This window comes from Scyliorhinus torazame, chromosome 31 (assembly GCF_047496885.1).
Source record: "Scyliorhinus torazame isolate Kashiwa2021f chromosome 31, sScyTor2.1, whole genome shotgun sequence".
Classification (NCBI taxonomy): domain Eukaryota; kingdom Metazoa; phylum Chordata; class Chondrichthyes; order Carcharhiniformes; family Scyliorhinidae; genus Scyliorhinus; species Scyliorhinus torazame.
Window position 1 is genome coordinate 10,132,588 of NC_092737.1, and position 141,407 is coordinate 10,273,994.

General features: G+C 53.4%; 5 protein-coding genes across 9 annotated transcripts in view; 1 reads left to right on the forward strand and 4 right to left on the reverse strand.

Moving 5' to 3' along the window:
• Positions 1-1,500: 1,500 nt before the first annotated feature.
• LOC140404666 (schwannomin-interacting protein 1-like) lies at positions 1,501-38,853 on the reverse strand. 4 transcript variants are annotated; one of them, XM_072493306.1, is made up of 8 exons: positions 38,666-38,853; positions 34,288-34,776; positions 25,797-25,897; positions 20,778-20,883; positions 19,202-19,324; positions 17,580-17,688; positions 12,306-12,415; positions 1,501-3,565 (listed from the first exon to the last, which is right to left on the reverse strand). In XM_072493306.1, exons 2-7 carry the CDS (start codon positions 34,738-34,740, stop codon positions 12,318-12,320), a joined length of 990 nt encoding a protein of 329 aa, XP_072349407.1. In that variant the 5' UTR covers positions 34,741-34,776; positions 38,666-38,853; the 3' UTR covers positions 1,501-3,565; positions 12,306-12,317. The 4 variants fall into 4 exon arrangements, with proteins under 4 accessions (XP_072349407.1, XP_072349406.1, XP_072349408.1 ...); XM_072493305.1 differs by having other exon boundaries at positions 38,594-38,852; XM_072493307.1 differs by lacking the exon at positions 38,666-38,853 and adding an exon at positions 38,305-38,534.
• A 5,180-nt stretch (positions 38,854-44,033) lies between these two features.
• wrap53 (WD repeat containing, antisense to TP53) lies at positions 44,034-69,916 on the reverse strand. The gene is made up of 11 exons (XM_072493309.1): positions 69,774-69,916; positions 63,033-63,707; positions 62,382-62,480; positions 60,486-60,594; positions 56,724-56,812; positions 55,627-55,717; positions 53,755-53,887; positions 52,867-53,075; positions 51,937-52,040; positions 51,224-51,367; positions 44,034-49,369 (listed from the first exon to the last, which is right to left on the reverse strand). Exons 2-11 carry the CDS (start codon positions 63,509-63,511, stop codon positions 49,141-49,143), a joined length of 1,686 nt encoding a protein of 561 aa, XP_072349410.1. The 5' UTR covers positions 63,512-63,707; positions 69,774-69,916; the 3' UTR covers positions 44,034-49,140.
• Positions 69,917-73,812: 3,896 nt separating this feature from the next.
• Positions 73,813-80,844, forward strand: LOC140404805 (transmembrane protein 217-like). The gene is made up of 2 exons (XM_072493538.1): positions 73,813-73,889; positions 79,923-80,844. The coding sequence occupies exon 2, from the start codon at positions 80,011-80,013 to the stop codon at positions 80,587-80,589; it is 579 nt and encodes a 192-aa protein (XP_072349639.1). The 5' UTR covers positions 73,813-73,889; positions 79,923-80,010; the 3' UTR covers positions 80,590-80,844.
• Positions 80,845-90,215: 9,371 nt separating this feature from the next.
• Positions 90,216-120,038, reverse strand: LOC140404668 (tumor necrosis factor ligand superfamily member 13-like). The gene is made up of 6 exons (XM_072493310.1): positions 119,882-120,038; positions 109,566-109,710; positions 103,586-103,633; positions 102,192-102,304; positions 95,362-95,503; positions 90,216-91,033 (listed from the first exon to the last, which is right to left on the reverse strand). Exons 1-6 carry the CDS (start codon positions 119,966-119,968, stop codon positions 90,924-90,926), a joined length of 645 nt encoding a protein of 214 aa, XP_072349411.1. The 5' UTR covers positions 119,969-120,038; the 3' UTR covers positions 90,216-90,923.
• A 13,158-nt stretch (positions 120,039-133,196) lies between these two features.
• tnfsf12 (TNF superfamily member 12) overlaps positions 133,197-141,407 on the reverse strand; it is a 112,470-nt gene continuing 104,259 nt past the window's right edge. For both annotated transcript variants that reach the window (XM_072493320.1, XM_072493319.1), the window contains exons 5-6: positions 135,841-135,956; positions 133,197-134,584 (exon numbers count right to left, since the gene is read on the reverse strand). In XM_072493320.1, coding sequence (XP_072349421.1) covers positions 134,345-134,584; positions 135,841-135,956 — 356 coding nt within the window. In that variant the 3' untranslated portion in view covers positions 133,197-134,344. The remainder of the gene's footprint in view (positions 134,585-135,840; positions 135,957-141,407) is intronic.

A 141,407-nucleotide genomic window follows, 5' to 3' on the forward strand; every position in this document is an offset into this window, starting at 1 on the left:
GTTGTTTGGGAAGTTATTAAGGATTACTTAGTGTTGTATTCTTTGGGGGTTGTATTTGAATTAATGTTGCTAAGATGTTCACTGTATGTTTCAAAAAGGTTAACTTGAGTTCATACAATAAACATTGTTTTGCTTTAAAAAATACTTTTCCATTTCTGCTGTCCCACACCTGTAGAGTGGGCCGTGTGCTCCCCATACCACAATCTAGTAAAAGTTGTGGGTCAGGGGAACTCCATGATACACTTTGGGGTTCTCTAAACCCTGGCCCATAGCAGGTGGGAAATTTCCACCTGATACAAAGACTCTGTTCCTTTCACTTTCAGCAATATTTTACACCTTTTATTCCCCTCTGTGTTTGTTTGTCTGTCTTGTGCGTGTAGAGGGTGGGGGCGAGTTAGGAGGGGAGCGGTTAGGAATTAGATAATAGTTAACCAGTCGTATTTGCTGCATATTTAATCATAGCTATTGTTATTAATAAAATTGTGTGTAAATTTACAAACCTCGTGACTGTAATTATTGGGCAGCCAAGGCCAAAGACTTTGGGTATTTTCTAAGAATTATTTGTTCATTTCAATTGTGTTGAGACTCCGGATCAAGCGGAGCTGGAATTGACCGTGCACTAGCCCAGGGGAAGTCACTCACCATCCTGACTGGGAAATATATCTGCCGTTCCTTCGCTGTCGCTGGCTCAAAATTGTGGAACTCCCTAACAGCACTGTGGGTGGACTTACGCCACAAAGGCTGCAGGCGGCCCACCCACCACCTTCCCAAGGGGAAATCAGGGGCGAGCTACAAGTACCGGCCTAACCAGGGATGCCCACATCTCATGGAAGAATATTGAAAAATTGCCACCAGCTTCCAACTTGGAGGAAGCAGTTGTATCCCAGTCCGCCATCTTGTTCTGTCTGCGCCTGCAACCTCTGCGGCTCCCACCAGAGGCCCGCCCGCCAGCCCACGTGGCCCCAGACAGACCAGCTGGAGCCTCGGGCCTAAGTGTGGAGGCCCGAGAGAGAGGAAAAGGTGAAGGGGTAAACAATCAAACTTTTGTCCAGCACCTTAAGTCACTCTCTGCAGCGAACGGTGCACCTCTGAAACCTGGTCGCTGTTGTGACGCAGGCAATCAGTGCACATCAAGACCCCACTGGTAACGCTATCGCGGACAGTCATACTTCTTCTGATGCTGCTTATTGGCGGATGAATATTGTCCAGGATGCATGAGGGGGTTGGGTGGGAGGAAAACACCGAGGCATTTCCTGACGGAGTCCATGTGATCTTTTAAATCCACCTGAGAGGTGGGTGGCACGATGGCGCAGTGATTATCACTGCTGCCTCACGCCACCTAGGCCCCTGGTTCGATCCCGGCCCCGGGTCCAACGGTGCTGCACTCCCTTAGTACGTACTGTACTCGGAGGGTCGGCATGGATCATGTGCGTACATCTGTGTGTGGGACTGGAACTCCTAACTCACGCGAGTGAGAGAGAGAGACCAAATAAATAAACATTTTTTGGTTTATGAACCTTTATTTTGGTACTGAACATTTTACAGAAACATCCGGTGGTTAACAGTTAAGGTGAGGAAAGCAGCAATTAAAAAAAATATATATCTAAATATTTTTTTAAAAATCATGAATGTATTAACGAGAATACTGACTGGACCAGCGACACTGGGTAACGTTTGGCACAGGCCTGTGTGTAGTTGCCTGGAAGGAGTATTGCGGCCTGCACACTTAGGCCCGAGGCTCCAGCTGGTCTGTCTGGGGCCACGTGGGCTGGGGGCTGGCGGGCGGGCCTCTGGTGGGAGCCGCAGAGGTTGCAGGCGCAGACAGAACAAAGATGGCGGACTGGGATACAACTGCTTCCTCCCACGTTGGACGCTTCCTGGAAACACCCGCCGCTGGGCCCTCGCGCGTCTCCGAATCCTAGATATCCTACATTTCCCAACGCGTCGATAACACACGGAAGTGCTGAAATTACGCGGCCTAAGATCTTTAAGGTTCGATAGGGTAAGCATCTAAGGGCTGTGTAAGAGCTTTCAAAGTAAGGCAGTCACTAACCAATCCAATAGGGGATTTGGGAGAAGCTCTTTTTCAGGGGAGTGACGGTGACGCCTTTGGTCCAGTAATCCAGAGGTCCAGGCTCTGGGGATGTGGGTTCGAATCCCACCAGGTCCCCACAGCATTACCCTGGGCCCCTGGAATACTAGACCAATGACAATACCTCAGCCACTGCCTCCCCACTGAACTGGAAACCAGTCTCAGCCACGGTGACTGAAGCTGTCATCGATTGTTGCAAAAAACCTCATCGGGTTCACCAAAGTCCCCCTTCGGGAAGGAAATCTGCATTTAAGGGAGGGGGGGAAAGGAACAGGAGGATGTGGCGATGGAGTGAGGTGGAGGGGAGGATGGAGGTTTGTGCGGTGCGTTGACAGAGGCGCGGATCGGCTGGACTGAATGGCCTTTTACATCCAAACTCCACATCCGGAGCCTCCAGATTTATTGTAAAACGATGGAGGTTTGGTCACTGGGCGATGGACCCACTCTGGACATCCCAATAGCCTCTGTACTAACCCAGTGGACATTCCCCATCCTTGCGAAGCGTGGGCCTTAGCCCTGGAACCCAATCCACTTGTACAAAACACACAGGTAGAAATCGGACTGAAATGGGCCCTCTTCACCTCTCACCCCCTGCTCGTTCACCTACACTGCCTCCAACCTCACCGTTTTAAATTCTCATCCTAGTTTTCAAATTCCTTCAGAGCCTTGCCATTCCCTATCTCTGTGAACTCCTCCCATGGCCCTCTGGGATCTCGGCACTCTTTGAACTCTGACCCCTCCCTCCCCTCCGCGCTGCCCTCCACCTCAAACTCAGTTTACCTCAGGGCGAGGCAACACCCCACCTTTGCTTTCGAAGAGGACAGTTGCGCATTCTCTCTCGCATCCTCACGAAGCTCAAACGCAGCAGCCAATTTGCGCACAGCAGGATCCCACAAAGCAGCAACGTGATCGTCGCCAGGGAGAGCATGCCCCTTCTCCCCTTCCAAATAAGGGGCGCGGGATCCTCCAGGTCCACCTGGGGGCGGATGGGGTTAACGTCACATCCCGAAGGTGGTGCCTCCAACAGTGCCGACCTACCCCCGGTACAGGCATCAGGGGTGTCAGGCTGGAATGAATCGCTGGGCGAAGCAGATTGAGGGTGACGGGCGGACGGGAGTGGGGAGGGGGGGGGGGGGGGGGGGGGGAGGACGTAGGCCAGCCGTGAGCTCGCTGAACGGCGGCGGAACAGACTCGAGGGGCCGAATGGCTTGCCCCTCCTCTCGTGCGTTCCTGGCACGACTCCGCCCCACTGAAGCGGACGCCTGGATCCGAAGGTTCAAAGTTCACCTCCTCGCCGGGAGGCCCGAGACTTGACCGGATTCCGATCCCGGAACGGAAAACTGGGATCGGAGGTCTTCCCTCAGGTGCAAAATCCGCAAACAACAACAAAAATAAACACAAGAAAAAAAAACCAAATCCCAATCATGTAAACCTCTTCACTTTTCGCTGTCCTTTGGCTGAATCAGGCGGAACCTGAGAAATTAAAATAAATCATTTAGAATAAATCCAGTCAGTTTTGGTCCCCTTTCCTCAGGAAGGATACACCGGCATTGGGGGCCACCAGAGAAGGTTCACTCGGTTGATCCCGGGGAGGGAGGGATTTTCTTATGAGGAGAGGTTGAGTAGGTCGGGCCTGTCCTCATTGGGGGTTGAGAAGAATGAGAGGCGGCCTTATTGAGACGTATCGGATTCTCAGGGGGGTTTGACAGGGTCGATGCTGGGAGGATGTTTCCCTGTGTGGGAGAGTCTGGGACCAGCGGGCGGAATCTCAGAGTGAGGGAGTCGTCCATTTCAGACAGAGACGAGGAGGAATTTCTTCTCTCGGAGGGGAGTGAATCTGTGGAATTCTTTACCGCAGAGAGCTGTCGAGGCCGGGTGGTTAAGTATGCTCAAGGCCGAGATTGTTAATCAGTGAGGGGATCGAGGGTTATGCGGACAAGGCGGGAAAGTGGAGTTGAGGGTTATCACATCAGATCACGCTCAACTCCACTTTCCCGCCTTATCCCCATAACCCTCGATTCTGTCATTGAATGGCGAAGCAGACTCGATGGGCCGAATGGCCTATTCTGCTCCTGCGTCTTCTACAGTGACTGGCGAGTTCCATAGAATTTACAGTGCAGAAGGAGGCCATTCGGCCCATCCAGTCTGCACAGGCTCTTGGAAAGAGCACCCTACCCAAGCCCACACCTCCACCCTATCCCCATAACCCAGTAACCCCTCCCGACACTAAGGGCAATTTTGGACACTAAGGGCAATTTATCACAGCCAATCCACCTAACCTGCACATCTTTGGACTGTGGGAGGAAACCGGAGCACCCGGAGGAAACCCACGCACACACAGGGAGAACGTGCAGACTCCACACAGACAGTGACCCAAGCCGGGAATCGAACCTGGGACCCTGGAGCTGTAAAGCAATTGTGCTAACCACTGTGCTACCGTGCTGCCCTATAGTTTATACCGGAATTGGGTGGAATAACGGGAAGGATTTGCATTCCACTCTCCGGTTTCAGCACCAATGAGGCGCAGTTGCTGTTGTAATGTTGGAAACACGGCAGCCAATCCGTGCACAGCAAGATCCCACAGGCACTAACGCGATAATGACCCAGGCCACTGTTGGCCGAGAGGTAAATACCGGTCCCAAGACACCCGGGGCGAACTAATTTTCCCAACAGGGGCCATGGAATCTTTCACATTCACCCGAGAGGGCAGGGCCCCGGATCAAAGAACAAAGAACAAAGAAAAGTTCAGCACAGGAACAGGCCCTTCGGCCCTCCAAGCCAGTGCCGACCATGCTGCCCGTCTGAATTAAAATCTTCTACACTTCCGGGGTCCGTATCCCTCTATTCCCATCCTATTCATGTATTTGTCAAGATGCCCCTTAAATGTCACTATCGTCCCTGCTTCCACCACCTCCTCCGGCAGCGAGTTCCAGGCACCCACTACCCTCTGTGTAAAAAACTTGCCTCGTACATCTACTCTAAACCTTGCCCCTCGCACCTTAAACTATTGCCCCCTAGTAATTGACCCCTCTACCCTGGGGAAAAGCCTCTGACTATCCACTCTGTCTATGTCCCTCATAATTTTGTAGACCTCTATCAGGTCGGCCCTCAACCTCCGTCGTTCCAGTGGGAATAAACCGAGTTTATTCAACCGCTCCTCATAGCTAATGCCCTGCGTGCCAGGCAACATCCTGGTAAAATCCTGGATCGTCGCCTGAAGGTCTGCACCTCCAATGGTGCAGCGCTCGCTCAACACTGGAGCGTCAGCCTGGAGGTTTCTGCTCAGGTCTCTGGGGCGGGAGCGGAACATAGAACATAGAACATAGAACAATACAGCGCAGTACAGGCCCTTCGGCCCACGATGTTGCACCGAAACAAAAGCCATCTAACCTACACTATGCCATTATCATCCATATGTTTATCCAATAAACTTTTAAATGCCCTCAATGTTGGCGAGTTCACTACTGTAGCAGGTAGGGCATTCCACGGCCTCACTACTCTTTGCGTAAAGAACCTACCTCTGACCTCTGTCCTATATCTATTACCCCTCAGTTTAAAGTTATGTCCCCTCGTGCCAGCCATATCCATCCGCGGGAGAAGGCTCTCACTGTCCACCCTATCCAACCCCCTGATCATTTTGTATGCCTCTATTAAGTCTCCTCTTAACCTTCTTCTCTCCAACGAAAACAACCTCAAGTCCATCAGCCTTTCCTCATAAGATTTTCCCTCCATACCAGGCAACATCCTGGTAAATCTCCTCTGCACCCGCTCCAAAGCCTCCACGTCCTTCCTATAATGCGGTGACCAGAACTGTACGCAATACTCCAAATGCGGCCGGACCAGAGTTCTGTACAGCTGCAACATGACCTCCCGACTCCGGAACTCAATCCCTCTACCAATAAAGGCCAACACTCCATAGGCCTTCTTCACAACCCTATCAACCTGGGTGGCAACTTTCAGGGATCTATGTACATGGACACCTAGATCCCTCTGCTCAGCCACACTTTCAAGAACTTTACCATTAGCCAAATATTCCGCATTCCTGTTATTCCTTCCAAAGTGAATCACCTCACACTTCTCTACATTAAACTCCATTTGCCACCTCTCAGCCCAGCTCTGCAGCTTATCTATATCCCTCTGTAACCTGCTACATCCTTCCACACTATCGACAACACCACCGACTTTAGTATCGTCTGCAAATTTACTCACCCACCCTTCTGCGCCTTCCTCTAGGTCATTGATAAAAATGACAAACAGCAACGGCCCCAGAACAGATCCTTGTGGTACTCCACTTGTGACTGTACTCCATTCTGAACATTTCCCATCAACCACCACCCTCTGTCTTCTTTCAGCTAGCCAATTTCTGATCCACATCTCTAAATCACCCTCAATCCCCAGCCTCCGTATTTTTTGCAATAGCCTACCGTGGGGAACCTTATCAAACGCTTTGCTGAAATCCATATACACCACATCAACTGCTCTACCCTCGTCTACCTGTTCAGTCACCTTCTCAAAGAACTCAATAAGGTTTGTGAGGCATGACCTACCCTTCACAAAGCCATGCTGACTATCCCTGATCATATTATTCCTATCTAGATGATTATAAATCTTGTCCCTTATAATCCCCTCCAAGACTTTACCCACTACAGACGTGAGGCTCACCGGTCTATAGTTGCTGGGGTTGTCTCTGCTCCCCTTTTTGAACAAAGGGACCACATTTGCTGTCCTCCAGTCCTCTGGCACTATTCCTGTAGCCAATGATGACATAAAAATCAAAGCCAAAGGTCCAGCAATCTCTTCCCTGGCCTCCCATAGAATCCTAGGATAAATCCCATCAGGTCCCGGGGACTTATCTATTTTCAGCCTGTCCAGAATTGCCAACACCTCTTCCCTACGTACCTCAATGCCATCTATTCTATTAGCCTGGGGCTCAGCATTCTCCTCCACAACATTATCTTTTTCCTGAGTGAATACTGACGAAAAATATTCATTTAGTATCTCGCCTATCTCTTCAGACTCCACACACAATTTCCCATCCCTGTCCTTGACTGGTCCTACTCTTTCCCTAGTCATTCGCTTATTCCTGACATACCTATAGAAAGCTTTTGGGTTTTCCTTGATCCTTCCTGCCAAATACTTCTCATGTCCCCTCCTTGCTCGTCTTAGCTCTCTCTTTAGATCCTTCCTCGCTACCTTGTAACTATCCATCGCCCCAACCGAAACTTCACACTTCATCTTCACATAGGCCTTCTTCTTCCTCTTAACAAGAGATTCCACTTCCTTGGTAAACCACGGTTCCCTCGCTCGACGCCTTCCTCCCTGTCTGACCGGTACATACTTATCAAGAACACGCAGTAGCTGATCCTTGAACAAGCCCCACTTATCCAGTGTGCCCAACACTTGCAGCCTACTTCTCCACCTTATCCCCCCCAAGTCACGTCTAATGGCATCATAATTGCCCTTCCCCCAGCTATAACTCTTGCCCTGCGGTGTATACTTATCCCTTTCCATCATTAACGTAAACGTCACCGAATTGTGGTCACTGTCCCCAAAGTGCTCTCCTACCTCCAAATCCAACACCTGGCCTGGTTCATTACCCAAAACCAAATCCAACGTGGCCTCGCCTCTTGTTGGCCTGTCAACATATTGTTTCAGGAAACCCTCCTGCACACACTGTACAAAAAACGACCCTTCTATTGTACTCGAACTATATATTTTCCAGTCAATATTTGGAAAGTTAAAGTCTCCCATAATAACTACCCTGTTACTTTCGCTCATATCCAGAATCATCTTCGCCATCCTTTCCTCTACATCCCTAGAACTATTAGGAGGCCTATAAAAAACTCCCAACAGGGTGACCTCTCCTTTCCTGTTTCTAACTTCAGCCAATACTACCTCGGAAGAAGAGTCCCCATCTAGCATCCTCTCCGCCACCGTAATACTGCTCTTGACTAGCAGCGCCACACCTCCCCCTCTTTTGCCTCCTTCTCTGAGCTTACTAAAACACCTAAACCCCGGAACCTGCAACATCCATTCCTGTCCCTGCTCTATCCATGTCTCAAACCTACTGCCTACTGCCTTCAATCTCAGAGGCGAGAGAGAGGAGCGCAGAGTCACGGTTGAGGCCTCCAAGGCGCGGGACAGCCCGAGGAGGCATTTATAAAACAAGCTGCATTTATATCGCACTATCAGCTCGAAAGGAGCAATCCACTTCACAGGAGGGGTATCCAGTCAACCCTTGCCACCGAGCCCCATCGCAGGTATGAGAAACAAGTGGTTAAGGGCTCGGTCAAGGAGGTTCGTTTTTATTGAGCGCCTCAAAGGAGGACGGGGAGAGCGGTGGAGAGGGTTGAGGGAGGAAATTCCAGAGCTTAGGGGGCCGCCAATGGTGGCGCAATGGGAATCGGGGGGGGGGGGGGGTGCGTAAGAGGCCAGAATTGAGGGAGCAGAGGTAGGCCATTCGGCCCCTTGAGTCTGCACCGTCATCCAAAAAGATCATGGCTAACCTGGTTGTCATCTCAATTCCATTCTCCTGTCAGACCCTCCCCCCACCCCCCCATAACCCTCGACTTCCGTCAATCAAAAGCCTAAGTCAGCCTGGAGTGGGGGGACAATGTGAATGGTATGTTCGGAACACAAAGACACACTGGTGAAGGGCATTGTTTAAGTAAGTACGAAGAGCACTGATAAAGAGAGACCGCTGGGACACTGGGTTAGTAAGTAGGAAGTCGATGTATGCAGTGCCCCACAAACTATTAAAAAGGGAAGTGTTAGTGTCGACTTTCATTTTTCACCGACTGGCTTCGAATTTATAAAACCGCTAAAGCCCTGATCTAAATTCACAGCGAAAGGAAGGCAGTTCTGACAATGCAACACTCCCTCAGGATTGAGGCCCAGGACGGGAGAGCAATCAACTCAGCCAAGGTAATACAATGTCACCCAAACGGGAACACAGAAGCACTTCCATTCAAAGAGGTGTAACCAGGCACTGGGACCTGTTCCACCTACCAGAGCTGATAAGTTATTGCAGCAGCCGCCTGTCCCCTTTAACACTAGCACAGCAGGTACCCGTCCCCTTTAACACTAGCACAGCAGGTACCTGTCCCCTTTAACACTAGCACAGCAGGTACCTGTCCCCTTTAACACTAGCACAGGAGGCACCTGTCCCCTTTAACACTAGCACAGGAGACACCTGTCCCCTTTAACACTAGCACAGCAGGTACCTGTCCCCTTTAACACTAGCACAGCAGGTACCTGTCCCCTTTAACACTAGCACAGGAGGTACCTGTCCCCTTTAACACTAGCACAGGAGGCACCTGTCCCCTTTAACACTAGCACAGGAGGTACCTGTCCCCTTTAACACTAGCACAGGAGGCAATGTTCCCTTTAACACTAGCACAGGAGGCACCTGTCCCCTTTAACACTAGCACAGGAGGCAATGTTCCCTTTAACACTAGCACAGGAGGCACCTGTCCCCTTTAACACTAGCACAGGAGCTACCTGTCCCCTTTAACACTAGCACAGCAGGTACCTGTCCCCTTTAACACTAGCACAGGAGACACCTGTCCCCTTTAACACTAGCACAGGAGACACCTGTCCCCTTTAACACTAGCACAGGAGGTACCTGTCCCCTTTAACACAAGCACAGGAGGCACCTGTCCCCTTTAACACTAGCACAGGAGGAACCTGTCCCCTTTAACACTCGCACAGGAGGCAATGTTCCCTTTATCACTAGCACAGGAGGCACCTGTCCCCTTTAACACTAGCACAGGAGACACCTGTCCCCTTTAACACTAGCACAGGAGGCAATGTTCCCTTTAACACTAGCACAGGCGACGCCTGTCCCCTTTAACACTAGCACAGCAGGTACCTGTCCCCTTTAACACTAGCACAGGAGACACCTGTCCCCTTTAACACTAGCACAGGAGACACCTGTCCCCTTTAACACTAGCACAGGAGGTACCTGTCCCCTTTAACACTAGCACAGGCGACGCCTTCCCCTTTAACACTAGCACAGGAGGTACCTGTCCCCTTTAACACTAGCACAGGCGACGCCTTCCCCTTTAACACTAGCACAGGAGGTACCTGTCCCCTTTAACACTAGCACAGGAGGCACCTGTCCCCTTTAACACTAGCACAGGAGGTACCTGTCCCCTTTAACACTAGCACAGGAGGCAATGTTCCCTTTAACACTAGCACAGGAGGCACCTGTCCCCTTTAACACTAGCACAGGAGGCAATGTTCCCTTTAACACTAGCACAGGAGGCACCTGTCCCCTTTAACACTAGCACAGGAGCTACCTGTCCCCTTTAACACTAGCACAGCAGGTACCTGTCCCCTTTAACACTAGCACAGGAGACACCTGTCCCCTTTAACACTAGCACAGGAGACACCTGTCCCCTTTAACACTAGCACAGGAGGTACCTGTCCCCTTTAACACAAGCACAGGAGGCACCTGTCCCCTTTAACACTAGCACAGGAGGAACCTGTCCCCTTTAACACTCGCACAGGAGGCAATGTTCCCTTTATCACTAGCACAGGAGGCACCTGTCCCCTTTAACACTAGCACAGGAGACACCTGTCCCCTTTAACACTAGCACAGGAGGCAATGTTCCCTTTAACACTAGCACAGGAGGCACCTGTCCCCTTTAACACTAGCACAGGAGCTACCTGTCCCCTTTAACACTAGCACAGCAGGTACCTGTCCCCTTTAACACTAGCACAGCAGGTACCTGTCCCCTTTAACACTAGCACAGGAGACACCTGTCCCCTTTAACACTAGCACAGGAGGCACCTGTCCCCTTTAACACTAGCACAGGAGGTACCTGTCCCCTTTAACACTAGCACAGGAGCTACCTGTCCCCTTTAACACTAGCACAGGAGACACCTGTCCCCTTTAACACTAGCACAGGAGACACCTGTCCCCTTTAACACTAGCACAGCAGGTACCTGTCCCCTTTAACACTAGCACAGGAGGTACCTGTCCCCTTTAACACTAGCACAGGCGACGCCTGTCCCCTTTAACACTAGCACAGCAGGTACCTGTCCCCTTTAACACTAGCACAGCAGGTACCTGTCCCCTTTAACACTAGCACAGGAGACACCTGTCCCCTTTAACACTAGCACAGCAGGTACCTGTCCCCTTTAACACTAGCACAGGCGACACCTTCCCCTTTAACACTAGCACAGGAGGTACCTGTCCCCTTTAACACTAGCACAGGAGGCACCTGTCCCCTTTAACACTAGCACAGGCGACACCTGTCCCCTTTAACACTAGCACAGGAGGTACCTGTCCCCTTTAACACTAGCACAGGAGGCAATGTTCCCTTTAACACTAGCACAGGAGGCACCTGTCCCCTTTAACACTAGCACAGGAGACACCTGTCCCCTTTAACACTAGCACAGGAGGCAATGTTCCCTTTAACACTAGCACAGGAGGCACCTGTCCCCTTTAACACTAGCACAGGAGACACCTGTCCCCTTTAACACTAGCACAGGAGGCAATGTTCCCTTTAACACTAGCACAGGAGGCACCTGTCCCCTTTAACACTAGCACAGGAGCTACCTGTCCCCTTTAACACTAGCACAGCAGGTACCTGTCCCCTTTAACACTAGCACAGCAGGTACCTGTCCCCTTTAACACTAGCACAGGAGACACCTGTCCCCTTTAACACTAGCACAGGAGACACCTGTCCCCTTTAACACTAGCACAGGAGGTACCTGTCCCCTTTAACACAAGCACAGGAGGCACCTGTCCCCTTTAACACTCGCACAGGAGGCAATGTTCCCTTTATCACTAGCACAGGAGGCACCTGTCCCCTTTAACACTAGCACAGGAGACACCTGTCCCCTTTAACACTAGCACAGGAGGCAATGTTCCCTTTAACACTAGCACAGGAGGCACCTGTCCCCTTTAACACTAGCACAGGAGCTACCTGTCCCCTTTAACACTAGCACAGCAGGTACCTGTCCCCTTTAACACTAGCACAGGAGACACCTGTCCCCTTTAACACTAGCACAGGAGACACCTGTCCCCTTTAACACTAGCACAGGAGGTACCTGTCCCCTTTAACACAAGCACAGGAGGCACCTGTCCCCTTTAACACTAGCACAGGAGGAACCTGTCCCCTTTAACACTCGCACAGGAGGTACCTATCCCCTTTAACACTAGCACAGGAGGCTCCCATGCCCTTTAAGTGACCCATCCACTCACCTTCATTGGCATTCAATGTGTCAAGTCTCCAATTTCGACCAACATGGCATCTTGCTCGGTCTTCAGGTCATCGCGAATCTCCAGAAGTTCCATCAATTTGGTGTTGAGACCTGACCAGGAGAACAGGGTCAGGGGTCAATACTGACCAATCATGATGCAGTCTTAATAGTATGTTAATTACATTATTGAGGTTACGTATACCGAGGTGAAAGGCATTAATTGATGAAGTACCGTGAGCACATATAAAGAAAGACTTCCCTAAAGGGGTTGACTGTTTCTCTATTTATTTTATACTCATCGCTTCTCTCAAAATAACAGAAAGAAAGACTTCTGAAACAGTGGGAGTTAGTAGGTCGGGGGCAGACATGCTGCATTCTGTAAATAAATATCAAGAAAAGTATTAGTGACTGATTTCATACTTTACTTGGCTTAGGATTCAACTAACAGCCGAGGTGACCACCCACCAAGTCTGATGTTTGTCCCCATTGAGCCGTCCAGGATCAAAACCTTTGAAAAAAATAACGCAGGGAATCTTGGGAACGGAGAACCCAAAAATCAAGGAAGTCACGAGGAGTAATAAAAGCAAAATGCCGCAGACGCTGGAAACCGGAAAAACAGAAAATGCTGCATAAACTCAGCAGGTCTGGCAGCGTCTGTGGAGCGAGGATCTGATTTAACGTTTCGAGTCCGTATGGTTCTTCTCACTGAAGAGGGACAGAAATGTGATGAATTAGATCGTTGGAGGGGGGGGGGTTTGGAGGTGGAGGAGCAGAACAGAAGGAAAGGGATAGGTCGGAGCGAAGGGAAGATTGACAAAGGGGTTATGGACCCTTAAGGCAATGCGGGAGGGGGTGCTAATGGTAGTAGTAAGGTCTGAAGAAATGTTAATCGCGGCAAAAGGTGAGGTAACAGAAAGTGTTAACAGGGGAACAAAGGTCAGAAATCGGTGGAAACAAAACTGAACAACAAGGTGGCCATGTGTGGGAGGGGTGGGCGTGTTGGGGCAGGCCAAGGGAACCAATCAACACAGGACAAAAAAGGGGGCGGGGTCAAGATAGAGTGGGGGGGGGGGGGCGCGGTTCTCCGATATTGAGCCCAAGTGTTCGCGCTGTCATGAACGCTGTCGTGAATAGGGCCAGCATGGTGCTGGAGAGGTTCACACCGCTCCAGCCTCCTTACGCGGCGCCAAATGGGCGCCAACGCGCGCATGCGCGGGGGACTTCTTTAGCGCGCCAACATGGGGGTCGGTGTTCAGGGGCCGGCCGTGCCAGGAAGTAGGCCGGGGGGGGGGGGGGGGGGGAAGAGGCCGGCCCGCCGATTGGTGGGCCCCGATCGAGGGCCAGGCCCCACCGGAGGCCCCCCCCCCCCCCCCCCCCCACCCCGGTGAAGGAGCCCACAGGCTGCCCCCCGACAGTTCCCGCAGAGTTCCCGCCGGCAGCGACCAGGGGTGAATGCCGCCGTCGGGGCGTCAGGTCCGGCGCGGGGCTCGGAGAATCGCCCCCAGGGAATCTGCGCTGAGTCTCCCCAATGAAGGGGAGGGCTTGACGATGGTGAGCTTTGGTTAAAAGGTGATTACGCCGCCGCTGAAGGACGGTGTCCCATTCTGGGGCACGGCACTTCGAAAAGGACATCGAGGACCTGGAGAGGGTGGAGGAGACTTTACTGGAATGGGACCAGGGCTGAGTGTCTTCAGTCAGAGACTGGGGAATCTGTTCTCCTGAGAGCGGGGGAGATTCAAGATCATGAAGGGCTTTGGGAGCATAAACCAGGAGAAGTTGTTTTCCACTGGCAGGCTGGAGGGGACACAGAATTAGGAAAGGGAGCGTAGAGGGGGAGGTGAAGATTTCTTTTGCTTTTACACAGCGAGTTGTTGTGATCTGACAGGCACTTCCCAAAAAGACGGAGGAAGCCGATCCAATAGAAACTTTCAAAAGGAAATTTGCAGCATTCTGGGGAATGAGGGGGGGGGGGGGGGACTAACCCGATAGTCCTTGAAAGGGCCCAGCACGCTTCCTGCAACCCTCCCGAATTTCTATAGTCTGGTGTAGCGAGAATGGAGGTTCATTTATTCAGGCGCGTCCAAAAAGCAAGGCCTGGCATTGAGGCCTGGCTTCCAGAAAGGAACATCGTTCGCGGGCCAGGGAAGTGTTAACCCTGGAGGGATGGGGGGGGGGGGGGGGGAAGAGAGAGAGAGAGAGAGAGAGAGAGAGAGAAGGGGTAAGGAGGGGGGGGGCAGAGGGGCGAGTGGGAGGGCCACGGTGATTCCGCAAAATTCCCATTTCCATCCAGACAATCGGAAACAAGGCCATTGGCGAGTCCCTGTTGCGCCCCCTGGTTCCTGAAGAGTCTGTGGGGTTGGCAGCCCTCCTCAAAGTCGTGAAAGGTGTGTTTCTGAGCGGTGACTGCCCTCTGGTGGCCCACCCAACAAGCGCAGCGGAATGAATAACGAGTAAAAGCCCCCGTAGTCCCAGGTGACCATAGGCTGCTTTCCCCTGAGAGGCACTGGGGCGGGGGGGGGGGCGGGGGGGGGGGGGCGGGGGGGGGGGGGGGGGTCTGATTCTGCTTCAAATTCTACATTCCCATCTCCACCCGACAACCTTTAATTCCCTTTTCCATCAACTACCGCCTCAGAAATATTCAAAGTGCCCGCCTTCACTGGCCATTCGGTCCGACGCGTCCTTGCTGTCACTTTTCCGCCCCGTTAACATAACCTCCTGGTCCTCCTGGTCCAACATCTATGGGGCTCAGTCATGATCTTAAAGACCTCGATTAGGTCTAGCCCCCCCTCTCGGCCTTCTCTTTTCCCCAGAGGGAGCAGTCCCAGGCCGAACACACGTTTCCGCTAGTTATCCAGCCTCTCAGGCCTGTTTAGAAATGAGTGGTCCCTCGTTTCCCAAGGAGATGGGGAGAAATATTTTCTCTCAGACTCTCCGGAACTCTCTTCCTCAGAAGGCGGAGGAAGCAGAACCTTGGAGCATTTTGTAAGGCCGAGCTGGAGAGATTCTGGATTAGCGATGGGGGTGAAAGGTTATCTGGGGTCGTCAGGAACTTGGGAGTTGAGGCCACAATCAGGTCAGCCACCATCGCATTGATCGGGGGAGGAGGCTCGAGGGGCGTGGTGGCCACGTGGTTAGCACTGCTGCCTCACGGTGCCGGGGACCCAGGTTCGGTCCCGACCTCGGGCGTCTGTGCGGAGTCAGCACGTTCCCCCCGTGTGCGCGTGGGTTTCCTCCGGGCGCTCCGGTTTCCTCCCGCAGTCCAAAGATGTGCAGGTTAGGTGGATTGGCCGCGCTGAATTGTCCCTTCGTGTCCAGGGATGTGCATGTTAGGTGGGGTTAAGGGGATAGGGCGAGGGGGGAGTGGGCCTAGGTCGAGTGCTCTTTCAGAGGGTCAGTGCAGGCTCGATGGGCCGAATGGCCTTCTCCTGCTCCCATCTCGTTTGTTCTGACACCATTCTTAGTAAATCTTTTATTTTTCACCCTCTCCAGTGCCTCTAAGTCCCTGCTACAATAGAGGAGACAGGACGGGGCCCAAAAGTGGGATTGGACCAAGGATCTGTGTCAGACAGACGCCTGAATGTGAAGATTAATGTCGCAAAGCCCCTGAATTGGGGCTCGAATGACGAGCGTCTGGTGTGAGTAAGCAGAATCGGGTTCAGTCTAGTTGACGAACCAAGCTCACAAACTCTGCTTCAAGTTAAACTCTGTGGCACAACAAGGCAGAACAGGTTTAAACCACAGACAATGTCTCATATTTGTACAGCACCTTCGGTACAAGAAAAGGCCAGTGAGAGGTTTTGCAGGAGGTGATGGAAAGGAAATTGAGTCACACAGTAGGGCAGGGGGCCAAATGCATCGTCAACTAACTATGTTTTCGGAAGTATCTTAAAGGAGAGAGAGGCGGGGAGAGGCAGGGAGGGAGGGGTTTAAGGAGGGGATTCCGGAGCTGAGGGGCCAATCCAGCTGAAGGCACGATTAAAATGGTGGGTGGGGGATGTTGAAGAGACCGGGATTGGAGGAGCGTAGATATGGCGGAATGTTACGGGACGGAAGGAGGTTCCAGAGACGGGAGGGGAGGAGAGGCCATGGAGAGATTCGAAAACAAGGATGAGAATTTTAAATACAGGTAGATACAGAGTAAAGCTCCATCTACACTGTCCCCATCAAACACTCCCAGGACAGGTACAGCACGGGGTTAGATACAGAGTAAAGCTCCCTCTACACTGTCCCCATCAAACCCTCCCAGGACAGGTACAGCACGGGGTTAGATACAGAGTAAAGCTCCCTCTGCACTGTCCCCATCAAACAATCCCAGGACAGGTACAGCACTGGTTAGATACAGAGTAAAGCTCCCCCCACACTGTCCCCATCAAACACTCCCAGGACAGGTACAGCACGGGGTTAGATACAGAGTAAAGCTCCCTCTACACTGTCCCCATCAAACACTCCGAGGACAGGTACAGCACGGGGTTAGGTACAGAGTAAAGCTCCCTCTACACTGTCCCCATCAAACACTCGCAGGGCAGGTACAGCACGGGGTTAGTTACAGAGTAAAGCTCCCTCTACACTGTCCCCATCAAACACTCCCTGGACAGGTACAGCACGGGGTTAGATACAGAGTAAAGCTCCCTCTACACTGTCCCCATCAAACACTCGCAGGGCAGGTACAGCACGGGGTTAGATACAGAGTAAAGCTCCCTCTACACTGTCCCCATCAAACACTCGCAGGGCAGGTACAGCACGGGGTTAGATACAGAGTAAAGCTCCCTCTACACTGTCCCCATCAAACACTCCCTGGACAGGTACAGCACGGGGTTAGATACAGAGTAAAGCTCCCTCTACACTGTCCCCATCAAACACTCCCAGGACAGGTACAGCACGGGGTTAGGTACAGAGTAAAGCTCCCTCTACACTGTCCCCATCAAACACTCCCAGGACAGGTACAGCACGGGGTTAGATACAGAGTAAAGCTCCCTCTACACTTTCCCCATCAAACACTCCCAGGACAGGTACAGCACAGGGTTAGATACAGAGTAAAGCTCCCTCTACACTGTCCCCATCAAACACTCCCAGGACAGGTACAGCACGGGGTTAGATACAGAGTAAAGCTCCCTCTACACTGTCCCCATCAAACACTCCCAGGACAGGTACAGCACAGGGTTAGATACAGAGTAAAGCTCCCTCCCTCTACACTGTCCCCATCACACACTCCCAGGACGGGTACAGTACTGCCCCTGCCCTCCCCTCCCGCTGCCCCGAGCTGGCACACACTGACTGTGGATCTGGGAGAAGATGCTGGATTGTCGATTCTGAAGCTGTTTCGTGTCGAGCTGCCGCAGGTCACTCAGTTCCAGAGCTTGACTCCGCCTAGGAGTGGCTTTCGACTGAGGAAGAAAGAGATAAATTCTATCACGGAATTTGCAAACGAAAAAAACTCGAGTATTTCGATATCACCTTTCACAACCTCAGTATGTAAAGCCAATGAGGTCCTTTTATTCATCGGAGATCGCAGAGTCTCAGTTTAATGTTTCAACCTAAATATGGTCATACTGACAGTGCGGCGCTCCCTCAGTACTGACCCTCTGACAGTGCAGCACTCCCTCAGTACTGACCCTCTGACAGTGCGGCGCTCCCTCAGTACTGACCCTCTGACAGTGCGGCGCTCCCTCAGTACCGACCCTCTGACAGTGCGGCACTCCCTCAGTACTGACCCTCTGACAGTCCGGCACTCCCTCAGTGCTGACCCTCTGACAGTGCGGCACTCCCTCAGTGCTGACCCTCGGACAGTGAGGCACTCCCTCAGTGCTGACCCTCTGACAGTGCGGCACTCCCTCAGTGCTGACCCTCGGACAGTGCAGCACTCCCTCAGTACTGATCCTCTGACAGTCCGGCACTCCCTCAGTACTGACCCTCTGACAGTGCGGCACTCCCTCAGTACTGACCCTCTGACAGTGCGGCACTCCCTCAGTGCTGACCCTCGGACAGTGCAGCACTCCCTCAGTACTGATCCTCTGACAGTCCGGCACTCCCTCAGTACTGACCCTCTGACAGTGCAGCACTCCCTCAGTACTGATCCTCTGACAGTCCGGCACTCCCTCGGTACTGACCCTCCGACAGTGCAGCACTCCCTCAGTGCTGACCCTCGGACAGTGCGGCACTCCCTCAGTACTGACCCTCTGACAGTCCGGCACTCCCTCAGTGCTGACCCTCTGACAGTGCGGCACTCCCTCAGTGCTGACCCTCGGACAGTGCGGCACTCCCTCAGTGCTGACCCTCGGACAGTGCGGCACTCCCTCAGTACTGACCCTCTGACAGTGCAGCACTCCCTCAGTACTGCCCCTCTGACAGTGCGGCACTCCCTCAGTGCTGACCCTCCGACAGTGCAGCACTCCCTCAGTACTGACCCTCTGACAGTGCGGCACTCCCTCCGTACTGACCCTCTGACAGTGCAGCACTCCCTCAGTACTGACCCTCTGACAGTGCAGCACTCCCTCAGTGCTGACCCTCGGACAGTGCGGCACTCCCTCAGTGCTGACCCTCTGACAGTGCGGCACTCCCTCAGTGCTGACCCTCTGACAGTGCGGCACTCCCTCAGTGCTGACCCTCTGACAGTGCGGCACTCCCTCAGTACTGACCCTCTGACAGTGCGGCACTCCCTCAGTACTGACCCTCTGACAGTGCGGCACTCCCTCAGTGCTGACCCTCTGACAGTGCGGCACTCCCTCAGTGCTGACTCTCGGACAGTGCGGTGACCACTTGCTCCTGCACTGGGGAGTGTCAAGCTGGTATTTGTGAAGCCAGTTAATGGAAACCTGTCCCGCTGGGCCGGAGTCACCACGTGCCGAGCAACGCGGGATGGGTATCGGCCGCGATGAAGGCCTCGCTCGCTGCTCGCACCTGCTGCTTCTGCAGATCGAGTCGCCTCTTCAGCAAAGCCAGCCCACGCTTGGCTTCGCACTCCAGCTCCTTCCTGCGAGAGAGAAGACTTCCTTCAGCAGCCGCTTCCTCAGCTCGAGTCCCCTGGAAAGATGCACACAGCTGTCAGCACTGGGACAGAACCATACAGCACCGCAAAAGGCCATTCTGCCCATCCAGTCCCTGCCTGCTCTGGAAACACTTTCCCCTCATCCACTCGTTCCAAACCCCTCCTGGTTTTCAACGCTTTGGTTAAATGTCCCCCTGACAGAGGGCCAGCACGAACATGATGGGCCATGTGGCCAGCTCTAACATAGATGGGACATCCAGAGGGACATAGATAAGCTGTAGCGCTGGGCTGAGAGGTGGCAAATGGAGTTTAATGCAGAAAAGTGTGAGGTGATTCATTTTGGAAGGAATAACAGGAAGACAGAGTACTGGGCTAATGGTAAGATTCTTGGCAGTGTGGATGAGCAGAGATCTCGGTGTCCATGTACATAGATCCCTGAAAGTTGCCACCCAGGTTGAGAGGGTTGTTAAGAAGGCGCACGGTGTGTTAGCTTTTATTGGTAGAGGGATTGAGTTTCGGAGCCATGAGGTCATGTTGCAACTATACAAAACTCTGGGTGCGGCCGCATTTGGAGTATTGCGTGCAATTCTGGTCACCACATTATAGGAAGGATGTGGAAGTATTGGAAAGGGTGCAGAGGAGATTTACCAGAATGTTGCCTGGTATGGAGGGAAGATCTTATGAGGAAAGGCTGAGGGACTTGAGGCTGTTTTCGTTCGAGAGGAGAAGGTTAAGAGGTGACTTAATTGAGGCATACAAGATGATCAGAGGATTGGATAGGGTGGACAGTGAGAGCCTTTTTCCTCGGATGGTGATGTCTAGCACGAGGGGACATAGCTTTAAATTGAGGGGAGATAGATATAAGACAGATGTCAGAGGTAGGTTCTTTACTCAGAGAGTAGTAAGGGCGTGGAATGCCCTGCCTGCAACAGTAGTGGACTCGCCAACACTAAGGGCATTAAAATGGTCATTGGATAGGCATATGGACGATAAGGGAATAGTGTAGATGGGATTTAGAGTGGTTTCACAGGTCGGCGCAACATCGAGGGCCGAAGGGCCTGTACTGCGCTGTAGTGTTCTATGTTCTACGTAACCTTCCAATCATTCAGGTCATTCAAGGACTTCAGTGGAATAAACATTTAAATATTGCCAGATGATGAATGCTCTGTTTCGTGTTTGTCGAAGGAATTTTATCGACAACACACAGAGAACGACTGGTCGCCTGGACAGACTCCCCTCTCCCCGCCCCCATCGCTCTACCGCCTCTCCCCACCAACGTCGGTTCCCGGCTCCTTGGCCACCAAGGTCAAAGTCTCATTGGGTCATCATCAAGCTGCTTAACAACAGGAATTCTGACAACAGTGCGCCGCCCGGCACTTTCACCTCGCTGCGTCCGGGATGACCTTTCACCTCGCTGTGTCCAGCATGACCTTTCACCCACCCCCTGTCAGACAAGGGGAGCAAATGGTCAAGGGACGGGCTTGCTACCTGAGGGGGTAGTGTGGCTGCGGCTCCCCCTGCAGGCTCCTCGGTGTCACTCTCGCTGCTGCTTTCGTTGATGAAACACAACTGCAGGTTCATCCGACTGTGAAATCTGTGAGAGAGAGAGAGAGAGAAACAGCACCAAATCACTGTCTGTCCGTGCATCAGCGGGACGGGAGCGTGTGGCTGATCGCAGTCGTGGTTCACTGGGCCATACACTTGCCCCTGGAGGCAGAAGGTCGGGACGTACTCCAGAGGACTGACCACAAAATCTGGGGTGGCACACTGTCAGAGGGTCAGTACTGAGGGAGTGCCGCACTGTCAGAGGGTCAGTACTGAGGGAGTGCCGCACTGTCAGAGGGTCAGTACCGAGGGAGTGCCGCACTGTCAGAGGGTCAGTACTGAGGGAGTGCCGCACTGTCAGAGGGTCAGTACTGAGGGAGTGCCGCACTGTCAGAGCGTCAGTACTGAGGGAGTGCCGCACTGTCAGAGGGTCAGTACTGAGGGAGCGCCGCACTGTCAGAGGGTCAGTACTGAGGGAGTGCCGCACTGTCAGAGGGTCAGTACTGAGGGAGTGCCGCACTGTCAGAGGGTCAGTACTGAGGGAGTGCCGCACTGTCAGAGGGTCAGTACTGAGGGAGTGCCGCACTGTCAGAGGGTCAGTACTGAGGGAGTGCCGCACTGTCAGAGGGTCAGTACTGAGGGAGTGCCGCGCTGTCAGAGGGTCAGTACTGAGGGAGCGCCGCACTGTCAGAGGGTCAGTACTGAGGGAGTGCTGCACTGTCAGAGGGTCAGTACTGAGGGAGCGCTGCACTGTCAGAGGGTCAGTACTGAGGGAGTGCCGCACTGTCAGACGGTCAGTACTGAGGTAGTGCCGCACTGTCAGAGGGTCAGTACTGAGGGAGTGCTGCACTGTCAGAGGGTCAGTACTGAGGGAGTGCCGTACTGTCAGAGGGTCAGTACTGAGGGAGTGCTGCACTGTCAGAGGGTCAGTACTGAGGTAGTGCCGCACTGTCAGAGGGTCAGTACTGAGGGAGTGCTGCACTGTCAGAGGGTCAGTACTGAGGGAGAGCCGCACTGTCAGGGGGTCAGTACTGAGGGAGTGCCGCACTGTCAGAGAGTCAGTACTGAGGGAGTGCCGCACTGTCAGAGGGTCAGTCCTGAGGGAGTCCTGCACTGTCAGAGGGTTTCGTACTGAGGGAGTGCCGCACTGTCAGAGGGTCAGTACTGAGGGAGTGCCGCACTGTCAGAGGGTCAGTACTGAGGGAGTGCCGCACTGTCAGAGGGTCAGTACTGAGGGAGTGCCGCACTGTCAGAGGGTCGGTACTGAGGGAGTGCCGCACTGTCAGAGGGTCAGTACTGAGGGAGTGCTGCACTGTCAGAGGGTCAGTACTGAGGGAGTGCTGCACTGTCAGAGGGTCAGTACTGAGGGAGTGCCGCACTGTCAGAGGGTCAGTACTGAGGGAGTGCTGCACTGTCAGAGGGTCAGTACTGAGGGAGTGCCGCACTGTCAGAGGGTCAGTACTGAGGGAGTGCCGCGCTGTCAGTGGGTCAGTACTGAGGGAGTGCTGCACTGTCAGAGGGTCAGGACTGAGGGCGTGCCGCACTGTCAGAGAGTCAGTACTGAGGGAGTGCCGCACTGTCAGAGGGTCAGTACTGAGGGAGTGCCGCACTGTCAGAGGGTCAGGACTGAGGGCGTGCCGCACTGTCAGAGAGTCAGTACTGAGGGAGTGCCGCACTGTCAGAGGGTCAGTACTGAGGGAGTGCCGCACTGTCAGAGGGTCAGTACTGAGCAAGTGCCGCACTGTCAGAGGGTCAGTACTGAGGGAGTGCCGCACTGTCAGAGGGTCAGTACTGAGGGAGTGCCGCACTGTCAGAGGGTCAGTACTGAGGGAGTGCCGCGCTGTCAGAGGGTCAGTACTGAGGGAGTGCCGCACTGTCAGAGGGTCAGTACTGAGGGAGTCCTGCACTGTCAGAGGGTCAGTACTGAGGGAGTGCCGCACTGTCAGAGGGTCAGTACTGAGGGAGTGCCGCACTGTCAGAGGGTCAGTACTGAGGGAGTGCCGCACTGTCAGAGGGTCAGTACTGAGGGAGTGCCGCACTGTCAGAGGGTCAGTACTGAGGGAGTGCCGCGCTGTCAGAGGGTCAGTACTGAGGGAGCGCCGCACTGTCAGAGGGTCAGTACCGAGGGAGTGCCGCACTGTCAGAGGGTCAGTACTGAGGGAGTGCCGCACTGTCAGAGGGTCAGTACTGAGGGAGTGCCGCACTGTCAGAGGGTCAGTACCGAGGGAGTGCCGCACTGTCAGAGGGTCATTACTGAGGGAGTGCTGCACTGTCAGAGGGTTAGTACTGAGGGTGTGCTTCACTGTCAGAGGGTCAGTACGGAGGGAGTGCCGCACTGTCAGAGGCTCAGTGCTGAGGGAGTGCTGCACTGTCAGAGGGTCAGAAGTGAGGGAGTGCCGCACTGTCAGAGGGTCAGTACTGAGGGAGTGCCGCACTGTCAGAGGGTCAGTACTGAGGGAGTGCCGCACTGTCAGAGGGTCAGTGCTGAGGGAGTGCCGCACTGTCAGAGGGTCAGTACTGAGGGAGCACCGCACTGTCAGAGGGTCAGTACTGAGGGAGTGCCGCACTGTCAGAGGGTCAGTACTGAGGGAGTGTTGCACTGTCAGAGGGTCAGTACTGAGGGAGTGCCGCACTGTCAGAGGGTCAGTACTGAGGGAGTGCCGTACTGTCAGAGGGTCAGTACTGAGGGAGTGCCGCACTGTCAGAGGGTCAGTACTGAGGGAGTGCTGCACTGTCAGAGGGTCAGTACTGAGGGAGTGCCGCACTGTCAGAGGGTCAGTACTGAGGGAGTGCCGCACTGTCAGAGGGTCAGTACTGAGGGAGTGCCGCACTGTCAGAGGGTCAGTACTGAGGGAGTGCCGCACTGTCAGAGGGTCAGTACCGAGGGAGTGCCGCACTGTCAGAGGGTCATTACTGAGGGAGTGCTGCACTGTCAGAGGGTTAGTACTGAGGGTGTGCTTCACTGTCAGAGGGTCAGTACGGAGGGAGTGCCGCACTGTCAGAGGCTCAGTGCTGAGGGAGTGCTGCACTGTCAGAGGGTCAGAAGTGAGGGAGTGCCGCACTGTCAGAGGGTCAGTACTGAGGGAGTGCCGCACTGTCAGAGGGTCAGTACTGAGTGAGTGCCGCACTGTCAGAGGGTCAGTGCTGAGGGAGTGCCGCACTGTCAGAGGGTCAGTACTGAGGGAGCACCGCACTGTCAGAGGGTCAGTACTGAGGGAGTGCCGCACTGTCAGAGGGTCAGTACTGAGGGAGTGTTGCACTGTCAGAGGGTCAGTACTGAGGGAGTGCCGCACTGTCAGAGGGTCAGTACTGAGGGAGAGCCGCACTGTCAGAGGGTCAGTACTGAGGGAGTGCTGCACTGTCAGAGGGTCAGTACTGAGGGAGTGCCGCACTGTCAGAGGGTCAGTACTGAGGGAGTGCCGCGCTGTCAGAGTGTCAGTACTGAGGGAGTGCCGCACTGTCAGAGGGTCAGTACTGAGGGAGTGCCGCACTGTCAGAGGGTCAGTACTGAGGGAGTGCCGCACTGTCAGAGGGTCAGTACTGAGGGAGTGCCGCACTGTCAGAGGGTCAGTACTGAGGGAGTGCCGCACTGTCAGAGGGTCAGTACTGAGGGAGTGCCGCACTGTCAGAGGGTCAGTACCGAGGGAGTGCCGCACTGTCAGAGGGTCATTACTGAGGGAGTGCTGCACTGTCAGAGGGTTAGTACTGAGGGTGTGCTTCACTGTCAGAGGGTCAGTACGGAGGGAGTGCCGCACTGTCAGAGGCTCAGTGCTGAGGGAGTGCTGCACTGTCAGAGGGTCAGAAGTGAGGGAGTGCCGCACTGTCAGAGGGTCAGTACTGAGGGAGTGCCGCACTGTCAGAGGGTCAGTGCTGAGGGAGTGCCGCACTGTCAGAGGGTCAGTACTGAGGGAGCACCGCACTGTCAGAGGGTCAGTACTGAGGGAGTGCCGCACTGTCAGAGGGTCAGTACTGAGGGAGTGTTGCACTGTCAGAGGGTCAGTACTGAGGGAGTGCCGCACTGTCAGAGGGTCAGTACTGAGGGAGTGCTGCACTGTCAGAGGGTCAGTACTGAGGGAGTGCCGCACTGTCAGAGGGTCAGTACTGAGGGAGTGCCGCACTGTCAGAGGGTCAGTACTGAGGGAGTGCTGCACTGTCAGAGGGTCAGTACTGAGGGAGTGCCGCACTGTCAGAGGGTCAGTACTGAGGGAGAGCCGTACTGTCAGAGAGTCAGTACTGAGGGAGTGCCGAACTGTCAGAGGGTCCGTACTGAGGGAGTGCCGCACTGTCAGAGGGTCCGTACTGAGGGAGTGCCGTACTGTCAGAGGGTCAGTACTGAGGGAGTGCCGCACTGTCGGAGGGTCAGTACTGAGGGAGTGCCGCACTGTCAGAGGGTCAGTACTGAGGGAGTGCTGCACTGTCAGAGGGTCAGTACTGAGGGAGTGCTGCACTGTCAGAGGGTCAGTACTGAGGGAGTGCCGCACTGTCAGAGGGTCAGTACTGAGGGAGTGCTGCACTGTCAGAGGGTCAGTACTGAGGGAGTGCCGCACTGTCAGAGGGTCAGTACTGAGGGAGTGCCGCACTGTCAGAGGGTCAGTACTGAGGGAGTGCCGCACTGTCAGAGGGTCAGTACTGAGGGAGTGCCGCACTGTCAGAGGGTCAGTACTGAGGGAGTGCCGCACTGTCAGAGGGTCAGTACTGAGGGAGTGCCGTACTGCTCTTCCCCTGTACTTCCTTTGTCACAAACCTCTCAGTTGAAGGAGTTATTCTCTGTGGTTTGTCTGATACACGAAGAGGTTCGCAAACCATGTGTCGGACTTTGTCACACCCCGCACACTTGTGAAGCGGCTCCTCTCTCCGCCATGACTGACAGGTTTGTGCGGACGGATGGATGTGGCCACTCTGCACGTGGCCAGTCTGGGCTCTGGGTGACAGGAACTAGCTTCCTAGTAAGGTGACCCTTACCGAGTGGCACAGCTAAATCCCGTCATCTGCCAACTGCTGCTGTCGGCTCTCTCCCTGGACGTGAATCTGTGTGAACCGTCTGTCCTTCTCCTCCACAGAGGCTGGAATACAAAAGTGAATCATAGCCCATTAATACAATACTCATGGATATATCCACGCCCTCATCAAATAGCCCTCAGCCTCTCTCCCACCCAGGAATACATGAAACAGCACGGAAAAACAGCAGGTATTCCGTACACCCTACCTCTCCCAGAGTGCCTCCTGGTTCTCTGGGGTCGGGGGTGGGTCGGGGGTCGCGGGGAGGACGTCGTTCCTTCTCGGGATCAGCTCGCAATGGAGATGAGAGCTTGGAGCCGTTAACTCCCTTCACATTATCCCCCCCCGCTCCCCCCCACCCCCCTCCGCCCCCATCCACCACCCCCTCCCCCCAGGACCTGTGACAATTGGCAAAACTCCGAACCTCATGTCTGACGATAAATGTGATTCTGCAATTGGGCAGCACTTACTGAACAACCCTGAATGTGCGATTTATTTATTTTTTAACAAATTACACTCACAGCCAATTTAAGATTATTAGTCTGGGGTTCACAATGTCCTCTGCGGGCGACAGGAACACATCCAGGTATTGGGGGATGATTGTGTCCTGGTGCATGCTCCATGGTAACACCTCAACCAATCAGACCCGACTTAGCAACAAATCAGCAACCTTTTCTCATGCGATTATAAATTGTTGCTGTCTTTGAAATTTGGCATTCATGCACCTGTCTTGATGAGTGCAAGATGAAAAGCTTTGACAGCATGTTTTTATGGTAGTCTGTGTAGAGGTATTACGGTACCTGGTAATGCTGGAACACCATTGGTAGATATTGTACGTTTCCTATTGGTCAAGCTGTATGGTAGCTCCGCCCTGCAAGGCAGGGTATAAGAGCCTGTGCCGCCCCAGCAGCCTTCATTCTGTACCTGAGCTGCTGGGGGAAACATCTAGCTTATTAAAGCCTTCAGTTGGACTACAACCTCGCTTTAGTGGCCATTGATCGTGCATCAATTTAATAAGCTAGATTTAAAAGGATGGAGCTCCGAATGAAGCCGGAGTGTCTGCAACTCAGCCCCCACGCGGCGAGCTCAGCGGCAACCTTCAAGCACTGGCTGGCGTGTTTTAAAGGGTATCTCGGAACAGCCGAAAACACACCCACGGGAGAACAGAAATTGCAAGTCCTGCACTCGAGGGTGAGCCCGGAAATTTACACCCTCATCGAGGACGCGGACGACTTCGATGCAGTAATGGAGCTGCTAAAAGGACATTATATTCGCCTGGTAAACCAGGTCTACACCCGACATCTGTTAGCAAAGTGGCGGCAAATCCCTGGGGAATCGCTGGAACAATTCTACCATGCGCTCCTGGTGTTGGGGAGAAACTGCAGCTGCCCGCAAGTTTCGGCGAGCGACCACACAGAGCTCTTGATCCGGGACGCTTTCGTGGCAGGTATGCGGTCCTCCCAAATCCGCCAGCGATTGCTGGAAAAAGACACCCTAGGCCTCAAGGAGGCATGTGGCCTCCAGAAACGCCCGCGCTTACGTTCCCGATCGCGCGGCAGCCCCCTGGGCGGCGTGGAACCCCTCCGCAGCCGACCCCGAGACATCCCCCATCCCCCCCACAAGCTTGTGCTGCAAGGCGGCCTGGCAACCCCGGGGGGCCCCGCTGCTACTTTTGTGGGCAGGCCAAGCACCCCCGGCAGCGCTGCCCGGCCCGCGCATCCACCTGCAAGGGATGCGGTAAAAAGGGCCACTTCGTGGAGGTATGCCAGACCCTGGCGGTCGCCGTGGTCTCCGGCGGCGAATGCGGACCGCCACAACAAACCTCTCCACGGTCCCCGTGCGGCCAGTGGGCGCCGCCATCTTCCTACTCCAGGGCCATGTGCTGCCCCCAGGCGACGCCATCTTGTCCCGCGACGCCACGTTCGATGGATGGGTGCCGCCATTTTGTGCACCCCCTGCCATGTGCGACCAATGGGAGCCGCCATCTTGGATGGACTACCAGGACCCCAGCTCGGCTGACCGCACACCGCCCGAAGAGAACACTGAACTGCTGCGATTAGCCTCGGTGACCCTGGACCAGTCCCGGCCTCGAACACTCTCAACTGCTACAACAACAGCACTAATCAGCGGGCACGAGACGTCCTGCTTAATCGACTCTGGGAGCACGGAGAGCTTCATACACTCCGACACGGTAAGGCGCTGTTCTCTCCTCATCCACCCCGTTAATCAAAACATCTCCCTGGCCTCCGGTTCCCACTCAGTAGAGATAAAGGGGTTTTGTGTAGCAAACCTCACAGTCCAGGGAAGGGAGTTTAGAAATTACCGACTCTCCGTCCTTCCCCACCTCTGCGCGGCCACACTCCTGGGTTTAGACTTCCAGTGTAATCTCCAAAGTCTAACTTTCAAATTCGGCGGCCCTATACCCCCCCTCACTGTCTGCGGCCTCGCGACCCTCAAGGTCGATCCGCCTTCCCTGTTTGCGAACCTCACCCCGGATTGCAAACCCGTCGCCACCAGGAGCAGACGGTACAGCGCCCAGGACCGGACCTTCATCAGGTCCGAGGTCCAAAGGCTGCTGAGGGAAGGAGTCATTGAAGCGAGCAACTGTCCCTGGAGAGCTTAAGTAGTGGTGGTAAACACCGGGGAGAAGCATAGGATGGTCATCGACTACAGTCAGACCATCAACAGGTTTACGCAGCTGGACGCGTACCCTCTCCCCAGCATATCCGACCTGGTAAACAGGATCGCACATTACAAGGTCTTCCCAACGGTGGATCTTAAGTCCGCCTACCACCAGCTCCCCATCCGCACTAGTGACCGCAAATACACTGCCTTCGAGGCAGATGGGCAGCTCTATCACTTCTTAAGGGTTCCCTTCGGTGTCACTAACGGGGTCTCGGTCTTCCAGCGCGAGATGGGCCGAATGGTAGACCGGTACAGTTTACGGGCAACATTCCCGTATCTCGATAATGTCACCATCTGCGGCCACGACCAGCAGGACCACGACACCAACCTCCGAAAATTTCTCCAGACCGCAAAGATCCTTAACCTTACATACAACAAGGATAAATGCGTGTTTAGCACCGACCGTCTAGCCATCCTCGGCTACGTAGTGCGAAATGGAGTTATAGGCCCCGACCCTGAACGCATGCGCCCTATTATGGAGTTCCCCCTCCCTCACTGCTCCAAGTCCCTGAAGCGCTGCCTAGGGGTTTTTTTCTTACTATGCCCAGTGGGTCCCCAACTATGCGGACAAGGCCCGTCCCCTGATCCAATCCACAGTTTTTCCCCTGTCGATGGAGGCCCGCCAGGCCTTCAGCCGCATCAAAGCAGACATTGCAAAGGCCACGATGCACGCAATCGACGAGTCCCTCCCCTTCCAGGTCGAGAGCGACTGACGTAGCTCTGGCGGCCACCCTCAACCAAGCGGGCAGACCCGTGGCCTTCTTCTCGTGTACCCTCCATGCTTCCGAAATCCGCCACTCCTCAGTCGAAAAGGAGGCCCAGGCCATAGTAGAAGCTGTGCGACATTGGAGGCATTACCTGGCCGGCAGGAGATTCACTCTCCTCACGGACCAACGGTCGGTTACTTTCATGTTCGATAATGCACAGCGGGGCAAGATAAAAAACAATAAGATCTTGCGGTGGAGGATCGAACTCTCCACCTACAACTACGAGATCTTGTACCGTCCGGGGAAGCTGAACGAGCCTCCTGATGCCCTGACCTGCGGCACTTGTGCCACCGCACAAGTGGACCGCCTCCGAGCCCTCCACGAGGACCTCTGCCACCCGGGGATCACTCGCTTTTTCCACTTTATCAAGACCCGCAACCTGCCCTACTCCATCGAGGAGGTCAGGACAGTCACCAGGGACTGCCAAATCTGCGTGGAGTGCAAACCGCACTTCTACCGGCCAGAGAAAGCGCACCTGATAAAGGCTTCCCGTCCCTTTGAACGCCTCAGCATGGACTTCAAAGGCCCCCTCCCCTCCACCGACCGCAACACGTACTTCCTGAACGTGATTGACGAGTACTCCCGGTTCCCATTCGCCATCCCCTGCCCAGACATGACCGCAACCACCGTCATCAAGGCCCTCCATAGCATCTTTATGCTGTTCGGGTTCCCCGCTTACATACATAGTGATAGGGGGTCCTCCTTTATAAGCGAACTGCCTCAATTCCTGCTCAGCAAGGGCACTGCCTCGAGCAGGACGACCAGTTACAACCCCCGGGGTAACGGACAGGTAGAGAGGGAGAACGGAACGGTCTGGAAGACCGTCCTACTGGCCCTACGGTCCAGGAATCTCCCAGTCTCCCGCTGGCAGGAAGTCCTCCCGGATGCCCTCCACTCCATCCGGTCACTGCTTTGTACCACGACCAACCAAACACCTCACGAACGTCTCCTTGTCTTCCCCAGGAAGTCCTTCTCTGGGACCTCGCTCCCGACCTGGCTGGCAGCACCCGGACCCATCCTGCTCCGAAAACACTTGTGGGCGCACAAGTCGGACCCGTTGGTCGAGAGGGTCCATCTTCTCCACGCTAACCCCCAGTACGCCTACGTGGCGTACCCCGACGGCCGACAAGATACAGTCTCCCTACGAGACCTGGCGCCCGCCGGATCCCCACGCACACCCCAGCCCCCAGTCCCACCCTCCCTCCCACCGGTGCACCTTACAGGAGGATCGGTCCTCCCGCCGGCCCCGTCTAGGCCCCCCCACCCACTGACGCACCCCGCAGACGCTCCCTTCCCAGGTCAACCGTTTTCCCTACCAGCGCCGGCTAGGGGTGTTGAAGCTGCCACAGAGATCGAGGCCACGCTCCCGGAGTCACAGACGCCCGAGCCTCCACCGGAGTCACCACCAAAGCTTCGACGATCACAGAGGACGACCAGGGCCCCCGATCGACTGATTGCTTCATTTTAAAGGGTATAGTTAATTACAAATCTGTAAATAGTTACAAAACGCTGTACGGAGGTATTACGGTACCTCCATAACTATAATTTCTACCACGTTACCATGTTGTAATATCAAGCCACCACCCCCGCCGGACTCTTTTTTAACAGGGGGTGAATGTGGTAGTCTGTGTAGAGGTATTACGGTTCCTGGTAATGCTGGAACACCATTGGTAGATATTGTATGTTTCCTATTGGTCAAGCTGTCTGGTAGCTCCGCCCTGCAAGGCGGGGTATAAGATCCCGTGCCGCCCCAGCAGCCTTCATTCTGTACCTGAGCTGCTGGGGAAACATCTAGCTTATTAAAGCCTTCAGTTGGACTACAACCTCGCTTTATCATAGATATCATAGAATTTACAGTGCAGAAGGAGGCCATTCAGCCCATCAAGTCTGCACCGGCTCTTGGAAAGAGCACCCTACCAAAGGTCAACACCTCCACCCTATCCCCATAACCCAGTAACCCCACCCAACACTAAGGACAATTTTGGACACTAAGGGCAATTTATCATGGCCAATCCACCTAACCTGCACATCTTTGGACTGTGGGAGGAAACCGGAGCACCCGGAGGAAACCCACGCACACACGGGGAGGATGTGCAGACTCCGCACAGACAGTGACCCAAGCCGGAATCGAACCTGGGACCCTGGAGCTGTGAAGCAATTGTGCTGTTCACAATGCTACCGTGCTGCCCTGTTTAGTGGTCATTGATCGTGCATCAGTTTTATTTTAGTAAAACTAGTCTTGTTAGTGGAGGCACAGGGTCCACAGAGCCAGTATGTCACTAGGGTAGATTACATGGGATAGTTTGGCAGTGAGCTGGGTATTTGAGATGCTGAAACGCACGCAGTGCCCTCCGGATCGATGTGTGGGCCTCCTCAACATTATCTCATACCAAGGAAGAGTGAGAGGGAAAGAGGCAGAGCGAGCAAAAGAGGCGAGAGGGCGGGAGCAACAGAGCGAGGATGAGAGAGAGCGCAAGAGGGAGAGAGCAAGTGAGCACACGAGAGAGCGAGTGCGAGAGGGCAAGAGGCAGAGCAAGCAGAAGGGGCGAGAGGGCGAGAGCGCAAGTGCGAGAGGAATGGGAGCAAGAGTGAGAGAGCGAGCATGAGAGAGGGAATGAGAGGGAGAGAGCGCGAGAGAGAGCGAGTGCGAGAGAGCAAGAGGCAGAGCGAGCATAAGGGGCGGGAGCGCGAGAGGGAGAGAGAGCGAGTGCGAGAGAGAGCGAGTGCGAGAGGGCAAGAGGCAGAGCGAGCATAAGGGGCGAGAGAGTGAGAGGGAGAGAGAGCGAGTGCGAGAGGGTGGGAGCAAGCGAGCAAGCGTGGGAGAGCGAGCATGAGAGAGGGAATGAGAGGGAGAGAGCACGAGAGAGAGCGAGTGCGAGAGGGGAAGAGGCAGAGCAAGCATAAGTGGCGAGAGGGCGAGAGCGCGAGTGCGAGAGGATGGGAGCAAGAGTGAGAGAGCGAGCATGAGAGAGGGAATGAGACGGAGAGAGCATGAGAGAGAGAGCGCGAGAGGGCAAGAGGCAGAGCGAGCATAAGGGGCGAGAGAGCGAGAGGGAGAGAGAGCGAGTGCGAGAAGGTGGGAGCAAGAGAGCAAGTGTGGGAGAGAGCGAGCGCGAGAGAGAGCGACTGCGAGTGCAAGAGAGAGCGAGTGCGAGAGGGCAAGAGGCAGAGCGAGCATATGGGGCGAGAGCGCGAGAGGGAGAGAGAGCGAGTGCGAGAGGGTGGGAGCAAGAGAGCAAGCGTGGGAGAACGAGCATGAGAGAGGGAATGATAGGGAGAGAGCGCGAGAGAGAGAGCGTGAGAGAGAGCGAGTGCAAGAGGGCAAGAGGCAGAGCGAGCATAAGGGGCGGGAGAGCGAGAAGGAGAGAGCGCGAGAGAGAGCGACTGCGAGAGAGAGCGAGTGCGAGAGAGAGCGAGTGCGAGAGAGAGCGAGTGCGAGAGGGCAAGAGGCAGAGCGAGCATAAAGGGCGGGAGAGCGAGAAGGAGAGAGCGCGAGTGCGAGAGAGAGCGAGTGCGAGAGAGAGCGAGTGCGAGAGAGAGCGAGTGCGAGAGAGAGCGAGTGCGAGAGAGAGCGAGTGCGAGAGAGAGCGAGTGCGAGAGAGAGCGAGTGCGAGAGGATGGGAGCAAGAGAGCAAGCGTGGGAGAGTGAGCATGAGAGAGGGAAAGAGAGAGAGAGAGAGCGCAAGAGAGAGCGAGTGCGAGAGGGTGGGAGCAAGAGAGCAAGCGTGGGAGAGAGCGCGAGAGCAACTGCGAGAGAGAGCGAGTGCGAGAGAGAGCGAGTGCGAGAGAGAGCGAGTGCGAGAGGGCAAGAGGCAGAGCGAGCATAAGGGGCGAGAGCGCGAGAGAGCGAGTGCGAGAGGGTGGGAGCAAGAGAGCAAGCGTGGGAGAACGAGCATGAGAGAGGGAATGAGAGGGAGAGAGCGCGAGAGAGAGAGCGTGAAAGAGAGCGAGTGCAAGAGGGCAAGAGGCAGAGCGAGCATAAGGGGCGGGAGAGCGAGAAGGAGAGAGCGCGAGAGAGAGTGAGTGCGAGAGAGAGCGAGTGCGAGAGGATGGGAGCAAGAGAGCAAGCGTGGGAGAGCGAGCATGAGAGAGGGAATGAGAGAGAGCGCGAGAGAGAGAGCGCGAGAGAGAGCGAGTGTGAGAGGATGGGAGCAAGAGAGCAAGCGTGGGAGAGTGAGCATGAAAGAGGGAATGAGAGGGAGAGAGCGTGAGAGGGAGAAAGCACGAGAGGGAGAGAGTGCGAGAGGATGGGAGCAAGAGAGCAAGCGTGGGAGAGTGAGCATTAGAGAGGGAATGAGAGTGAGAGAGCGTGAGAGGGAGAGGGTGCGAGAGGGAGAGAGTGCGAGAGAGAGCGAGTGGGAGAGGGCAAGAGGCAGAGCGAGCATAAGGGGCGGGAGAGCGAGAAGGAGAGAGCGCGAGAGGGAGAGAGCGCGAGAGGGAGAGAGCACGAGAGGGAGAGAGCGCGAGAGGGAGAGAGCGCGAGAGGGAGAGAGCGCGAGAGAGAGAGAGCGCGAGAGGGAGAGAGCGCGAGAGGGAGAGGGCAAGAGGCAGAGCGAGCATAAGGGGCGGGAGAGAGAGAAGGAGAGAGCGCGAGAGGGAGAGAGCGCGAGAGGGAGAGAGCGCGAGAGGGAGAGAGCGCGAGAGGGAGAGAGCGCGAGAGGGAGAGAGTGCGAGAGAGAGCAAGTGGGAGAGGGCAAGAGGCAGAGCGAGCATAAGGGGCGGGAGAGCGAGAAGGAGAGAGCGCGAGAGGGTGCATGGTCCTTCGCCTGCTCCACGTTTGTGGCTACTCTTGGCTTTCGACTCCACTTCCCTGCCCACTCGCCATCGCCCTGATTTCCTGAGAGAACAAAAACCCGTGTGTGGCAGAAAATTAGCCATGCCTGCATTTGTCCGTTTATATTGTCGCTTTCGTGCTCAATTGGCTGAGATGCTGCCTTGCATGGAAACGAGCGACCAGGTATCAGACACACAACTCACCAAAACCCCAGCGAATGTCCACTCACCGACTGATCTGCCGCTACGACGGTTGGGTTGGCGTTCCACTCCCGTGCCTGTTTCTCATTCTCACGGAGCTGGAGGCCCGCGATGTGATTCTCGAGGGCTTCCCAGTTCATGATGGGCATATCGCTCCCTGCTTCGTCTGGCATCGAGGTGCCCGGCGTTGAGGGCGCCTCCGTTGGATGAGCGGTACACCTCGGCGCCGAGAGGCTCTCTCTTGGGTTGACGTCACTGCCCCCTCCAGCCGGGAGGCCGTACTGCTCCCTCGGGACCTCCGGGCCCCCCCGTATCGCATCTCCCTGAGCCTCGGGGGCCTTCAGCTCGCAGTCCTGAAACCCCTCATCGTCATCGGAGGAACCGGCACCCAGTCCCGGCGATGGCTTCTGCTCGACGAGCTGCGATCGGTCGGAATTCGAGCGAGATATCAGGGAATGGAACAATTCTCCTCCTGAATCCATACCATACTTCTCGAACTTAGGGGTTCGGGGGTGGGGCTAGGGTGGCGGGTGGGAGAGAGAGGACATCAGGTTAGAAAAGCAATTATGGCCTCACAGGGCAGCACGTTTTCCTTAACAACTTGAATTTATTTGGCACCTTTAACATCGTTAAACTTGAACATTGCTGAAAAGGGAGACGTGCTGTTGAAGTTTTTCATCTCACACTCATCAGGACGAACACAGGAATGCCAAATTTTAGACAATCATAACAGTTGACACGACAGGAGAAAAAGGTGTTGATTGGTTGGCAAATCGAATCTAATTGGCCGAGACGTTACCATGGGGAACACAGCGGGGAACTATGAGCTACCCAAGCTGTAAGTAATTCAAAAAAAGATGCAAGGCTTGAACATATTCCTTTTGTTTGCAAAGAAAGGGCCGCTGTGTCTGAATGTATGTTGCTTTGAGCATGAATGAGCCACATTACAAGCTCGACCGAATATCTTCCCCACTGTTCAATATGGTTCTGCAATTGGGCAGCGCTTGCTGAACAACTCTGAGTGCGCTAACAGTTACACTCACAACCAATTTAAGATCATCAATTGAGCCCATAATGTGGCTTATTTAATTTGCTCAAGTGGCATACATTTGCTTAGGTAACAGTAGGGGCTCCTATCTCTGCAAACAAAAGGAATATGATCAAGCCTTCAGTCTTTTTTTTGAATTACCCGGGAGTTTGATTTTCTGATAGTTCCCCGGTGCTTTCTCCAAGTTAGCATCTCAGCCAATCAGAGTCAACTTGCCAACCAATCAGCACCACGGCATAAATTTTCGAGATTGTTTGAAATTTGACATTTTTGCATTTGTCCTGATCAGTGCTGGATGAAAAATTCCTCTCTTTTCAGCAGTATTGAAGCTCTGTTCCACCAAGCGACTGAAACCCAAACTTGCCAAGGCACTTAACGAGAGAGTAATTGATGAAAACATTTCCGAACTCAGCCACATAAGAAGATTTAATCAGAGTGATGTGGGTCCATAGGATGTTAAATCTCGAGTCCCAAAACGCATAATCAGAATCCAGAACCAGCTGTTCCAATGGGACAAATAGTTGGAAAAGAGAAAGAGGGCTCTCTCAGAGAAACATCACAAATAAGGTGGACCAATATACCAGGGTTTAAAGGATTAAATTATGAGATCAGATTACATAAATGTGGCTTTCATTGCCTTGCTTACAGGAGATTGAGCAGTGATCCGATTAAAATCTTGAAAAGGATTCAGAGAAAATAGGCCCTTTGACCCTGCTCCGCCATTCACTGTGATCATGGTTGTTTGCCTACCTCAAAGCCACACTCCCGCTCTCTCCCCATACCCCTTGAAGGCTGTAGTGTCTCGAAATCTATCTAGTTCCTTCTTAAATATACTCAACGACTCATCCTCCACAGTCTCTGGGGTACAGAATTCCACAGGTTCACCAATCTCCGTGAAGCGATTTCTCCTCATCTCAGTCCGAAGTGAGCTGCCCCCTATCCTGAGACCGTGCCCCCTTGTTCTAGACCCCCTCCCTCCCCCAGCCAGAGGAAACAACACCCCTGCTTCCAATTTGTCCAGCCCCATCAGAATTTAATAGTAATAATAATCTTTATTGTCACAAGTAGGCTTACATTAACACTGCAATGAAGTTACTGTGAAAATCCCCTCGTCGCCACATTCCGGCGCCTGTTCGGGTACACGGAGGGAGAATTCAGAATGTCCAATTCACCTAACAAGCACGTCTTTCGGGACTTGAGGGAGGAAACCGGAGCACCCGGTGGAAACCCACGCAGACACGGGGAGAACGTGCAGACTCCGCACAGTGACCCAAGCCGGGAATCGAACCCTGGCGCTGTGAAGCAGCAGTGCTAACCACTCTGCTGCCGGTTTACATTTCAATGAGATCCCCTCTCATTCTTATAAACACCAGTGAACACAGGCCCAGTCGACCCAATGTCTCCTCACACGACAATCCCGCCAGCCCAGGAATCAGTCTGGGGAACCTTCGCTGCAATCCCTCAATGGCAAGTATATCCTTTCTCAGGTAGGGAATTAGATTGGGTAGCGAGAAACTATTGCCTCCGATGGCGGGAAGGAGAACAAGGGAGCATAAGTTTACAACTGTAACAATGCCACTTAACAAATAAAATCAGGACATAATCCAGAATTTCCAACCCTGTGATAAAAGTCTTGCGAGGTTGATTAGATAATCTAAGCTCAGCAATTCTTTTTGTCGGATAGAATATCATAGATTATCATAGAATTTACAGTGCAGAATGAGGCCATTCGGCCTATCGAGTCTGCACCGGCTCCAGGAAAGAGCACCCTACCCAAGGTCAACACCTCCACCCCATCCCCATACCCCAGTAACCCCACCCAAAACCAAGGGCAATCTTGGACACTTAAGGGCAATTTATCGCGGCCAGTCCACCTAACCTGCACATCTTTGGACTGTGGGAGGAAACCGGAGCACCCGGAGGAAACCCACGCACAAACAGGGAGGATGTGCTGACTCCACACGGGCAGTGACCCAAGCTGGAATCGAACCTGGGACCCTGGAGCTGTGAAGCAATTGTGCTATCCACAATGCTGCCCTGAGTCAACCCCATTGCTGTGGGTCCTGGAGTCACGTGTAGGCCAGACCGGGCAAGGACGGCAGATTTCCTTCACTAAAGGACATTAGTGAACCAGATGGGCTTTTACAACAATCGACAATGGTTTCATGATCATCTTTAGATTTTTAATTCCAGACTTTTATTGAATTCAGGTAGGGGCTGCTTTAGCATAAAGGATTGGTTTAGCACACTGGGCTAAATAGCTGGCTTTTAAAGCAGAACAAGGCAGGCCAGCAGCACGGTTCAATTCCTGTACCAGCCTCCCCGAACAGGCGCCAGAATGTGGCGACGAGGGGATTTTCACAGTAACTTCGTTTGAAGCCGACTTGTGACAATAAGCGATTTTCATTTTCATTTTGCCATTTGCCGTGGCGGGGTTCGAACCTGTGTCCCCAGAGCATCACACTGGGTCCCTGGACAACTCATCCAGTGACAATACCGCCACGCCACTGCCTGTTGGTCGAGGGATTAATGTTGACCCCAGGACACGGGGGGGGGGGGGGGAGAACTCTCCACCAACGTACTCCCACCCCACCTCTCACCCCGCCCTGCCCTCCTTCAAACGTGGTCACCCAAGAGGGTAGAGGAGTGGGGGGGGGGGGGGGGAGGGGGGCTCGGTTTCAATGTCCCATCCGGAAGAGGGCACCTCTGACAGTGCGGCACTCCCTCGCCACTGACACTGGGAGTGTGAACCCCACCCACACTTTCACAACTGGAAGTGAATGGTATTCAGCAAAACAGCTTGCCCTCACCCCCACCATAGGCTGTGTTGGTGGAGGGAGGGGCGGGGGGGGGGGGGGGGGAATCTGGACCAGGAAAGAGATTGGAGAATATAGGTGACAGCTTCCAATGGTTACTCACCCCAACTGCAGGATGGCCCTCTTGGGAACCTCAAAGTGGGACGTGGGGGGGGGGGGGGGGGGGATTCGTTCCTGCTCACCTTGTCGTTCTCCAAAAAACGTGAAAGGGTTTTAAATGGTTTGACATGTCACTGAAGACAATTCAGAAGTTTCCAGTGACCGAGCCAGCGTCCTCCTCGCTGGCAAGCAGTTGCAGAAAGAAAGTTTCTCAACTTCCATCCTCGCTGTTTAAAAACACACACGCCTTAATAATGGGCTTAAAAAAGTTCCCTTAACGTTCATTCCTGAGTAACTTCCGGGTCCAGGCGGGTTTTCAGTGGGTCCGGGAAAGGGAGGGGGATTTTTCATTCCTTAAAGTGTGCAACTCACCAGAGGGATGTGGATTTCAGCCTCCGGCTTGTCAATATCTCCCAGTCAGACAGGCTCAGCCAACTCACTCACCCCAGCCTCCGGATCCCCTTCCTCTCAATCCTGATGAAATCAGATTGTTTCAGTTCCTTTCCAGCTTTTTTTCTCTCTCTCTCTCCTCTCGGTCTCGCCCCTCCCATTTCATTCCAGAGCTGGGGGAGCTGTCACTTCCCAAAACTCCACCGACACATTTCAACCAGGGTCGCTTCGCCAGTGTCAGCAAACAGCAAATCAACTCCCAACAGGAGGAGCCCCATGGGGGCAAGATCGTCACTAATGCAATGAGTTTAAACGGAGCAGACTTACATTACTGTGTGGTGCAGCCTCCCAGGGTAGAAGAGCTATCAGGCACTATTTGGCACTGGAGGGAATTTTGGGCCTGACCGCCAAATGCTTCAACCAAAAGGTGTTATTTTTTAATCCAAGTAATAGCAATAATAATCTTTATTAATAATAATCTTTATTATTGTCACAAGTAGGCTTACATTAACACCAATGAAGTTACTGTGAAAAGCCCCTAGTCGCCACACTCCGGCGCCTGTTCAGGTACACAGAGGGAGAATTCAGAATGTCCAATTCACCAAACAGCACGTCTTTCGGGACTTGTGGGAGGAAACTGGAGCCCCCGGAGGAAACACGCAGACACGGGGAGAATGTGCAGACTCCGCACAGACAGTGACCCAAGCCGGGAACCGAACCTGGGACCCTGGCGCTGTGAAGCCACAGTGCCAACCACTGTGTCTCAAAAGGAGAACAAAGAGAGGGAGGAAGAGAGGTTCAGGGAGGAGATTCCCGAGCCAAAGTCAATGGTGCAGCGATGGAAATGGGTGTGAGAGGTTGGAATTGAAGGGGCGCAGAGATCTCGGAAGGGTGTGGGGCTGAAGGAGGTGGTGAGATAGGGACGTGTGGGGCCATGGAGGCATTCGAAAAACAAGCTTGAGAATTTTAAAATTGAGGCGCCGCTGAAGCAGTGGCTAACGCGGGTCAGCGTGCGCGGGGTTAACGTGGGAGGGGGCTGTGCGGTGGCTAACGCGGGTCAGCGTGCGCAGGGTTAACGCGCGAAGGGGGCTGTGCGGTGGCTAACGCGGGTCAGCGTGCGCGGGGTTAACGTGGGAGGGGACTGTGCGGTGGCTAACGCGGGTCAGCGTGCGCAGGGTTAACGCGCGAAGGGGGCTGTGCGGTGGCTAACGCGGGTCAGCGTGCGCGGGGTTAACGTGGGAGGGGGCTGTGCGGTGGATAACGCGGGTCAGCGTGCGCGGGGTTAACGTGGGAGGGGGCTGTGCGGTGGCTAACGCGGGTCAGCGTGCGCAGGGTTAACGTGGGAGGGGGCTGTGCGGTGGATAACGCGGGTCAGCGTGCGCAGGGTTAACGTGGGAGGGGGCTGTGTGTAAGCTACGATACGGTGCAGCACACCTTTGGACGAGGTCAGGTTTACAGAGAGTAGGGGGCCAGGCAAAAGAGCATCGACACAATTAGGACTCGGCTACAGAAAAGGTGCAATGGTCATTCACAGCACCCTTTGTCAGTGCGACTAGATATCCTGGTCCACTGGTCAAAGGACTTGAGTGCACGTGACGTGCTCCCCTTACAGGGGCGTCTGGGTACAGGTGCGAGCAGAGGGGTGGGCAGCTGGAGACGCCTTCCTCCATGGACTGGACACATCCTGAACCAATTGCCAATCGAGCACGTGGGGCAGTTTCCAGGCTGACAATCCCCATCGCAGTCCTGAGGGAGTGCTACACTGTCTGAGATGTTAAACTGAGGCCGTTTAGGTGGATGTTTTACTAACTGGGGGGGGGGGGGGCGACACAGTGGCGTCGTTTAGCACTGCTGCCTCACGGCGCTGAGGACCCGGCTTCGATCCCGGCCCCGGGTCACTGTCCGTGTGGAGTTTGCACATTCTCCCCGTGTCTGCGTGGGTCTCACCCCCACAACCCCAAAGATGTGCGGGGTAGGTGGATTGGCCGCGCTAAACTGCCCCTTCATTGGAAAAAAAAAAGAATTGGGTATTTTAAATTTACAAAAATTGTTTTACTGACTGGAAAACGGGAGGAGCTTGTGGGATCTTGCTGTGTCCATTTTGGATGATGCATGTCTGCCATCGTCAGGTGACTTTACCCTCTTGGAACAACCCCACGAAGGGACTAAGCTGTCCTGGATGATGGTATCCCACCCGGCCTCCTGCGCCACCTTGGCCCACTGGCAGTACAATGGCTACTCTCTCCTCTGATGTGGAGGACGGCCGCATTCCCCAAATCTGGCTTGAGGGGGTGGCAATAACCAGAACCAGGTGGGCCCTGGGAGCTACAGATTCAATTCGCTGCTCTTTACAGCCTGAAAGCTCCTGGGAGCACTGTATTTAAGAATTAGCCCCATCACAAACACAGGCCTTTGTTGCCCGTCCCCAATTGCCCTGGAGTCTCTCGCTTGGCCATTTCAGAGGGGCAACTAAGAGTCGACCATATTGTTGTGGGTCTGGAGTCACATGTGGGCCAGATGGGGTAAGAATGGCAGATTTAGTGACCCAGGTGGGCTTTTACAACAGTCCATGATAGTTCCATGGTCATATGACTGAAACTAGCTTTGTAATTCTAGATTTAGTAACTATATTTAAACTGCACCAGCTGCTGTGGTGGGATTTGAACTCAGGTCACCCAGAGCATTAGCCTGGGGTCTCTGGAGTACTAGCCCAGTGAACATTACCATCTCCCCTGGTCCTAACCAGGTCTTCATCGCAGGTTTACGACTGGAGCCGCTTTGATACACCTTTCCTCAGCCCACGATGCCACCAATTACATTGCCTTGACAATGCAGGCAAAATCTTCTCAGGGTATGTCGAAAATGGCCGAATACTTCGACAAGTGGAGACTGCAACCAAATCCAGCCAAGTCCATCGTCTCTGACAAGACCCTAAACCTCACCTTCTGTAGGCAACATCCTGGAGTTTAAATTTGCCCTCTGGCAGGGCGTTGGGCTGGTTAGGGAACTTGACATGCTAACTGCGATCTCAGCCTCTGCTCAGAAAGCCCCATAGAAACAGCATTGGCACACTTCAGAATCAATGTATCAGTTGGAAATCACTTCAGGATGTGGTAAGGGCCCATTTTGTAGCACGGTGGTCAGCACTGTTGTTTCACAGCGTCAGGGACCTGGGTTCGATTCCCGGCTTGGGTCACTGTCTGTGCGGAGTCTGCACGTTCTCCCCGTGTCTGCGTGGGTTTCCTCCGGGTGCTCCGGCTTCCTCCCACAAGTCCCGAAAGACGTGCTTGTTAGGTGAATTGGACGTTCTGAATTCTCCCTCTCTGCACCCGAACAGGCGCCGGAATGTGGCGACTAGGGGCTTTTCGCAATAACTTCATTGCAGTGTTAATGTAAGTCTGCTTGTGACACTAATAAAAATTACTATTATTATTTAAAGCTTGCAGGATTCCTCAAGGATTGGAAGTACCAGGTTAAGGTGAGATATGGCAGAATGTGGAGCATGGGTTTGAAGTGCCCTACCAGAAATGGTGGTGCAAAACGGGATTAGGAGAAATCTGGTGGGGGAGGTGAGAGGGCAAGAGGTCATGAACCAGGAGGTCATTCGGGCTATTTAAAAAAAAGACAGCCAGGAAATGAAACAATTTCTTGTGGGAGACAGTGGGCGCGATTCTCCGCTCCCGTGACTAAGTGCCCACGCCGTCGAGGTTCACGACGGCGCGAAACGGCCCCAATCTCGGCCGATTCAGGGCCCGAAAATGGGTTAGGATCGGGGCCGCGAGAAACTCGGGGGGCGTGTCGCTAAAGCAGCGTCGTCAGCGCGCGCCGGGCATTGGCGCCGCATAAAAGCGGCAACGTGTCATCCGCCGCCTTAGTGGCGTCACCCGCGCATGCGTGGTTGCCGTCCTCCCTGAGGCCGCCCCGCAAGATGTCGGATGGAACTTGCGGGGCGCGGAGGAAAGGAGGTCCCCCTTCAGAGAGGCCGGCCCGCCGATCGGTGGGCACCGATCGCGGGCCAGACCCCTTTTGAGAGCAACCCCGGTGAAAGAACCCCCCCCCACAGCGTTCCCGCGCTGCTCCCGCCGGCAGCAACCAGGTGTGGATGGCGCCGGTGGGAAGCCGTCGTTTTGGGCAGGCCGCTCGGCCCATCCGGGCCGGAGAATAGCGGGTGTAGTGGAGAATCGCCATTTTGGGTGTCCCGGGCGATTCTCCGACCTGCGCCGCGCAGAACTCGACGGGGCCGTTCTCGCCGCTTGGGTGCATCGCGTGAGGGCGACGGACCGGCGTCACGGGGAAAAACGGCACGCCAGGCGATTCTCCAAACCGGCGCGGGAGCGGAGAATTGCGCCCAGTAAGTCAGTAGTTTGTTTTATGTATCCGAGCACAAATGATTGATTGGTGTAAAAGCCTAATGAGAAACACTGCTCGATAATATAGATGCTGTTAAGCAGCTAGATAAGTACCTTGAATGAAAGTTGTTGTTGTCTGGAGTCCTGCAGTTGCACTGACCCATATTGGCCAGAAGGTGGCATCTCGTACTCATGTACCGTCGATGAGCGCCATGGTCTCAATTACCCATCCCTACTTAGCCCCATAATTGACCAATCTTAACAAGGCAGCATCTTATTTTTTCGTTTACGCTCCTTCACGGGACGTGGCGTCCCTGGGAAGACCGCAGGATGCCCATCCCAAAAGTACCTCAACTGGCTCGGCCATTTCACTGGGACAGTGAAGAGTCAACCACATTGGCTGTGGGTCTGGAGTCACATGTAGGCCAGACCGGGTAAGGACGGCAGATTTCCTTCCCTAAAGGGGAACTAGATGGGTTTTTACAAGAATCGATGGTAGTTTCAGGATCACCATTACCGAGACTAGCTTTCAATCCCAGATTTTATTAATTGAATTCAAATTTCACCAGCCCCGTGGGTGGGATTTGAACCTGTTCCCCCGTAACATTAACTCGGAGGAAGCAGAGGGTTTAATTGCACAAGAGGCTCGATTCCATGAATACTGTTAAGAGGGTAAGCTGAGCTCGAGGGGCGTACAGGGTCACCGACAAAAGATGGGACGCGAACTGAAAGGGTTATTCCGACGGGCTGAATGGTCCACTGTTGCTGTGAGTTTCGAGGGAGTGGAGCAAACCGGGACTCACGGTTGAAACCACAGGGAAGTCTCCCACTGACAGCAGGTTAACCTCTTCAGCAAAATGCAGTCAGTGGAGGATAGTTCAGAGCAAGCAATCGAATTGCAGTCACTTAGAGCAGGGGAGGTCCTCTGGGTGGGACCGAATCGTCTCCACTCGGGTCGGGCATGGGACGGCCACTGTGGGCTCCCTAAACAAAAGTAATCCTCGTGTGTAGCACAGACAGAGAGCGGCTCAGAGTTTGGTCGTTCGAATCAGCAAATGGGCACCGACACGAAGTTTGATCTTTAATATTTTTTATTGACAACATGTAAAACTGTACAAAAATGGAACTCTTGCAACATCGAAAGAGTGAGCCTCTGATGCTGGCACACTGGATGCCTCTGGGTTAAAGCTGAACAGCTCAGAGTGGGCGGCGGGGAGGGGGGGGAATGTTACATCATTGACCTGGCTGTTCCTCGTCCACCTCAGGTTTGGGTCGTCAGTCCAGGTCACCCCTGAAGCGGGCAGTGTTAACACTTGCGCGTGGTATTCCCAGGCTCTGCGCCCAAGCGGGGGATACACTGGAAGGCAACATCCCACCTCAAACGCTGGGACGGGGGTCGCAGGTCCTCATTTTGCCACAGCTGCACGGGTTTCTGCAATTGCTTCGATCGTCCGCTCCCCAACGCCACTTCCAAGAGAGGGGGGAGGGGCCAATGGGGTGGGAGGCGGTAACGTGGCTGGCACCAGCAGAAAAGCTCACTTCACTTCCTGCCACGGGAGGTTTTACTTTAATATTTAAATAGTAAATTTCTGAAACAAGAACTTATTCAATAGATCTGGAGCAAAAGAATGGAACGGAGGGAGGGGTAACCCCCCTCCCCATCCTAACTGTGTATGAACAAAACCGCAATAAACTCAGTTCTGCCAAGTATTTGGGCTTATTATTATTTTTGTACAGCTTCCTTCCAATGCATCAGAGATTGGCTTTTAACTCCATTCCGTCCATTATTTACACTGAAGCTTCAGGACCGCCTCAGTAATGGGGAATCCCAAACTCCAGCCCCCGGTCCCTGTTCCCCAGCAGCTTCCCCCCCCCCCCATACGCTCGAGGGCTGGATGGCTATGGAAAGCAGGGAACCTGGATGAATCCCATCCCTGCCTTTCACAAGAGCAGAGAGGCAGATTATAGCCCCCATGTCGACACCAACTCTGCTGGCAAAGGTCCGGGTGACACCCCCATTCGACAAGGCACAAAAATGGTCTGCGGGTTCAACACCCTCCCCTCCCCATTTAATATTCTGGCCCTCTCCCTACAGGAAGCGGCTGACCCAGTGGCCTTGGGAGGATGAGGGCCGGTCGGCGTACCTGCTTCAGCTCGAAGTCTGCGATCAGCAAAGGCAAGGGGCTCAGCAGCTCGGGGACTGTCACAAACAACGGTCACGACGAGCTGTCGTAGAACTGACTGATGACAACCGTAAACCTTCAATAAACCAAGCACGGGTCAGGTTTGCCCCGACTGAAGATCCCAGGGAGCCAGAGCTGCCGGAAATCGGACGGAAATTCCTAACCTGAAGGCTGTAGCGACTGGTTACAGGACCCCTGTAGAGGAGGGAGCCCCAGCTGCAGTCAATTAAGTCTCGGCCCCAGCACAGCTAACTGGCCTCGACTTCAACTGTGCTTGTTTTTGGAAATGCAGCTAGGAGGGCTCCCTGCAAACGCCAAGGACTAGACGTCATCATCCTGCCTGCCAGTTCCTGTGGGTTTTTTTTTCTTTAAAATAAATAACCAGAGTTGCAGAATTTGATCCCTTCCCAAAACATCTGAAAAATTCCCGAGTAATTAGATGGGGAATTTAATCTGTCTGCACGATTAGATGGAATACCGGCCCTTTGTGGATTGCAGGTGATGGAAAACCAGAGGGACTTGTTGACCGCAGAAACTGGTAAAAATCCCACGCAACATAAACAGAATATCATTTTAATCTGTTAGCACATGTACCCCTGGCACCGGTCTGCGTTTGCTTTTTATGAATAGGTCACTTGTGAAATAACGTATATAATTTTGTGTCTCTTGACGTACAGATGTGGGGTTACGTCATTCAAATCACGGAAGGGCCCAATCGGGGAAACGCAGATTTGGGAAGACCCAAAACAAGGGGCAATCAATGTAATTTAGCCGCTGGTAAATCCAATAAATCAGAGAGGGTTCACTGGGCTGATTCCTGGGGTGGAGGGGGTTTGTTTGCCTCACGAGGAAAGGTTCAGCAGGTCGGCCCGACACCCTTCGGGAGTTTAGGAGAACGAGAGGCGACCGTATAGAAACATAAAGGATTCTGAGAGGGGGTGGCAGGAGAGCGGGCGGAGAGGGTGTTTCCCCAGGTGACAAGACTCCAGAACGCGGAGGAACAGTTCAACTGAAGGGGGCCTCCCAATTAAGACAGGGACGAGGAGGGATTTCTGCTCTTAAGTGTTGTTCGTATGTGGGGTTCTCTACCCCAGAGAGCAGTCGAGGCTACAGGCCACTAAATCCCGTCAAGGCCGAGTTAGACAGGCTTGATTGAGAAGCAAGACAGGGGAAAGTGGAGGTTCTGCACAGCTGAGGGCTCCCGACCACAGCCCAAGGATTATCCCCTTCATTCCAGAAATCCGAGGGGTTATGCCGATGTTTTCTAGCCAGGCGACATTGCAGGAACGGGATCCTGGGATCCGGTCAATCGCAGCAAGTCCTGGTCCACGCACCCGATGAACCCAGTGCAATATTTAAACAAGGTAAAACCCACAGAGGACACTAAAGAGCCGGTTAACATCTGGAAGGAATGAGCGGCGATCAGAATGCTGGGCTCCAACTCGGGGAGCCTCGTGTTCAGGACATTAACCCAACCGTTCCGTCAGTCACACCGCCGCCTTCTCCAGCAGTTATTTAGAAAGTTTGGGAGTGGGGAAGATGGAGGTGCCATGGTATTTTTAGTGAATTCAGTTCCTTGCCACTAAGACACATATTCATCATTTGAAAAGTATTTGAAATGATTGATGAGAATTTTCTGGCACCTTCATCCAGCCCTTTGTAACAGACACTGCCTCAACTTCCATTCTCACCCTCACACTCCCACATGTTTTTCCTGCTTTGCCAGATCGGTGCCATTACAGGTAGGGGCTGGAATATTGATCATCCAGGCACATAATGCCCCATCAAACACTCCCAGGACAGGGACAGCACGGGGTTAGATACAGAGTAAAGCTCCCTCTACACTGTCCCCATCAAACACTCCCAGGACAGGTACAGCACGGGGTTAGATACAGAGTAAAGCTCCCTCTACACTGTCCCCATCAAACACTCCCAGGACAGGGACAGCACGGGGTTAGATACAGAGTAAAGCTCCCTCTACACTGTCCCCCTCAAACACTCCCAGGACAGGTACAGCACGGGGTTAGATACAGAGTAAAGCTCCCTCTACACTGTCCCCATCAAACACTCCCAGGACAGGTACAGCACGGGGTTAGATACAGAGTAAAGCTCCCTCTACACTGTCCCCATCAAACACTCCCAGGACAGGGACAGCACGGGGTTAGATACAGAGTAAAGCTCCCTCTACACTGTCCCCATCAAACACTCCCAGGACAGGTACAGCACGGGGTTAGATACAGAGTAAAGCTCCCTCTACACTGCCCCATCAAACACTCCCAGGACAGGGACAGCACGGGGTTAGATACAGAGTAAAGCTCCCTCTACACTGTCCCCATCAAACACTCCCAGGACGGGTACAGCACGGGGTTAGATACAGAGTAAAGCTCCCTCTACACTGTCCCCATCAAACACTCACAGGACAGGTACAGCACGGGGTTAGATACAGAGTAAAGCTCCCTCTACACTGCCCCATCAAACACTCCCAGGACAGGGACAGCACGGGGTTAGATACAGAGTAAAGCTCCCTCGACACTGTCCCCATCAAACACTCCCAGGGCAGGTACAGCACGGGGTTAGATACAGAGTAAAGCTCCCTCTACACTGTCCCCATCAAACACTCCCAGGACAGGTACAGCACGGGGTTAGATACAGAGTAAAGCTCCCTCTACACTGTCCCCATCAAACACTCCCAGGACAGGTACAGCACGGGGTTAGATACAGAGTAAAGCTCCCTCTACACTGGCCCCCATCAAACACTCCCAGGACAGGGACAGCACGGGGTTAGATACAGAGTAAAGCTCCCTCGACACTGTCCCCATCAAACACTCCCAGGACAGGTACAGCACGGGGTTAGATACAGAGAAAAGCTCCCTCTACACTGTCCCCAGCAAACACTCCCAGGACATGTACAGCATGGGGTTAGATACAGAGTAAAGCTCCCTCTACACTGTCCCCATCAAACACTCCCAGGACAGGTACAGAACGGGGTTAGATACAGAGTAAAACTCCCTCTACACTGTCCCCATCAAACACTCCCAGGACAGGTACAGCACGGGGTTAGATACAGAGTAAAACTCCCTCTACACTGTCCCCATCAAACACTTCCAGGACAGGTACAGCACGGGGTTACTAATCTCAAGCGGGAAGCCTGCAGGTTTGGGTTGCCTCCACCCAGGGGCAGGAGGGTCAGTCAGCCTCCCAGGGGCAGGAGGGGCAGTCAGCCTCCCAGGGGCAGGAGGGGCAGTCAGCCTCCCAGGGGCAGGAGGGGCAGTCAGCCTCCCAGGGGCAGGAGGGTCAGTCAGCCTCCCAGGGACAGGTGGATCAGTCAGCCTCCCAGGGGCAGGAGGGGCAGTCAGCCTCCCAGGGGCAGGAAGGTCAGTCAGCCTCCCAGGGACAGGTGGATCAGTCAGTCCCCCAGGGCCAGGAGGGTCAGTCAGCCTCCCAGGGGCAGGAGGGTCAGTCAGCCTCCCAGGGGCAGGAGGGTCAGTCGGCCTCCCAGGGACAGGTGGGTCAGTCGGCCTCCCAGGGTCAGGCGGATCAGTCAGCCTCGCAGGGACAGGCGGATCAGTCAGCCTCGCAGGGGCAGGAGGGTCAGTCAGCCTCCGAGGGGCAGGAGGGTCAGTCAGCCTCCCAGGGACAGGAGGGTCAGTCGGCCTCCCAGGGACAGGCGGATCAGTCAGCCTCCCAGGGGCAGGAGGGTCAGTCGGCCTCCCAGGGACAGGCGGATCAGTCAGCCTCGCAGGGGCAGGAGGGTCAGTCAGCCTCCGAGGGGCAGGAGGGTCAGTCAGCCTCCCAGGGACAGGAGGGTCAGTCGGCCTCCCAGGGACAGGCGGGTCAGTCAGCCTCCCAGGGGGTACCTCAGAAATAAAATGTAACAAGAGAAACATAATGGTACCTCGTTTGACTGGGGGCGACTTTTGTCTCAATGAGCAAACGGGGCAACCGTTCCGCCCCACCCCCCCTGCGTCCATGGAACGCAAAGCGCTATGAGCGCCAGTTAGTCCAGCTCCAACACGGCGCCCTCGATTGGCGAGTTGCTCCCTGGGTTGTCGGCCTGTGTCGCCGGGAAATGCTGCGGGGAGCACAGCCACAGCTTCACCGAGTTCTCGGACCTGATGTTGCGGTGGGTCATCAGGATGCCGTTGCCCTCGTCCTCGCTCTCGGCTGGCTCTGGGAACTTGCGCTGCCCCGAGGTCGTGGTCAGCAGGGTCATGTGTGGGTGTAGGCTGCGGAGGGGGAAAGCAAGTCACGGGGGTCAGAGCTTAACGTACGAGGCAGAGTGGAACGTCGGTGAGGCGGGTCACGTTTCCCACGCCGCACTGCATTTATATAGGCGCCTTTAACATTGTATAACCTCTCGACATCCTTCACGGAGCGTTCCCAAACAGAAATTAAACATCGATCCCCCTTTGAGGACATCAGGCACTGTAAGCGGCGCTGTAAGCTTTGTCCAACGGTTTTAAGGAGCGCCTTAAAGGAGAGCAAAGATGCAGAGAGGCGGAGAGGTTGAGGGAGGGAATTCCAGAGCTTAGGGCCGGCCAATGGTGGAGCGATGGGAATTGGAATGCACAGAAGGCCGGCATTAGAGACGAGCAGAGATCGTGGACGGTTGAGGGGCTGGAGGGAGTTTCCAGAGATAAAGAGGGGGGAGGCCATGGAGGGATTGGAATACGAGGAGGAGAATTTATATATCGACAGGCAACCGACAGACAACTAATGTGGCTCTGCGAGCAAGTGGGAGTGATGGGTGAACGGGTCTTAGCTGTCATGTGAGAGTACCTTGAAGAAATGGGTGTTTATAAATGGGTGTGTACATAAATATCTGTAGTGAAAGTACCTTTAAGAAATGGGTGTTTATTACTGCAGTGATGTCAGAGACTGGGTGGAGCTGGGCTGTCTGTCGGCTTTTTACTTTCGTTTTAGGCTGTTTGCTGCAGGGTGTGTTTCGTTTTAGTTTCGTTTTAGTTTTGTACGTAGGGTGGACAGAGAGAGCCTTTTTCCTCGGATGGTGAAGTCGAGCACGAGGGGACATAGCTTTAAATTGAGGGGAGATAGATATAGGACAGATGTCAGAGGTAGGTTCTTTACAGAGAGTAGTAAGGGCGCGGAATGCCCTGCCTGTAACAATAGTGGACTCGCCAACATTAAGGGCATTTAAATGGTCATTGGATAAACATATGGATGATAAGGGAATAGTGTAGATGGGCTTTAGAGTGGTTTCACAGGTCGGCGCAACATCGAGGGCCGAAGGGCCTGTACTGCGCTGTAATGTTCTATGTTCAGTGTTGGAGCTGAAGCCAGACAGAGCAGGTGTACTGTTGATCTCTCTGCCATGAAAAAACTATCTGTTGATCATTTGGTGATTTAAAACTAATAACTGCTCGCAGTAGTGTTCTGCTTCTGTTTCAAGGTTTTTCTTTTTAAGTATTCTGGATGTTAAAAGGTCAGCTTACGGATTACTTGTTGTATTCTATGGGGGTTGTATTTGAATTAATGGTTGCTAAGATGTTCACTGTATGTTTTAAAAAGGTTAACTTGAGTTCATAGAATAAACATTGTTTTGTTTTAAAAAATACTTTTCCATTTCTGCTGTCCCACACCTGTAGAGTGGGCCGTGTGCTCCCCATACCACAATCTAGTAAAAGTTGTGGGTCAGGTGAACTCCATGATACACTTTGGGGTTCTCTAAATCCTGGCCCATAACATAGCACAAGTTAGGACATGGCCAGCTGAGTTTTGGATGACCTCAGGGTGTTGAAGGGTGGGAAGCTGACCTGGGGTCTGTTGGGATGGTTAAGTCTGTTGGACGAGGGCTTTGCAGCAGGGGAGCTAAGGCAGGGGAGGAGGTGGCCCATGTCACGGGGGTGGATGCAGACTGTTTGGGTGATGGAGGGGAAACACCACAGGAAGTTCAGCCCCCCACACAGTTCACCTTCAACAGCCACACAAACCTCCACATATCCTCATTCCGGGATCGTTGCCCGCCACCCTCTCCTTGTCCGTCAAACTGTTTCTTCCCCCACTTGGCGTTGCCCACGCACCCTGCAAAGGGCCTCCCCGGAGTAGTTGCTGCAGCTTACCTGATCCCGTTAACACAGTCCTGCTGAGTTTGGAATTGTAGGATTGGATCCAGGACAGGGTCTGGCTCAGCGGAAGGTGGCAGTGTGATGTCCCACACGGAGACCGTTCCCTCGGTGTTCCCGCTGACGACGTAGCGCCCGGAACTGTGGGGAGACAAGCAGGGTACTCACACCGTGTAGGAGGCACAGCAATCAGTGTGTGCACCGCGGACTCCCATCAGATAATGATCAGACTGTCCCTTGTTTTTGTTTGTTGGGGGTTGGTCAAAGGATAAACGTTGGTCAGGACACGGGGTCAGGGGGAGAGAGAACTCGCCTGCTCTTCTTCCGAAAGAACCGCAGGATCTTGGGGCCATCGGTTTAATGGAAAGACCGGGATCCCGACCACGCTACGCTCCCACAGCACTGGCACTGGAAGCGTCAGCCCAGTTTGTGTGCTCGACAGCCTAAACCCAGATTTTCTTTTCCAGTCACAAATTACTACGTCAATATTCAAATGCAGTGCCGGTGGTCACAGTGGACTAGCTGACTCTCGACACTGGGGGGGGGGGGGGGGGGGGGTGATGCGCAGCCTGTAAATTCTGATCCCACGCAGAAGCGAGCCTGCTGCTCGGCTACAGTTCTGTCGTTGGCACACCGGGGGAAACAAAACACGTGCGGTCATCAACCAATCACCAGCAACTCACTGGGAAGGAGTTAAAAGGATCACTCACACGTCCAGATCGAAATACATCCTCTGATTGGTGGTCGCTGAGCGTAACATTGAGAATAGCACTTTACCAGGCTGCCGTAGGTCCCAGCACAAGATTTCTGGATCCTGAGGGACATACGAGAGCACAGATAGTTTGGAAAGTTGGCAGTCGGGAATAGTATTGGGTAAGTATTGATGAGAATCCCCTTTTTGAAAGTTACTATTGAATCTGCTTCCACTGCCCTTTCAGGCAGCGCATTCCCCATCACAACGTAACGCTGCCGACTATCTTAAATCTGTCTGCCTCTGGTTCCCGACCCCTTTGCCGGTGGGAACGTTTTCTTATCATCGGATCCCCCTCATGTTCTTCAATGCCTCGATTAAATCTCCCCTTAACTTTCTCTGCTGCAAGGAGGACAATCCCGGCTTTTCCCAGTCTCTTCACGTTACTGAAGTCCCTCATTCCTGGTCCCATTTGAGGAAATCTCCTCTGCTTCCGATCCAAGGATTTCGGATCTTTCCTGGTGCCCAGAATCGGACACAATACTCCAGCTGGAGGTGACCAACGGACCAACATAACTTCCTCGCTTTTGTGCAGAGTACCTCCCGCACATACATAGAACATACAGTGCAGAAGGAGGCCATTCGGCCCATCGAGTCTGCACCGACCCACTTAAACCCACTTCAACCCTATCCCCGTAACCCAATAACCCCTCCTAAACTTTTTGGTCACGAAGGGCAATTTATCATGGCCAATCCACCTAACCTGGACGTCTTTGGACTGTGGGAGGAAACTGGAGCGCCCGGAGGAAACCCACGCAGACACAAGGCGAACGTGGAGACTCCGCGCAGACAGTGACCCAATGGGGAATCGAACCTGGGGACCTGGAGCTGTGAAGCCACAGTGCTATCCACTGTGCTACCGTGCTGCCCTCGGAGATTCCCTGCTTACCTTCCGCCCCCCGGTGTAAAGCAGGTTTCCGTCTGGTGAGAAGATCACGTGGGTCACCCCTCCCTGGTGGCCCTGCAGGATGGTGAGCACGGTCCCCTTGTCCCGGGAGTACAACCCCACCGTCTTCGAGTAGGAGGCGCAGGCATACACGTCGTGCTCGGGGCTGAAGGCGATGCAGGAGATGATGCCGGTCTGTCCTTGTTTCTTTGCTGGAAACAGAACAGGAAGTCAGTCAGCTGGCGTATTTGGGCGCGGCCAGACGGCTCAAACGCCCGGCATTTGCGCAACAGGGCGCGCAGAGCGAATTGCTGCCGTCCCAGCTCGCTGCTCCCTCGGGACGCTGCTGTACGAGGCTCTTCCCCGTGATCCCCATCTCCCAAGGAGCAGGAGTGCAGCCATTCCTCGGCGGGCTGCGGACTATGAACGAGGGGATTGAACAGAACAGGATACAGCCATTCGGCCCATTAGCCGAGCCAGCCGTTTGAAAGATGAGCGCCACCCCCCTGCCCTGCTGAAACGCTTCTCATCAAGTATTTATTTGCTCCCCTATTAAAAGCTAAAGACTTCTGATCCCATCATCCATTCTGGGATTATATTCACTATAACTGACGTGAACCCACAACCTCCTCCTGACTCAGAGAATTGAGATAAACGTGACATGCCGGACAATCTAAATTGCCCTTGATGATATCCGCATGTGAGACACTGCAGCCACGTGGCTGGGCACAGGGTGGGGTGGGGGGGATAATCGTTAAACCCATGCCGTTCGAAGAGTACGATGGTTTAAAGTCATTTCAAAGTGACGCAAGAAAGAGCAAATTGCCGAGTTCTAATGTCCCAATACAAAGCGCCCCAAACCCCCGCACATGGATACTGAAAAGGACGCACCCAATGTCGGTCTCTTCTCACAGTCCCGGCCAGGGCGAGATGTCTCGAACACCCTCACCATCTTCTCGAAACCGCAGAACAGCTGAGTGCCATCGGGCGTGAAGCAGAGAGAGTGCGCGGACGTCAGTTCATCCTGTAAACACAATAAACATTTGTTTTCAAGCCACTCCTCTCCCTGCCTATCTCTATAACCTCCTCCTCCAGTCGTTAACCCTCCGGGACTCTGCACTCCTCGATTATAATCACTCCCTTGGCGGCCCTGCCTTCCGCTACCTGGACCGTAAGTTCTGGAACTCACTCCCTAAACCTCTCTGCTTCGCCCTTCCATTAAGACCCCTCTTACAACCTACGTTTTTGACCAAACATTCTGTCACTTGCCCTAATTCTCCTTCGGTACCTCGCTGACAAATATTGTTTGGCGATTGGGCTGAATTTAGGAATTTTTTCTACATATTCGATTATATGTATCTGGTGCAGTAATGGTTTTAAAAGCCTGGGTTAAGGTGTGTTTGCATCCTCGGCAGCGATGTTTTAAAAAATCTTGGTTTAAAAGACTGTGGCTACAGAAGGTGTCATTAAGATGTCGTAAAAGCAAGATCACAATTATTTCAAACCATGCTTAGGATTAAAAGGAGGGGCTGATGGGTTTTTCTTATGAATTCTGGGGAGAAGATTAATTAGAGATTTTGGCCGGGATTCTCCGTTCTGGTGACTAAGTCCCCACGCCGGCAGGAAAACCAGCGGCAACCACTCCAGCGTCAACAGCACCCGAAAGTGCGGAATTCTCCACATTTTCGGGGGCTAGGTGGACGCCAGAGTGGTTGGCGCCACAGGGACGGTGTGAGTTTGCGCATGCGGCGAAAGGCCAGCGTGATTCCGCGCATGCGCAGACTGGCCGGCGTATTTTGCCGTGTGCGCGGGGGGTTCTCTTCTCCGCGCCGGCCATGGCGGAGTCCTACAGGGGCCCGGCGCGGAAGAAATACGTGCCCCCACGGAACAAGCCCGCCCGCATATCGGTGGGCCCCGATCGTGGGCCAGGCCACCGTGCCTCCCCCCCCCCAAAGGGTCGGATCCCCCCGCGAGGACCGCCCACGCATACTCACCTGCCAAGCCCCGCCGCTGTGTGAGTTGAGTGATTCACGCCAGCAGGACTGGCCACAAATGGACGGCCGCTCGGCCCATCGGGGCCCGGAGATTTGCCGGGGGGCCGCCCCCGCCTGAAAAATGGCGCCAGGGGATAGGGCAGCTGGCACGGGGCGGGATTCGCGCCATTCTCCGGGGAGTTGGAGAATCCCGCGCATGGTATTTAATACTTAAGTAATCAAGACCTGGCATTTGAGTGGGATAAAGATGATGTACTAGTGGGAGGAGCCAGGTCTGCGACGGTGAGTTTTGACGTCAGTTCTGCCAGAAGCTGTGAGCTGAATAGCAGCTTGTTGCCAAATGCTGCGAGGTTAAGCAATAGTCTGCCACAGACAGAAGGATCTCTCTCTTTAAGCAGTCTTGTCAAGACATCTCTATACAGCAGGTGTCTCTTTATTCGCTAACTTTATTTATAAGTGGCTTTTGACCTCCGATGTGCTTTGATTAATTGACGGTATTCGTTCGTGGTAAACAAGGTTTCTTTGTATTGTTAAGAATTGTTGAACTGTTAAGTGCAAGCTCTTTCTTTTATGATGTTAAGATCGTTTAATCCTTTAAATCGTTTAAATGCCAACTATCCAGTGCAAAGACAAACCTGATTCCACACTCGCTGAGCATGTGGAATCAAACGCTGACCGGCAGCAGTAACCAGGCTGACCTCTCCCTCCAAACCCAACCCAGAGCTGCCGCCCCCAACCCCTCCGTGTCTCCCGGCAGCTTTGGACTCACCAGGTGATTGTACGGCCTGAAGGTCGCCCGCAGGTCCCCGTAGAATGCGTCCCAGATGTGAATCGGGTTGTCCCGACTGCTGCTGGCCAGACTGCGAAGGGAAGGGCAACATCGCGGAGTTTAGAAGCCCTCGCTCTGCCTGCCGTCTGGCCTCAGCAGTCGCGCGGGTTCACGAGTACAAAGAAACTGACCTCAAACTAAACGACGCCGAAGTGAAATGTGAGTTTGCGGCAAGCAGGGGTTACTCTGCTGTACAATAAAGACCATCAAAACCCCTGCTGGAAATATACAGCAGCGCCTGTCAATATTACACAGAGCATATACAGCACAGAAAAGGAAAAGGGCAATTCGTCCCATCTGTTAAAAAGCAACCCAGTTAGCCTCCCACTCTTTCTACATCTCCCTGCAATTTTTTTTTAACCCTCAACTTCCTTTTGAAAGTGGCCATTATTTTGTGCATTCAATGGATCGATACCATTTGTCCCAACCATTCGCGGTGGTAGCGAGTTCTGCATTCGCACCACTCGCGGAGGAAAGCAGTTTCTCCTGAATTGACGACTGGATTGATTAGTGGTCATCCATTCATGGACGAGCTCCAGGCCGCCCCCACACAAGGGGAAACAACTTCTCTTTGTCAGCAGCAGTCAAGTGAGGGGAAGGGTTAGTAATGCTTCACGACACAGTTTTGCACATAGGCTGGGAAGGTTTAATCGAGATGATCAACATGATAGGGGGTTTCGATCGAGTAAACAGGAAGAGACACTTTCAATTGGCACGAGCGTGAATGGCCTCCTGCTGTGCAGTACGCCTGAAAGATCAAAAAACCTCACTCATTTCAGGGGTAATCTGCTACGTGCTTTAATGACGCTCAGGTATTTTGAGAGCGTGACATTCTCACGTGCCGCAGGAGAGTAAATCCATATTTTCTAAATAACGAATAGCAAAGGTGCGAGCCCCTGAAATGTGGTTCGTGGACCGAGCGCGGTGGGGGAGCAGCTGGCGATTGAGTTTTGGGGCCGACAGTCACTTAGAAGCAAGACATCAAATATACAGGAATATACAGTAATATTCTGCACTTACAAGCGAGCAGCACTTACAAACAGGTCTCAGGAGCCAGCGAGGACATGGGTGGGTACCAGCAATAATCATATATGGTATCTCCCTCAGGCATACGCAATACCGCACTCTGTAAATTTCAAAGGCAAGAGGTGAGATCAACAGAAAGAGAATGGGAGGCGAGATGAGAATCGTTTCCTCATTTTCACAAGGCAGGTTGTTATGGTCTGGAAGACGCTGCTTGAAGGAAGCAGATTCCGCGGTAACTTTTGCAAGGGAACAGGATAAATACTTTTCAGGAAAACTATTTGCAGGACTAACAAGCTGGGAGGGAGCGGGAACTAATCAGAAGGCTCTTTAAAAGGGCCAACTCAGGCACTCAAGGGCAAATGACATCCTTGCATTTAAATGGCAACTTGAATCTTCTAAAACTTCCCTAAGTGTTTCCTAACTATATAAGGAGGTAACGAGACTGAAAGTTGGTTTAAAGAAGTAGGTCTTAAAGAGCATCCTAATGACGGAGAGAGAGATAGAGAGGCAGACAATTTAAAAAAAAAATTTCGGGTACCCAATTCACTTTTTCCAATTAAGGGGCAATGTAGCGTGGCCAATCCACCTACCCTGCACATTTTTGGGTTGTGGTGGCGAAGCCTGAGTGTCAAATTACTGAGAGTCTTTAAGACAGAGGTAGATCGGTTCTTGATTAATAAGGGGGTCAGGGGTTATGGGGAGAGGGCAGGAGAATGGGGATGAGATAAATAGTAGCCATGATTGAATGGCGGAGCAGACTCGATGGGCCGAGTGGCCTAATTCTGCTCCTATCTCTTATGGTCTAATGTGCAAACTCCACACAGACAGTGACCCAGAGCCGGGATCGAACCTGGGACCTCGGCGCCGTGATGCAGCAGTGCTAACCACTGTGCCAAGGTGCTGCCCGCGAGAGGCAGATAAGTTTAAGGGAGGAATTCCAGAGCTTAGGGCCCAGACAGCTGAAGGCTTGGCGATAATGGTGGAGCAATTAAAATCGGGAGCGTGCAGAACTGGAGGAGCGCAGAGGGTTGTAGGGCCTGGAGAAGGGAACAGGGATAGGTAAGGGGTGAAGCTGTGGAAGCATTTGAAAACGTGGATGAGAGTTTTAAAATGGAGGCCTTGCTGAGCTGGGAACCAATGTGGGCGTTGGGTGAATGGGACTCAAGTGTACGACAGGGAAAAGGTGGGAAATTGGTGAGGAAAACAATGGGGTGGTTGAGGTTGAGGAAGTGGCAAAGGTTGCGGGCTGCAGCTGCAGATGAGTGAGGTAGCACGTTAGGTGAGATGGGCAGAGAGCAGGCTGCACCAAAGCTGTTCTCAACCTCGCAGCCCAGGACTAAGGAGAACTTCCTCAGCAAATATTCAGGCAATATCCAGGCGACACCCATATCCAAAAGGGCGATTCTAACTGTGTCCCCATGACATTCAATAGCTGAATTCCCCAACATCCTGGGGGGGTTACCATTAACCAGAAACTGAACTAGACCCAGCCATATTAATACTGTCGCTACAAGAGCAAGTCAGAGGCTGGGAATCCTGCGGAGAGTAACTCACCTCCTGACGCCCCCCCAAAGCCTGTCCACCATCTACAAGGCACAAGTCAGGAGTGTGATGGAATATTCTCCGCTTGCCTGGATGAGCGCAGCTCCAACAACACTCGAGAAGCTCGACACCATCCAGGACAAAGCAGCTCACCTGATTGGTACTCCATCCGCCACCTTAAACATTCACTCCCTTCACCACAGCGAGTGCCCACCACCCTCTGGGGAAGATAGTTCCACACACTCGTGACCCTCTGGGCGAACAAAGTTCCTCCTCATCACTGTCGAGGCCCCGTGATTTTAAACTGTGTCCCCTGGTTCTGCTCTCTCCCCCAAGAGGAAACATCCTTTCAACATCCACCCTGTCAGATGCCCTCAGGACCTTGTACGTTTCAATAAGATCGCCCGTCACTCTCCAAATGGATACAGGCCCAACCTGATCCCCAGAAGAAACCCCCTCATCCCAGGTGTCAACTGAGGATACCTTCTCTGAACTGTTTCGAGTGCAATATCCTTCCTGAACCAAAACCGTACACATGACTCCCGAAGTGGTCTCACAAACGCCCTGTATAAGGGTAGCGAAATGTCCCTACTTTTATACTCCGTTCCCCTTGCAATAAACAAAATTCCATTTGCCTTCCTAACCACCTGCGGAACCTGCTGACTAATCTTGTGTGGTTCATGTACCAGAATACCCTCTGTGCGGCCCGAGTTCTGTAGCCTCTCTATTTAAATAATATAATAATATAATTTCAAGAAGAAATTATATACAACTCTTGGGGCGAAAGGGATATGGGAGGGAAGGCGGGATCAGGGTATTGAACTTAATGATCAGCCATGATAATGAATGGCGGAGCAGGCTCGACGGGCCTCCTCCTGTTCCTATGTATGTTTCTCTGTATACTGCTTTTCTAACCTTCCTGCCAAAGTGGACACATTCATTTTCCCACGTTGTACTCCACCTGCTAGTTTCTTGTCCACTCACTTAACCTGTTTATATCCCTTTGCAGACTCTCTGCGTCCTCTCCACAACTTACTTTCCTATCTATGTGTCATCCGCAAATTTAGCAACTACAGACTCGGTCCCTTTACCCAAATCATCGACGTTGATTGTTAAGCAGATCCCTGTGGCAATCTACTCGTTACATCTTGCCAGCCTGAAAATAACACATTTATACCTGTTGTTTAATGTCCGCTAACCAATCTTCTATCCATGTTAATCGAGGTGGCACATTGGTTCGCACTGCTGCCTCACAGCGCCGGGGACCCGGGTTCAATTCCCACTTGGGCCTCAGTAGGGCTCTCTTCCAGAGGGTCGGTGCACTCGATATTGCGCCGTAACCTTTGATGTGCCATCTTGTCAAATGCCTTCTGCAAATCGAATTACAGCACATCCACACATTCCCCTTTATCCACATTGTTCCTCCCTCAAAGGACTCGAATAAATTAGTCAAGTCATGATTTCGCTTTCACAAAACCAAGGGCTGATTTTCGACCTCAACTCCATTTCCCCCCTCACCTCGTTGGGTTTTGGCCACTCCTTTATTCTGAGGCCGGGACCCCAAGTTAAACCCTTCTGCCAGTGAAAATAATAGCCTTTCATCGTATACCCTCTCAGAATATTTTAACATTTCAAATGACAGATCCCCATCGCCTAAAACATCTACATTTAAAACAGGGTGGCTTCTAATGCCCCCCCCCCAAAAAAACCCACCAGTTGCTGACACACATGCACGCACAGACACACATCGTAAAGACTGGATAAAAGCAAATTACTGCGGATGCTGGAATCTGAAACGAAAGAGAAAATGCTGGAAAGTCTCAGCAAGTCTGGCAGCATCTGTATGGAGAGAAAAGAGGTAACGTTTTGAGTCCGATGACTCGTTGTCAAAGCTCTGAGCTTTGTCAAAGAGCTTTGACAAAGAGTCATCGGACTCGAAACGTTACCTCTTTTCTTCCCTACAGATGCTGCCAGACTTGCTGAGATTTTACAGCATTTTCTCTTTGACATCAGAAAGACGCCTGGAAGGAGAGGGCGAGTACTGGAATCTGCCTTGCCACATTCGTTGTGGTTGAATATTTGCCCTGGGGAAAACTGCCTCAGTTTCTGGCTTCAGCAGTGGGCGGAAATTTGGGATTGAGGTGGGAAAACCTATTTTTTTTGTTTCTCTGAAGTCCGTGTGTGTGTGTGTATAAAGCACAAGACCGGCGCAGCAGGAAGGAAATAGATACCATTTCGGGAAGGTCATCCCACTCCCTGTTATACAGCTCAGAGGGGAGGTTGTAGATCCGCAGAGTGTTGTCAGCGCTGTTGGTCAAAATGCAAGAACCATCCGGGGCCCTACGTTGAAAGACAGGCACACAAAGCGACGGGTCAGTAAGAGATGCATCTGTTGAACCCAATTCAGACCACACCACACATCCACGCGGGAAAAAGAGCCACTCAGAAAGATACACAAAGAGCTTCAAAACCGATCTGTTTTACCTTCACGTTTCAAAAAGTACTTCATTGCCTGTGGGACACTTTCAGTTGTCCTGAAGTCACAAATTCTCAGAATGGTTATAGCACCAAAGGAGGTCATTTGGCTGGTTAGTCTGCACTGGCTCTCCAGGTAAGTCACTCCCAGAGTGCCACTGCCCCGCCTTCTCCCTGCAAACCTCCACATTCCTCCTTTACGATTAACCATCCAATTCCGACCCGGAACGCCTTGTTTGAACCTGCCCCCACCACACTCTCAGGCAGCGCATTCCAGATCCTAACCACTTGCTGCGTTAAAAAAAGCTTGCCAATTATCGTAAACCTGCGCCCTTTCCCTCTCGATCCGTCCACCAACGGGAACAGTTTCTCCCTCCCGACTCTGTCCAGACCCCTCCCGATTCTCAGCACCTCACTCAAATCTCCTCTCAACCTTCTCTCCTCCTTGGAAAACAATCCCAACTTCTCCGACCGATCCACGTAACTGAGGTCCCTCCTCCCTGGAAGTATTCTCGCCAATCTTTTCTGCGCCCTCTCTAATGTGGCTCCCAGAACGGGACGCGATCCTCCAGTTGTGGCCAGAGCAGTGCTTTTTTTTTTTTACACGTTTAACGTTGGCATAAGATTAAGTATCGGCCCACATCAGACCCGCCTGGATGAGATACATGGGCATGGGGCTAATGCAATCAGTGAGCCAAACATGGCCAAACCAGGCCCAGGCTCAATCTCTAGCACCGAGGACATTAAAAGCGGCCACATGACTCTGGGTGGGGGGAAACAGCTTGCATTTATATAGCGCCTTCAACATAGTAAAGCATCCCCAAGGCACATCACTGGAGCGTTTTCAAAAACAACATTCGACACTTGAGTCCCTCGGGAGCATCTTAAGCTGGTGAGAGTGAGGAACAAAGATGGGGAGGTTTGGGGAGGGAATTCCAAAGTTAGGGACCAGTCAGCTGAAGGCACTGCCACCAAGGATAGAGCGATGAAAACTGGTGATGAGCAAGAAGCAGGGTTGGAGGAGTGCAGGGGCTTCAGAGGATTGCGGCTGCAGAGGGTTATAAAGATAGGGAAAGATGGTCCCATGTAAGGATTTGGACACAAGGATGAGAATGTTACAATCGGGATGTTGCCGGGTCGAGAATCAAAGGTAGAAGTTTGCTAGTGGGGGGGTTGGGGGATGCACAGGGCTCAGACGGGCGGGCAGGGGGTGGATCTAGCTGAGTTGCTCTTGCAGAGAGCCAACATGGACGTAATGGTGCGAATGGCCCCCTTCGGTGCTGTCCCCATTCTGCAACAACAGAAATCTGCGATTGCCACCAGTAAACACACCTCACCTCGCACGGGGGGGAATCTGGTGCGTAGTCCTCGGCCTATGGCTGCTGCTGCCCTGGCAACGTCCAAAGCTGCCAATCAACCGAGGCAGTCGGGAGGAAGAGACGGGAAAACAAAACCTGTCCGTGACTCTGGGACGGCAAACAATTACGGAGACAGGGAAAAGGCTGGAAATGGGCCCCAAGATGTCAGAAATCTCATCCCCGTCTCGAAGAAAAAAAAATCACCACGACTTTTCAATAACTTGGGGCCTCTTTCTTGGCTCATTTCCAAAACTCTTCCAGGCTTTCCCATAACCAGCAGGCAGCTTCACTCACCACTTGCAGCCCTTCAGGAAGTTCTCCGCCACTCCTGTGTACTCCTTCCACGCTCCCGAGAGAAGCTGGGGCTGCTGAGTGAAATCGTATCCCGCCTGACTAGAAAGCAACGGAAAAGGCAGACGCATTAAAACCACGGAATCTTTACCAGCACTCGTCAACAACACTGAGGACGCAAGTATCCCCCCCCCCCCCCCCCCCCCCCCTCCAAGCCAGGTGGAGTACCAGCCTCTATTCAAAGAGGATCAGGGGAGCTTACCTCAAGAGTCCTGGGCCGATACTTTACCCATCATCCAACGATAGTAAACCGGATCGTCTGGCCATTAGTGTGCCCGGGGGGGCTTTGTGCGTGCAAACGGGCTGCAGCGCTTCCTCCAACACCGACTACACTTTAAAAGGGGTGCCGTAAATTGAGGGCGACGGGAGCTGTGGAAATGCGACTCAAGGGGGCAGCTTGCCACCAGCTTCGCGAGGGCAATTAGAGATGGGCAGCAAATGCTGGCCTACCCAGCAATGCCCACAGCCCAGAAACGAATAGAACAAAAAATTTGCAACATCCAGTCTTCCTGGACAAATGAATTCACACATTCTTGAAACGTTGTGTTTGAAGAACTCTGAACACGTTTTGAGAGGTATGACAGAGTTACTCACTAGTAAACGGTATCACTTTCAGTGCATTGCAGGGCCTCGTGCTCTCTTCCTAGTACGGTCTCCGCTTCACTCCTTGTATCTGGCTCCAGGTGGTCAGGACAATATTCCGCCTCCCGGTCTCCCTGCGTCTCTTCCTCCGCCTCAGCCGATTGCCCACCCGCGTCTCTCGGCGGGCTGCCAAGATCGGAGGTCACGGGGAGGTCAGGCGTCGTCGGGAGGTCAGAGGTCGCTGGGCGGTCAGGGGCCGCCGGGGCCTCGCACCCCTCCAGTCGCTCCGCTAGGTCAGCGGCTAGAAGCCGGGGTGAGCCCTCGTCGTTTGCCAGCCGGGCCACCTTGGCCAGGGGCTCGCCTCCGTCACCCTGCCCCTCGGAGCTGCTGGCCTGTTCCGCTGGTCCGATCAGGCCAGCCGGGGGATCGGGCGCGCTCTCGCCCTCCTTGGCCGCCTCCATGTCGGGCTCTGCCGTGCAGTCCGTCGCCATGGCTTCGATGGGCAGTCAGATACTTTCAGTGCCACAAGGGGAGCGCTTCTTAAAGTTTTTGATTCGTCTCCTGGCAGCCGGGCGCTGGCACGCTGTGGGGGCCTCGCGACAGAGCACAGTATTCATCACAAAAGGCGGCGGTGCTGCGGGAGGGAGCCAGGGAGGAAACGCAGGATCCAAGCGTCACGCCAGTGGGCTGAAATGATGGGACAGTTAGAAATTAGGGAACACATTCAGATACCTTGACAGATGAACAAACAAAAGTGCTCCACCCCAAATGGCTAAAAGGGAAGCCAGGCGAGTGCTTGATCAACTGGGGGATGCATCGCTTTCAGCTTGATCCCGCCAAAGAGGATGGGATGGGGGGAGGGGAAAGGGGGGGCTGTATATATTAACTGGCTGTCAATCAGGACCCCTTATTCCTCCTTCCCTTCACACCAGGTTCTCTCAAGACCAGAGTAGACGGTTTTTCTCTCACAATCTGATCAAAATCTTCGATATTAACAGGGAAATACAGGGTAGGTAAAGATAAACTATTTCCAGTGGTTGGAGGTTCTAGAACTAGGGGGCACAGTGTAAAAATTCGATCAGGCACTGACGCTAACCTGGAAAAGCTGCTGCCCATTTAAAGGGGCAGGGACCTACAGGGAAGGAGTGCATTTAAATCCCACCCGTTAGCCACGCCGCCTTTAAGACGATGGTTTATCTGGAGACATGTTTTTTTAAAACACCAATAGAATTTAAAAGCTTGGCAGATCACAAAAATGTTTGACCGGGGATAAAAACAATAATCAGAAAGGCGAATGGAATGTTTAGCCTTTCTCAGTGGGGGGGTTGAATATAAAGGAGAGGTTTTATTCCAGCGTTACAAAGTCTTAGGATGACCACATCTGGAATAATACGAAGATATACCGACAGCACAGGTTCATCGGAACATTACTTAGACTCCAAGGGTTAGATTGTGCAAAGAAATTTCATAAATTATTCTCTAGATACACGGTCGGGGTGATCTGATTGGGGTTTGAGGATTTTCAAGGGAACTAAGGCAGATGGAGGAAAACTTGGAGACATGACCTCAAAATAAGAATCAGGCCCCTCAGAAGTTAGAAAAAAACATTTATTTTAGATAAAGGTTGGGACAGGACATGGAGGCGAGTCAGGCGCTTGGGAGGTCAGATGCCAGTCAGCCATCGTCTCTCAATGAATGGCCACTTCCTGTTCTTCAAAAGGCTCAAATGAGACTGGGTGCAAGAGGAGAGAGATAGAGAGAGACAGCCCTTTCCCTAATCCCAGATCGTGTGTGCGTGCCAGAGGGGGAGAGGGAGGGGAATGGAGCGGACAGGAGTCCGTCCAAAACAGTAACCAGATTTGGCAGAGGGGGGAAGCCAAGGGTTCCGAGATGGTGACTCCCATTAACCATAGGGTGGGGATCACTCTTGTCCACAGATTGGGGGGGGGGTCTGGAAATTGCTGGGGGGGGGGTCTGGAAATTGCTGGGGGGGGGTCTGGAAATTGCTGGGGGGGGGTCTGGAAATTGCTGGGGGGGAGGCTGGAAATTGCAGGGGGGGAAGGCTGGAAATTGCTGGGGGGGGGGGGCTGAAATTGTTGGGGGGGGGGCTGGAAATTGTTAGGGGGGGGCCTGGAAATTGTTGGGGGGGGTGGAAATTGCTGGGGGGGGCTGGAAATTGCTGGGGGGGGCTGGAAATTGCTGGGGGGGGGCTGGAAATTGCTGGGGGGGGGCTGGAAATTGCTGGGGGGGGCCTGGAAACTGCAGGGGGTGGCTGGAAACTGGCAGGGGTGGGGGGCCTGGAAACTGCAGGGGGTGGGGGGCCTGGAAACTGCAGGGGGTGGGGGGGCCTGGAAACTGCAGGGGGTGGGGTGGGAAACTGCAGGGGGTGGGGGGGGGTGGAAACTGCAGGGGGTGGGGGGGGGGGTGGAAACTGCAGGGGTGGGGGGGGGTGGAAACTGCAGGGGGGTGGGGGGGTGGAAACTGCAGGGGGTGGGAAACTGCAGGGGGTGGAAACTGCAGGGGGTGGGGGGGTGGAAACTGCAGGGGGTGGGGGGGGTGGAAACTGCAGGGGGGGGAACTGCAGGGGGTGGGGGGGTGGAAAACTGCAGGGGGTGGTGGAAACTGCAGGGGGGGGGTGGAAACTGCAGGGGGGGGGTGGAAACTGCAGGGGGGGGGTGGAAACTGCAGGGGGAGGGTGGAAACTGCAGGGGGGGTGGTGGAAACTGCAGGGGGGGGTGGAAACTACAGGGGGGGGTGGAAACTGCAGGGGGGGGTGGAAACTGCAGGGGGGGGTGGAAACTGCAGGGGGGGGTGGAAACTGCAGGGGGGGGGGTGGAAACTGCAGGGGGGGTGGAAACTGCAGGGGGGGGTGGAAACTGCAGGGGGGGGTGGAAACTGCAGGGGGGGGTGGAAACTGCAGGGGTGGAAACTGCAGGGGTGGTGGAAACTGCAGGGGGTGGGGTGGGTGGAAACTGCAGGGGGTGGGGTGGGTGGAAACTGCAGGGGGTGGGGGGGGGTGGAAACTGCAGGGGGTGGGGGGGGTGGAAACTGCAGGGGGTGGGGGGGGGTGGAAACTGCAGGGGGTGGGGGGGTGGAAACTGCAGGGGGTGGGGGGGGTGGAAACTGCAGGGGGTGGGGGGGGTGGAAACTGCAGGGGGTGGGGGGGGTGGAAACTGCAGGGGGTGGGGGGGGGTGGAAACTGCAGGGGGTGGGGGGGTGGAAACTGCAGGGGGTGGGGGGGGGGGTGGAAACTGCAGGGGGTGGGGGGGTGGAAACTGCAGGGGGTGGGGAGGGGGGGTGGAAACTCCAGGGGGTGGGGGGGGTGGAAACTCCAGGGGTGGGGGGGGTGGAAACTCCAGGGGGTGGGGGGGGTGGAAACTGCAGGGGGTGGAAACTGCAGGGGGTGGGGGGGGGAACTGCAGGGGTGGAAACTGCAGGGGGTGGGGGGGGGTGGAAACTGCAGGGGGTGGGGGGGGTGGAAACTGCAGGGGGTGGAAACTGCAGGGGGTGGGGGTGGGAAACTGCCGGGTGTGGGGGTGGAAACTGCGGGGGGGGGGGGGGGTGGAAACTGCAGGGGGTGGGGGGGGTGGAAACTGCAGGGGGTGGGGGGGTGAAAATGCAGGGGGGGGGGTGGAAACTGCAGGGGGTGGGGGGGGTGGAACTGCAGGGGGTGGGGGGGTGGAAACTGCAGGGGTTGGGGGGGGTGGAAACTGCAGGGGGTGGGGGGGGGTGGAAACTGCAGGGGGTGGGGGGGGGTGGAAACTGCAGGGGGTGGAAACTGCAGGGGGTGGGGGGGGGTGGAAACTGCAGGGGGTGGGGGGGGGTGGAAACTGCGGGGGGTGGGGGGTGGAAACTGCGGGAGGGTGGGGGTGGAAACTGCGGGGGGTGGGGGGTGGAAACTGCGGGGGGTGGGGGTGGAAACTGCGGGGGGTGGGGGTGGAAACTGCGGGGGGTGGGGGTGGAAACTGCAGGGGGTGGGGGTGGAAACTGCAGGGGGTGGGGGTGGAAACTGCGGGGGGTGGAAACTGCGGGGGGGTGGAAACTGCGGGGGGGGGTGGAAACTGCGGGGGGGGTGGAAACTGCAGGGGGTGGGGGGGTGGAAACTGCAGGGGGGGGTGGAAACTGCAGGGGGTGGGGTGGGGGTGGTGGAAACTGCAGGGGGTGGGGGGGTGGAAACTGCAGGGGGTGGGGGGGGGGTGGAAACTGCAGGGGGTGGGGGGTGGAAACTGCAGGGGGTGGGGGGGGTGGAAACTGCAGGGGGTGGGGGGGGGTGGAAACTGCAGGGGGTGGGGGGGGGTGGAAACTGCAGGGGTGGGGGGGGGTGGAAACTGCAGGGGTTGGGGGGGGTGGAAACTGCAGGGGGTGGGGGGGGTGGAAACTGCAGGGGGTGGGGGGGGTGGAAACTGCAGGGGGTGGGGGGGTGGAAACTGCAGGGGGTGGGGGGGGGGGTGGAAACTGCAGGGGGTGGAAACTGCAGGGGGTGGAAACTGCAGGGGGTGGGGGGGGTGGAAACTGCAGGGGTGGGGGGGGTGGAAACTGCAGGGGGTGGGGGGGGGTGGAAACTGCAGGGGGTGGGGGGGGTGGAAACTGCAGGGGGTGGGGGGGTGGAAACTGCAGGGGGTGGGGGGGGTGGAAACTGCAGGGGGTGGGGGGGGTGGAAACTGCAGGGGGTGGGGGGGTGGAAACTGCAGGGGGTGGGGGGGTGGAAACTGCGGGGGGGTGGAAACTGCGGGGGGGGGTGGAAACTGCGGGGGGGGGTGGAAACTGCGGGGGGGGGTGGAAACTGCGGGGGGGGGTGGAAACTGCGGGGGGGGGGTGGAAACTGCGGGGGGGGGTGGAAACTGCAGGGGGTGGGGGGGTGGAAACTGCAGGGGGTGGTGGAAACTGCAGGGGGGGGTGGAAACTGCAGGGGGGGTGGAAACTGCAGGGGGGGGTGAAACTGCAGGGGGGGTGGAAACTGCAGGGGGGTGGGGGGGTGGAAACTGCAGGGGGTGGGGGGGTGGAAACTGCAGGGGGGGGTGGAAACTGCAGGGGGGGGTGGAAACTGCAGGGGGTGGGGGGGTGAAACTGCAGGGGGGTGGGGGGGTGGAAACTGCAGGGGGTGGGGGGGGTGGAAACTGCAGGGGGTGGGGGGGGGTGGAAACTGCAGGGGGTGGGGGGGGTGGAAAACTGCAGGGGGGTGGGGGGGGTGGAAACTGCAGGGGGGTGGGGGGGGTGGAAACTGCAGGGGGTGGGGGGGGGGTGGAAACTGCAGGGGGTGGGGGGGGTGGAAACTGCAGGGGGTGGGGGGGGGGTGGAAACTGCAGGGGGTGGGGGGGGGTGGAAACTGCAGGGGGTGGGGGGGGTGGAAACTGCAGGGGGTGGGGGGGGGGTGGAAACTGCAGGGGTGGGGGGGGGTGGAAACTGCAGGGGGTGGGGGGGGGTGTGGAAACTGCAGGGGGTGGGGGGGGGGTGGAAACTGCAGGGGTGGGGGGGGGGTGGAAACTGCAGGGGGTGGGGGGGGGGGGTGGAAACTGCAGGGGGTGGGGGGGGGGGTGGAAACTGCAGGGGGGTGGGGGGGGGGTGGGGGGAAACTGCAGGGGGTGGGGGGGGTGGAAACTGCAGTTGGGGGGGGGGGAACTGCAGGGGGGGGGGGGGGGGAACTGCAGGTTGGGGGGGGGGAACTGCAGGTTGGGGGGGGGGGAACTGCAGGTTGGGGGGTGGGGGGGGGGAACTGCAGGTTGGTGGGGGGGGGGGGGAACTGCAGGGTTGGGGGGGGGGGGAACTGCAGGTTGGGGGGGGAACTGCAGGTTGGGGGGGGGGGAACTGCAGGTTGGGGGGGGGGGGGAACTGCAGGTTGGGGGGGGGGAACTGCAGGTTGGGGGGGGGGGAACTGCAGGTTGGGGGGGGGGGGAACTGCAGGTTGGGGGGGGGGGGAACTGCAGGTTGGGGGGGGGGGGAACTGCAGGTTGGGGGGGGGGGGGAACTGCAGGTTGGGGGGGGGGGGGGACTGCAGGTTGGGGGGGGGGGGAACTGCAGGTTGGGGGGGGGAACTGCAGGTTTGGGGGGGGGGGGGAACTGCAGGTTGGGGGGGGGGGGGGAACTGCAGGTTGGGGGGGGGGGGAACTGCAGGTTGGGGGGGGGGGGGGAACTGCAGGTTGGGGGGGGGGAAAACTGCAGGTTGGGGGGGGGGGGGAAACTGCAGGTTGGGGGGGGGGGGGAAACTGCAGGTTGGGGGGGGGGGAAACTGCAGGTTGGGGGGGGGGAAACTGCAGGTTGGGGGGGGAACTGCAGGTTGGGGGGGGGGGGGAAACTGCAGGTTGGGGGGGGGGGGGAAACTGCAGGTTGGGGGGGGGGGAAACTGCAGGTTGGGGGGGGGGGGGGAAACTGCAGGTTGGGGGGGGGGGGGGAAACTGCAGGTTGGGGGGGGGGGGGAAACTGCAGGTTGGGGGGGGGGAACTGCAGGTTGGGGAGGGGGGGGGAAACTGCAGGTTGGGGGGGGGGGGGGAAAACTGCAGGTTGGGGGGGGAGGGGGGAAACTGCAGGTTGGGGGGGGGGGGGATACTGCAGGTTGGGGGGGGGGGAAACTGTAGGTTGGGGGGGGTGGCTGGAAACTGTAGGTTGGGGGGGGGCTGGAAACTGTAGGTTGGGGGGGGGGCTGGGAAACTGTAGGTTGGGGGGGGGCTGGGAAACTGTAGGTTGGGGGGGGCTGGAAACTGCAGGTTTCACGCACCCCCCGGGTGTTTCCCGCACCCCCAGGGCCTGGCTACTTGCCTCTGCCGGGTTATTGGGCCTCGGGCTCTTTCGGGGTTCCGGGCTGGGGTGGGCCTCTCTCAGGCCTCGGCCTCGAGCTCCGCTTCCTCCTCAGCTCCCGCCGCCTCCAGCGCGCCGGCCCCGGCCTCTCGCGAGAGCCCGACAGGCGCTGCACCAATCACAGCCTCCACACCCCAACCCGCCAGCAACAGGGCAAATCTACCCAGCAACAGGGCAAATCTACCCAGGAACAGGGGAAATCTACCCAGCAACAGGGGAAATCTACCCAGCAACTGGGCAAATCTACCCAGGAACAGGGCAAATCTACCCAGCGACAGGGCAAATCTACCCAGCGACAGGGCAAATCTACCCAGCAACTGGGCAAATCTACCCAGGAACAGGGCAAATCTATCCAGCGACCGGGCAAATCTACCCAGCGACAGGGCAAATCTACCCAGTGACAGGGCAAATCTACCCGGCAACAGGGGATAGCTACCCGGCAACAGGGCAAACCTACTTGGCAACAGGGCAAACCTACCTGGCAACAGGACAAATCTACCCGGCAACAGGACAAATCTACCCAGGAACCGGGGAATCTACCCGGCAACAGGGGAAATCTACTTGGCAACAGGAGATCCCTTCCTGGCAACAGGGCAAATCTACCCGGTAACAGGGCAAATCTACAGGGAGTGACAATTCAAAATCTACCCAGCAACAGTGAGTTAAAAGGAAAATCCAAAAGGGTAACATGGAGTGACAGGGGAAATCTACCCAGCAACAGGGAGTGACAATTTAACATTACCCAACAACAGGGAGTGACAAGGAAAACTCTACAGCGTAACATGGAGTGACAGGGAAAATCTACCCAGCAACAGGGAGTTAAAAGGAAAATTCTACAGAGTAACGACCGGCAAATCTACCCAACAACAGGGAGTGACAGGGAAAATTTACCTAGCAACAGGGAGTGACGAGGAAAACACTACAGGGTAATATGGAGTGACAAGGAAAATCTACCCAGCAACCGGGAGTCACAAGGAATACTCTACAGTTACATGGAGTGACAGGGAATATCTACCCAGCAACAGGGAGTGACAATTGGAAATCTACCCAGCAACAGGGTGTAAAATATTCTACTTTCCACACACCACCCATCAAACTCCTCAGTGTCCCCCACGTTAACCCCCGGATCGCAGAACTTTTACAAAACAGGAGGCCATTCTGCCCCTCGAGTCTGAACTAGTGTTTTTTACTGGATCACACAGTTTTCTTGCAAAATTTGGTTGACGAGTGTAAATCATGAGTCCAAAGAATAGGGGCTGTTGGTAACCGGACTAATGAACCAGGGTTGGGGCCTAGATGTCCAAGCAGCCAACTCGGAGCGGGCTCAGAGACCACGGATGTTCTGGATGGGTGTCTAGGGCTTCTGATTCAGTTTAGAAAATATAGTCCCCTTGCATTGAACCCTCCAGGTTTTTACGCCCTTATTCTTGAGACACTGTTTCTACTGTCCTGTGAACATGCAACCGCAAAATCCTCTGGTCTTTCACCTCGTCCAACATTTCCCCCCATTCAGAGCAAGTTTATGTTCACCGAATGATACCACCTCGTACTCAATTACACTATTACTTTGATCGCTCTTTTCCACGTTCCATCGTTTCATTAATATCTTTTTTGCTTTAGCGGTAGCTTTTGAGGCAGCTTTTTATAGAGTTGGGGCTGTAGAGTTTTCCCCACCATGAGACCCAGAGCAAGTCCGAAGCTACTGCAGATGGAGCAAGAGAACGGGTGAGATTGTGGTGAACGAGAAGTCACAGTCTGAAGAGCAGAGGTCTCAAACCAGCCTTATGGCTCAAGGAGGACATCTGGTTATTATCATGTGACTGGTCGCGGGAGCATGCGGCGCCTGAATTGGCGCTGCAAGTGACCACTACTGCAAGCTCAGCACTTCCATCGGCTGCGGAGAGAGGGGATGGTCGACGGAAGTTTCTGGGGGAGGGGGGGCACATCGACATGAGACATACCACCTCTTCTTCAGTGTACAAATAAATGCCAGCCCAGCCAGCAACCACATGTCATGAGTGAATTTTAAAAGTGTGCATCGCTGCATCTAAGGGGGGGGGGGTCAAGGATAATGGGCAGCCAGGAAAATAGAGGCAAGGACGCAATCGGGTCAGCTACGATCTTTATTGAATGTCACTGAGTGTCTTTAAGACGGAGATAGCTAGGTTCCTTTTTTAAAATAAATTTAGAATACCCAATTCATTTTTTCCAATTAAGGGGCAATTTAGTGTGGCCAATCCACCTACCCTGCACATCTTTGGGTTGTGGGGGCGAAACCCACGCAGACACGGGGAGAATGTGCAAACTCCACACGGACAGTGACCAGGGTTGGGACCGAACCTGGGACCTCGGTGCCGTGAGGCAGCAGTGCTAACCACTGCACCACCATGCTGCCCTTATAGCTAGGTTCTTGATCAATAAGGGGATCAGGGGTTACGGGGACAAGGCAGGAGAACATAAGGACTAGGAGCAGGAGTAGGCCACCTGGCCCTTTGAGCCTGCTCCGCTATTCAATGAGATTGTGGCTGAATGGGGATGAGAAACGTATCAGCCATGATCGAATGGTGGAGCAGACTCAATGGGCCGAGTAGCTTAATTCTGCTCTCATGTCTTATGGAATCCATGATGTGGAGATGCCGGCGTTGGACTGGGGTGAGCACAGTAAGAATCCAGGACAGTTGGTAGGATTTCGCAGGCCAGATGGTGGGGGATGAATGTAATGCGACATGAATCCCAGGTCCCGGTTGAGGCCGCACTCATGTGTGCGGAACTTGGCTATAAGTTTCTGCTCGGCGATTCTGCGCTGCCGCGCGTCCTGAAGGCCGCCTTGGAGAACGCTTACCCGGAGGTCAGAGGCTGAATGCCCTGGACTGCTGAAGTGTTCCCCGACTGGAAGGGAACATTCCTGCCTGGTGATTGTCGCGCGCTGTCCGTTCATTCGTTGTCGCAGCGTCTGCATGGTCTCGCCAATGTACGACATCCTTTCCTGCAGCGTATGAGGGAGACAACGTTGGCCAAGTCGCACGAGTATGCACCGCGTACCTGGTGGGTGGTGTTCTCACGTGTAATGGTGGTATCCATGTCGATGATCTGGCACGTCTTGCAGAGATTGCCATGGCAGGGTTGTGTGGTATCGTGGTCACTGTTCAGAAGGCTGGGTAGTTTGCTGTCTTCAGAACACGGACATCGCGCGATGTTGCTACCAACTGTCCTGGCCTGAGACAATTCACACCTCTTTAACCTGGGGTTACCCCATCTCTGGATCTGTAAAGATTTAATCACCTGCTAATGCTCGTATTCCAAGCATTTTCTGGCATCTTTAAACCTGTCTATATATATGTTTCTGGAACATACCTCTTCATTCACCTGAGGAAGGAGCAGCGCTCCGAAGGCTAGTGATATCGAAATAACCTGTTGGACTTTAACCTGGTGTTGTAAGACATCTTATGGAATGACAGAGCAGGCTCACCGGGACTGAATAGCCACTCTCGGTCTGAGCCAAAAGGCGCCCCAACAACACACCTCCTTATTTAATGGGGGTACAGTATTTACAGAGGGTATACCGCCCCAGGGCCCAGATCCTGGAGCTCCCTCCCCGACGGCAAGCAAATGCTGCCTTTAGCCGCACCCCAAGAATGAATTTAGTAAAAATAAAAGGACCGGTGAAACAATACATTAAACCAAAATGGTGTAAATTTGGATACAGAGAGGGAAGGGCCAAGACCTTCTCTTGGGACAACACCGAGCACATGGCGAGACTATTTTGTGGGCAACTCCCTCCCCGCGCAGGCGCGCCGCGCCACCCTCTCCGCGCAGGCGCGCCGCGGCCCGGGGGTCTCCCTCGCCGCGCAGGCGCAGACGTGGCGGGGCGTGCGGTTGGGTGCGCGGGAAGATCACGTGGGCCGGGTCGGGGGCGGTTGGGTGACGGCGCGGGAAATTCAAAACACGTCACAGTGCCGGGGCCGCTGCCATGGTAACCGGGCTGGTGGGTACGTGTTGTCTTTGGGCCGCGGACACGGCTGCGAATGGCGGAAGGCCCCGAAACGCAAGGGCGGGTCCGGCGGCTGGCGACAATTGGTAGGCCCAGCACATTTATACGGGTGGACTGGGGACAGGTGGACGAATGGTAGCCCAGGTATAGGTGGACTGGGGAGAGGTGGACCAATGGTAGCCCAGGTATAGGTGGCCCAGTACTGGGGACAGGTGGACTGAGGACAGGTGGACCAATGGTGGCCCAGGTGCAGGTGGACTGAGGACAGGTGGACCAATGGTGGCCCAGGTGCAGGTGGACTGAGGACAGGTGGACCAATGGTGGCCCAGGTACAGGTAGACAGGGGACAGGTGGACCAATGATGGCCCAGCTAGAGGTGGATTGGAGAGAGGTGGACCAATGATGGCCCAGATACAGGTGGACTGAGGACAGGTGAACCAATGGTTGCCCAGGTACAGGTGGACTAGGGACAGGTGGACCAATGGTGGCCCAGGTACAGGTGGACAGGGGACAGGTGGACCAATGATGGCCCAGGTAGAAGTGGAGGATTGGAGACAGGTGGACCAATGATGGCCCAGATGCAGGTGGACTGGGGACAGGTGGACCAATGGTGGCCCATGTACAGGTGGACTGGGGAGAGGTGGACCAATGGTGGCCCAGGTACAGGTGGACTGGGGACAGGTGGGCCAATGGTGGCCCAGGTACAGGTGGACTGGGGACAGGTGGACCAATGGAGGCCCAGGTGCAGGTGGACTGGGGACAGGTGGCCCAATGGTGGCCCAGGTACAGGTGGACTGGGGACAGGTGGACCAATGGTGGCCCAGGTACAGGTGGACAGGGGACAGGTGGACCAATGATGGCCCAGGTAGAGGTGGATTGGAGACAGGTGGACCAATGATGGCCCAGATGCAGGTGGACTGGGGACAGGTGGACCAATGGTGGCCCATGTACAGGTGGACTGGGGAGAGGTGGACCAATGGTGGCCCAGGTACAGGTGGACTGGGGACAGGTGGGCCAATGGTGGCCCAGGGACAGGTGGACTGGGGACAGGTGGACCAATGGAGGCCCAGGTGCAGGTGGACTGGGGACAGGTGGCCCAATGGTGGCCCAGGTACAGGTGGACTGGAGAGAGGTGGACCAATGATGGCCCGGTACAGGTGGACTGGAGACAGTTGGACCAATGGTGGCTCAGGTACAGGTAGACTAGGGTCAGATGGACCAATGGTGGCCCGGTACAGGTGGACTGGAGACAGTTGGACCAATGGTGGCCCAGGTACAGGTGGATTGGGGACAGGTGGCCCAATGGTGGCTCAGGTACAGGTAGACTAGGGTCAGATGGACCAATTCTCGTTTAGATAAAGGTGGATTGGTAAAACAATATGGTTTGAATAGAGATGGACCCATTTATGTTAGGACCCAGGTGGACCAATGACAACTTGAGGACAGTTGGTCTATGTTATTGGTGGTTTGCGTTCAGGTGGTTGTGGCACCTGCGGATGAGCTGAGGCCGGGTGGAATCTCTAATTGCCCTTGGGGAGGTGTTGGCAGGCCCTGCAGTCCCTGTGGTGGAGATAAACCCACCGTGCTGCTCGGAGGGAGTTCCAGGATTTTGAACCAGCGACAGTGAAGAAATGGCGATATACCCTCAGGTGAAGGTGGTGTGTGACTTGGAGAGGCACTTGCAAGGTGATGGTGTTCCCATGCATTTGCTGCCTTTGTCCTATAGGTATGTCCACAGGTTTGGAAGGTGCTGTTGAAGGATCCTTGGCGAGTTGCCGCAGTACACCCTGTAGATGGTACACACTTGTCACTGTGCTTCGGTGGTAGCGAGAGTAAATGTTTGTGGAAGAGGTGCTATCAAGAGGGGCTGCTTTGTCCTGGATGATATTGAGCTTCTTGCGTGTTTTTGGAGGCAAGTAGAGAATATTCCATCACATTCCTGACTTGTGCCTTGTGGTGGACAGGCTTTGGGGAGCCAGGAGGTGAGGTACCCACCAGAGCTCCCAGCATCTGACCTATTAAAGCCACAGTATTTATGTGGCTGGTCCAGCTGAGTTTCTGGACAACGATAACAAAGAACAAAGAAAATTACAGCACAGGAACAGGCCCTTCGGCCCTCCCAGCCTGCGCTGATCCAGATCCTTTATCTAAACCTGTCATCTATTCCCCAAGGATCTACTTCCCTTTGTTCCCCGCCCATTCATATATCTGTCTAGATGCATCTTAAATTATGCTATTGTGCCCGCCTCTACCACCTCCGCTGGCAAAGCGTTCCAGGCCCCCACCACCCTCTGCGTAAAAAACTTTCCACGCACATCTCCCTTAAACTTTCCCCTTCTCACCTTGAAATCGTGACCCCTTGTAATTGACACCCCCACTCTTGGAAAAAGCTTGTTGCTATCCACCCTGTCCATACCTCTCATAATTTTGTAGACAGTGGGGAATTCAGCAATTATCATGGGGAGATGGTCTCTTGATAGTCATTTCCTGGCACTTGTGCGCCACACATGCTACTTGCTCCTTACCAGCCCAAGCCTGAATGTTGTCCAAGTATTGCTGCACTTGGACACGGACTGCTTCGGTATCGGAAGAGTCGCGAATGGTGCTGAACATTGTGCAATCATCAGTGAACATCCCCACTTCTGACCTTATGATGGAGGGAAGGTCATTGATGAAGCAGCTGAAGATAGTTGGGCCTGAGGAACTCCTGCAGTAATGCCTTGGGGCCAAGATGATTGGGTTCCAATACTCACAGCCATCTTCCTTTGCGTTAGATATGAGAGTTTCCCCAGTTCCCATTAACTTCTGTGCACCCAGCCATTCCTTGCTCTCAAATGGAGTACATTGAATTAAGCAAAGCCTGGTTTCTGTGATGGTGGCATTGACAGGCAGAGGCCGAGATGGGTCATCCACTTCTGGCTGAAGATGTGTTGCAAAATGCTTTAGCCGTGCCTCTTGCACTGATGTGCTGGGTCCTGCCATCATTGAGAAAGAGGATGTTCATGGAGCCTCCCCCTCCCTTTATTGGTAAAATGGGCACAGGTGGCAGAATATCCAGGGATGGGAGTGTAGCAATTAATTGGAGCTGCCATGATGAGGAAATCTAGCCCTGGCGTCCTCACAGCTCAAATCAACGAACATCTACCTGCATTGTGGCAATGATATTGTGGGCAATTCCCCATTGCGTCCTCCTCATTAAGGAAGAGGATGATCCTCCTCTGCACTGCCTGCACCAAAGGCCTTTTTAAAATCTATTATTTCACAGGATGTGTGCATCGCTGGCCAGGCCAGCATTTGTTGCCGTCTCTAATTGCCCCTCGAGAAGGTGGTGGGTGAGCTGCCTTCTTGAACCCGCTGCAGTCCACCCACTGTGCCGTTAGGGAGAGGGTTCCAGAATTCTGACCCAGCGACGGTGAAGGAACGGCCGATATATTTCTAAGTCAGGATGGTGTATGGCTTGGAGGGGAACTTGATGGTGTTCCCCATGTGTTTGCTGTCCTTGTTCTAGATGTAGAGGTTGCGAGGTTGGAAGGTGCTGTCGAAGGAGGCTTGAAGAGTTGCTGTGCAGGCATCTGTAAACCATGTCTGCAATTGCTCCCTCCTTTTCCTTCATAGTTACTTCCAGAAGAAGTGTTGCAGAGAAAATGCACCCCCTCCGCCCCTGCCCCCTCCACCACCCTTTCACTCGAAGAGGCTCCGGTTGCCTTTAGGTTGCAACCTGCCCTCCTGATATCACAAACCTTAAGTTCGACCTGCAGGAGTCTCAGTTGGCATGATGACGATGTATTCACACCGCGTGCGATTCAAGTTCTAGGCCATTTAACCTTTGGGGAAAGCTTCAGATGTTTAAGGGAGTATCTGGACTCCAACTGCGAGGATTTCTGGTCTCTGAACAGTTTGGGGGATCTCTGGACGATTTGATTCTTTGGGGGATTATCTGGTGTATTTAGAAATATCAGAGGTTTTTGAGAGATGAGACCTTTTCAGGATATCTGTATTCAGTAATTTGGAAGATGCATGGAGCATTGTTATTTGGGGAATACACAAAGAACAAAGAAAAGTACAGCACAGGAACAGGCCCTCCAAGCCCATGCCGACCATGCTGCCCAACTAAACTAAAATCTTCTACACTCCTGGGTCCGTATCCCTCTGTTCCCATCCTATTCATGTATTTGTCAAGATACCCATTAAATGTCACTATCGTCCCTGCTTCCACCACCTCCTCCGGCAGCGAGTTCCAGGCACCCACTACCCTGATTCTGTGTAAAAAAACTTGCCTCGTACATCTCCTCTAAACCTATGCCCCCGAGTAATTGGCCCCTCTACCCTGGGTAAAAGCCTCTGACTATCCACTCTGTCTATGCCCCTCATAATTTTGTAGACCTACTACCACTCTGTCCATGCCCCTCATAATTTTGTAGACCTATATAGACATGATACCGTTATGTTTTTCTTTGCGATGTCTGGACTGGCATTAATTTCGAGAATATTTGGGTTATTTGTAATTAGAATCATATCTGGAGTATTACAAGTTTGAAGGATACTGGATGCTTTGAGGTGTTTGGATATTGGCTTAGAAGATCCCGGATCAGCTGTAAACATGTGGGGTCTGCGGTTGTTATTTATTTTGGGGATATCGAGTTTTGAGGGACATGTGACATGTTTTTGGGTCTAGCTGAAGTATTCATAATTTGGGAGATACCGGACCCTTTTTTGTAGATTTACTGGACCATCATGGTTGACTTATTTATTAAGTTTGTAACTCCCCAGACAAGTACGTTTTGAGTTGCAGCCCTGCTATGTTCACTGGGTGTTTTATGTGAAACAGAAAAGATGCCCTCAAAAGATCTTTTCCTTGACTAAAAGCTGATATCAAGTTTTTGTTTTTCCTGTATTTTGCTTCCCCTCGGCTTGAGGCTGCTTGCTGCAAGGAGAATTTCGACACAGACAGGTCATTCGGCCCAATTAGTCTGTGCTGGTCTTCACCCTCCACACAAACCTCGCCCTCTCGACATGTCCTTCTGTTCCTTTCTCCTTCACATACTCATCCCGATTCTCCTTAACCACGTCAATGCCATTTGGCTTTAGCTCCTACCATTGGAAGAGAAAAAAGCCCCAGCTCTTACAGTCCTTCCTGGTTCCACCAATGGCCAAATGACTGTGCACGGAGGGTCCCATCGGGCACGTCGCTTGAATATTCCATTTGATGGAAAATGGTGGCCCTGTAGCACAGTGGTTAGTACTGTTGCTTCACAGCGCCAGGGTCCCGGGTTTGTTTCCCGGCTTGGGTCACTGTCTGTGTGAATGTGGTGAATGTATTACTGCTACCATTCACCATTGTATTGCATTACATTGTATTGTATTATGTTGATGCCCTTGTGGGCTCCGTCTATGGCTCCGCCCCCTCGGGGGAGGTATATAGATCGGCAACCTGTAGGCGGCACTCAGTACAGAATAGTCGCAGGCAGGCACAGATCTAGCTGATTAAAACCACTGTTCACTCAACTCTTCGTCTCGTGTGAATTGATGGTCGCATCAGTGAAGTCTGCATGTTCTCCCCGGGTGCTCCAGTTTCCTCCCATAGGTCCCAAAAGATGTGCTGTAAGGTAATTTGGACATTCTGAATTCTCCCTCTGTGTACCCGGACAAGCGCCGGAATGTGGCGACTAGGGGATTTTCACAGTAACTCCATTGCAGTGTTAATATAAGCCGACTTGTGACAATAAAGATTATGATTATTATTATGCACTTCCAATAAATTAAACAACTATTTCAAGCAAAGTGAGTCAGTTTTGATGGCAAGGTGTTGAAGGGGGAGCAATTAAAAAGTGCGGGGGTGGTTGCAGAGTTTGCACCAAATTAGAATTTGTTCTGGGTTGAGAGAAACCAGGGAAGGGGCTGGTTTAGCACAGTAGGCTAAACAGCTGGTTTGTAATGCAGAACAATGCCAGCAGTGCAGGTTCAATTCCCGTACCAGCCTCCCCGAACAGGCGCCGGAATGTGGCGACTAGGGGCTTTTCACAGTAACTTCATTGAAGCCTACTTGTGACAATAAGCAATTATTATTATTCAGAGGAACTCACGATTGTACCAATTTTTTGTTGTCAAATCTGTTGCAGTGAACTATTTGTCCTGCCTCGCGTTCCAATGTGCTGAGCGAAAGGAGCCCCTCAACTTTCAGAAGGATGTACAGCACCAAGAAACGAAATGCTGAACATTCGTAGCCTCTGCTCCAGATTGAAAAAACTGTTATCCGGAGATGTGTGTGGGTTGAACGCCAAAGAAGGAACTATTGTGGCCGGTCTGTTCATGTTGATGGTGTCCATCATGCAACTCATCTTCGAAGCTGGCCATTTTCGTTACTTGAAGGCTCATTTTCGGTCCACGGATAATGACTATTCCAATCTTTTCGCATTCTGCATTGGAACAATTACCTTTACCTGTCTGACTATTATTGCAGTTATTCTCTTGTTCCTGTTTATCTGGAAGGAGCTATTCTGGGGAGTAGCAGGCTATATCACTTGGATATTCTTATATGAGATTTCAAAGATTTGCTTCCTGAGTATCTTAATGCCTGGGAATAGTGGGCTTCCGAGTAGTGTGAAAGCACTGGAATGGTTTGGGCTCACCATGCGGTTGCTTTCACACATTTTTTGGATGCTGTTTGTGACTGCGTACGCAATCGAATTGTACAAAATCAGCAGGAACACGGACGATTCCTCGAAAAACAAGCGGAAGACCCCACCAAAACTCAAGTTTGCAAAGGTCAAGGAGCTGGGTGTGTAACGGTGCACCCTCCCCACCCCACACGCCGTACTGCTTTTGTCAGGTGGTGTCCGTCCTTTGGCAAAGGAATGTTCCTGAAAGTTACACTGGGCTTGCTACAGTCAGCTGGCCCGCAGACACCAAAGGCCAGGTCCGTTCCTTTCAGTTAACATGCGATGGCATCCTCACAGAACGGTTAAATCTGCAACGTCACCAAGTCCGGGATCTTAACCTGTGGTGGATTATTGGAATGCCTATTAAATATGTTAAAATATATGTAAATATGGATGTATATTATATATATTACAGCACTCCAAAGCAATAAGGGTACAATATATTTTTGATTTTTTTAAAACACTAGCGAATGAAATGTATATAAATCCCAGTTGATGCTAAAGACTAATTGTATCCCTTTTAAAAATTAAGTTGTTACAATTAATAATTCTTATTAAAAAGTTAACATTTTGGCTAGTTCTGTCTTTTTATCCACTTTTTACTTCAGCCCAGTTGGTGAAGCCAGCAAAGGAACAGGAGGACACTGTTTCGCCCCGTGGACCGCGTCCTGCCACTCAATTTGATCACGGCCGATCCACCTTGCTCCTGTAACCTTGCAATACAAAAATCTATAATCTCATCTTTTGAGATTTTCAATTGACTCCCATGTCCGTGTCCCCCCCCCACCTTCCTGTCACCCACAGTCACTTTCAGCCTCAGCAGCTTTATAGGGTAAGGAATTCTAGATTTCCACTGTCCTTTGAAGTGTTTCCAGAAATACGGCCTAGCTCTTAATTTCACGTCGCACTGTACCAATGCAGATGGTGCAATCACTGAGGATCACCTTTGAAGGACCACAAAGGTACAAGCACAGAGCAGGAATAGGCCATCCAGCCCCTCGAGCCTTCTCCGCCATTTAATAAGACCCTGACTGATCTAATCGTAACCTCAAATCTACACCCCCCCCCCCCCCCCGATAACCTTTCACCCCACCTCCCTTGCTTACCAAGAAACTAACCACCTCTGCCGTCAAAATATGCAAAGACTGTTTCCACTGCATTCTCAGAGAGTTACAAAGAAAAAAATTCTGGGGGAATAAAACTCCCCCTTTTAAATGGGTGATGCCCTTATTTTTAAACGGTGACCCCCTCGTTCTAGATTCTACCGCAAGAGGAAACATCCTCTCCACGCCCAACCTGTCAATACTCCTCAAGATCTTACATGTTTCGATCAAGTCGCCCCTTACTCAAGCCCAGCCTGTCCAACTTTTCCTCATAAGACACCCGCTCATTAGTCCTGTAAACTTCTTTACATCCTTCCTTAAATAAGGTAACCAATACTATACACGAATGCGGTCCTCTGCAACTGAAGCATAACCTCCCTCCTTCTGCATTCAATCCCCTGGCAATAAACCGTAACATTAGCTTTCGTGATTACTTGCTGTCCCTCTGCAGCTCCGACCTCTGTAATCTCTCACCGTTTAGAGAATAAGCTTCTCTTTTATTCTCCCTGTCCAAATGGACAATTTCGCATTTTCCCACATTGTACTCCATTTGCTGGATCTTTGTCCACCCACTTCGCCTATCCATATATTTTTGTCGCCACCTTATCCCCTCTTCACCACTTACTCTCCCACCTATCTTTATTAATCAACACATTTGGCAACCATCCCACCCATCTCTTCATCCAAGTCATTTCTATAAACTGTAAACAGCCGATATCCCGGCACTGCTCCCTGTGCCACACCACTCGTCCCATCTTGCCACCTGAAAAAGACCCACTTATGCTGACTTGTTAAGCAGTTAAATTAACTATTAATCACATCCAGTCAGAAAAAGCGGGCTGTTTAGATGAATGTATCAGAAATATCGCTGGATCTTTCACTCAGGACAATCGTAAGAATAGCAAATTTACAACAATTTATACTTCGAACATTGGAACTTGGAACATTCGTCCCCTCGAGCCTGCTGGCACCGTTTAATGGCTGATCTTGTGTTTAGAATTCTATCTACGCCCAATAATCTTGGTCTGCACGTTCTCCCTGTGTCTGCGTGGGTTTCCTCCGGGTGCTCCGGTTTCCTCCCACAGTCCAAAGATGTGTAGGTTAGGTGGATTGGCCGTGATAAATTGCCCTTGGTGTCCAAAAAGATTAGGTAGGGTGATTGGGTTACGGGGATAGGGTGGAGGCGTGGACTTAAGTAGGGTGCTCGTTCCAAGAGCTGGTGCAGACTCGATGGGCCGAATGGCCTCCTTCTGCACTGTAAATTCTATGATCTCTGACCTCAAAGGGCGACCCCTAATTTTAAAACAGTGTCCCCTAGTTTTGGGACTCCCCCACAAGAGGAAGCATCTTTTCCACACCGACCTTGTCAAGACTGTTCTGGATCTTATATACTTCAGTCAAGCTTTGGTAGCAAAAATAGGAAGATTATTATTTGAATGGGTGCAAATTGAGAGAGGTGGATACTCAGCAAGACCTTGGTGTCCGCGTGCATCAGTCGTTGAAACTAAGCGTGCACGAACAGCAGGCAGTCAAGAAGGCAGATGGTATGTTGGCTTTCATAGCGAAGAATGTTCCCAATGGTGGGGGAGTCCAGACCAGGGGGTCATAGTTTGAGGATAAGGGGTAAACCTTTTAAGACTGAGGCAAGGAGAAATGTCTTCACCCAGAGAGAGGTGAATCTGTGGAAGTCAGGACCAAGTTAAGGCCAAAACGTGTAATTTCGAGAAGGAACTAGATATAGCTCTTGGGGCTAAAGCTCTTGGGGTTAAAGGGATCAAGGGATATAGGGGGGGGGGGGGGGAAGGCTGGATCAGGGTATTGAACTTGATGATCAGCCATGATAATGAATGGTGAAGCAGGCTCACAGGGCCGAATGGCTCCTGCTTCTATTTTCTATGTATGTTTCTATAAGTCACCCCTAACTCTCCTAAAACTCCAGTGGAAACCTCTCCAGTTGTAGAGGTGACCTGCCAATCAGAGTCCACTTGCAAACTGATCAGCACTCTCTTCTCATGAAGTATAAATTGTTGTTCGCTTTACATTTGGTATTCTTGCGAATGTCCTGATGCGTGTAAGACAAAAAGCTTCAACATGTCTTTTTTCCAGCGAGACTCAAGTTGTTATGCTACTAAATGACTATAAGAAATATTTTGTTAAGACTCCTTGTTGTGCAAGTATACCCAAGCTATAAATTATTTCATTGTCTTCTGTGGGTCCTCTCAGAGTCTGGTGTAGGATTGGCAATTCACGTTATCATTGTTGGGCGCTTGGCGGTGGGGAGCTTCTGCAGCTGCCCCGGGTCACTCCCCTGTGTGGAGTTTGCACATTCTCCCCATGTCTGCATGGGTCTCACCCCCACAACCCAAAGATGTGCAGGGTAGGTAGACTGGCCACGCTAAATTGCCCCTTAATTGGGGAAAAAGATAATTGGATACTACCTAACTCCATTTACCCTTCTTTTCCCCACATCCCTTAATATCTTTGACCTCTGGCCTTCCACTGGGTCCTCGAAACATGGAACATACGAGAAACATGTATGAATGTGAGTCTTCTGATCAGGCAGATCACGTGGTGCATTCCGGAAGAAGAATCCAAAGGCCTTGCCTGCAGCCTTATTACAATCAATTGGAGAATGTCACTGCACACTGTTTACATCTTCCTTAAAACATAGGCCCAGGAGTAGGCCATTCAGCCCCTCAAGTCTGTCCCACCAGGGGCAGCACGGTGGTGCAGTGGTTAGCACTGCTGCCTCATGATGCCGAGGACCCGGGTTCGATCCCGGCCCCGGGTCACTGCCTGTGTGGAATTTGCACATTCTCCCCGTGTTTGCGTGGGTCTCACCCCCACAACCCAAAGATGTGCAGGGTAGGTAGATTGGCCACGCTAAATTGCCCCTTAACTGGGGAAAAAAATAATTGGATACTACCTAACTCCATATACCCTCCTTTTCCCCACATCCCTTAATATCTTTGGCCAACAAGAAATTAGCTCTCTCAGATTTAAAATGAAGAAAGCGACAATTGATTTAGCATAAATAGCCATTTGCAGAAGAGATTTAACCATTTTGCGTTGAGGAGTGTTTCCTAATGTTACTCCCGGAAGAGAGAATTTTTACACTGTGCCCTTTAGGACGGCATGGCAGCACAGTGGTTAGCACTGCTGCCGCACAGCGCCAGGGACCTGGGTTCAATTCCAGCCTCGGGCAACTGTCTGTGCGGTTTCTGCACGTTCTCCCCGGGTCTGCGTGGGTTTCCTCCGGGTGCTCCGGTTTCCTCCCACAGTCCAAAGATGTGCAGGTTCGGTGGATTGGCCACGCTAAATTGCCCCTTCGTCTCCAAAAGGTTAGGTGGGGTTACTGGGTTACGGGATTAAGGTAGGGAGGTGGGCCTAGGTAGGCCACTCTTTCAGAGGGTCGGTGCAGACTCGATGGGCCGAATGACCTCCTTCTGCATTGTGGTGATTCTATGAGCTCCCGGTTAGTTGAACTGGTTAGGTAAAAGCAAAATATGATGGATAAAACAGAAAATGCTGAAACGTCCTCTGCAGGAACAGAATTAACGTTTCAAGTCCATCTGACTCTTCAGTGGCAGTGCCGAAGGAGAGTTTCAAAACGTTAAACTCTTTGTTTTCTTTCTCCACAGATGCTGCCAGACCTGAGTTTTTCCAATATTTTCGTTTTTAATTATAGTGGAAGTGGTTCCTCCTGATCTAGGTCAGCAAGGAAAGGAGAGTCTCAAAATGTACTCGAGGCATCTTCGCCCCTTCCTCTACACACCCACTTAATAATACCTCATCTCATTGGGGACTTGAACTTGAAATTTTGTTTTGTAGTTAGCTTTATTTTTGCAGCGAGGAAAAGTGATGTGGATTGTAGCTTTGTTACCTCAACACGTTGAAGTAAAATTATGTAAAATCCAATCCATCATGTTAAAAAAAAAAATTTGCACCTGTCAACCTTTTCCAATTGTAAATTCCCATCGCCACATCTCCAACCTCTGCCCAATGTGAGGACTGCCTACAGTGCCATCACTGGCGGGAGGGCACAATTACAGCAGAACAAGTCGCTCCTCATTGTCAATGTGGGCAGGAATTTGGCATTTAAAATGTGAAAATGTGGCTCGATTATGTGACTTCAAAATGGTAGCACAATGTCATCTTGTATGCCTCGAGCTCCAACCAAGTTCATCTGGAAACTCCCCATCTGCAGATGATGAACAGTGTAAGATGGTCCGATAGCAAGCAAGCTATGCTGAACCTTCGTGATGTACATTTGGGCGTATAGAGTCCAAGTTTGGACACCACATTTTAGGAAGGATGTCACAACCCCATTTACAGGATGGCACCAAGGATGAGGGAGTTCAGTCATGTGGAGAAGCTGGCCTTGTTCTCCTTGGAACGGGGAAGGCTAAAGGGAGATTTAATAGAGGTGAGAAAGTGGAGGAAGGACGACTAATTGGCTGGCTAACTCGTAGAACCAGCAAATGGGACAAAGAGGTTGCGATGGCGGGGTTGAGGGTCTTGGTGGTGACTGGTAGTGAGTACTCCCAAGAAATGGCCTTAAATCAAATTAGTCAGAAACCTCACACAATTAGAGTTCACGTTAGCCTTGTCCCAATGCACGTCTGTTGTGTATGAGCCCTCCTTTGCATGGGTTGATCAATTCACAGGGAATCTTCTTTTGATCTTCGAGCTTCCACTCTAACCCGTGCTGACGAAGATTAATGTTCTGTCATAGGATGGTTACAGAGACCGGGAGGAGGCTATTTGGCTTGATGTGTCTGACCAGACCCTGCTCTCCGCAAGCATAACTCATCTAGTTACACCCCTGTCCATCCCCTCATCTTTTCCCAGTAGCCCGACAAATTATTTTCTCTTCAGACAACGATTCCAGTTCTCTTTTGAAAGGCACGATTGAATCTGCCTCCATCTCATTCCTGATCTTCCACCCAATGGGAGCACTCGCTACTCGGTCCAGGCCCCTCGTGATTTTGAACGCCTCAATCAAATCACCTCACCATGATCGAGTCTGATGCTCCAGTCTATCCACATCACCAAAGTCCTCAGCCCTGTGGACAATCTCGCACTTCTTTCCTGAACCTACATATCATTCCTAAAAAGAGTTGCTTGGAACAGGACGCAAAACACACCCATTTATCATAACTTTGCCAGGGCAGCGAACTCGGCTAGAATGGCGAGTGCGTGATTCAGAATAACACCAAGAACAAGGTTTGGGGAGGCGGGGGCGTCGAACCCTGTTTTAGCTGAGATAGACTTGGGGCTTGTCTCCTCACTCTGCCCTGTAGCAAAATCACAGCATAAGCCCACGCGGTTTGGCGATCCCTGAATAGTCGCTGCGACCTGAAGAGCAAACACCAGAGCTTCCTTGCTTTGCAGGTGCTGTTTCCCACCTGCACGTGCGAGCTAGGGGGCTTTCTCGCCAGGGTCGCTTTAGCTCAGTTCGCTGGACAGCTGGTTGGTGATGCGGAGCGAGGCCGACAGCGTGGGTTCGATTCCCATACCGGCTGAGGTGCCTCATGAAGGACCCGCCTTCTCAACCTCGCCCCTTCTCAACCTCGGGGCTGAATAGCCTCAGGTTAAATCACCTCTTTCCCCCTCTTAAGGGGAAAGCAGTCCATGGCACTGTGGCAATTATCATTCCTTGGGGACCAAGGTGTCAGCCGCCTAGACTCTTTTTCAAAAAAATATTTTGATTGAAGCCAATACATGAACATAAAGCCATAATCATCAGAAACATAACAATCCCCATAATTTGACATTTTCTTCCCCTTTTTCTCCCCTTAACTCCCCTTCCCTCCCCATCCACAGGCAATGAACGGTCCTCAAACAGGGTCACGAACAACCTCCATCTCACCCCGAAGAGCAAACTTAATCCCCAGCTTGAGGAATTCTGCAACATCCCCCAACCACGCCGACACACTCGGTGGCTCCTCCGACCTCCAGTCCAGTAGAATTCGTTGCCGGGCGATCAGCACCGCGAAAGCCACAACATCGGCACTCTTCTCCACTGCAACTTCTCCGGCAATTCCGGCACCAGAGGATCTGGCCTCTGGTTATGATTGAGTGTTATGGTGTTCGGGCCGGAAAGTGGAGCTGAGTCTACAAAAGATCAGCCATGAACTCATTGAATGGCGGAGCAGGCTCGAGGGGCCAGGTGGCCTACTCCTGCTCCTAGTTCTTATGTTCTCCACCCCAACAATCTTCCGTAATGTTTTGAATATCGAGCCCCAGGACCCCACCCAATTGCGGACATGACCAAAACATGTCGACATGATTTGCCGCACCCCCCCCCCAACATCACTCGCACGTGACCTCGACCTCTGTAAAGAACCGACTCATCCGCGCCCACATCAAGTCAGCCCTATGCACCACCTTGAATGCACCACGTTCATCCTGGCACAGAACAACACAGGACTACTTGTGTGTCAAACAGCATAAGCAGCAAGTAATGGACAGCGCTAAGCAATTCCACAACCAACACATCAGATCTAAGCTCTGCAGTCCTGCCACATCCAGCCGAGAATCGTGGTGGACTATTAGACAACCCACTGGAGGAGGAGGCTCCACAAATATCCCCATCCTCTATGATGGAGGAGCCCAGCACATCTGTACAAAAGACAAGGCTGAGGCATTCGCAACAATCTTCAGCCAGAAGTGCCGAGTGGATGGTCTCCTCCGGAGGTCCCAAGCGTCACAGACGTCAGTCTTCAGCCAATACGATTCACTCCGCGTGATATCAAGAAATGGCTGAAGGCACTGGATGCTGCAAAGGCTCTGGGCCCTGACAAGATCCCGGCAATAGTACTGAAGACTAGTGCTCCAGAACTTGCCGCACCCCTAGCCAAGCTGTTCCAGTACAGCTACAACACTGGCATTTACCCGGCAATGTGGAAAATTGCCCAAGTCTGTCCCATACACAAGAAACAGGACAAATCCAACCCAGCTAATTACCGCCCTATCAGTCTACTCTCCATCATCAGCAAAGTGATGGAAGGAGTCATCAACAGTACTATCAAGGGGCACTTACTCAGCAAGAACCTGCTCACGGACGCTCAGTTTGGGTTCCGCCAGGGTCACTCAGCTCCTGACCTCATTACAGCCTTGGTTCACACATGGACAAAACCGCTGAATGGCGGAGGTGAGGTGAGAGTGACTGCCCTCGACATCAAGGCAGCATTTGACCGAGTGTGGCATCAAGGAGCCCGAGCTAAACTGGAGTCAATGGGAATCAGGGGGGAAACTCTCCTCTGGTTGGAGTCATACCTGGCACAAAGGATGATGGTTGTGGTGGTTGGATGTCAATCATCTCAGCTCCAGGACATCACTGCAGGAGTTCTTCAGGGTGGTGTCCTTGGCCCAACCATCTTCAGCTGCTTCATCAATGACTTCCCTTCCACCATAAGGTCAGAAGTGGGGATGTTTGCTGTTGACTGCACAATGTTCAGCACCATTCGCGACGGCTCAGAAACTGAAGCAGTCCGTGTCCAAATGTAGAAAGAACTGGATATTATCTACACTTGGGCTGACAAGTGGCAAGTTACATTCGCGCCACACAAGTTCCAGGCAATGACCATTTCCTACAAGAGAGGATCTAACCATCGCCCCTCGACATTCAATGGCATTGCCGTCGCTGAATCGCCCACAATCAACATCCTGGGGGTTACCATTGATCAGAAACTGAACTGGACCCAGCCACATTAATACTGGCTACCAGGGCAGGTCAGAGGCTGGGAATCCTGCGGAGAGTAACTCACCTCCTGATGCCCCCAAAGCCTGTCCACCATCCACAAACACAAGTCAGGAGTGTGATGGAATGCTCTCCACTTGCCTGGATGAGTGCAGCTCCAACAACACTCAAGAAGCTCGACACCATCCAGGACAAAGCAGCCCCGCTTGATTGCTCCCCTTCCACAAACATTCACTCCCTCCCCCACTGACGAACAGTGCAGCCGTGTGTACCATCTACAAGATGCACTGCAGTGACTCACCAAGGCTCCTTAGACAGCACCTTCCAAACCCACGACCACTACCATCTAGAAGGACAAGGGCAGCAGATACCTGGGAACCCCACCACCCTCCCACTCGTGCTTTATCTCCTCGATTGGCTCTTTCCCTGTGGTCACCAGCCATCTGTAGATGTCCATCTTGGCAGGACACTCATCTTGACCATCTACACCCGCCAGCTAATGAAATCTCCAGCAACCCCAGCCAACCTTTGGACACTAAGGGGCAGTTTATCACGGCCAATCTACCTAACCTGCACATCTTTGGACTGTGGGAGGAAACCGGAGCACCCGGAGGAAACCCACACGGACACGGGGAGGACGTGCAGACACCCGAGGCCGGAATTGAACCCGGGTCCCTGGTGCTGTGAGGCAGCAGTGCTAACAACTGTGCCACCCACTAATAGGCTGATGGGCCTATACGACCCAGATCTTCCGGGTCTTTATCCTTCTTGGGGATTAACGAAATCGACGCCTGCACCAGCATGGCTGGCAGCTCCCCACCGTGCCAAAGAGTCGGAAAACATCTGCAGGAGGAGCCAGGTCCGCAAATACCCCAGCACATTCAACCCAAGTCAATAGGCTACAGTCTCGAACTAGAAAGAACAGCCAGATTATCATTTTTTTAATATATAGATATCAATTTAATTGTAAACATCAACATTTTTATCATCCTACAACAGCTAGGAATACCGGCTGTATAAAAATACAGCCGTTCTGTGCCAGGTCTCACAAAAATAGCAACGCTCATATAAAGTCGGCAGGAACAATATCAGAACATACAGAGGAAAGGTTCACTGGAGAAGAGTTTGTGCTGCTCCCCGATTCTGATCCGACGGTTTGCATTGAAGAATTAAAACTAATTCTTTCAAACGCTGCTGTATTCAAAGCCAGGCAATAAATCACCGGGCCTTTTTACAAAAATAAGGATTTTGGTTTAAACAAATTGCGGAGAGAGGTGGGGGGCAATTGTGGTTTTTCATAATGAAGGGTATCTGAGGGTAAAAACAGGCTTTGTGATTGGATAATGAGGAGGAAAAGATAGTGCAGCACTCCCATCTGTATTGGGCTGGAGTGGACTCAGAATCCCGAGAGCGAGAGAGAGTGGGAGCAATTGAGCCATGCCTGACACAAAGACTATGAAGTCAGAGTGAGGGTTTGGTGAGGAGGCCTTAGGAAGCCAGAACATAGATCGTTGAAAGTGGTTTGGACGAGAATTTCAAGATTCGAAGATAAAGATGAAAGATCCTGGAACGGGGCCTTAGAAGAGCCAGCGGAGTCCCAGCTACAGACAATGGACGCTCGAGGAACGATGTTCAGGAGAACTTCATGTTCAGTCAAACCTTCATCAGCCCCATGAACGTCGAGTCCCTATCCATGACAATGTTGGCAGAATTACGAGGAATCACCATTTCTATGATGTCTCCTTTCTGAAGCCTGTAGATACCTTCAAACGGAAAGAATGGTAAGATTTTAGAGACTATTATTAAAGATGAGATCGAGGAGCACTTGGAAGTGCATGGTAAAAGAGGACTGAGTCAGCACGGCTTTGTCAAAGGGAGGTCGTGTCTGACAAATCTGTTAGAGTTCTTTGAGGAGGTAACAAGGAAGTTCGACAAAAGAGAACCAGTGGACGTGATTTTATTTAGATTTCCAGAAGGCCTTTGACAAGGTGCCACATAGGAGACTGTTAAATAAGTTAAGAGCTCATGGTGTTCAGGGTAAGATCCTGGCATGGATAGAGGATTGGCTGACTGGCAGAAGGCAGAGAGTGTGGATAAAGGGGTCTTTTTCAGGATGGCAGCCGGTGACTAGTGGTGAGCCTCAGGGGTCGGTGCTGGGACCACAACTTTTCACAATATACTTTAATGATCTGGAAGAAGGAACTGAAGGCACTGTTGCTAAGTTTGCAGATGATACAAAGATCTGTAGAGGGACAGGTAGTATTGAGGAAGCAAGGGGGCTGCAGAAGGACTTGGACAAGCTAGTAAAGTGGGCCACAAAGTGGCAGATGAAATACAATGTGGAAAAGTGGGAGTTTATGCACTTTGGAAGGAGGAATTTAGGCATAGACTATTTTCAATAGTCGGGCAGGCGGTAAGAGTGGGAGAGATTACTGGTCAGCTGTGTTGAGCCTCTGCCATTGCCATCCATAGCTCCAGGCTACACCACGGATGTACGAGTGTAGGACTTCTTGGGGAGCTGGTTGGCTGGATGGATCAAATGGCGAGGGGTTCAATGCCCGTTCAAGTGGGGGTAGATTTGGGACCTGCCTCCTTGCCCTACCCATGGTGGAGGTTATGGAGCTGTGGTTGGGATCTGCCTTGATTCGGAGAACTGGGGAAGACGAAACAGTACGAGGCCATATAACCCTTTGGGCTTGTTCTTGAGATCATGTCTGATCTGTGACCACATTCTGGGCGCGATCCTATAACCACGCTGCCCCGGGAAAGCAGCTCGCCACGGTGCGGCGTGGCCGTTGAAATCCGGCAGACCCCCTCCCTGGATCTAGCCGGCTCGCAACGCCTCGCGAGATTCAACACAATCTCGTGAAACATAGCGAGGCGAATGCCGTCCACAATGGGCGGGATCACTTTTTAGTAAATCTGCGTTTAGAGTGAGGCAGTAAGTCGTATCGAATGTGCAGATTCCCGAGGTACCTGAGGCTTTAGGATTCATCCCCTTCGCCTCGGAGTCCTCGGGCGAGCGCCATTTTTACTGGCCTCCACATACGGGGACCAGACAGAACGGCACTCATGGTGGTCTCCCAAGGGAGTGGAGGTCCTTAGCTGCAGTTCCACTCCTGATTTCAACACTAATTTCGATGTTGCCTACTCCTACATTTCCCAACAAGGGAAAATAGTTCCCCTCTATCTCCGTGGTCTAGATGTGATCTATGGCGTAAAGCTGACACCCTCAGTCCAGTGCCAAGGGATGGCTGCGCGAGCGGGAGCGGCGTTTCTCAATCGCGATGTTCAACCGATGCCTAATCTCCCCTCTCGGGTGGATGTATAAAATCCTATGTCGGGGAGGGGAGACTTGTGACCCCCCCTTGGAAGTTCCCCTCCCCCCGCCAATCAATTGGAGAGTCTCGGACCAGGGGTGACAGTTCAGAATAAGAAAGTCGGCCATTTTGGACTGAATGGAGGTTTTGTGGTGCAGTGAGTTAGCGCCCCCTGCCTCTGAGCCAGAAGCTGCGGGTTTGAGTCCCACCCCAGGACTTGGTGTCCAAGGAAGGTGCGTCTGTACCACGGCCGAACAGGTTGAGTGTAAATCTGCTAAATCCTTCCAAACACATCAATGTCTAGCGGAGGGAGCAGGAGAGATTCCTGGTCAGTCATGCCTGGTGAGGAGAAACGCCCCTCAAGCTATAAGCCTCCGGCGACACATTAGCGACCTGCTCCGGGGATTATTAGCTGCGGAAGCGGACGATAATTGGAATTGGAATCTGAGGTGAACAAAAATGTCTTCACTGATGGGGGTTGTGAATGTTTGGAGAGAGTGGATGTTGTCATTGAGTATGTTCAAGGCCGAGATGGATAGATTTTAGACACTGAGGGCCTTTGTTTATACTCATTCATGGGACATGAGCGTCGCTGGGTGTAACATTTATTGCCCTTCCCTAATTGCCCTTGAGTGGGCAGTTTAGAGTCAACCACATTGCTGTGGGACCTGGAGTCACGTGTAGGCCAGGCCGGGTAAGGACGGCCGATTTCCTTCCCGAAAGGACATTAGTGAACCCGATGGGTTTTTACAACATGGTCATCATTAGATTTTTAATTCCAAAATTCAAATTTCACCATCTGCAGTGTTGAGATTTGAACCCAGGTCCCTAGCGCATGGGTCTCTGGTTTACTAGTCCAGTGACAATGCCACTGTGCCACAGCCTCCCCTAGGCCCGAGGGTAGGTGGAAGATCTGCTACCATCTTCATGGAGGCTCAGGACGCTGAATGGCCTTCTCCCGTTGCCATCCCTTCTGCTGCTATTGTAGAATTTGGTGCATTCCAAGTTTATAATCATTGATGTTTCATTATAACAGCTGCCACTGACCGCAATTTAAACGTACACTTCACGGACGTACTCGAGGACAGAAGCTGTGATCGGAGAATCCACACACCATCAATACGGACATTCCCACCTGCTCTCTGCTCTCTCACTGACAATTTGCTAACGCCTTGGCCAGGATTCTACACCCCAGCCAGTGATGGGCATCGTCGCGGATGGGCCATCAAAATTTGGAGAGCGTCCAAAAGGCAGCACTCTCCAAATTGTAGCACAGCGTCATTGAGTTTTACAGCACAGAAGAGGCTCTTCAGCCCATCTATCAAGCACCCATCTATTCTAGTCCCATTCTGCAGCACATGGTCCATAGCCTTGTTTGCCGTGGCAATTTTTGTGCTCATCTAAATGCTTTTTAAAGATTGGGGGGTTCCCGCCGCCCCCACCCCCTCCTTCAAGCAGAAAGATTTCTATCCTATCAACGTCCCTCATAATTCTGTCCACCTCGATCAGGTCCCCCCCCTCGGCCTTCTCTGCTCCAAGGAAAACAACCCCGGCCTAACCAGCCTCTCTTCACAGCTGAGACGCTCCAGCCCAGGCAGCATCCTGGTGAATCTCCTCTGCACCCCCTCCAGTGCAATCACATCCACAATGCCCGTCACTGGCCCGGCTGGGAATTTTAAAAAAAAATCACGTACGGGATGTGGGCGTCGCTGGTTAGGCCCAGTATTTATTGCCCATCCCTAGTTACCCTTCAGAAGGTGGTGGGTGAGCTGCCTTCTTGAATCGCTGCAGTTCTGAGATGTAGGTACACCTACTGTCCTGTTAGGGAGGGAGTTCCAGGATGTTGCCCCAGCGAAAGTGAACGAACGGCCGATATATTTCCAAGTCGGGGTGGTGAGTGACTTGGAGGGGAACCTCCAGGTGGTGGGGTTCCCAGGTATCTGCTGCCCTTGGCCTTCTAGATGGTAGCGGTCGTGGGTTTGGATGATGCTGTCTAAGTAGCCTTGGTGAGTTGCTGCAGTGCATCTTGTAGACGGTACACACGGCTGCCACTGTGCGTCGGTGGTGAAGGGAGTGAATGTTTGTGGAAGGGGAGCAATCAAGCGGGGCTGCTTTGTCCTGGATGGTGTTGAGCTTCTTGAGTGTTGTTGGAAGCTGCGCTCATCCAGGCAAGTGGAGAGTATTCCATCGCACTCCTGACTTGTGCCTTGTAGATGGTGGACAGGCTTTGGCGGGGGGTCAGGAGGTGAGTTACTCTCCGCAGGACTCTCAGCTTCTGACCTGCTCTGGTAGCCGCAGTATTATTATGGCTGGGGCCAGTTCAATTCCTGATCTGTGGTAACCCCCAGAGTGTTGATTCCCACCCCATGTTAGTTTGAAGCTCCCTTATGAATGAAATGAAATGAAAATCGCTTATTGTCACAAGCAGGCTTCAAATGAAGTTGCTGTGAAAAGCCCCTAGTCGCCACGTTCCGGCGCCTGTTCGGGGAGGCCGATACGGGAATTGAACCCGCGCTGTTGGCCTGCCTTGGTCTGCTTTAAAAGCCAGCGATTTAGCCCTGTGCTAAACCAGCCCCCTTATACAATGGATCTACAGATTTAGACAATCCACAGGAACAGGAGAAGGTGGAAGGAGATGGATAAAGACAGATATCAATTCGGACATCAGGGTATTTTCCCTTCAACAAACAGGGACAAAAGGACCCCGGGCGATGGTGCGAATGGGAGCGCTTCTACGCAAACCAATCACAGCAGAATAGACAGATACTTACCTGCACTGTAACAAGTATTGAAAGGCTGATCAGCTGGCATATTCTGCGTGCATCTGAGCAGTGTCTCCCCCTCATTTTGCCTCCTCTGTTCTCTTCTCTTTACCACGTGACCCATGACAAACGTCCTGTCCTGATACAGGACCTGGGCAAAGAGGGGAAGGTGTTAGAATAGACCAGTCAACGTTAGAGGTGTACAAAGCTCCTCCCCAACTCCCAGCCCCATCCCTTGGTTCAGTACAGTAGACCCTTCTCAAAAGAGGAAATCTCAACATCACCAGTCTCTGCTACAGAGACACCGGCCTCCAGCAAATCTGCTTCCAGATCACAATTTGCTGTGAAAATAAAATTCTCCTCATCTCCCTCTCTGGTTGCCAATTAGCTTCAACCACCAACACTCCTGCCACTGGAATCATTCCCTCCACATTTAGTCTATCAAAACCCCTCATGGTTTTCAAGGCCTTGAACTGTCTCTGCTCAAAGGAGAACAACCTCCACATTAATTCTCAACCCCTGTGCCATTCTGGTAAACCTCTGCTGCACCCTCTCCACGCCTTGACATTCTTCCTTTAAAAGCGGTGCTCAGAGTTTGAGGCAATGTTGGGCCTATCGCTAGGCTTCCCTGGGATCTCCCCGAGACTCCGCGTCAGGACGCAGAAGGCGGACGTCCCGGTTCTGGGCGCACTGCCGCAGTAACAGAAGGTGAAAGATCTCTGAACTGACCGACCCATTGCTCCGCCTTCAGATGAGATTTAACTTGAGGCCCTGTCTGCCGACCCAACTTGTCAATGGGAACAGCAAACAGAAGAGGGGGTTTGCACAGGGTCCTGAGCAACAATCCTCACTTGCGTTCCCTGTCGACGACCAGAGTCATTCACTAAATGTGGACCGTTTTGAGTCCTCCCTCCCCCTCCCTCCCGCCTCCCCCCTCCCTCCCTTCCCCCCCCACACCCCTCCCTTCCCCCTCCCCCTCCCCCCCCTCCCTTCCCCCTCCCCCTCCCTCCCTCCCACCTCCCTCCCTCCCCCTCCCTCCCGCCTCCCCCCTCCCTCCCTTCCCCTCCCTCCCACCTCCCCCTCCCTCCCCCTCCCTTCCCCCCCACCTCCCCCTCCCTCCCCCTCCCTTCCCCCCCACCCCCTCCCTTCCCCCTCCCCCTCCCTCCCTCCCACCTCCCTCCCTTCCCCCCACCCCCCTCACCCTTCCCTTCCCCTCCCTACTTTCCTTCCTTCCTCCCTCCCTCCGTCCCTCCCTACCTACTTTCCTTCCTCCCTCCCTTCCTTCCCCCCTTCCTTCCCCCTTCCCACCCCCTCCCTTCCCTCCCCCTTCCTCCCTTCCACCTCCCTTCTCCCTCCCTTCCTCCCCCCTCCCTTCCTTACTCCCTCCCTTCCTCCCTCCCTTCCTCCATCCCTCCCTCCCTACTTTCCTCCCTTCCTTCCTCCCTCCCTCCATCCTTCCTCCCTCCTTCCTTCCTCCCTCCCTTCCACCCTCCCTTCCTCCCTCCTTCCTTCCACACTCCCTCCCTCCCTTCCTCCCTCCCTCCCTCCCTTCCTCCCTCCCTCCCTTCCTCCCTCCCTCCCTCCTTCCTCCCTCCCTTCCACCCTCCCTCCTTCCCTCCCTCCCTTCCTCCCTCCCTCCTTCCTTCCTCCCTCCCTTCCACCCTCCCTTCCTCCCTCCTTCCTTCCACACTCCCTCCCTCCCTTCCTCCCTCCCTCCCTCCCTTCCTCCCTCCCTCCCTTCCACCCTCCCTCCCTCCCTCCCTCCCTTCCACCCTCCCTCCTTCCCTCCCTTCCTCCCTTTCTCCCTCCCTTCCTCCCTCCCTTCCTCCCTCCCTTCCTCCCTCCCTCCTTCCTTCCTCCCTCCCTCCCTTCCTTCCACCCTCCCTCCTTCCCTCCCTTCCTCCCTCCCTCCCTTCCTCACTCCCTCCCTTCCTTCCTCCCTTCCTTCCCCCTCCCTCCTTTCCTCCCTCCCTCCCTCCCTTCCTCCCTCCCTTCCTTCCTCACTCCCTCCCTTCCTTCCTCCCTCCCTCCCTCCCTTCCTCCCTCCCTTCCTTCCCCCCTCCCTCTCTGTGGTGAACCACTGTAATGTGAGATGTAAGGTAGGACCTGCACTACAGGTTCACCGGTAGCTCCTGCCGGCTGGCTCCGCCCACGGAGAACTGTATAAATATGCACGACCTCCAGTGCCCTGCCATTTCGCCAGCTGCAGCAGGAGGCCACGCATCTGACTGTAATAAAGACACAGTTGTCCCCAACTTTAGTCTTTGTGCAATTGATCGTGCATCAATTTATTAGTCAGATTTTCCACCGAATGGATATCCGAATTAAGCCCGATCGCCTGCAGCTGGATCCGCACTCGCCCGACGCCAGGAAAGACTTTACTCACTGGCGAGCATGTTTTGAGGCCTACATCAACGCGGCGGACCCCGCGCCAACGGAGGCTCAGAAGATAAACGTCCTGTCCACCAGACTGAGCTCCAGCGTGTTCCCGTTGATCCACGACGCCACGACTTACACACAAGCAATGGAACTCCTTAAGGAACACTACGCGCAGAAGGCGAACACGCTCTTCGCCAGGCATGTACCTGCCACCCGCTCGCAACTACCTGGTGAGTCCATCGAAGACTTCTGGCGGGCCCTAATTCCACTCGTCCGGGACTGTGACTGTCAGACTGTCATGGCCGCCGAACACGCGAATCTCCTCATGCGCGATGCCTTCGTGACGGGGATTGCGTCGGACCGCATCCGAGAACGATTACTGGAAGGGGCCACGCTCGAACTGGCGGAGACGAAAACCTTGGTGCTCTCCATGACGGTCGCATCCCGCAACGTACAATCTTACCCCTCCCACCGCGCTGCCCACCCTTCTACTCCTTCCTACGCCTCCTGGACCCCGCCGACGACCTCCTCAGCCGGGGCCCTGCCTTCCCAATACGCCTGCGCTGCACGCCGATCCGCGCAACCCGGGGGTCCCCGCTGCTACTTCTGCGGTCAGCAGAAGCACCCCCGCCCCCGCCAACACTGCCCGGCCCGCACTGCCGTTTGTAAAGCCTGCAGTAAAAAGGGCCACTTCGCAGCTGTGTGCCAGGCCCGCGCAGTCGCTGCGATCGCGCCCGCTAACGCCCCCTCCCCCACGCCAGATGCACAGTGGGAGCCGCCATCTTCTCCTCCCGGGTCCATGTGCGACCAATGGGCGCCACCATCTTGTCCCCCTTCAGCCATGGGCGCCGCCATCTTGTCCCGACCCCGCAATGTGTGCACCATGGGCGCTGCCATCTTGTCCCCCACCGGGTCTCCAGACATCCCGACATTCGAACCGCACACGCTCGCCACCCGAAGCATCCGATGGCTACCCGCAGCTCGTTTCGATGACGCTGGACCAATCTCGCCCGCACAACCTGGCCACCGAGTCGACGACGGTTAAAATCAACGGCCATGCAATCTCGTGCCTGCTGGACTCCGGGAGCACCGAAAGCTTTGTTCACCCAGATACGGTAAGGCGCTGCTCCCTCGCCGTCCACCCTGCCAATCAAAGGATCTCCCTAGCCTCCGGATCCCACTCCGTCCCGATCCGAGGCTTTTGTACAGTCACCCTCATGGTCCAGGGCGTAGAATTTAGTAACTTCCGCCTCTATGTCCTTCCTAATCTCTGCGCTGCACTCCTGTTGGGCCTGTACTTCCAGTGCAACCTCCAGAGCCTCACCCTCAAATTCGGCAAGCCCTTACCCCCCTTACCATTTGCGGCCTCGCGACCCTCAAGGTCGATCCCCCCTCCCTTTTTGCCAATCTAACTGCGGATTGCAAGCCCGTTGCCAATAGGAGCAGACGGTACAGCACCCAGGACAAGACCTTCATCAGGTCCGAAGTCCAGCGGCTGCTTAAGGAGGGTATCATCGAGGCCAGCAACAGCCCCTGGAGAGCCCAAGTGGTAGTGGTTAAAACTGGGGAGAAACACAAGATGGTCGTGGACTACAGCCAGACCATCAATCGGTACACGCAGCTTGACGCGTACCCCCTCCCACGCAGATCTGATATGGTCAATCAGATTGCGCAGTACCGGGTCTTCTCAACAAGTGACCTGAAATCCGCCTACCACCAGCTCCCCATCCGGAAGTCGGACCGGCCATACACTGCCTTCGAGGCGGACGGTCGCTTCTACCACTTCCTTAGGGTCCCTTTCGGTGTCACAAATGGGGTCTCGGTCTTCCAAAGAGAGATGGACCGAATGGTCGACCAGTACGGTTTGCGGGCCACCTTTTCGTACTTAGATAATGTCACCATCTGCAGCCATGACCAGCAGGACCACGATGCCAACCTCGATAAATTCCTCTGCACTGCCACTCTTCTCAACCTGACCTACAACAAAGAGAAGTGTGTGTTCAGCACGACCCGGTTAGCCATTCTCGGCTATATATTCCAAAACGGACTTCTCGGGCCTGACCCCGACCGCATGCACCTCATGGAACTTCCCCTCCCCCACTGCCCCAAGGCCCTCAAACACTGCCTGGGGTTCTTTTTCTACTACGCTCAGTGGGTCCCAAACTATGCGGACAAGGCCCGCCCACTCATTCAGTCCACCCAATTCCCTCTTGCGGCCGAGGCACAACATGCTTTCGCCCGCATCAGAGCAGACATCGCCAAGGCCGGGATGCGCGCAGTGGACGAGTCACTGCCTTTCCAAGTAGAAAGCGACGCTTCAGACATCGCCCTTGCCGCCACTCTAAACCAGGCAGGCAGACCCGTGGCATTCTTTTCCCGCAACCTTCATGCCTCTGAAATCCGACACTCATCCGTCGAAAAGGAGGCCCAAGCTATCGTTGAAGCTGTGCGGCATTGGAGGCATTACCTGGCCGGTAAGAGATTCACTCTCCTTACGGACCAACGGTCGGTAGCCTTCATGTTCAATAACACACAGCGGGGCAAGATCAAAAATGATAAAATCTTGCGGTGGAGAATCGAGCTCACCACCTATAATTACGAGATCTTGTATCGCCCCGGTAAAAACGAGCCCCCAGACACCCTCTCCCGAGGTACATGTGCCAGCGCACAAGTGGACCAACTCCGGGCCCTACACGACAGCCTTTGTCACCCGGGGGTCACTCGATTGTAACATCTGGTCAAAGCTCGCAATCTGCCCTACTCCGTCGAGGAAGTAAGGACAGTCACCAGGGACTGCCAGGTCTGTGCGGAGTGCAAGCCGCACTTCTACCGGCCGGACCGTGCGCGCCTGGTGAAGGCTTCCCACCCCTTTGAACGCTTCAGCGTGGATTTCAAAGGGCCCCTCCCCTCCACCGACCGTAACACGTACATCCTCAGTGTGGTCGATGAGTACTCCAGATTCCCCTTCGCCATCCCATGCCCCGATATGACGTCTGCCACCGTCATCAAGGCCCTCAGCACCATCTTCGCTCTGTTCGGTTTCCCCGCCTACATCCACAGTGACAGGGGATCCTCATTCATGAGCGATGAGCTGCGTCAGTTCCTGCTCAGCAGGGGTATAGCCTCCAGCAGGACGACCAGCTACAACCCCTGGGGAAACGGGCAGGTAGAACGGGAGAATGGGGAGGTTTGGAGGGCCGTCCAGCTGGCCCTACGGTCCAGGAACCTCCCAGCCTCTCGCTGGCAGGAGGTCCTCCCTGACGCTCTGCACTCCATCCGGTCACTATTGTGCACCGCCACTAATAACACACCCCATGAACGTGTTTTTACCTTCCCCAGGAAGTCCACATCCGGGGTGTCGCTCCCGACCTGGCTCGCTGCTCCAGGACCGGTCCTTCTCCGTAGGCACTTCCAACTCCACAAGGCGGACCCCTTGGTGGACAGGGTTCACCTGCTCTGCGCCAACCCTCAATATGCCTACGTTGAGCTCCCCGACGGCCGCCAAGATACTGTCTCACTCAGGGACCTGGCACCGTCAGGTTCCACCCCAACACCCCCCCCCCCACCAATGTGCCCCCCCCACCCCACCTCCCACCGCGCCGCCAATATTGACCCCACCAGACCACCCCCCCTCCCCTCTTCCGCACAAGAGGACGAAGAGGACTTCTGCATGCTCCCGGAGTTCCCCGATGACTGCCCAGCATCAGCACCGCCATCACCACCATCGGTGCCACCGCCAGCACCGACTTCGCCGCCACCGTTACCCCGCTCCCAACGAAGCACCAAAGCACCGGACCGGCTGAACCTTTGACGGACTCCGGACCGTCAACATGGACTTTTCTTTCCCTACCACTGTACATAATTGCACTAATTGTATCTAGTTTCACGTCACCCCCCGCCGGACTCATTTTTAACAGGGGGTGAATGTGGTGAACCACTGTAATAGGAGATGTAAGGTAGGACCTGCACTACAGGCTCGCCGGTAGCTCCTGCCGGCTGGCTCCGCCCACGGAGAACTGTATAAATATGCACGACCTCCAGTGCCCTGCCATTTCGCCAGCTGCAGCAGGAGGCCGCGCATCTGACTGTAATAAAGCCACAGTTGTACCCAACTTTAGTCTTTGTGCAATTGATCGTGCATCACTCCCTCCCTCTCACCCTCCCTCCCTCCCTCTCTCCCTCCCTTCCTCCCTCACTCCCTCCCACCCTTCCTTTCTCCCCCTCTCTCTCCCTTCCTCCCTCCCCCCTCCCTCCCTCCCTACTTTCCTCCCTCCCTTCCTTCACTCACTCACACTCTCGTCTATTTATTAATTCCTCTCCTCATGCATTCATTCTTCCTTTCTGTCCTTCTCCCGGTCTTTCTTTCCTTCTCTCCTTTCAGCTGACCCTGGGGCAGGGTGCTTGCCCTCTCTCGAACCACATGCCCGCTGACTGCTCGCAGGATGTCGCCTGTGTCCTACCTGAGTGTAAATGAGATAGTAACCGTTCCCTTTAATGGCGATTGTACTGTTGTTCTGTTCAAAGGACTCTCCGGTGTGTAAGATCTTCTGCCAGTGAATAACGGTACTATCCCCTACAAGAAGCATTGGGGGGAGAGAGAGAGAGAAAGGGCAGAGAGGATCAGAGAGAGAGAGAGAGGGCAGAGAGACAGAGAGAGAGAGAGAGGGACAGAGAGACAGAGAGAGATAGAGAGACAGAGAGAGAGAGAGAGACAGACAGAGAGAGTCAGAGAGGGCAGAGAGACAGAGAGAGACAGACAGAGAGAGTGAGAGACAGACAGAGAGAGTGAGACAGACAGAGCACGTTACCATTCAGATCAATATTACAAACCTCCCTCCAGTCCACCTCTGCAGCTCCACTTCACTCTTTAGTCACTTAGATGTCACCCTGCATCTTACCCACTCTTCACTCAGACGCCAGGACAGTCAATAGTGCAAAGCAATTCAACTGTGGGTGGCATCACAGCCGATCTGGTCATCTACCCGCCTCCACCTGCCATTGGGACATCGCTGGTTATTCTATGTCGTGCCCTACCTGACTGTGTTACCCCTCCCAAAAATTCAACTCGTGACCCTTCACCCCTGCCTCATTCCTATTCTGGTCTCTACCGCATCATTCCCCCCCCCCCCCCCCCCCCCCCCCCCACACACACACCTAAATCTAACACACCCTCCGAGCGTCCTGGAACGTGGGGGCAGGAGGAGGCCATTCAGCCCCTCTGGCCTGTTCCACCATTCAGCCCATCGTGGCTGTACCGGCTCGCCCACTGAGCAATTCACCCTGTGCCGTTTCCCCCAGCAGTCCCGCGCATTCATCTTTTTCAGATAACGGCTGACATCCCTTTCGAATGGTTCGACTGAACCTTCCTCCACCACTCTCCCAGGTCGTGTTTTCCTGACCTGAACCACTCGCTGTCTGATAATTGGCAAACAGCCCCTGGGGGCTATCGAGACATTCTCATTAATTACCTCTTTCACTACATGATCAATTGATTGTTCCTGACTTTCCAACTCTTCCCCCCTCCACTCCCTTGCCAACTGTCAGCCTCCCACCACTGCACCCCTCTCACTTCACTCCCCTCCCACTCTCCTCCATCTCCCTTGCATCTCCGCACCCCCTCCCCGCCTCTCCCCATCTCCCTGTCCCTCCTTCCACCTTCCCCACATCGCTGTCCAACCCCCTCCCTCCCCAGATGTCTAACACGCCTCCCTACCCTTCCCTCTCACACATCCCGAATGGAATGCCTCAAGGTTGAATGGACGATACAAGACTCTGGGATTCTGTCCCTTGGGACCTCTCATTTTGATCATTATTGTTGAAGGCCCAGCCCCGCATGTGCCGTAGCCTCACTCACCCTGTGATCTGTAAGAGGATGGGACCAGGTGGATTAATGAGTTTCTTCCTGTAGTAAATGAGAACAAAGGTCAGTCACGGTGATTATAGCACGCTACCCTCTCCAACCCGTCCCGTGGCATCGCGTTTGGATATTAACAAACCGACCGGACAACAAAACTCACTTCAAACTCCCCCCCATGAACCCCCCTTCATCAATAACTCTAAGTCCCCATTGAGGGGTGATGCACTATCAATTACCACAAAGACGAGAGTAGTGAAATAATCGAGGCTTTATTGAGCAAAGATGTTGTGCCTGATTTGTTATGTTGTAGGCGTAACATAAGCGGCTTCCTTGTGGTGCTCTTGACAAAGGAAGGATCAGACGTGGAGATAACTTCAACACGTTCATTAAACTATTTACACTTCTATTACTCGGGTTCGACAGTACTGCTAATCCTACTATAGCGACCCAGACTGACTAACCAGTTGCTGCAATCCACGTGGTGGGTGTAATATTGAATCAACCCTGTGTCTGTACTCACTGACTGTCTCCACTGGAAAGAGGAAGATCATGTGTGCTGTGTCCTTTATATATGGGTTGGTGTAATGCCCCCCTGTGGTAGTGTCACCTCTGTGTGTATCGTGACTGCCCATTGGTCGTGTCCTATCTTACTGATCTATTGGTTGAGTGTGTGTGTGTGATGTCTCTGCTGCTCCCTCTAGTGCCTAGCTAGCCTACATGCATTTACATTGATGCACATCACCACAGTGCCTCCTATAGCTGGGACCAGAATGGCTGCAGCACCGGCGAGCACACACATTTATACTCCGCCTACTGGGCGGAGCCAGCAGGCAGGGATTTACCCATGCACCTCTACTATACGGGCAGTGCCGTAATACATGTAATACAACTAGTGGTGACTACCACAAGGGGATTGGAGGATAAGAGTGAATAAGCCTGACTTAAATTGTACAAGCCTTTGGCGAGGCAATGCCACTGGTACTAAGTACAGTTTTAGCTCCCGTACAGAAGGAAGAATGTACTTGCCTTGGAAAGAATGCAACAAAGACTCACCAGACTGGGAGACAGGATTGTGCTCTGAGGAAAGATTGAGTAGACTAGGCCTATATTCCCTAAATGAGCGGGAATCTCATTGAAACATACAAAGTTCTTGAGGGTAAATTGCTGGGAGGATGGTTTCCCCGACTGACTGAGGAACACGGGACGCTATGGTCTGAGGTTAAGGGGTCAGCCATCGCGGGCTGACTTTGCGAAGAGGCCTCGGTAGCCAGAGGGCTGTGAATTGTAGCCAGTGCCACATCAACAGCAGTTGTTGGTGGTTGCTGTTTAACGGGCAGCATGGCAGCATTGTGGTTAGCACACTTGCTTCACAGCTCCAGGGTCCCAGGTTCGATTCCCGGCTTGGGTCACTGTCTGTGCGGAGACTGCACGTTCTCCCCGTGTGTGCGTGGGTTTCCTCCGGGTGCTCCGGTTTCCTCCCACAGTCCAAAGATGTGCGGGGTAGATGGATTGGCCGTGATAAATTGCCCATAGTGTCCAAAATTGCCCTTAGTGTTGGGTGGAGTTACTGGGTAATGGGGATAGGGTGGAGGTGTGGGCTTGGTGCAGACTCGATGGGCCGAATGGCCTCCTTCTGCACTGTAAATTCTACGAACACAGATGTGAACAAGCTGCGATGCTACTCCAGGACATGGTGAGTTACTGGAACGGAAATAGCCACTCACGCTCAGTGAAGAGCAGACGAGACAGATTGTGATTTCGGGCCCCCTCTGCCACGACCCAAGAGTCGGTCCATCTGGCCTGAATTAGTCTGAGAGACAGTTTCCAATACCGGACGGGCTTTGCAAAGACATTTGCAAAGTTTTGGTTGAAAAGCAGATTTGTTGACATGTTAAGTATGGACATACAATTGCCGTAGCAGCCATTCGAGGAGTCCGTCAGGCCCAATCAAGGATTTTTTGACGTGCACTCGCTGTGGTAGAGTGGGCAAGGCAGCAGCCAATTGGTGCACAGGAAGATCCCACAAACAGCAATGTGTAAATGGCCAGTTACTCAGTTTTAGTGATGTTGGTTGAGGCTCGACAATGCAGGACTCCTCCAGGGCTGCACGAGGGGTGTCAGTCTGTATACTCTCCGGCCCATGGAGATAAATCTGTACACAATCTCGGAGATCGGTCCACAGCCCCTGGGATTGGTATACAGTCTCTGCGATCGGTACACAGTCTCTGGGATTGGTACACAGCCCTCGAGAGTGGTACACAGCCCCTGAGATTGGCACACAGTCTCTGAGATTGACATACAGTCTCTGGGATTGGTACACAGCCCTCGAGAGTGGTACACAGCCCCTGAGATTGGCACACAGTCTCTGAGATTGACATACCGTCTCTGGGATTGGTACACCCCCCCTGAGATTGGCACACAGCCCTTGAGAGTGGCACACAGTCTCTGAAATTGGTACACAGCCCCTGGGATTGGTACACAGTCTCTGAGATTGGTACACAGTCTCTGAGATTGGTACACAGCCCCTGAGATTGGTACACAGACACCAAGATTGGTACACAGACTCCGAGATTGGTACACAGACTCCGAGATTGGTACACAGACTCCGAGATTGGTACACAGACCCCGAGATTGGTACACAGACTCCGAAATTGGCACACAGACTCCGAGATTGGCACATAGCGCCTGAGATTGGCACACAGTCCCTCAGATTGGTACACAGCTTCAGAAAGTGGCACACTGGATCTCACTTTGGTACAGTCTCTGAGATTCACAGAATCCCATCAGTGCAGAAGGGGGCCATTCAGCCCATCGAGTCTGAACTGACCCTTTGAAAGGTCACACTATCTAGGCCCAATCCCCTATTCTATCCCTGAAACCCACCCAAAGGGGCAATTAAACACAGCGAATACACCTAACCTGCACATCTTGGGACCGTGGGAGCATCCAGAGGAAACCCATGCAGACACTGGGAGTACGTACAGTCTTCGCACAGTCACCGGAGGTCGGAATGGAAGCTGGGTCACTGGAATGGTGAGGCAGCAGTGCTAACCACTGTGCTGACCATGATGTTGCTGCACAGTCTCTGAGATTAGCACACGGTCTCTGAGATTGCCACACAGCATCTCAGGTTGGCACACTATCTCAGATTGGTACACATTCTCTGAGATTGGTACACAGTCTCTGAGATTGGTACACAGTCTCTGAGATTGGTACAGTCTCTGACATTGGTACACAGTATCTCAGATTGATACACAGTCTCTGAGTTTGGTTCACAGTCTCTGAGTTGGTACACAGTCTCTGAGTTGGTACACAGTATCTCAGATTGGTACACAGTCTCTGAGATTGGTACACAGTCTCTGAGATTGGTACAGTCTCTGAGATTGGTACACAGTATCTCAGATTGATACACAGTCTCTGAGTTTGGTTCACAGTCTCTGAGTTGGTACACAGTCTCTGAGTTGGTACACAGTATCTCAGATTGGTACGCAGTATCTCAGATTGGTACGCATTCTCTGAGATTGGAACACAGTATCTCAGATTGGTACGCAGTACCTCAGATTGGTACGCAGTATCTCAGATTGGTACACAGTATCTCAGGTTGGTACGCATTCTCTGAGATTGGAACACAGTATCTCAGATTGGTACGCAGTATCTCAGGTTGGTACGCAGTATCTCAGATTGGTACACAGTATCTCAGGTTGGTACGCATTCTCTGAGATTGGAACACAGTATCTCAGATTGGTACGCAGTATCTCAGATTGGTACGCAGTATCTCAGATTGGTACACAGTATCTCAGGTTGGTATGAGCCTCCGAGATTGGTACACAGTCTCGGAGGCTGGTACACAGTATCTCAGGTTGGTACACAGCATCTCAGGTTGGTACCCAGTATCTGAGATTGGTACACAGTCTCTGAGCTGGTACACAGTCTCTGAGATTGGTACACAGTATCTCAGATTGACACACAGTCTCTGAGGTTGGTACACAGTCTCTGAGATTGGTACACAGTATCTCAGATTGGTACACAGTATCTCAGATTGGTACGCAGTATCTCAGATTGGTACGCAGTATCTCAGATTGGTACACAATATCTCAGATTGGTACACAGTATCTCAGGTTGGTATGAGCCTCTGAGATTGGTACACAGTCTCCGAGGTACGTACACAGTATCTCAGGTTGGTACACAGCATCTCAGGTTGGTACACAGTCTCTGATGTTGGTACACAGTATCTCAGATTGGCACACAGTATCTGAGATTGGTACACAGTATCTGAGATTGGTACACAGTCTCTGAGTTGGTGCACAGTCTCTGAGATTGGTACACAGTATCTCAGATTGGTGTACAGTATCTCAGATTGACACACAGTCTCTGAGGTTGGTACACAGTCTCTGAGTTAGTACACAGTCTCTGAGATTGGTACACAGTATCTCAGATTGGTACGCAGTATCTCAGATTGGTACGCAGTATCTCAGATTGGTACACAGTATCTCAGGTTGGTATGAGCCTCCGAGATTGGTACACAGTCTCCGAGGTTGGTACACAGTATCTCAGGTTGGTACACAGCATCTCAGGTTGGTACACAGCATCTCAGGTTGGTACACAGTCTCTGATGTTGGTACACAGTATCTCAGATTGGTACACAGTATCTCAGATTGACACACAGTCTCTGAGGTTGGTACACAGTCTCTGAGTTGGTACACAGTCTCTGAGATTGGTACACAGTATCTCAGATTGGTACACAGTATCTCAGATTGACACACAGTCTCTGAGGTTGGTACACAGTCTCTGAGTTGGTACACAGTCTCTGAGATTGGTACACAGTATCTCAGATTGACACACAGTCTCTGAGGTTGGTACACAGTCTCTGAGTTGGTACACAGTCTCTGAGATTGGTACACAGTATCTCAGATTGGTACACAGTCTCTAAGATCGGTACATATTCTCTGCTGTTGGTACACAGTCTCTGATGTTGGTACACAGTATCTCATATTGGTACACAGTATCTGAGGTTGGTACACAGTATCGGAGGTTGGTACACAGTATTGGAGGTTGGTACACAGTATCGGAGGTTGGTACACAGTATCGGAGGTTGGTACACAGTATCGGAGGTTGATACACAGTCTCTGGGATTGGTACACAGTCTCTGAGATTGGTACACAGTAAATCAGGTTGGTACACAGTAAATCAGGTTGGTACACAGTAAATCAGGTTGGTACACAGTAAATCAGGTTGGTACACAGTCTCTTAGGTTGGTACACAGTCTCTTAGGTTGGTACTCAGTCTCTTAGGTTGATACACAGTCTCTAAGATTGGTACATATTCTCTGCTGTTGGTACACAGTATCTGAGGTTAGTACACGGTCTCTGAGGTTGGTACACAGCGTCGGAGGTTGGTACACAGTCTCTGAGATTAGTACACAGTCTTGGAGGTTGGTACACAGTCTGTGAGGTTGATACACAGCCTCTGAGATTGGTACACAGCCTCTGAGATTGGCACACAGTCTTGGAGGTTGGTACACAGTCTTGGAGGTTGGTACACAGCCTCTGAGGTTGGTACACAGTCTCTGAGGTTGGCACACAGTCTCAGAGATTGGTACACAGTCTCGGAGGTTGGTACACAGTCTCGGAGGTTGGTACACAGCCTCTGAGATTGGCACACAGTCTCGGAGGTTGGTACACAGTCTCGGAGGTTGGTACACAGTCTCGGAGGTTGGTACACAGCCTCTGAGATTGGTGCACAGCCTCGGAGGTTGGTACACAGTCTCTGAGGTTGGTACACAGTCTCTGAGGTTGGTACACAGTCTCTGAGATTGGTACACAGTCTCTGAGGTTGGTACACAGTCTCTGAGGTTGGTACACAGTCTCTGAGATTGGTACACAGTGCCCCGAATGCAGTCGAGGTCTACGCCCTATCCAGGCCCGGCCCGATGACAGACAGTTAAAGGAAAGCAGACTAAAAGAAATAATTCGCTCACTCCTCTGTCTGTGCCTGTGCTTGCCCTCGGAGTCTCGTTCCACGCGGAGTGCTTGCCGCTCTGGTTCCCCGGTGCGTGCGCGGGCAGCATGTGTGTAGTCCCGAAGCTGAGGTAGGGGCCTCGTGTTACCCAACCCGGGCGAGACCTGTGGGGAGAGCCAGGGTCAGAGGGTCAATCTTAAAAAACACAAGGTGAACCGGTGCCCTTTGGGCCTCAACTTAGGACGGAAGTAATGCAGAAAATTCCCAAATTGTTTCGCACAAGCGAGAGATTGTACTTGACATGACTCTTCCTATTTTCTCTTTATTCGTTCATTGGATCTGGGGGTCAATTGCTGAGCCAACATCGACTGGCTCCCGTGGATTCTTTGAATTGGATATCTCCTCACACACCCATTAATACTTTAGCATTACCCAATGGCCCAGCAATTTTATCTGTGTCAGAAAGCCATTGGTTCAAATTCCAGTCCAGATGTTTGAGTACATAACCCTGACCGACAATACCAGCATGGAGGGAGTGCTGCACTGCCAGCAGTACACACTATCGGGTTGGTGCCAACCGCTCCCTTTTGGGGACATGAATAGGGAAGAAATAGAGGGATACGGACCAAGTGAGGGCAGAAGGTTTTGTTTTTAGTTCGGGCGTCATGATCGGCACAGGCTTGGAGGGCCGAAGGGCCTGTTCCTGTGCTGTCCTTTTCTTTGTTCTTTCTAAGAGGTATTCAATCGAGGCCCACCTCCCACCCCCACACACCCCCCGCCCTCTCAGGCGGATGTAAAAGGCCCCGCGGCCACTATTTTCAAAAGAAGGGCAGGGCCGATGTTTGCCCCACAATCCACGCTGATAATTTTTAAAAAAAAAGATTATCTGGTTGGCAGCAACATGGGATCTCGCTGTGTAAAAATTGCCTGCCGCGCTTCCCAGCGCCACCGCAGTGATGTCTCAAAAAGCACTTCGTGGGTGGCAAAGCGCCTCAGAGTCAGCCCCTGGGGAGGGGGGGGCCAACTGGGGAGGGGGTAGGCCGCCACGCCAATGCAAGCTTATATTCGTCCAGTGCATTCACCAAGGGGGACATTATCTGGAGCTGGTAAGAGGCCCTGCTGCTGCTCCTGAACCTCGTCCAGCTGGCTGAAGGACCCGCAGTTAATCTTTTTGGGAAGTCAGAAGGGGAATTTCTATTGGGAAATTGTCCTTTGGCAGCCGACTGTTGGTTCGACGGAGGGGAGGGGAGGTGGGGGGGGAGGTGGGGGGGGGGGGGGGGGGGGGGGTGCCCATACAACCGCACTGTCTCTGCTTTTCCCCACATCCTTAGAGATCCAGGATCGCATTCCGGATCCCTTCGGAGTAACAAAAAAAAAAATGACTGTCTGCAAATATGCCAAAGGGTACGGCTCTCGGCCTTGTTAAGAATAATAGAGAGGAGTTGGAGTGATGACCTCTCTCTCTCTCTATCTTCGCTGGCTTCAAGGCTTCCCTCTGAAAGATGTGAATGAACATTGATGGATCTGATAAATATGCTCCCAATTTCCCAGAAGAAGGGGCTGGTTTAGCACACTGGGCTAAAGAGCTGGCTTTTAAAGCAGACCAAGGCAGGCCAGCAGCCCGGTTCAATTCTCGTACCAGCCTCCCCGAACAGGTGCCGGAATGTGGCGACTAGGGGCTTTTCACAGTAACTTCATTTGAAGCCGACTCGTGACAATAAGCGACTTTCATTTCATTTTTTCCATTTAATTTCATTTTTTCAAGCACGGTTCAAAGGAAAGGCGCGGAGAGCTAGACGAGAAACTGGGGTGGGGACGGGGGGGGGACGGGACCTTGCACAGAGTCCCGTACTTGCTGACTGCCGCTGAGGGCCATCAAACGCCTTCATTTTAACCTTATATCCATGTTTCTCAATCCCCTGCGCACCCCTTCTCCCGAACTCTCCCCATCTCCAGCCCTCATCCGATTCCGGCCTCCTGCTCATCCCCGATTCCCATCCCTCCCCCATTGGCGGCTGTGCCTTCAGCTGCCTGAGTGGTGGGGGGGGGGGGGGGGGGGGCCCTAAGCTCTGGAATTCGACCCCCCCCCCAAAAAAAAATCTCTCCACCCCTCTCTCTCCCCCTCCTCTCAGAGGCTCCTTTGACCGACTTCTTTCACTGAGCTTTTGGCAACCTGTCTCTCTGGGGGCTTGGTGTTGGGTTGTGTCTGAGGACATTCCCGGGAAGCCCCTTGGGATGTTCCACAACACTCTAGGTTCTGTACAAATGCAGGTTGTTAGTATCATAGCATTTACAGTGCAGAAGGAGGCCATTCGGCCCATCGAGTCTGCACCGGCTCTTGGAAAGAGCACCCTACCCAAGCCCACACCCCCGTCCTATCCCCATAACCCAGTAACCCCACCCAACACTAAGGGCAATTTTGGACACAGCAATTTATCATGGCCAATCCACCTAACCTGCACATCTTTGGACTGTGGGAGGAAACCGGAGCACCCGGAGGAAACCCACGCACACACGGGGAGGATGTGCAGACTCCGCACAGACAGTGACCCAAGCCGGGAATCGAACCTGAGACCCTGGAGCTGTGAAGCAATTGTGCTATCCACGATGCTACCGTGCTGCCCAATTGTTGTTGAATGAACTTCTGCTAATTTTTTAAATATAAATTTAGAGTATCCAATTCATTTTTTCCAATTAAGGGGCAATTTAGCGTGGCCAGTCCACCTACCCTGCACACCTTTGGACTGTGGGAGGAAACCGGAGGAATCCCACGCAGACACGGGGAGAGCGTGCAAACCCCACACGGACAGTGACCCAGAGCTGGGATCGAACCCGGGACCCCAGCGCTATGAGGCAGCAGTGCTAACCCACTGCACCACCGCGCCGCCCCTAAATACCGACTCTGAACTCGCCGCCTGCTACTGGCTTCCACGATCTCCTGCGGGCTTAAGAATCGTCGAAGGGCAGAGCACCGAAGGCGACCGATCGTGCCTGTGCCCACTCTTTGACAAAGCTATCCAATTTGTCCCCCCCTCCCCTCCCCCCACCCCCAGCTCTTTCCCCGACAAAGGTTTCCCCCCCTCGTGTACAATGAGTCAACCTCTGATGACCCAAAATACCCCAGTCGTGTCAAAGTTGCCGACCGTTCCCACCGCCAGAGGAGTAAATCACACAGGGCCATGAATGTACCGACCAATCAGAGTGGAGTTAGACCACATGGCGTCCATCTCCAAGACAAGGCACGATATCGCCTTCCGCACGGTACGCGGTGAGGGGTGGGGTGGTGACGGCAGCAACGGCAGGCGATTGTCTCCAAAATGGCCGCGCCCCCCCCCCCCCCCCCCACACGTCTCGATCGAGCCTACGCCCACTTGACGCGGTTGGAACCAGATTCTTTCCCCGCCTTTCGCCGGAGATGTCCGATGCCGTAGGCTGCATGGCGAGACTGACAGACTGGGCCATCGTCCCGGGAGAATGTTGGCCGACTTGAGGAGGCCGATGACCTTGAAGAGTCCGAGGGTTGCCCCGCGCTCCCCGTCTCCCTCGCTGGTGCCCCATGGGCCACTGAGGTGCTCTGGGACTTCACGCCCCTCGCAGCTCGAAAACATGTTTGAACGCAGTGGTGGAATGGGGGACTGTATCTTGAAGGTGACAGGAAGAGATTACGGGATTTTTCTGGAGCTAACATATTTTTCAATTCAAGGTTCCAGCAAGACTTTTTTCACACATTTCCTCACTTTCATTTCGCATTTCAGCCTGTTGTTTTTGACAGAGGTCGCGTTTGTAGGCATATTGGGTGACAGAGTGACGCATTCGAGAACAGAAATAGGGTGAGGCAAATCAGCCCCTCGAGCATGCACCACCGCCCAATACAATCCTGGATGATCTCACCTTGTCATTCACGCATTACCAGGGCCTCTGCAGCTATCACCAATCTCCATCGAGCGTGGATTTGTGGTTTAATTCCCCGGTTTTGGCAGGATTTTACTGTACGTATCCAATTCTCCTTGAGGGTTTTGCTTCATTTTCTGGCTCCAGTCCTCAGCTTTCCGACGAACACATTCTTGAGACTCAGTTCCTGCGTCCTCCCATTGGCTCCCATCCACAACACTGCAGGAGCATTCATCACCTCTGACCTCCCCAGCCTCTCTCTTCCCATTGGTCGCCTGAAATGTGCATCCCCATAGCGCCTGCCTTCCCACAGCCAATCGGAACATGAATGCACTCCTCGTCGACCAATTGGATTCTTCTTGAGCCTTCGCCAACAGGTCATTCAAACGTAGTGCCCAACCCCCCCTTTGGCCGCTCGTGCGCCCCGGACCGCCCGCCCACAGTGCCCCCCGCCCACGAATCGGCCCTCTCCCGACTGCGGCGGCTCCGGACTGAGGCCGCAGCCTCCCCACACTCTCCCCACTCTCCGGGGAAAGAGGCTTCTCCTGAACTCCCAACTGGATTGATTGGCCCCTATGTATGGTCCCCCCACCTCCACCCTCTAACCCCCCCCCCCCCCCCCCCCCCACAAATGGAACCATCTTCTCTATGTCTAGCTGTCAAAAAACCTCCTCCGGGTCCCAGGCCCTAAGAGGGCGTTGGCAACCATGGCCTTCCACTGGACTGGGTCAGGGGCTGGAGGCGGTCAGAGTGAAGGTCATGGGGTCAAACCTCCACGATTGGTTTAGCCAAAGTTGGCGTCCTGTATTGCGCAAGCGCTGGGCCTTTCCACCAATCAGTCATTTAAAAAATTCTTTCATGGGAATTGGGCCCAGCATTTCGTGCCCATTCCTTTTTCAAACAATGTATTTTATTACAAACATGTGTCAAAACAAGTTACAGCAAATAAACGCCCCGGGAAACATACTTCCCAACAATCAACTATACAGTCTGTACAAACTTTTCCTCTTTTTCACCCGCCCCCCTCCCCCGTGACAAACAGCTCCTCAAACACGGTCACAAACATCCCCCACCTTTTCTCAAACACCCCCTGCTGAGCCCCTTAACTCATACTTTATCTTCTCTAACCGCAGGAAGTCGTACAGGTCACCCAACCATGCTGCTACCTCCGGTGGCGATGCCGACCGCCACTCCAGTAAAATCCGCCACCGTGCAATCAGAGACGAAGGCTACGACATCGACCTTCCTCCTCTCCATGAGCTCCGGCTTCTCGGAAACCCCAAATATCGCCACCAAAGGGTCCGGGTCCACTCCCTCCTCCACTGTCCTGGCTAAGACCGCGAACACTCCCGCCCAGAATCTTCCCAACTTTCCGCAACCCCAAAACACGTGTGCATGATTCGCTGGCCCCCGCCCACACTTCTCACACTCATCTGCTACCCCCTGAAAGAACCCACTCATCTCGCCTGAGTCATATGCACCCTGTGCACCACCTAAACTGTAACAGGCTCATCCTCGCACAAGAAGAGGTCCCGTTTACCCTACGCAGTGCCTCACTCCATACTCTCCAATTGATCTCCCCCTCCCATCTCCGCTTCCCATTTCTCCTTGATCTTCACCACCCGCTCGCCTCCCTGCTCCCCCAGCCACTTGTATATATCCCCAATTCTTCCCTCCCCTTCCACATCCGGAAGAAGCAGTCTCCCGAGCAGGGTGTATCCGGCAACCTAGGGAACCCCCCTCCAGACCTTTCGTGCAAAGTCCCTAACCTGCAGATACCTGAACTCACTCCCCGTCGGCAGCTCTACCCTCCCCCTTAGTTCCTCCAGACTGGCGAACCCTCCCTCCAAATACAGATCCCTCACCTTGACCAGGCCCACTTCCCTCCACCTCCTGTATACACTATCCCCCCCCCCCCCCCGGCTCAAACCCAGGATTCTCGCACAGCAGCGTTAGCACCGACATCCCTTCCACCCTAAAATGCCTCCTCAGCTGATTCCATATCTTCACCGTGGACTGCACCACTGGGCTCCCTGAATACCTACTCTGAGCCATTGGCAATGCTGCCGTCACCATAGCCCTCAAACTAGACCCCTTACAAGATTCCTCCCTCCAAACCTCCCCAGCAGGCTCATAATCCTTCCAATACTCTCCAACGGATCTGAAACATACAGCAAGAGGTCATCAGCATAGAGCGACACACGATGCCCCCTCTGTCCCCTCATAATCCCCCGCCACTCCGCCGACCCCCGAAGAGCCATCGCCAACGGCCTATGGCCACCGCAAACAGCGGGCACCCCTGCCTCGTACCCCTGTGTAAGTCAAAGTTAGCAAACTCATAATTATTTCTCCTCACCCTCGCCCTTGGTGCCACACACAGCAACCGCACCCATGTCACAAATCTTGGCCCAAACTCAAATCTTCCCAAAACTTTGAAATACCTTCACTCCACCTGATCAAATGCTTTCTCCGCGTCCACGGACACCACCACCTCCGTTACCAGAGCCCCCGACGGATTCATCACCACATTCAACAGCCGTCTTATATTACTCATGAGCTGCCTGCCCTTCACAAAGCCTGTTTGATCTTCTGCAACCACCCCCAGGACACAGTCCCCTATCCTCCCCGCCAACAGCTTAGCCAATACTTTCACATCCGTGTTCATTGGTGATATGGTTTCATGCGATCAACATACCAGCGGGTCCTTCCCCTTTTTCGGGATTAGTGTGATTGCCGCCTGCTTCCTCGTCTCCGGCATCTCCCCCTTCTCCAGTTCTTCATTAAACGCCCCCAACAGAAGTGGTGGCAGGTCCGCCGCAAATTCCTTACAAAATTCCGCCGGGTACCCATCCGGCCCAGGGGCCTTCCCCGACTTCATACCCCTGATACTATCCAGCACCTCCCTCAGCCCCAGGGGCTCCTCCAACGCCTGCCTCTTTGTTTCCTCCACCTGGGGAAATTCCAGCTCGTCCAGAAACCACCACATGTCCCCCTCCTCGGGGGTCCGCCTCATAAAGTCCCTGGTAGTACTCCCGAAACGCCTCGTTTGTCTTCCCTGGCTCCAACACCACATCCCCAGCCCGGTGAAATGTGGGTCGTATAGACCCATATCACTATTGTTGTGAGGCAGCAGTGCTAACCATTGCGCCACTGTGGCTTAGGGCAGGTGGTGGGGTTGCCATGTTTCTGCTGCCCTTGTCCTTCTAGATGGTAGAGGTGGTGGGTTTGGAAGGTGCTGCCTGAGGAGCCTTGGTGAGTCGCTGCCGTGCATCTTGTAGACGGTACACACGGCTGCCGCTGTGCGTCGGTGGGGGAGGGAGTGAATGTTTGTGGAAGGGGGAGCAATCAAGCGGGTCTTCTTTGTCATGGATGGTGTCGAGCTTCTCGAGTGTTGTCGGAGCTGCGCTCATCCAGGCAAGCGGAGAGTATTCCATCACACTCCTGACTTGTGCCTTGTAGATGGTGGACAGGCTTTGGGGTGGGGGGGGGGGGGTCAGGAGGTGAGTTACTCTCCGCAGGATTCCTGGCCTCTGACGTGCTCTGGTAACCACAGTATTTTTACGGCTGGGTACAGTTCAGCTTCTGGTCAATGCGTTCCTTTTATCATTTCCCAGCTCCGCTTGCAACATAGTCAGACAATTAATCTTTTAATTCCCAGACAAGGATTAACAATTCCTTATTCCACCCCCCCTCCATCTCAGAGTTTGGCTTGAAAAGCAACATCTTTCCTCTTAGTGGCAGCCTCCTGTCATTCCAGAGCAACTGAATGAAAGAATGAAATCAGAATCAGCAGAGGAGAAACCACATGATTTACATCAGTACCTGTCAGAACAAAGGCCCGTCAGTTAATAAGTGCGTCAGCGAGTCGCCGCAGAATGTTCCAGATTAAGGGGGAAGTATCTGGAGTGGCCGGGACAGTCCCGGTGTGAAACCTCCCCTCCTCCCCGAATGAGGGGGTCTCCAATCCTCCCGTGTCTTCCCCGGGCGCCTTCATTCAAACCCAGCGGGTCTTCCGAAAGAGACTTCCAAATTTTATTTGAAGGTTTTCGCTCCTTCCGACACGAAAACTGTTTCAGAGATGGGGAGGGGGGGGGGGGGGCGGGCGGGGGGGGGCAAAGAGACTGTTATACTGAGCACAGAACCATCACTTCAGGTCGCAAAGAATCTGCTCGCTTTCTGATTGGCTGACGGAGGGCGGGTCAGAGGTGGAGGTCATGAGGTCAAACCTCCACGATTGGTTCAACCAAAGTAGCCGTCCTTTATTGCTCACGTGCTTTCAACCGAACGGTCATGTTAAAAATTCTTTCATGGATTATGGGAGTCGCTAGCTGGGCCAAGCACTTACTGCCCATCCCTAATTGCCCCTTGAGAAGGCGGTGGGTGAGCCGCCTTCTTGAGCCGCTGCAGTCCCTGTGGTGTAGGTACACCCACTGTGCTGTTAGGGAGGCAGTTCCAGGATTTTGACCCAGCGACAGCGAAGGAACGGCCAATATATTTCCCAGTCGGGATGGTGAGTGACTTGGAGGGGAACCTCCAGGTGGTGGGGTTCCCAGGTATCTGCTGCTCTTGTCCTTCTAGATGGTAGAGGCTGTGGGTTTGGAAGGTGCTGCCTAAGGAGCCTTGGTCAGTTCCTGCTGTGCATCTTGTAGACGGTACACACGGCTGGCACTGTGCGTCGGTACATCTCCTTTACCCTCAGCTCGTTTGATCATAGTGTTTCCTGGCGTGCTAATGTGCGTACCCCATAGATGAGTGCACTGACTTCTCTGGCAGGACCAACACTTAAATACATCCATCGCTGCCTCCTGTCCTAACGTGTACCCCGTTCTGTTACCAGCCGCCCCCCCCCCAACTACCCTCCTGTGTTCGCTGATCAATACTTGCATCTGGTCCAACAAAGTCTCAAATTAAAAATTCCTACCCTGGTGTTTACTGTGGCCTCGCCTCCCCCCCCCCCCCCAAATCTCTGAAACCGTCTTGGAGATCTCTGCATTCATACAACTCCGGCCTCTCGAGAATCCCCCATTTCCATCGCTCCACCTTTGGCGGCCGTACCTTCAGCTGCCTTAACTTGAGAATACTCTCCCTCAACCCCTCCGCCTCTCTATCGCGCTCTCTCTCTCTCTCCTGTATCACGTTCCTGAAAACCAACCCCTCTGACCGGACGGTCGCATGACTCCCCGAATACCTCCTCAGGTGGCCCGGGTGTCAAACTTTGTCGATGACCGTTCCTGTGGAACACCTTGTGGGGGGTGGGGGAAACGTTTTACCACATCAAAGGTGCTATATAAATACAAGTTCTGCTTGTTGTCAACGTGGGCCCAACTGCTCAGTCTGAACAGAATAACGTGATGCGTCAGGGCTGCCGATTCTGAATCTACACCCGCAGGTTTCCTGACTGCCCCCTTCCGCTCTCCCGCCATTGGTCGCTCGAGCCGCCTCCCCCCACACTCTCACCCCCAACGGCCGATCTAAAAGTGGAACAGACTCTGCCTATCCCGGAAGTTTCACAATGGGTTGAGTACAATGAGAGGTGCGGGGTGGGGGGGCGGCAGAAATAGAAAACATCTTTTAAAAGCCCCGGTTGATTCCTCTCCCGGGCTTTCGCGAGGCGGGATGTCCATCCTTAATTCCTTTGAGGATTTGGGGAAATCCTTAAGTGAGTTGTCAAGCTGTCCTCCGAGGGCACGGTGGGTGAGGCAGGAGGTGGTGAGAGGTCATAGGTCATAGGTGGGTGGGTGACACATCCTAGAGACATCCAGATAGCGTGCTCCTGAAATACTTCGGGCAGTAACTTGACACCCAGAAGGTGGCCCATTGAGAGAGGGGCTGTTTAGCACAGAGCTAAATCGCTGGCTTTGAAAGCAGACCAAGGCAGGTCAGCAACACGGTTCAATTCCCGTACCAGCCTCCCCGAACAGGTGCTGGAATGTGGCGACTAGGGGCTTTTCACAGTAACTTCACTGAAGCCTACTTGTGACTATAAGTGATTTTAATTTCTCATTTCATTCATCTCCCCGCACCCCCTCCCAGCCCTACCCCCATTGACCTGGAATGTTTTGCCCCTTTGTAAGCATATCAATTTCCCTCTTGGAGATTTGCTATTAAATCTGCTCCTGTGCCCTTTCAGGCCACGCGTTCCTGGTTCTAGTTATCCTGCGTTAAAAAACATCCACGCCCGCTCCTGTAGTAGCTAATCGGTGCATTTACTCCCAGAGTTTACAGTGCTGCACCAAACTCTGATCTCTTACAACTGCACCTCTTAGCTCTTGATGGAACTCGAGGAGGCCAATTAACCAACAGATGACAATTAGCGCCTTTGACACTTCCCCCTTGACCTCTCTTTTTCAGAGAGTCGGTCTCTGTACGCGTGCGGGGGGGGGGGTGGTCACGCCGGGCGCTTCCACAGCGCCCGCTAGCCGGGTGAAACGGTTACAAACTCACGTCCAGTGATTCGCCGACGTCCTCCCTCGCGCCCCAGGCGTCGCACTCCTCCCTCAGCCCCTGCAGCTCCCTCCTCAGCCTCGCCATCTCCGCCGACTGCAAGACCTGGACCGCCAGGCACAGCAAGACTCCAGCCAGAGCTGCCACCCCCACGGAGACCGGTGACACCATCTGCTTCACAACGCGCGCGCGCGCGCGCCCCCGCCGCCCCCCCCACCCACCCTCCCCTCTCCGCCTCCCTCTCGGCAGCAGGCAGGCAGGTCTGAACCAGGAGAAAACGCAGGGCCAGCCTGTTGCAGGAGCTGCTACGGAGACTGAAGTGGGAGGGGAAGTTGCACTGGGGCCAGGTCACGGTGTAATGAACAGGGAAACTGTCTGACAGTCAAATAACGCCCACTGGTACAGATTCCCAACAGCGACGTGGGTCATCAAAGCCTTGTTCTGGGTTTGACTTGGCTGCGACGATTGCTCAAGTTAGAAAATGCAGCGCAGTTGCCAACACTGATGAGCTTTTGTCAACAAAATCAAAAAGCTGGATTAATGAGACAGGAGCAGTTCGGATGCCAAACTGGCTGAATGACAGAAAGCAGAGAACATTCAGCTTTTGAAGCTGAGTGTACATACAGGCCAGAGCATGTGAGGGCAGCAAGGTGGCACAGTGGTGGACAGTGCTGCCCTCACAGCGCCAGTGTCCCAGGTTCGATTCCCCACCGGGTCACTGTCTGTGCGGAGTCTGCACGTTCTCCCCGTGTCTGCGTGGGTTTCCTCCGGGTGCTCCGGATTCCTCCCACAGTCCAAAGATGTGCGGGTTAGGTGGATTGACCATGCTAAATTGCCCTTAGTGTCCAGGGATGTGCAGGTTAGGGTGGATTGGCCATGCTAAATTGCCCTTAGTGTCCAGGGATGTGCGGGTTAGGTGGATTGACCATGCTAAATTGCCCTTAGTGTCCAGGGATGTGTCGTTTAGGTGGATTGACCATGTGAAATTGCCCTTAGTGTCCAGGGATGTGTAGGTTAGGTGGATTGACCATGTGAAACCTTTAACCATTGAAGTCTCTGTGTACAATTCCACCTGAAGGGTTAAGATCAGGAGGACATGGTATTCTGCTCTCCGACAGATCGTGAGACGCACTCAGGGGCAGAATCCCGTTTGATCTTGTTTTTTTTTCCAGGAGCAAGCAAAGGAATTTGTCTGAACTAAACACGCAAGCTAAATTCTTGGGGAAAGCTTCCCTGGCTGTCAAACAGATCCTGACATTACAACAGGTTCCTACGTGACAACAAGGGAGGGCTTTGGGAATGCCCCGAGAGCTAGATAGCAGGGAAAATCCAACACTAAGGGCATTCAAATGGTCATTGGATAGACATATGGACGATAAGGGAATAGTGTAAATGGGCTTTAGAGTGGTTTCACAGGTCGGCGCAACATCGAGGGCCGAAGGGCCTGTACTGCGCTGTAATGTTCTATGTTCCATGAATGTTGTCCAGGACACCAGGGGTAACTCCCCCACCTCACTCTCTGTTCAGGGGGCCAACCAGGGCCTGTGTTTAATATCTCGGATGAAGGACAGAACCCCTGGCAGTGGAAGTGTACAGAGGTGTCAGCACACATTTTCCCATGCCAGTCATAGAAAACATTGAAACATAGAACAGAATTTACAGTGCCGAAGGAGGCCATTCGGCCCATCGAGTCTGCACCGGCCCTTGGAAAGGGCACCCCACTCAAGCCCCACACCTCCACCCTATCCCCGTAACCCAGTCTAATGTTTTTTGGTTACTAAGGGCAAGTTAGCATAGCCAATCCACCTAACCTGCATATCTTTGGAGTGCGGGAGGAAACCGGAGCACCCGGAGGAAACCCACGCAGATCAAGGTGCAGGAACAACATTCCTTGGGGAATGTCCTCACTCAAATACCTGGAGGTGCCTGGACAGGTTGAGAATATTTGGGATTGTTCTCGGTGACGATTGGGGAGGAAAGTGTCAATACCAGGAGCTCATATTAAACTTTTACAAAACACGCGCGGCTAATCCTGGGAGCCATTCGAGGGAGGACGTCGAAGACTTTCTCTTCCCACCCGACACCTGAATGGTGTCCAGGTTTTAGGGTGTGCTAACGTGAACAGTATCGGAGGAGTTACTTCATACGTGAAGAGACTTGAGAAGCCGGGATTGTTCTGCTCAGAGCAGAGAAGGCTAAAGGGAGATCGAACAGAGGCGGTGAGAATGAGCAGAGGTTCTGACAGAACTAATGATGAGAAAGCGTTTCCAGTAATGAGGCAGTCAGTAACCAGATGAACACTAAACAAAAGCAATGCAAGACACCAACTTTCCCCGAGTGAGTTCTCTGCAAGGGCGATGGAAGCTAACTCAACTTTCAGAAAAGGATTAGTTGAAGAGGACATAGGGCTGAGTCAGGACGGCTTCATCGAGGGGAGGTTATGCTTGACAAATGTGTTCGAATTCTTTGACGAAGCAACAACGAAGTTGGATAAGGGAGATCCGGTGGATGTGATCTATTGGGATTCCCAGAAGGTCCTTGACAAGGTGCCGTACAAGAGGCTTCTGAATTAGACAAGAGCCCATGGTGTTCGGGGCAAGGTACTGGCGTGGATAGAGGATTGGCTGACTGGCAGAGAGTGGGGATGAAAGGGTCTTTTTCAGGATGGCACCTGGTGACTAGTGGTGTGCCTCAGGGGTCACCGTTGGGCCCACAATTTTTCACCATGGACATTAATGATCTGGAAGAAGGAACCAAAGGCACTGTTGCAGACGATACAAAGATATGTAGAGGGACAGGTAGTGTTTAGGAAGCGGAAAGGCTGCAGAAGGACTTGGGCAGGCGAGGAGAATGGGCAATGAAGTGGCAGATGAAATACAATGTGGAAAAGTGTGAGGTTATGCACTTGGGAAGGAGGAATGGAGGCATAGACTTTTTCCAAATGGGGAAAGGCTTCAGCAATCAGAAGCACAAAGGGACTTGGGAGTCCTTGTTCACAATTCTCTTAAGGTTAACGTGCAGGTTCAGTCGGCAGTTAGGAAGGTAAATGCAATGTTAGCATTCATGTCGAGAGGGCTAGAGTACAAGACCAGGGATGTACCTCTGAGGCTGTATAAGGCTCTGGTCAGACCCCATTTGGAGTATTGTGAGCAGTTTTGGGCCTTGAAAGCTGGCCTTGGAGGAGGTCCAGAGGAGGTTCACAAGAATGATCCCGGGAATGAAGAGCTTGTCGTATGAGGAGTCTGGGGGTGTGATCTTCCCAAAAAGGATACATACATGTATCAGCCATGATCGAATGATGCAGCAGACTCGATGGGCTGAATGGCCGATGGTCTTATATTATAGGAAGAAGTCTTACAACACCAGGTTAAAGTCCAACAGGTTTGTTTCAAATCACTAGCTTTCGGAGCACTGCTCCTTTCTCAGGTGAAATCAAAGGTGCAGTGCTCCGAAAGCTAGTGATTCGAAACAGACCTGTTGGAATTTAACCTGGTGTTGTAAGATTTCTTACTGTGCTCACCCCAGTCCAACGCCGGCATCGCCACATCGTGGCTTATATTCTGGGGTTAAGGGGAAATGGTAGGAAAGAATGGGACTAATTGGATATCTCTTGCAAAGGCACAGTGGAGAGAATGAGCTCTTCCCGTGCCGTTTTGTACAAAGCCAATGCTCGAAATCCCTCAGTTTATGGAAAACAGTGAGCAAATCGAGATCTCCAATTAGCTGCAGCCAGGACTTTTTCACCAGACGCTTAAGTGTCAAAGTAACCTCATCCAAACAAAAGCAAAATACCGCAGAAGCTGCAAATCTGAAATATAAACTGAAAAAACTAGAAACCGCCAGCATCTGAGGAAAGAGAGATAGAGTTCATGTTTCGAGCCTGTATGACTCCAGACCTAACAAGGGGGAGAAATGTGATGGATTATATACTGCGTAAGAGGGGGTAGAGCAGACGGAGGGAGCAAGGAGAGATTGTGACAAATATGTTGAGGACACAAGGTGGAGGATGTGTTAATAGCAGTGCAAAGTGCTAAAGAAGGTTCTATTTATTATCATGCCTTAATGCCACTATTAACCCCTGCTGTAGTCTTTCACACTGCCATTAACCTTTGTCTTGTGTCCGACACATATTTGTGCAATATCCCCCAGCTCGCACCAATCACTAATCTTCTCTGCTTGAACTACTCCACCCTCTCTTATACTCCAGCACATTTCTCCCTCTCCTTCTCGAGAGATGCCGGCGTTGGACTGGGGCGAGCACAGTAAGAAGTCTTACAACACCAGGCTGAGATCTCTGTGGAAGAATCGAGTGTCCAAAATTGCCCTTAGTGTTGGGTGGGGTTACTGGGTTATGGGGATAGGGTGGCGATGTTGACCTTGGGTAGGGTGCTCTTTCCAAGAGCCGGTGCAGACTCGATGGGCCGAATGGCCTCCTTCTGCACTGTAAATTCTATGATAATCTATGATGAAACTCATTTCTCGCTCCAGCGATGCTGGATTTTTCCAGCATTTTTGGTTGTTATTTCACCCGAATAACCCCTGCTCCCCTATATTAAGAGCCACACCCCAACGACCCTCCCTCACTAACTTCCATTGTCCCAGTCACCCCCAGCATTGGAGGCCATGCCTTCACTGAACTCAGAGATTCCCTCCCTGACCTTTGGCACCTTCTCTCAGATGCTCCTTAAAACGTCCCTCCTCGACCAAAGATTGGGTCACCTCTGTCAAATTCTGTTCGCCAACACTGCGATGGAGATGTACGCAGTGCATACATGCAAACTGTTCTTGTAGACAACATTAATAGCAAAGCTTGACGGGGGCGAGGTTGAGTAGGTTCTTTGGGGTAGAGGACAGATGTGGAAGGTGTTCAGGGAGTCCGGCGAACCATGATCCATATGTTTTGGTCATGCCCGGCACTGGAGGGTTCTGGAGAGGAGTGGCGGGGAGCAATATCTCAGGTGGTGAAAGTCCGGGTCAAGCCAAGCTGGGGGCTAGCACTATTTGGAGTAGTGGACGAGCCGGGAGTGCAGGAGGCGAAAGAGGCCGGCATTCTGGCCTTTGCGTCCCTAGTAGCCCGGCGAAGGATCTTGCTAATGTGGAAGGAGGCGAAACCCCCCAGCGTGGAGGCCTGGATAAATGACATGGCTGGGTTCATAAAGTTGGAAAGGATTAAGTTTGCCTTAAGGGGGTCTGCGCAGGGGTTCTATAGGCGGTGGCAACCGTTCCTAGACTACCTCGCGGAGCGTTAGAGGAAGATCGGTCAGCAGCAGCAGCAACCCTGGGGGGGGGGGGGGAACGAGAGATTGCTTGAGGGGACGGACGAGCGGGGGATAACATGGAGGGTGGGGGAAACTGGCATGAACGGGTGAGAGCCAGTGTATAAAGCTCTGTAAATATATTATCTTACCATGTATATATCTTGCTTAGGGCAATTTTGTGTTATTTTGTTACGGGGGGGCCGGGGTTTATTGTTTGTAACTGGAAAAAATTGTTTTGTTTTTGGTATGACAAATATGAATGCGGAATACAGGGTTAACGGTAGAGTTCTTGGCAATGTGGAGGAGCAGAGAGATCTTGGGGTCTATGTTCATACATCTTTGAAAGTTGCCACTCAAGTGGATAGAGCTGTGAAGAAGGCCTATGGTGTGCTCGCGTTCATTAACAGAGGGATTGAATTTAAGAGCCGTGAGGTGATGATGCAGCTGTACAAAACTTTGGTAAGGCCACATTTGGAGTACTGTGTACAGTTCTGGTCGCCTCATTTTAGGAAGGATGTGGAAGCTTTGGAAAAGGTGCAAAGAAGATTTACCAGGATGTTGCCTGGAATGGAGAGTAGGTCTTACGAGGAAAGGTTGAGGGTGCTAGGCCTTTTCTCATTAGAACGGAGAAGGATGAGGGGCGACTTGATAGAGGTTTATAAGATGATCAGGGGAATAGATAGACAGTCAGAGACTTTTTCCCCGGGTGGAACAAACCATTACAAGGGGACATAAATTTAAGGTGAAAGGTGGAAGATATAGGAGGGATATCAGAGGTAGGTTCTTTACCCAGAGAGTAGTGGGGGCATGGAACGCACTGCCTGGGGAAGTAGTTGAGTCGGAAACATTAGGGACCTTCAAGCAGCTATTGGATAGGTACATGGATTACGGTAAAATGATATAGTGTAGATTTATTTGTTCCTAAGGGCAGCACGGTAGCATTGTGGATAGCACAATTGCTTCACAGCTCCAGGGTCCCAGGTTCGATTCCGGCTTGGGTCACTGTCTGTGCGGAGTCTGCACGTCCTCCCCGTGTCTGCGTGGGTTTCCTCCGGGTGCTCCAGTTTCCTCCCACAGTCCAAAGACGTGCAGGTTAGGTGAATTGGCCATGATAAATTGCCCTTAATGTCCAAAATTGCCCTTGGTGTTGGGTGGAGGTGTTGGGTTTGGGTGGGGTGCTCTTTCCAGGAGCCGGTGCGGGCTCGGGGGGCCGAATGGCCTCCTTCTGCACTGTAAATTCAATGATAATCTATGATTCATCTAGGACAAAGGTTCGGCACAACATCGTGGGCCGAAGGGCCTGTTCTGTGCATTATTTTCTATGTTCTTGATAAATATATTAAAAAAAAAAAACATTAATAGCAAAAGAATGACCCAAGTCAGAGCTCCTTCTTAAAGCGTTGTTGCCATGTGAATATCGGGAGGTACTTGCAATTCAGCCTGTTCCCGGTTGGGTCTTGTATTCATCAGCAGTGAGTTCCTTAGACTCGCCCTTCCCAGCAAGATAGACATTGGTCTTCATATTCCTCAGGATGTAACCAATGAGTACCTTGCTGAAGTCGTTGCTGTCGTGTAGGACCCACGGCAGCCAATTTATGCATAGAAAGCTCCCACTAACAACACCGTGCGAGAATGACCACCTCAGCTGCTCTAGCGACCTTGTTTGAGGGATAAATATTCAGTATCGAGACACCAGGGAGGGTGTCCAAAATTGCCCTTAGTATTGGGTAGGGTTACTGGGATATGGGGATAGGGTGGAGGTGTTGACCTTGGGTAGGGTGCTCTTTCCAAGAGCCGGTGCAGACTCGATGGGCCGAATGGCCTCCTGCACTGTAAATTCTATGATAATCTATGACCCAGGGACCCACACCTGACTCTTCTTCGAAATAGCCGCCGTGAGACTGCTTCTGTCAAACCCGAGGGGGCAGACGGAGCCCCGGGATTATTGCCCCATCCGAAAGACAGCACCTCTGGCAGTCCAGCACTCCCTCAATGGGAGTGTCAGTCCTTAGGTTTTGAGATTCGGTTTCCATATAAGCACACGTAGCTCAAGAACTAACCGCCCTCTCCATCCTGATCGGCAATATCCATCAGGAGACCTGCCCACCTCGTTATTATTCTACCTTATGGCCATTTACCCCTTCAAAACCCCCTTCCAGCTCTTTGAAGAAAGTAGTCCCACTCTACCCCCCCATATCCCCGGTCACTGGGGGGAGGGGGGGGGTTTCTCCTCAACCACTCAACACCCGAATCCCTCGCGATCTTGAACGCCTCGATTAAATCTCCTCCTTAACCTGCTCTGCTCCAAGGAGAACAATCCCAGGTCCTCCCAGTCCGTTCTCCCTTCGGAAGAGGGCCTTTGATTCAGGCCCCCCCGTCTCTCTGCCATGATTGTTGTGCCTGCCTCTTTAAGACAGCACAGGGGGAGATGGTCACCTGGCTTTGATGGCCCGATGGGGGGAAAGACCAAGCGATTACACAGACGGTGGAGTTTGCCCTCAGGAAGAATACATCTGGAAGGCAGGTAGTAAGCAGCTGGGAGTTGTTGGTCCAGGATATCCTAGGCCCGAAACCCCCTCTACCTCGTTTCGCTTCACCAATAAATACATTTTGTCCAGAATGAAGTCTGAAGGGTCTTGTTGACACCGGACATAAAATAACATCATTGTTTCTTCCTGCCTGGCTGGACCCTCCCTCCCCTGAAGGACACTCGGAGGGGGGGGCTGTATCTGGAATAAAAAGTTATTTAATGAAATACAATAATACCGAGAAGGCCTTTCATAGCAGCAACATTACAAAGCTTCACTTGAGAGCTTGACCTCCCCTCCTTGAACGAGAGGCCGGGGCGCTCAGCTCAGTCGGCAAATCACAGTTCGACAAACTCAACCCGCCTGCCGGTCACAGTTTTGAGAAATAGCAACAACACTTTGGAAGGACCAACTCTCCCCGGATATATCCCTGAAGCATTTATCACATGACCTCTGCTCCACCCCGCCAGTGGTCATCTGAGACCACCCGCCCCCTTTGCGCGGCCAATCAGAAAACCACCCGCCTCCCTTCATTCTGTCCACTACTTGTCACAACAAATGAGTAGGGGATCACAATTTTCTTTATTAACGCCTCCAAGATGCCCCCCCCCCCCCGCCCCCCCTGGAATTGTCCACAACTCCTGGAGGATTTATCTTGGGGGATACCGGACCATCCTGGAGAGTTGGCAATCCCGTTTCTTTACCCCAGGCAAAGATACGATGGTGTCCACACGTAACACGTTTACCAGCAAAACACAAAGTGCTTAAACAACAACGAAGAAAACACGTTTAAATCTCTTTTTCGGTTGATGAGCCCATTCAGGAATGGGATTGGTGCTCCAGTCGGCTGCCCCTTGAACTCCCCCTTCGGCCGTCGGGATATTTCCGACATTCCAAAGCTCTCTGGAGACTCTCACTCCCACCCCCTCCCCCAGTCAGGGCGGGCTCATGGCACTTGTCCAATGGTCTCGCTCACTAAGCTGGCACAATGGCTGGAATGGGAGGCAGGCCGGGGCTGTCACCGTGCATCGGGCGTGCCCTGCGCACCTCCACCTTGCCCTTGACTGTGCCAAGTTCAGAGGCCAGGGCTCGTTCACCTCCCGGTCATACCTCAACTCCTCGTGCGACCGGGGTGAATTTGGCGCCCTCGAGGAAGCTGGCAAAGCATCCCGAAGCCTGTGCGCCATGGCACAACTCGAGTATGGCCAAAAACGGAATCGCACTCAACAGGAGGAGAGTGCTGAAGAATTAATACATTAAATCAATAAATGACAAATTGCAAGAGGGTTTAAATACATAACAATCCTCCAAACAAAACTGTCGCTGTGGTGGATCAATTCAAGATTACAAAACTTAGATTGATAGACGTTTGTTGGTATTGCTGAAAAAAAAGAGTGGTGTTGTCAAAGCTTTTCACTTCGCACTCATCAGGACAAATGCAAGAATTTCAAACAATCACCACAATTTATACTACAGGGTAAAAGGGTGGCGATTGGTTGGCAAGCTGACTGAGGCGTTACCATGGGGAAAGCAATGGGGCACCAAAGGCTCCCCAAACTCCTGGTTAATTTGAAAGGGGCACAAGGTTTGAACCTATCCTTTTTGTTTACAGAGAACTGACCCCTGCGTATGAAGCCCTCAACATCCCTGTTGCTTTCTTCTGCCCCATAAGTTGCTGTGATCCTTTAAAATTTGGCATCCTTGGGTTGTGTCCTGACAAGTGCGAGATGAAAAGCTTCGACGGCACTTCTCTTTTCAGCAATATTTAAGATCAGTGCTGCCAAGCAGCTTTTGTTGGCAATCAGGGTTATAGAACTGAGGAGGGGGGGGGTAGGGTAGATAGTCTGAAGATACAAATCAGCCATAATCTCATCAAATGGCGGAACAGGGTCATGGGGCAAAATGGCCACCTCCTCCCATTCCCATAAAATGTAAAGACATCATCAGTCAGCGCCACAAGCACGGGTTTGGATATCACTGGCTCAGTCAGGGTTCAGGCTTCTGATAGGCCAGGGTCACCCCCCAGCCTCTGATTCACAGTTATTAATTAAGGTTGGATTTGAAACCAATCGAAACGCATGCCCTAACACCCAGTTAAACTCAACCTCTACAAATTCCTCACTTCTATCCAATCTTCCACAATTTCACTTCGTAGGTTAATTGGAGCCAATAATCAGGAGCCATCCCAATAACGTAGTTACCAGTACATCCGAGCTAGAGGCATTTCTTTCCCCAGAGAGTGGCGAGAATGTGGGACTCGCTAGCAGAGTGTAGGAAGGGACCAATCCCTTACAGTGGCTCCCGTTCTGGCAACACTCGATATCAAACCTCATCCGTGTCTCCAAATCCCTCCGTGGTTCTCGCCGCACCCCCCCCCCCCCCCTCACCTCTGCAATGACCTCCATCCTCATAAACCTCCGAGATCTCTACGCTCCTCCAATTCCAAAATATTACCCGATTTCCATCGCTGCCCCATTGGCGTCCGTGCCTCCACTGCCTGGGGGCAGTGGAATTCTGGGTCGAATTCTCTTAGGGAATTCCCTCCCTAACCCTCCGTCCTCTCCCTAACTCTCTCCTCCTTAAAACCGACCTCTTTGACCGAGCTTTTGGTCCAGGAGATCTCGCCACCGTTCAATGGCCAGTCCCAACGCAAAACACGTCGCGAGAGGGGTGGAAAATCGCACCCTTCGACTTTTAAATAGGGGTAAGGAGGATGGAGGAAGTTGAGAAATGGCAGCCTAACATTAAAAAAAAAGGGGGGGGGGGGGGGGGAAGTGACACCCCAGTTAGACAAGGCCTTGGTGAGACCACACCTGGAGTATTGAGTACTGTTTCGATCTCCCTAACTAAGAAAGGATATAGTTGGCAGAGAGGGAGTGCAGCAGAGGTTCAATCAGCTGATGAGGTTGCTGGACTGTCCAAGAGGAGAGATTGGTTCGACTGGGCCTGTAGTTATTAGTGTTTAGACGGATGAGAGGGGATCTGATTGAAATGAAATGAAAATCGCTTATTGTCACAAGTTGGCTTCAAATGAAGTTACTGTGAAACGCCCCTAGTCGCCACATTCCGGCGCCTGTTTGGGGAATATATTACATTGTTTTTTAAAAATAAATTTAGTGTACCCAATTCATTTTTTTTTTCCAATTAAGCGGCAATTTAGTGTGGCCAATCCACCTACCCTGCACATCTTTGGGTTGTGGGGGCGAAACCCACGCAAACACGGGGAGAATGTGCAAACTCCACACGGACAGTGACCCAGAGCCGGGATCGACCCTGGGACCTCGGCGCCGTGAGGCAGCAGTGCTAACCACTGCGCCATCGTGCTGCCTAATGTATTACATTCTAACAGTGCTGGGCAGACTAGATACAGAGAGGATGTTTCCCCTGGGGGTACAGTCTCAGGATTCGAGGTAGTCTAGGACTAGATGAATAACATTCCTTTACTTCACAGCTCATTAAACCCCTTCACTCCCCCTGTGGTCACTTGATTCAGCCCTCTGCCTCTTAGTCCCTTTAATCATTCTCCTTTGCCCCCTTCATCTTTCTGGCAATCCGACAAGGGTTAATTTTTACATGGGATTGGGCAGTGCATTTATTGCCCAATATCTGCCCCCGCTTCTTCCTGGAACTCCAGTATCTGCAGTTTGGGCAGGAACCCACCTGCTTTGATGCCCCCGGGTCGGTATTCCTCATAAAGCTACAATTCTTTCACCGCCAAAGGCACTTCTTAGCAGAATCAGAGCAGATAAATGCTCCTCACCAGCAAGAGGGTGGGCCAGGAGATACAAGAATACAAGTCGAGTGAGGAAAGGAAGGATAGAGAGCTGGAGGAGACACTATTCGCAACTGGGAGGGAAGAGACCGAAACCGCCAGCAGAGAAGGCGGCCATTCAGCCCATCGTACCTGCACTGGTGCCGAGAAAGAACTATCCAGTCAGCGCCTGAGCTGCGCATTGTAACCGCAACCCTCTGCATTTCCCCACTCTCAAATCACCAGCCCAAACTCCGATCGGGAATTATTTACGGAAATAGCTCCCATCACCTGTTCCGACGGAGCGTTCCGATTCCCAACAACTGGCAAAGATCTGTCCTGAACAAAGTTAAATCTACAGTGTCTGGTCAGCTACCCACTCACTGGAGGGAATATGGGAAATAAAAAACTAAAGACACCTGTGCGGCGGGGCGGGATAGAACTTAGAACATAGAAAAATACAGCACAGAATAGGCCCTTCGGCCCACGATGTTGCGCCGCCGAACCTTTGTCCTAGATTAATCATAGCTTATCATTGAATTTACAGTGCAGAAGGAGGCCATTCGGCCCATTGAGTCTGCACTGGCTCTTGGAAAGAGCACCCTACCCAAACTCAACACCTCCACCCAACACTAAGGGCAATGTTGGACACTAAGGGCAATTTATCATGGCCAATCCACCTAACCTGCACATCTTTGGACTGTGGGAGGAAACCGGAGCACCCGGAGGAAACCCACACACACACGGGGAGGATGTGCAGACTCCGCACAGACAGTGACCCAAGCCGGAATCGAACCTGGGACCCTGGAGCTGTGAAGCAATTGTGCTATCCACACTGCTACCATGCTGCCCTTAAGAACAAATAAATCTACACTATATCATTTTACCATAATCCATGTACCTATCCAATAGCTGCTTGAAGGTCCCTAATGTTTCCGACTCAACTACTTCCACAGGCAGTGCATTCCATGCCCCCACTACTCTCTGGGTAAAGAACCTACCTCTGACATCCCCCCTATATCTTCCACCATTCACCTTAAATTTATGTCCCCTTGTAATGGTTTGTTCCACCCGGGGAAAAAGTCTCTGTCTATCTATTCCCCTGATCATCTTATAAACCTCTATCAAGTCGCCCCTCATCCTTCTCCATTCTAATGAGAAAAGGCCTAGCACCCTCAACCTTTCCTCGTAAGACCTACTCTCCATTCCAGGCAACATCCTGGTAAATCTCCTTTGCACCTTTTCCAAAGCTTCCACATCCTTCCTAAAATGAGGCGACCAGAACTGTACACAGTACTCCAAATGTGGCCTTACCAAAGTTTTGTACAGCTGCATCATGACCTCACGGCTCTTAAATTCAATCCCTCTGTTAATGAACGCTATGGATGGGGTGGCGTGGACCAAAAGGTACATCTGAACTATTTACACGATGATTAAACTTTAAATATTATTCGTTCCTGCATCTCGAGAGGCCCCGCTGGAGTTGTCAACTCTATTGGAGGTAATCCTGGAGTTTTGATCACGTGACACCCTCACCCCCGACAGCAACTAGTCACCTGGCATGACCATTTTCAAGAGTACCGCCCCCCCCCCCCCCGGCATCGCACAGCCAATCGAAAAGCAGATAGACTGATGTTTAACCCAATTAAAAAGAGGGAAATGCTTCCAAGGTTTTCCATTGGTTTAGAATCGCTGAACATTAATACGAAGGGCCCTCACTCTGCAAACAAAAGGAATTTGTTCAAACTTGAAGCCTTTTTTTTAATCCCCCCCCCCCCCCCCCCCCCCAATTACACAGGCACTTTGGGAGCTTGTAGTTCCCCGTTGCTTTCTCCCCGGCAACGCCGCGTCCAATCAAAGTCAGGTATGCCAACCAATGAGCAACCTTTTCTCTTGGAGTACAAATTGTGAGAGAGTTTGAAATTTAACATTCTTGCATTTCGCCTGATGAGTCGCAGATGGAAAGTTTCAACAACATCTGTCTTGTCAGCAGCGTTCAAGCTCTGAACTACCATAAAAAAAATCTCAAAACCTGGCTTCAAGGGAGCAGTGCGGGGGGGGGGGGGTGACACAGTGAAATCCGCCCGTCGCTCATGGGGAGCGGGGGCGCATCTCGAGATGCCTCGCTGCGACAAGGCCCTCCCAGAGTATGCGGGGAGTTTGGAGCAAGTGGCCTCGAGTGTGTCGGGACATCGCAGCTGGGGGCAGCACGGTGGCACAGTGGATTAGCACTGCTGCCTCACATCGCCAGGGACCCGGGTTCGATTCCAACCTCGGGTGACTGTCTGTGCGGAGTCTGCACGTTCTCCCCGTGTCTGGGTGGGTGGGTTTCCTCCGGGTGCTCCGGTTTCCTCCCACAATCCAAAGATGTGGGGGTCAGGTTAGGTTAGGGCGGGTGAGTGGGCCTAGGCGTTCTTTCAGAGGGCCAGCACAGACCCAATGGGCCGAATGGCCTCCTTCTGCACTGTCTGATGTCCGTGAATCCTTTCCCTCTCCTCCACCCCCTCTTCCCACAGGCACTTCCGGCAAAAGTCACCAGGTGGCGATCAGGAGCCTGAGGCGAACTCTGGGCGTCCCACCGTCCATTCCACAGCGGAGGCCTGAAGTACGGGGAACGGGAGGGGATTGAAAATGGCAAAACGGCAAGGCATAAATTTTATATCCAGATTCCCCGAGGAAGGGGGACTCGATCGCGGACAAATGCGGAGATTTTTGCGGCAACCTGTTCAAACGGAAGATATTGTCCCAGTAGCCGGGTGGAAAGGTTCAGCGAATCAGCGAGGCCTACAAAAGGCACAGAAATACTGTCTCTCCATTTTTGACGCTGTGGTTTTTTCTGTTTGTAAAGTCTGGGAGAAATGCAGTGGTCTCCACACACACACACCCACCCACCCACCCACACACAGGGGCGAGGCCCCTTTAAAGCTTAAAGAGCCCGAAGTAGGTCAAGGATTTGGTTTTCAGGTGCACCCCTGCGATGCTGTAAATTCTGATCTGAGATCGCCTCCGCAGCCGAATTAAACCGGAGGCCTGACAGGAATGGACTGCAAGCTGCTGGCCATACAGCTGGGGTGGTGGGTAATCCCTGGACGCACCGAAAGGCCATCGCGTCGTCCACCTTCACTTCCAGTTTCAGGTAGGCCGTGGTGTTGTCATCACAGTGAACCTGCATACAGTGAACAAAGACACAAGATCCAGTCAGGCCTTCATCGAGTCAGGATGGACGGTATGGGGCGAGAATCAACAAAGGTGGGATAGTGAGGGAGTGTCTCACTGCTGGAGGTGGGATAGTGAGGGAGTGTCACTGCTGGAGGTGGGATAGTGAGGGAGAGACAGAGAGAGAGAGAGACAGAGACAGAGAGACAGACAGAGAGAGAGACAGAGAACGAGGTGGAGAGAGAAAGAGGTAAAGAGAGAGAGATAAACAGAGAGAGAGAGAGACAGAGAGACTTGGGGTGTGCTGCACTGTCAGAGGGTCAGTACTGAGGGAAGTGCTGCACTGTCAGAGGGTCAGTACTGAGGGAGTGCCGCACTGTCAGAGGGTCACTACTGAGGGAGTGCTGCACTGTCAGAGGGGTCAGTACTGAGGGAGTGCCGCACTGTCAGAGGGTCAGTACTGAGGGAGTGCCGCACTGTCAGAGGGTCAGTACTGAGGGAGTGCTGCACTGTCAGGGTCAGCACTGAACGAGTGCCGCACTGTCAGCGGGTCAGTACTGAGGGAGTGCCGCACTGTACTGACCCTCTGACAGTGCGGCACTCCCTCAGTCCTGACCCTCTGACAGTGCGGCACTCCCTCAGTACTGACCCACTGACAGTGCGGCACTCCCTCAGTACTGACCCTCTGACAGTGCAGCACTCCCTCAGTACTGACCCTCTGACAGTGCAGCACTCCCTCAGCACTGACCCTCTGACAGTGCAGCACTCCCTCAGTACTGACCCTCTGACAGTGCGGCACTCCCTCAGTACTGACCCTCTGACAGTGCAGCACTCCCTCAGTACTGACCCTCTGACAGTGCAGCACTCCCTCAGTACGGACCCTCTGCCAGTGCGGCACTCCCTCAGTACTGACCCACTGACAGTGCGGCACTCCCTCAGTACTGACCCTCTGACAGTGCGGCACTCCCTCAGTACTGACCCTCTGACAGTGCGGCACTCCCTCAGTACTGACCCTCTGACAGTGCAGCGCCACAAACTGACTCTAACCGATCGACCAGAGCTGGGAATGCAGATTAACATCACAATAAGTCATTCCCTCACTGAGTTGAGCCTGACTGCGGACAGCCCCAGTTACAGAGATCGAGGGGAGGGGATGAGGTGATGGATTTGTTAACAAGGAGACACAATTTAAAACCGAGACTTTGATTGGTTGTGAAAGCGAAAACAACATTTAGACAAGTTTGTACTGGGACGCGAGTGCCTTGCCTGGCTGTATACGTAGTATAGTCCCTCTTTGAGAACGATGAACTCCCCGGTCTTATTGTACAACAATGCATTTTTCACTTGTAGAGGCTTTTCCGACCACTTTCTGATGATCCCATCTGTTAAAAGAAAAAGCGGCAAAATCCTTTGAAGAATTTGTTACTCTCTGTGTCACAAATTAATGATATTGATGCCGGCTAACTCTTTCAATTAGATTTTAAAATTCCCATCCTTGTTTCACCACCCCCCCCACCCCCCACCCCCCCCCCCCCCCCCCACCCCCCCCACCCCCCCCCCCCCCCACACCCCCCCCCCCCCCCACACCCCCCCCCCCCCCCCCCCCCACCCCCCCCCCCCCCCCACCCCCCCCCCACCCCCCCCCCCCCCCCACCCCCTTTCTATCTCTCTCCATCTCCTTTGTGTCGCTCCTCCGAATCTACTTCTGCGGGGCGAAAGAGGGGAAAAGAGGGTGAAGGAGGCGAAGGAGGGCGAAGGAGGGAGGCAGTTAAGAGTCAACCCCACTGGCAGTGGGGTCTGGAGTCACATGTAGGCCAGACCGGGTAAGGACAGCAGCCTTCCTTAAAGGGGACATTAGTCAACCAGATGGGTTTGTACAACATTCAATAATGGTTTCACCCTCACCAAGATTAAGACCGACTTTTAATTCCAGATTTATTAATTAATTGAAGTTAAATTCCACGATTGGTCGTGGTGGGATTTGAACCCTTGGCCCCCCGCTCCGCAGCATTAGCCTGGGCCCAGTGGCGTGACCACCAGGCAACCGTCTCCCATCAGGAGAGCTGGGCGGAGGCAGAGTTCGAGTTATCAGCTCCACCTGAAACATTCTCCCTGCACAGGTGCTGCAGCCGAGCATTTCCCCCACGTTTGCCGCTGATTCCGACAGACCTCCCTGGCTGCAAAACGCTCTGGGCCGTTCCGGAGGTGGGGAAAGGCGCTGGGAGAAAAGCGAGTGTGGGTTTTGTGTCCGGTGTTTGTCGAGTGGCTGCAGTTGGCCAGTTCGGCCACCAGATGGCAGCTTTGGTTGAAGCTGTCCAGGCCCAGTGAGAGTGGGACCAGGCTCCGATTAAAATCTTATTGAACGACATCATCAGCCTTGAGCGGCCTTCTTGAGCCGCTACAGCCCACGTAGTGTAGGTACACCCACTGTGCTGTTAGGGAGGGAGCTCCAGGGTGATGCCCCAGTGACAGTGAAGGAACGGCCAGTCGGGATGGTGAGTGACTCGGAGGGGGACCTCCAGGTGGTGGGGTTCCCAGGTATCTGCTGCTCTCGTCCTTCTAGATGGTGGAGGTCGTGGGTTTGGAAGGTGCTGCCTGAGGAACCTTGGTGAGTTGCTGCAGTGCATCTTGTAGACGGTACACACGGCTGGCACTGTGCGTCGGTGGGGGAGGGAGTGAATGTTTGTGGGAGGGGAGCAATCAAGCGGGGCTGCTTTGTCCTGGATGGTGTCGAGCTTCTCGAGTGCTGTTGGAGCTGCGCTCATCCAGGCAAGTGGAGAGTATTCCATCACACCCCTGACTTGTGCCTTGTAGATGGTGGACAGGCTTTGTGGGGTCAGGAGGCGAGTTATTCTCCGCAGGATTCCCAACCTCTGACCTGCCCTGGTAGCCAAAGAATCTCGAGGTTGTTCACTAATCGGGGAAGAGCATCCATCATCCTACCAGTGTGCAGGGGTCTGACTGAAGACAGTCAGCAATGTCCTGTTCCCATCACCAGGACACTTCCATCGCCACAGATCCTGTTGGCTGATGTAGGCCGAACAGCCTGCACACGGAGTACATCAGCTCCCCCTCTCTCTGAACCCGTCAATGCTGAACCTGTGCACCAGGCACCCCAAGTGGTGCAGATTTTATTCCTGGAGTTACGTTCCTCCGAGATTAACGGTTAAACAAGCTGGAGAATTGTAAGAAATAACAGCAGGAGAAGGACCCTGGGCCCCTCGAGCCTGCTCCACCATTCAATAAGATGATGGCTGATTGGTCTGTGGTCTCAACTCCACTATCCTGTCTGCCCCCTACTACCCTGCCGAGCAAAACTCTCTGTAACACGGCCTTGGATTTAGTGATCCAACATCCCCACTGCTCCCTGGGGGGGGGGGGGGGGGGGGGGGTCATACTCTCAGGATCCACCCTGCCAGGTCCCCCTCAGGATCTGGGAGGCAGCCGTGCCACCGTGGGAGGGTCTCGCCAAGGCCGTGAAGAAGCTGTAGCAAGATTTCCCGACTTGTCTTTTTCCATTCCTCGCGCAGTAAAAGCCAACATTATATTTGCCAACCTGCTCATTTGCTGGACCAGGATTCTTACTGTGATCGGAGCCTTCGGTGTAGCCCGTCAGCCAGTCCGTCACGATTTAACTGGGAGGGTTTGTAAACAGAGATTCCCTCCACCTGGTCAAGGCTGCCGGGCCGAGCGCCAACCAGCCTGGGGGGGGCCTGCTTTCGGAATGCCGGGCCTGGCCAAGGATCGGCTCCGAAGCCAGGCAGAGTTTCCCGTGACGATGCGACTGGAGACGACGATTCGGTGGATCTCCTCGTCTACCTGGGAGGAAGCCGGTTGTTCTCACCTGATGGGTTAGCGATTAACCCCCTCACCCCCCTCAGGGTGGATGTCCTGACTACCACCCACTCCGGTTCACACACTGCAGGCAAAGACGTGCATTGCTCTAGCCCCTTGTACATCCTCAGGACGTCGCAAGGTTCGCCGCAGCCAGTAATCACTTTTTGAAGAGTCGGCGATATTGGAAATGTAGCATTCAATTAGCGCACAGCAAGATCCCGCAGCGCAATACCACCCAGATCATCTGTTTCTGGTTTTAAAAGTGATGCAGGTTGAGGGATAAAAATTGGACAACACACCGGCGGAACCCCCCCTTGCCTCAACCCCCCCCCCCCTCGCCTCACCCACCCCCCGCACCACCACCCAACCCCACCCCTCCCTCGCCTCACCCACCCCCCGCACCACCACCCAACCCCATCCCTCCCTCGCCTCACCATCCACCCCCACCCCCCCCCCCCCCCCAGCCTCCCACCACAACCCCCCTCCCTGCTCTTTGAAATGACGCCTGCAGGGTCTTCGGCACCCCCTCCAGAGGGCAGCCGCGACCTCGGTTTGAGGGCTCGCCTCCGATACTGTGGCACTCCCTCAGTGCCGGAGTGCGCTATTTGCTCAGATCACTGCAGTGAGCTCAAACCCAGGATATCTGATAGAGAGCGAGAGATAGAGAGGGAGAGAGATAGAGAGGGAGAGAGAGATAGAGAGGGAGAGAGAGATAGAGAGGGAGAGAGAGAGATAGAGAGGGAGAGAGAGAGATAGAGAGGGAGATAGAGAGGGAGAGAGAGATAGAGAGGGAGAGAGAGATAGAGAGGGAGAGAGAGATAGAGAGGGAGAGAGAGATAGAGAGGGAGAGAGATAGAGAGGGAGAGAGATAGAGAGTGAGAGAGATAGAGAGTGAGAGCGAGAGAGGGAGAGAGCGAGAGAGATAGAGTGGGAGAGATGAGATAGAAATTCAGGCAGAGTGTGAAATGGGAGTGGTGCTGATTCACTGATGCATCTTGTATAGAATTTACAGTGCAGAAGGAGGCCATTCGACCCATCGAGTCTGCACCAGCCCTTGGAAAGAGCACCCCACCCAAGCCCACACCTCCAGCCTATCCCCATAACCCAACAACCCCACCTAACCTTTTTGGACACTAAGGGCAATTTATCATGGCCAATCCACCTAACATGCACATCTTTGGACTGTGGGAAGAAACCGGAGCACCCGGACAAAACCCACGCACACACGGGAAGAACGTGCAGACTCCATGTGGTGAATGTATAACTACTGATAATTCACCAGTGCACTGTGTTATGTTATTGCCCCCGTGGGCTCTACCTATGGGCCAGTGTGTGGCTTCACCCACAGGGGATACGTTGGAGCATGTACGGGCTCCACCCCCTTTACAGGACGTATAAGAGCTGCTGACCTGCGGGGCCGCCTTCAGTGTTGTACCGGTCACAGGCAGGCTCAGTTCTAAGCTGATTAAAACCACGGTTTACTTCTCCACGTGTCTTCGAGTGAATTGATGGTCGCATCAATTTAATCAGCTTAAACACAACTATGGAATCAGCCCTCAAACCTGACAGAATGGAACTCGATCCGCAGGCCGCGGAGGTGAAAGAAATGTTTTCACATTGGCTTCGATGCTTCAAGGCCTATCTCGCCGCGTCGTCTACGCATCCGTCACTGACAAACAGAAGCTGAGCCTCCTCCACGCACGGGTGAGCCATCGCATTTCTGTCCAGCTCGACGGCGCCACGTCCTATACAGAGGCCCTCGCACTACTCGAACGCCTCGATGTGCGGCCTGTGAACGAGGTATACGCGCGACACGTCTTCCCCACTCGCCGCCAGCGCCCCAGGGAGTCGCTAGATGATTGCCTACGCGACCTCAAAGCACTCGCGCGCAACTGTAACTCCCAGGCCGTTACGGCCCCTCAGCACATGGAGCTCGCCGTCCGAGACGTTTACGTGGCGGGGGTCCGATCGAACTATGTGAGACAGCGCCTGCTCGAGAAAGGGGCCCAGGACCTGGACGACACGGTAAAACTGGCGACCTCTCTGGAGGCCGCTTTTCAGAGCCTGACTGCGTTCCCGGCCAATCACGCAACCCCCTCGTGGGCCCCCGACCAGAGACTACCCCAGGCCTGTGCCGCGAGGCCGCCCGCCCAACATGGGGGGCTACCCTGCTACTTTTGCAGCCAGTCCCAACACCCCCGACTTCACGGCCCGGCCCGCAACGCAAACTGCAGCAGCTGCGGGCGAAAAGGGACACTTCGCCAAGGTCTGCCTGAGGCCTAAGAACTCGAACTCACAGACCCGATCCCCAGACTCACAGGCCCGCAGACCTCGCAAGGTGGCAGCGTGTCTGCCGACTCCGCCTCCGCATAACATGTGCGACTCACGGGGGCCGCCATCTTGGCCATCCTCCCCCACGCGGCCGGCCACGTGCGATCCATGGGGGCCGCCATCTTGGACCCCGTCTTCCTCACCGCCCGCCACGCTCGACCAACGGGAGCCGCCATCTGCTCCGCCGCTCGACGCGTACGACCTACACGGACTGCCATCGCGGGGCCGCCCCAGCACCTCCGATCACGCCGCCGGCTACCCGCAGCTCAGCGCGGTCACCCTGGACCAGTCGCGACCTAAGCACCTCCGGAGCTCCATGATGGCCGTCCGGGTTAACGAGTACGCGACACCTTGGGCGCGATTCTCCACTCCCGCGCCGGTTGGGAGAATCGCCTGGGCCGCCGAAATTTCCGGGGACGCCGGTCCGACGCCCTCCCGCGATTCTCCCAAGTGGCGGGAACGGCCCGGTCGAGTTCCGCGGGCCGCAGGCCGGAGAATCGCCGGAGACACCCAAAATGGCGATTCTCCGGCACCCCCGCTATTCTGAGGCCCGGATGGGCCGAGCGGCCAGGCCAAAACGGCGGGTTCCCCCCGGCGCCATCCACACCTGGTCGTCGCCGTCGTGGGCGGTGCGTGAACACTGGGGGGGGGGCGGCCTGTGGGGG

Coding starts and splice junctions, on each gene's coding strand:
- LOC140404805 (XM_072493538.1), top strand. CDS start 80,011: ATGCTGAACATTCGTAGCCTCTGCTCCAGATTGAAAAAACTGTTATCC.
- LOC140404668 (XM_072493310.1), bottom strand. CDS start 119,968: ATGGCGAGGCTGAGGAGGGAGCTGCAGGGGCTGAGGGAGGAGTGCGAC. Junction 109,711..119,881: donor ACGTCGGCGAATCACTGGAC/GTGAGTTTGTAA, acceptor CTCTCCCCACAG/GTCTCGCCCGGGTTGGGTAA. Junction 102,305..103,585: donor ATCCTCTTACAGATCACAGG/GTGAGTGAGGCT, acceptor TGCTTCTTGTAG/GGGATAGTACCGTTATTCAC.
- LOC140404666 (XM_072493306.1), bottom strand. CDS start 34,740: ATGGATTCAGGAGGAGAATTGTTCCATTCCCTGATATCTCGCTCGAAT. Junction 20,884..25,796: donor GGATTTAGCTGTGCCACTCG/GTAAGGGTCACC, acceptor TCTCTCTCACAG/ATTTCACAGTCGGATGAACC. Junction 17,689..19,201: donor TCGATCTGCAGAAGCAGCAG/GTGCGAGCAGCG, acceptor TTTCTTCCTCAG/TCGAAAGCCACTCCTAGGCG.
- wrap53 (XM_072493309.1), bottom strand. CDS start 63,511: ATGGCGACGGACTGCACGGCAGAGCCCGACATGGAGGCGGCCAAGGAG. Junction 53,076..53,754: donor TGAGAAGAGACCGACATTGG/GTGCGTCCTTTT, acceptor TTCTGTTTCCAG/CAAAGAAACAAGGACAGACC. Junction 49,370..51,223: donor GACTGTGTTAACGGGATCAG/GTAAGCTGCAGC, acceptor CCCCCTCCGCAG/CCTACACCCACACATGACCC.